This window comes from Nycticebus coucang, chromosome 3 (assembly GCF_027406575.1).
Source record: "Nycticebus coucang isolate mNycCou1 chromosome 3, mNycCou1.pri, whole genome shotgun sequence".
Classification (NCBI taxonomy): Eukaryota; Metazoa; Chordata; class Mammalia; order Primates; family Lorisidae; genus Nycticebus; species Nycticebus coucang.
The window spans coordinates 10,651,429-10,790,687 of NC_069782.1; the positions used below are offsets into that span (position 1 = coordinate 10,651,429).

At 51.6% G+C, this 139,259-nt stretch overlaps 4 protein-coding genes across 12 annotated transcripts in view; all 4 read right to left on the minus strand.

Moving 5' to 3' along the window:
- Positions 1 to 18,003: 18,003 nt before the first annotated feature.
- TRIOBP (TRIO and F-actin binding protein) lies at positions 18,004 to 83,242 on the minus strand. 3 transcript variants are annotated; one of them, XM_053584012.1, is made up of 24 exons: positions 83,206 to 83,242; positions 82,247 to 82,378; positions 80,581 to 80,754; positions 74,679 to 74,818; positions 72,099 to 72,297; positions 69,885 to 70,053; positions 60,399 to 63,882; positions 54,347 to 54,461; positions 52,608 to 53,600; positions 49,358 to 49,435; positions 46,788 to 46,925; positions 36,692 to 36,747; positions 34,236 to 34,344; positions 34,008 to 34,097; positions 33,557 to 33,666; positions 31,217 to 31,742; positions 30,773 to 30,883; positions 24,594 to 24,741; positions 22,811 to 22,913; positions 22,127 to 22,286; positions 21,940 to 22,053; positions 20,621 to 20,707; positions 19,698 to 19,860; positions 18,004 to 18,689 (listed from the first exon to the last, which is right to left on the minus strand). In XM_053584012.1, exons 3-23 carry the CDS (start codon positions 80,692 to 80,694, stop codon positions 19,699 to 19,701), a joined length of 7,206 nt encoding a protein of 2,401 aa, XP_053439987.1. In that variant the 5' UTR covers positions 80,695 to 80,754; positions 82,247 to 82,378; positions 83,206 to 83,242; the 3' UTR covers positions 18,004 to 18,689; position 19,698. The 3 variants fall into 3 exon arrangements, with proteins under 3 accessions (XP_053439987.1, XP_053439985.1, XP_053439986.1); XM_053584010.1 differs by lacking the exons at positions 46,788 to 46,925; positions 49,358 to 49,435; positions 52,608 to 53,600; ... (6 more) ...; positions 82,247 to 82,378; positions 83,206 to 83,242 and adding an exon at positions 42,457 to 42,654 and having other exon boundaries at positions 34,236 to 34,304; positions 36,691 to 36,747; XM_053584011.1 differs by lacking the exons at positions 18,004 to 18,689; positions 19,698 to 19,860; positions 20,621 to 20,707; ... (13 more) ...; positions 82,247 to 82,378; positions 83,206 to 83,242 and adding exons at positions 30,050 to 30,622; positions 42,457 to 42,676 and having other exon boundaries at positions 34,236 to 34,304; positions 36,691 to 36,747.
- A 5,752-nt stretch (positions 83,243 to 88,994) lies between these two features.
- On the minus strand, positions 88,995 to 96,482 carry NOL12 (nucleolar protein 12). Its single transcript, XM_053584025.1, has 6 exons — positions 96,336 to 96,482; positions 94,624 to 94,729; positions 94,282 to 94,330; positions 93,641 to 93,783; positions 92,187 to 92,278; positions 88,995 to 91,824 (listed from the first exon to the last, which is right to left on the minus strand). The coding sequence occupies exons 1-6, from the start codon at positions 96,413 to 96,415 to the stop codon at positions 91,659 to 91,661; spliced, it is 636 nt and encodes a 211-aa protein (XP_053440000.1). The 5' UTR covers positions 96,416 to 96,482; the 3' UTR covers positions 88,995 to 91,658.
- A 6,969-nt stretch (positions 96,483 to 103,451) lies between these two features.
- LGALS1 (galectin 1) lies at positions 103,452 to 107,578 on the minus strand. 2 transcript variants are annotated; one of them, XM_053584031.1, is made up of 4 exons: positions 107,445 to 107,578; positions 106,097 to 106,176; positions 103,883 to 104,054; positions 103,452 to 103,651 (listed from the first exon to the last, which is right to left on the minus strand). In XM_053584031.1, the coding sequence occupies exons 1-4, from the start codon at positions 107,451 to 107,453 to the stop codon at positions 103,505 to 103,507; spliced, it is 408 nt and encodes a 135-aa protein (XP_053440006.1). In that variant the 5' UTR covers positions 107,454 to 107,578; the 3' UTR covers positions 103,452 to 103,504. The 2 variants fall into 2 exon arrangements, with proteins under 2 accessions (XP_053440006.1, XP_053440005.1); XM_053584030.1 differs by having other exon boundaries at positions 107,439 to 107,538.
- Positions 107,579 to 116,139: 8,561 nt separating this feature from the next.
- LOC128581332 (chronophin) overlaps positions 116,140 to 139,259 on the minus strand; it is a 24,482-nt gene continuing 1,362 nt past the window's right edge. Inside the window, exons 2-18 of one of the 6 annotated variants that reach the window (XM_053584009.1) lie at positions 138,856 to 138,898; positions 138,540 to 138,644; positions 137,722 to 137,798; positions 137,364 to 137,475; positions 137,206 to 137,282; positions 136,607 to 136,751; positions 136,037 to 136,105; positions 135,774 to 135,864; positions 135,260 to 135,405; positions 134,379 to 134,490; positions 133,363 to 133,444; positions 133,194 to 133,274; positions 130,916 to 131,032; positions 129,871 to 129,968; positions 129,428 to 129,587; positions 128,342 to 128,436; positions 116,140 to 116,997 (exon numbers count right to left, since the gene is read on the minus strand). In XM_053584009.1, coding sequence (XP_053439984.1) covers positions 116,681 to 116,997; positions 128,342 to 128,436; positions 129,428 to 129,587; positions 129,871 to 129,968; positions 130,916 to 131,032; positions 133,194 to 133,274; positions 133,363 to 133,444; positions 134,379 to 134,490; positions 135,260 to 135,405; positions 135,774 to 135,864; positions 136,037 to 136,105; positions 136,607 to 136,751; positions 137,206 to 137,282; positions 137,364 to 137,475; positions 137,722 to 137,798; positions 138,540 to 138,644; positions 138,856 to 138,898 — 1,927 coding nt within the window. In that variant the 3' untranslated portion in view covers positions 116,140 to 116,680. Of the gene's footprint in view, positions 116,998 to 123,529; positions 124,181 to 126,175; positions 126,963 to 128,333; positions 128,440 to 128,468; positions 129,110 to 129,427; positions 129,588 to 129,870; positions 129,969 to 130,915; positions 131,033 to 133,193; positions 133,275 to 133,362; positions 133,445 to 134,378; positions 134,491 to 135,259; positions 135,406 to 135,773; positions 135,865 to 136,036; positions 136,106 to 136,606; positions 136,752 to 137,205; positions 137,283 to 137,363; positions 137,476 to 137,721; positions 137,799 to 138,539; positions 138,645 to 138,855; positions 138,899 to 139,259 lie in introns of those variants that run through there. The other 5 variants (XM_053584005.1, XM_053584004.1, XM_053584008.1 and 2 more) reach the window with 5 other exon arrangements.

Below are 139,259 nucleotides of genomic sequence, written 5' to 3' on the forward strand. Positions count from 1 at the left end.
GAGGCAAGAGAATCACTTAAGCCCAAGAGTTGGAGGTTGCCGTGAACTGTGACACCACGGCACTCTACCAAGGGTAACATGGTGAGGCTCTGTCTCAACAACAACAACAACAAAAGACCAGTTGGTGGGGACTTGGGTTATTGGTGGTATTTGGGTGGTTAAACCTTGCAAAATGCCTAGCAATTATCCCACGGAATGTGTGCCTTGAAAGCTGATGGAGCACAGCAAAAAATTCTTCAGTCAGCATCATGCCCAGGACCATTCTCATCAGCCTCATGGGCACCAACAGAGGCAAGAGGGTGTGAGCTGTGACACCACAGCACCCTACCAAGGGTGACATAGTGACACTGTCTCAAATAAAAAAAAAGAAAGAAAGAAAAAGAAAAGCTGTGGACTTGCCAATTTTACCAAAAATCAAGGCTATTCCTTAGCTCCATGGCTACTGCAATCTGTGTGTGCCCTGACAAAGGGAGTTTACCCTCATAAATTGGTGTTTTAAATGTCTTAAAAAGAACCTAATTAAAAAAAAAAAAAAGAACCTAATTAAATGGCTGATAGATTTTGCAGTTAGTTTTTGGCCAGGTCTGGGTTTGAACCCGCCACCTCCAGCATATGGGGCCAGCACCCTACTCCTTTGAGCCACAGGCGCCGCCCAGTGGCTGATAGATTTTGAAAAGAAAAAAAAAAAGAGGGCGATGGCTCAGTGCCTGTGGCTCAAGCGGCTAAGTCACCAGCCACATACACCTGAGCTGGCAGGTTCGAATCCAGCCCAGGCTGCCAAATAACAATGACAGCTGCAACCAAAAAATAGCTGGGCGTTGTGGCGGGCGCCTGTAGTCCCAGCTACTTGGGAGGCGGAGGCAGGAGAATCAATTGAGCCCAGGAGTTGAAGGTTGCTGTGAGCTGTGATGTCACAGCACTCTACCCAGAGTGACAGCTTGAGGCTCTGTCTCAAAAAAAAAAAGAGGGAGGGCAGCACCTGTGGCTCAGTGAGTAGGGCGCCGGCCCCATATGCCGAGGGTGGCGGGTTCAAACCCAGCCCCGGCCAAACTGCAACAAAGAAATAGCCGGGCGTTGTGGCGGGCGCCTGTAGTCCCAGCTGCTCGGGAGGCTGAGGCAAGAGAATTGCGTAAGCCCAAGAGTTAGAGGTTGCTGTGAGCCACGTGACGCCATGGCACTTTACCTGAGGGCGGTACAGTGAGATTCTGTCTCTACAAAAAAAAAAAAAAAATTTTGTGACAAATCCTTCAAGGAAAAATGATAGTACCTCAATAAGAGGAAATTTATAAGAAGACCATTTATAGGCCAGTTGTGGTGGCTCACACTTGTAATTCTAGCACTCTGGGAGGCCAAGGCAGGTGAATTGCCTGAGCTCACAGCCTGAGCAAGAGCCAGACCCCAGTCTCTAAAACTAGCCAGGCATTGTGGCAAGCACCTATGGTTCTGGCTACTTGGGAGGCTGAGACAAGAGGATCACTTGAGCCCAAGAGTTTGAGGTTGTTGTGAGCTATGACACCATAGCACTCTACTGGGAGCAAGAAAGTGAGACTCTGTCTCAAAAAAAAGGAAAGAAAAGAAAAAGAAAACAACTGGACAATCCTAAACTTGTGACATTTTGCAAGACAATTGCCTTGGATCCTCCAAAAATGAAAAACTACAAAGGGCAGGGGGATTGATTCCAGATAAGAGACAAAAGAATCCCGCCAACTAAATGCCATGCGGGACTTATGTTTGGATGTTTCATTTTCTTTCTTTCTTTCTTTTTTTTTTTGAGACAAAGTCTCATTCTGTCACTGTGTAAGGTGCTATGGTGTCAGAGCTCACAGCAACCTCAAACTCTTGGGCTTGAGCAATCCTCTTGCCTCAGCCTCCCCAGTAGCTGGGACGATAGGCATGGGCCACCATGCCCAGCTAGTTTTTCTATTTTTTTTTTTTTCAGAGACAGTCTCATTTTGTCACCCTCAGTAGAGTGCAGTGGCATCATGGCTCACAGCAACCTCCAGCTCTTGGACTTAGGCAATTCTCTTGCCTCAGCTTCCCAAGTAGCTGTGACTACAGGAGCCTCCCACAATGCCCGGTTATTTTTTGGTTGCAGCTGTCATTGTTGTTTAGCAGGCCCTGGCCAGGTTTGAACCCACCACCTCCAGTATATGGGGCCAGTGCCCTACTCCTTTGAGCCACAGGCGCTGCCCCCATTGTACTGTTCTTGCACCTCATCTGTAGGTCTGAAAATTTTTAGAGTAAGTTGGAGAAAAGTGTTTAAGGTCAAGTTATTCTAAAGGCAAGGCCCATTCTCAGGTGCACCTGAGCATGAGAGGCCGGACCCGGCTGCCATCTCTGCTCCTGGATGCCGCTCAAACATGCTGCTGTGCTCCCCAGTTCTCAGAGCCCCAATCCTTCAGCACCTGCAGGCTGGGACCCTGTGTAAGGCTGTTTCCTGGGGACTAATGCCACAGGCCACCTGCCCCACCCTCACTCCATTACAGTCTTTTAGCCAGTCCCTTTTGCCCAACCCCTCATCTCACATCAGGCAGGGTGAGACCAAACCCTAACCTGCAAGCCAGAGCCTGGCACTCATACCCAGGTGTGACAGGGAGATGGGGGTCTCAGTCCCATCTCTGTCTGAGATCTTGCCTGGGTCTCCTCACTCTGCTTTGGACCTGTTTCCTCTCTGGGCCTGCCTGTCCATTCTCTTGAACACTTTCCGTTTGTGATTTTCCCACCCATGGGCAAGCATGTGGATGGGCCATCCCTGCCAGGGAGGTCACGGACACCCAGGAAGTGGGACGTCTCCCAGGAGAGCCCCCAGAGTACCCCATCCCTAAACCCGAGGCCCCACTCCTCAGGGGAGGCCCTCCTGTTGAGTGCCCAGGGAAGCCTGGGACACATGGGGGCAGGGGTGGGGGAGGGGGGTTTGTTTTTGTTTTTTCAAAAAGCAGTAACACCCAACATCAGTACTGTTTTCCTGACTTTAGATATGTGCTGTGTTATTGAAGTGGTCAGCTGAGTTTGACCTTGGGGTGGGGCCCCTTATGTGGGCAAGAACCCGCCTGGAGGAAAAGATAAGGAGGGGTCCCTGGTGGGGGTACTGAGGCACGTAAGAACAATGACACAGAGCACAGAACAAAACCAGAAGCTCCAGCGAGGATGGCAAAGTGCACAGGTCATGGCCCCTTCCCTCTGAGTGACATAAGCCAGCTGACCCCAATACTCTGATCTCTGCTAGACAGCCGAGTCCTGGCTTCCCAGGGGAAACAGCTAAGGCTTTCCTGGCCCCCAGCTTTTGGGAGAGAAGGACAAAGACTTTCAGAATCAAAGAATTCAGAATAATAGAATTATAAAAGCTAGAAATCTGTTGTCACTTACGTTAGAATTCTAAAATACAAAGTATTCCAGCCCACAATCTCTTGAAGCTGGAAAGCACCTAGGCAGGTGGGCAGATACTATTTTTCTAGTCCATGAACTACACTCTCAAACAGACTAGCTGGTGCCCTGACCGGCAGCAGGGCCCAGAGGAACCTGGAGTGGAGGCTGGGATGCCCGGCCCCCACATGGGGCCTGACTGCTATCTGACCATGCCCAGCTGGTGCCCAGACGCAGCTGGTCATTCCCTGCAGGTGTTCAAACATGCTCTGATGCTGGCTTGGTGGAGGGCACAGTGCTGCTGCAGGGAAGGAGCAGGATTCTTTGGAAACATTTAGGGCCCCTCCCCCATGGGCATTGACGGTGTTAAACACACTCTAGGTGTTAAACCCACCTAGAGTGGTGGGAGAAGTACCCAAAGCTGCTGTGTGATCTGGGGTAGTTTGGTAACCCTCTCTGGGCATATATATATATATATATATATATTTTCTTTTTTTTTTTTTTTTTTGAGACAGAGTCTCACTATGTTGCCCTCATAGAGTGCAGTGGCATCACAGCTCACAGCAACCTCAAACTCTTGGACTTAAATGATTCTCTTGCCTCAGCCTCCCAAGGACCTGGGACTACAGGTGACTTCACAACGCCTGGCTATTTTTTTGTTGTAGTTGTCATTGTTTAGCAGGCCCTGGTTCAAACCCACCAGCCCTGGTATACGTGGCCAGCACCCTAACAACTGAGCTAGGGGCACCAAGCCTGGGTGTGTGTATTTTCTGCTATAAACTGAGGGTTTGGATGGACCTTATTCACCCCCTAGAAGTCCCCAAAGTCTAGCATAGTGTGAGGCCCAATGACTAGAGGTCCATGTTGTCTGGGGTCAAATCCCAAATACCTGTCAGAGGAATGAGGCTCTTGGCAAGCTGGCCTTCCTGTGCCTCGGTTTCCTCCCCTGGGTATAATAGTAACTGGGGATAATAATGGCACTTGTCTAAAAGAGTTTTCATGAGACTAAATGTATATATATGTGCATAAATAGATGTGTGTAATCCATATGTAATAAATGACATGTATCATTATGTAGCTCACTCAGACAAGTTCATGACACAGAATAAATGCAGTTTCAGTGTTAGCTATTGTCATCATTGCTATTTCAGACATCTGGAGAGAAATAGTGTGTTCACTCACCACAAAGCAACAGAGACTCACGACCATGTTCATGTCTTTACTTCTGGCTGAGATTTATGTGGATTTATTGATGATTTCTTTTTCTTTCAGCTCATCTGCTTTTTCTCATTTTCAATGATTAACATACCTGGCTTATATGATAAACAACCATCTTTTTAAAGCTTAAAAGGGATACAATATAGCAAACAATTGGTTCCTGTTGTACTCAGAGAACTCCGGGTCCCTTCATAGCTGAGCCAAACCCATCCCAAGTCCCTAGAGTTTTGTAGGATTGAGTGGCTGAGTCTCTTCGCTCCTAAAGAGGCAGTTTTCTTAGCTCTAAGCTAAGTGCGTGGAGTTCATGACATCACCGCACCTTCATGACCTTCCTCTAAGGTGGGGATGATTATTCCTATTTTATAGATGAGGAAGCTGAGGCTTAGAGAAGTTAAATTATGTGCCCCAGGTCACACAGGTGAAGGGTGTTGAAGCTGAAATCCAAACATGTTGGATTCTAAAATGCATGGCCTTGCCCATTAGGCAGTACTGCCTCACTCCTCTGAGCTGTGGCTAAAAGAAGTCACCGCCAGCACCTCTCTGGACAGGCCATACTGTGTGGGATATAGCTAGAGTCCGTCTTTTCTCAGGGCAGTATATGTGTCCCCAGCCTGACAAAGAACCCCTGAGACAGTCTCTAAATCTTAGGTAGCTAAATTCAGCATTTATAATGGTGGAGGCAATGTCCATGTACCCCTTGGAGCATGGTGATATGATCTGGAGTTTGTCTTGGACACATGGGCAGCCAAGTGGAAATTGCCTTTCTCAGCCTCTTTTGCAACTAGTAATGGCCACATGACCAAGTTCTGGCCAAAATGTTAGAAATGGAAGTGTTGAACTATAATTTCCTGGAATGGCCCATTTGGCACTTCTTTTTTATTTCACTTCTACTTCCTGCTGTCTGGGATGCAGATGTGATAACTGGAACTAGAGCAGCCATATTGGACCATGAGGTGTATTTGTGAATGGAGACTGTGTGGGATGAAGTTCAGGTCCTAGATCTAAAGATATAAGGAGTTTGGATCCTAGACACTGGCTCAGCCTAGGCTCTTTCCCTTCAGACCTTTCTGGGTAACATAAATAAACATCTTTCTTATTTAAACTACTGTTACTGTCACAGCTAAACAGATCCTAACTAATTTACTCAGTGATGACCACTTTTTGCCAGAACCTGGGCTAGGTACTGGAAACAAAGACAAATCATTAGCTGGGCGTGATGGTGCACACCTGTAGTCCAAGCTACTCATGAGGCTGACACATAAGGATCACTTGGGCTCAGGAGTTCAAGGCTGCAATATAAGCTATGTTTATGCCACTGCAGCCAGCAGGGGCAATGGAGTAAGACAAAATTAAAACAAAATAAGGTAAATCAGGCATGAGACCTATCTTCCGGAAACTTACGGCTCAGAGGGGAGACAAAGATGAAATAGATAATCTCAGGTAAGTCTATTTTTGATCTCATACAAAAGCATCTGTTTGTTCACACAGTCAGTCAACTCTGTATGGGAACTGGGCCTCCTACTGCACAGCAGCTGCTTCACTCACACTCATGATCCTGAAGCCTTCTCTCCATGCAGAGCAGCTGGTTTCTTATTTATTTATTTATTTATTTTTGAGACAGTCTCACTTTGTGGCCCTCTGTAGAGTGCTGAGGCATCATAGCTCACAGCAAGTTCAAACTCTTGGGCTCAAGCAATCCTCCTGCCTCAGCCTCCCAAGTAGCTGGAACTATAGGTAACGACCACAATGCCTATTTTTAGAGATGGGATTTCTCTCACTCTTGCTTAGGCTGGTCTCAAACTCCTGAGCTCAAGCGAGCTCCTGAGCAATATGAGTGATATGATTACCACCAAGTGAGCCACCAGGTTTTTTAAATTTTTCAAAATTATTTATTTATTTTTTTATTACTGATACAGAGAGGAATCATTTTTTGAGACAGACTCTCACTTTGTTGCCCTTGGTAGAGTGCCATGGCGTTATAGCTCACAGCAACCTCAGACTCTTGGCCTCAAGTGATCCTTTTGCCTCAGCCTCCCAAGTAGCTTGGACAAGGGGCACCCACCACAACTGGGCTATTTTTACAGATGGGGTCTCTCTCTCTTGCTCAGGCTGGTCTCAAACTCCTGAGTTTAGGTGATCCACCTGCCTCGGCCTCCCAGAGTGCTAGGATTATAGATGTGAGCCACTGTGCGGCCTTTTTTTTTTTTTTCAAATTTATTTTATTTTTATTTGTTTTATTGTTTCAGGTTAATTTGGGAGTACAAAGAATTAGGTTACAATGTTTGCATTTGTTAGGTAGAGGCTCTCTTATAATTGTGTCCCACACCCAAGACACATACCATGCACCCTCGCATTGTGCCCATTAAGTGGGGCACCCCATTCTCTCCTGTCCCCCCTCTTTCATTCCCCCTCCCTGCACCTTGAATTTATTCGAACTTTTCTCTTATGTGAGTGTGTCTTATTTCACCTACTGGCTTCATATTAGTATCGAGGACATTGGATACTTGCTTTTCCACTCTTGGGATATTTTACTAAGAAGAATGAGTTTCAACTCCATTCAGGTTAATACACAAGATGTAAAGTCTCCATCTTTTTTATGGCACAGCACCCAATTTCGGACCCCGTGGCTCTAGGATGTGGTTCCCAGCCCCTTATCAGTCTGGTTCTGCTCTGGGAGGGCAGCCTGGGTCTTGGGAACTGGCTTAGCTCAGATTAGGGCGACATTTCAGGGGATGTGCTCCACTGCTCTGTGTAAACATTCAGCTTGGGAGGAGAGGCAGAGCACGTGGGCACGCAGACAGAGTGCATGTGTATACGTGTGAGTGTCAGCACATGCACGTGCCCGAGTACACAGAGTGAGTATGCATGTGCCCATACGTGCATTTAGGTGGGCACAGATGTGTGAGTGGGTGCACATAGGCTTTTGTGTACATCTCTGTACACTAAGCCTGCATTTATTTTTTTGCGGTTTTTGGCCGAGGCTGGGTTTGAACCCACCACCTCTGGAATCTGGGGCTGGCGCCCCACCCCTTTGAGCAGGCGCCACCCAAGCCTGCATTTATTAAAACATTCACACAGACTATGAAAAACGAACATAGTGTAATGATATCAGTATTCAGTAAATATATTATTAATACGCATATTAGAAATTAACAGTGAACATTTGAGGAATATTGTCCTCAAGTACTATACAGGTAGTCTCATGTGGTCCTCACCGTGAGTTTGCTGCTGTTATTACCCCCATGTTAGAAGGGAAGGAACTGAGGCCCAGAGAGGTTGAGTGGCTTGCCTGGAGTCACACAGTAGTCAGCAGGCTACTGCCTGTGTGTCCTTGGAGGCATTTGTGGACAAGCTCATAGGCTGAGTAAATGAGCGGAGGGAGTATACTGGACTGGGCAGGTGTGGGCCCAGGTGTTCACGACCGAGAGTATCTACACCTCTGTTTACATGATGTGGATACGGGTGTGTCCAGTGTGAGTTTTTTACATGAGTCTTGGTCCCTCAGCTGGAGCACCCTCCCTCCCCTTGATCTCCTGATTATGCCTGTTCATCTTTGAAGCCTCCGTGCCAGTGTCCCCTCTGCTGTGCAGCCTTCCCTGGTTCCTCTGGTCGGGGCAGTTGCATCTTCAGCTCTCCCTGGTGTTGTCCCTCCCCTTTCCCTGTGGGTGAGGGCAGGGATGGGGCGTGTCCCTTCATGTCCATGTCACCTGCGTGTCTGGAACAGGCCTGTCCAGGCCATTAACAGAGATGACAACGGCTGCTGCTCAGTGGGCATGGCCACGTTCATGACTTCACTCAATCCCACTTCTTAATTTGACTTAGGTGAGGAAGTTAGTTCTCAAGGAGGGGAATTGACTGGAGCAGGTATGTGGCAGAGCCCAACCATGAACCTTGAGCCTGGCTCTAGCCCTGCTGCTCCCGTACCTTGCTCCATTCAGGGCTATTTTATCATTTTTCAAAATTTTGATTTATTTTGGAACAGATACCACACGCACGTGGGAAACAACTCAAAATGTGTGAAAGCATCTAACACTGACGTCCTATCACACCTGTCCCCTGCCTTCCAGCTCTGTCCCCAAGGAGCCAACCACTGTTCCCAGGGTCTTGCATGTGTAGGACCCCTTCACAAGTGGGTTCCCTCACTCTGGAGGTGTGTATGCATGTGTGTGGGTGTGTGCACATGTGTGTATGTGTGCGAATCTTTCCAGGGAAGTTTTAAGGATATATAAATACTTAAAACTAACTTTCTTTCTTTTTTTTTGGCTTTTTTATTTTATTTCATTGCTTATTTTTTATTTCTTTACTTTTTTGTTGTTGTTGTTGTTGAGACAGGATCCCACCCTATGCCCCTAAGCAGAGTGCAGTGGGCGTGGTAGCTCACCACAACCTCAGACTCGGCTGCGGGCACCCCGCTGCCTCAGCCTCCGGAAGCCGCTGGGATTACAGGCACTCGCTGCAGCCCCCGGCTGGGTTTTTCCATTTTTTTCATGAGTCGGGGTCTCACTGTGGCTCAGGCGAGTCACAAACTCCTGAGCTCAAGCGATTCTCCCTCCTCAGCCTCCCACAGTGCTGGGATTACAGGCGTGAGCCACCGCGCCTGGCTTTTCTTTCTCTCTCTCTCTCTCTCTTTCTTTCTTTCTTTCTCTTTCTGAGACAGTCTTACTATGTCACCCTTGGTAGGGTGCCATGGCATCACAGCTCACAGCAACCTCAAACTCTTGGGCTTAAGCGATTCTCTTGCCTCAGCCTCCCATATAGCTGGGACTATAGGCGCCCGCCACAATATCCTACTATTTTTTTGTTGCAGTTGTCATTGTTGTTTTAGCTGGCCCGGGCTGGGTTCGAACCCACCAGCCTTGGTATATGTGGCTGGCACTGTAACCACTGTGCTACGGGTGCTGAGCAGACATATTTTCTTTTTGAGATAGCCTCACTTTGTTGCCCAGGCTAGAGTGCCATGGCCTCAGCCTAGCTCACAGCAACCTCAAACTCCTGGCTTTAAGCGATCCTCCTGCCTTCACCTCCCAAGTAGCTGGGACTACAGGTGTCTGCCATAATACCCGGCTAGTTTTTCTATTTTTAGTAGAGATGGGGTCTTCCTCTTGCTCTGAGTGCAAGTGACCCTCCACTTGGCCTCCCAAATTGCTAGGATTACAGGAGTGAGCCACCTGCCTGGCTGTATGTGGCATATTTTTTCCTCTTTTACACAAGTGTGGCTCACCCACACATCTGCACTTTGCTTTGTTCATTTCAGTGTGTCTCCCTCTGCATCAGCACGTGGAGAGCTTCCCACTCCCTTCTTGACTGCAGTACACAGGGTGATGAACTGTTTTAACCACTCCCTCGTTCTGGTGCTGGAATGAATGTCTTACATAGATACAGACTTTTGGCAAATGAAAGGAAAAGTGAATGAATGCGTGAAGAGGTGAGAGAATACATGAGTTTGGGTCTGGGTTATGAGGTGTATCCTGGGCATGGGGCCAGAAACACCTATAAACCTGTATTTCTAAGGAGATTGTGAGAATCTGCTGAGTCCAGAGGGTCAGAACCCACCAGATCCCATGTAAAGGTCTCCCAGTAGCTCTCCTGTCCCCTCATACATGAAGCAACATCACAATGCTGGTGGGGCAACATGCCGTGACACACTTGGTCAGTGCAGCCAGCTGTCCCGATCCTGAGGGAGGACAAAGCCACGTGGGGGTGGCTGGGATGTGGCTCTGGAGATGCTTAAGTTGAGGTCACAGGGCCAGTGGATGGCCACACCAGGACTCAGCCTAGATGGCTAACTTCTTGATGGAGGGTGGGCCCCCTCCACTGGAAGAAGGTTCAGAGGGGGTCTGACTGGGGTCCAGATGTCCAGAGGAGGGGAGGGGCTAGACGGGAGTCCAGGGAGTGGGGCAGGGCGGCGCCTATGGCTCAAAGGAGTAGGACACCCGCCCCATATGCTGGAGGTGGTGGGTTCAAACCCAGCCCCGGCCAAAAATTGCAAAAACAAAAGCAAAAACAAAAACAAAAACAGGGAGTGGGGCAGGGTTCTAGGCAGGGAGAACAGTGTGAGAGCTCAGCTGTCCTAGGAAAACCATGTGCTTGGCACCCCCCATGACACACATGGGGAGACTGGAGACTTGGGCTGGTGAAGGGGCAAGGGCCAGACAGCAACGCAGGCACCACTGGGGCATCCTCCCGCCATCTCTGGGGGTCTCCAGCCTTTCTGTGCCCTTTTGAAGGAAGATCTTTTCTTTTCTTTTTTTTTTTTTAGGATATAAAAGTGTAAGTTTATTTTATATTACAGAGAGGAAAGAGAGTTGGGAGGGAAGAGATGAGAAAAAGAGAAAGAAGGGAGCAGAGGGCAGGGAGTGAGAGAAGGGAAAGTGGGGGAGTGAGAGAATGGCCTAAGAAGGAAAGGAAGAATGCCAGCCAAGATCTTGCCTTGTTTCACTAGGGAAACTGAGGCAGGAGTGTGGAGGTGACTTATTCACGTCAGCCCCACAGCTGTACACCCAGACCTCCCCCCACTCAGGAGCACTGGGAGTGCCTGGTCCCCATGCAGTCTCCGATGAGAAGACCTTGGTCAGCTCAGGTGACCACATGGGCTGTGAGACCAATAGACCTGGACCCAGCCCTGCAACAGGCGACTCATTGTGCGGCTCTGAGTCCCGGCCCCCTCACCCATAAACTTGGGATAATTGTGTGCCTCCCTCACGGCTGTTCAGGGGTTCAGAGGAGATGGTGAATGTGAAAGGCTCTGGCCCACAACAGGTACTCAGGGAAAGGCTGACACTACTTGTAGGAACATTATTATAATCTGCCTGAGTAGGAGCAGATTTGGGCTGTGGAGTCAGAGCTGCTGAGATGTGAGCCCCTAAATTATTGACCTTGGGTGAGTCACGTGCCCTCTCTTAGTCTCAGTTTCCTCCTCTGCAAATGGGGAGAGCAGTCAGTACTTCAAAGGGTTCTTGTGAGCATGAGAAGGGATGCCATCTGTGAAGATTGCTTTGGCAAACTCCCAGAGCTTCAGAGCCTGCAGAGTCCTCATAAAGCACAGATGGGACGCTGGGATGACAGAAATGACTCAAAAGTTATAGCCTGGCCCTTTTATATACTGGAAGCTACTATTAGCCTCCAGCCCTTCCATGGGTTTATAGGGAGACCCAGCCCCTTGCCATTTGTGGTGGGGCTAAGGCTGTGACTGGGCCCTGCTTTTAGGGTGCCTGGTTCAGTGGTCATTCACTTACAGTTAGTCAATCAATCAATTGAACAACACTCATCCAGCTGAGACTCTGTGTGCTCTGTGCTGGGCACTGGGGACAAAGAAGTGAATCAGAACTGTCCCTGGTCTCAAGGGGCTCACAGTCTTGGGGAGCCAAAGACCATGTCAGGTACCAAGTATTTGGGGAGTAGGCATGTAGCCCATTTGGGGGATCTAGGAGGGCTTCCTGGAGGTGGCAGATGGCAACTGGTCTGACTCCTGAGTCTTAGGGGGCCTACTGGGGGAGGGAGGGCATGGGAAGGGCACTTGGGAAGAGAGCCTTGAGGACAGATGGAGCTGGGTCCCTTTGGGAGATGCAGGTAGATTTGCACAGTGGAAGCCTGGAGCCCAGACACCCTGAAGGAGCAGGGAAAGGAGACTGAGGCAGGTGGAGGGGTTCACATGTCAGGACTTCATCTTGAGGGCAAACGGGGTTCAGCGCAGGCATTCGCTAAGGGCAGCAACATGGCTGGCCCCTGTTTTATAGAGCCCCTGCTGGGCATGTGCTGATTGGATGAGAAAGAAAAACCTGGGAAGGGATTCAAGCAGGTCATGTTCACGGGGACCAGAATAAGCAGCAAGAGCCAAAAGGGGTCACTGGCCACAGCTGGTGGGGTAGGAGGAGATGGGCAGCAACTAGTGGCCAGGTCAGACCCTCTCAGCCTACCAGGTACAGGGTCAAGGTGTTGAGAGCCCTTAATAGAACATTCTGCAAGGGAATTTATTGCGGAACCACTGAAGGGCCTGGCCTTGTGCCTGGCAGCAGTCCTACCCTAAGAAAGGAAGTCCTGAAAAGTGTCTGGGTTCTGAGGCAGGAGAATCGCGAAGCCCAAGAGCTGGAGGTTGCTGTGAGTCCTGTGACGTCATGGCACTCTACCGAGGGCGGTAAAGTGAGACTCTGTCTCTACAAAAAAGAAAAAAAAGGGCGGCACCTGTGGCTCAGCGGGTAGGGCGCCGGTCCCATATGCCGGAGGTTGCGGGTTCAAACCCAGCCCCAGCCAAATTAAAAAAAAAAGAAAAAAGAAAGAAAAAAAAAGTGTCTGGGTTCTCATAAGCCATGAAACTGGGGTGGGGTTTGGATCAAGTTTAACCAGATCTCCTGGAGATGGCAGGGGGCAGAGGCAATGCCTGACTTCTGACTAATAATAAAATAATAGCTCCTATTTATTAAAATACTGTATTCCAGGCCCTGTGCTTTCACATTTACATATGCCATTTCATTTAATCCTCATGACACCCCATGACATTAACACTGTCACAACAATAATAATAGGTAAATTTGTACTGTGCTCAGGTAGGTCCCAGGCACTCTTCTCAGCATTTTACATGCACTAGCTGACTTTTTCTTTTTTTTTTTCAGAGATAGTGTCTATGTTGCCCAGGCTAGCCTCAGACTTCTGGCTTCAAATGATCCTCCTGCCTTGGTTTCCCAAAGTGCTGGGATAACAAGTGTGAGCCACCCTGACTGGCCCATTTCAGAACCTTTGAAGCTTATTTGACTAGTACTCTCCCTACCCACCTGGCCTGGTCAAGTCCAGCCTGCTTTTCCAAGAAGCCTCCCCTGTCCTCCCTCCCAGGCTGGGTTGGCTGCATCCTCCCTGTCAGTTGTGGCTTTTCATAATTAACTGCCTGATTCCAATTTCACCTCCTTCCCAGACTGAGACATTCTGAAGCCAGGATGCTTGGTGGCAGTGGTGTCCCCAAGACCTACTCCAGAGGCTGACTCAAGGGGCCAGCACACACTGAAGAGGAAGGAACAGGTTGGAGGAAAGACAAGGCCTTGATGGTGGCCTTGAGACTGAGGCTATTCAAAACCGGAGTTCCTGAGTAAGGTCTGGGCTGAAGACAGATATGAGTGGTTAGCACAGCTGGTAACAAAAAGCAAGGCCAAGAGATCAAGGTCATCACAAGATAGCACATAGAAGAGAAGCAGAGAGGTCGGGCGGGGTGGTTCATGCCTGTAATCCTAGCACTTTGGGAGGCTGAGGTGGGTGGATTGCTTGAGCTCAGAAGTTCGAGAACAGCCTGAGCAAGAGTGAGACCCCATCTGTACTAAAAATAGAAAAACTGAGGCAAGAGGATCGCTTGAGCCCAAGAGTTGGAGGTTGCTGTGAGCTATGATGACGCCATGGCACTCTACTCAGGGTGACAGCTTGAGACTCCATCTCAAAAAGACTGGAGGGCTGAGGACAGCTCCTGGGAAAGAATAACATTAGTGGCCTGGAAAGAAAGAGAATTGCACAAAGGAGACAGAGGAGGAGCTGGAGAGTAGCTAGAGAAGCAGGAACAGAGAAGAAAGATGGCTTCCAGTGAATGACACCTCTGACGTTCATTCCCAGCTGTTGTCCCCTCCCACAGAATCTGGGCTGGCCCAGTGACTTCTTGTTGACTAATGGGATGCAAGTGATGCTCCAGCACTTCCAAGTCTAATTTGTAAGGAGTTGGAGATTCCACCTGCATCTCTTGAGCCCTCTTTCTAAGGGAAGTCAACCACTGTGGAGGAAGTCAGACTGCAGACTAGCCTGAGGCGGCCATGCTGTGAGGAAGCCCCAGCTAGGTACATGAAGTGCCCACATGGAGAAAGGGAGAGAGATGTCCAGCTGGCCCCAGTGTTGCAGGATCCCATCCGAGGCCCCAGACATGAGTGAAAAAGCCAGCTTGGAAGTCCTGCCTAGGAGAGCCTTCAGATAACCCCCAACCCCAGCTGCCAGTTGACTGAAAAAAAGACATGAAGAGAACTGCCCAATTGAGCCAGATTAACTCATAATACTATGAGTGTCTATAAAATATTGGCATTCTAGGCTGTTACATTTGTGGTAGATAGTTGGTTACACAGCAACAGATAATTAAAACAGTTGGTTATTTACTAATTACACAGCTGGGGTCCAATGACATTATTGTTCCCATTTAACAGATGGGGAAATAAAGCCCAGAAAGAGACATGACTCAGCAGGGATCACACAGCCAGCTGGAGGCAGCAGTATCAGGATTACTGATACTCAGTCTGTGTTCTATTCAGAGCACATGCCTAAGGTGTTTGACCAGATTTTGCAGCCAAATCATGTGGTTTGGGCCAAATTCCCTGTGTTATTGAGGTGATTAGGATATTGCCCAGGTGGTTCATCTGGGCATCTGCTGGAACCCTGGCTTATTCTTTTGTAAAAGTTTTTCTTTTTTTCTATTGAGACATAATTCCCACACAGTAAAATACACGAACTCTAAGTGTACAGCATGGTGAATTTTTACATGTGTACATATCCACATGACCACTAGCCAGATTAAGATATAGAAAATACATTTCTTCACCAAGATGCTATGAGTAGAAAGAAAAAAAAAGGTATATTTCTAGTACCAGAAGGTTCCCTTTTGCCTTCTGCTAGTTTGCTCCTGCCAGCCCAGAGGTACCTACTATTCTCTTTTTTTTTTTTTTTTTGTAGAGACAGAGTCTCACTTTATGGCCCTCGGTAGAGTGCCGTGGCGTCACACAGCTCACAGCAACCTCCAGCTCCTGGGCTTAAGCGATTCTCTTGCCTCAGCCTCCCGAGTAGCTGGGAAGTACCTACTATTCTGATGACTATCACCATAGTGAGTTTCGCCTGCTTTTGAAATTCATATAGATGGAATCACACAGCATGTGTTCTTTTGTCGCTAACTTCTTTTGCTCAATGTTATAAGATCCATCCATATTTTCAAGTGTAGCAGTAATTTTTTAAATTGCTAGAGAGTAATAATGTATGAATATACCATGATTTATTCAGACTGCTGATGGCCAATGGTACTTTGTTTACAGATTTGGGCTTCTATAAATAAGTTGTTATGAATATTATTGTACTAGGCCATGGGGTAGATGTTTAACCTTGTAAGAATCTGCCAATTTCCCAGTGGTTGTGTGAAGTGTGCTCCCTCCAGCAGCACATGACAATTCCCTTTCTCTGTCGGTTCGTTTTTTTTTTTTTTGAGACAGAGCCTCAAGCTGTGGCCCTGGATAGAGTGCTGTGACATCAAAGCTCACAGCAACCTCAAACTCCTGGACTCAAGCGATTCTCCTGCCTCTGCCTCCCAAGTAGCTGGGACTCAGGCACCTGTCACAATGCCTGCCTATTTTTTTGGTTGCAGCTGTCATTGTCATGTCGGGCCCAGGCTGGATTCGAACCTGCCAACTCAGGTGTATGTGGCTGGCGCCTTAGCAGCTTGAGCCACAGGCACGGAGCCTCTCTGTCAGTTCCTTTGAGATACTGCAGTAGTGGGTGCTTCATCATTGACTGGATGGCTCAGGGTCCCAGCCTTTCTCCTTTCTGTTCTGCCAGTCTCAGCATACAGATGAGGCAAGATGGCAGCAAGGCCAGGAGAGGCCTTCCTTCCTGTGCCCCATTGTAAAAGCAAGGAGACCTTGCCCAATGCCCGCCTCCACCCCAGCCAAGACTTCCCCTCCTATCTTACCGGCTGAAATGGATTCCTATGTCCATTCCTGAACCAATCACTGGCAAAGGAATGGATATACTTCCCCATTTTCCCTGAGGTCACTCTCCTGTGGGTCTTTCCCTGAATATGCCAAGGATATTCACAGGACATCTATTCCTGCTATTGCCGCTATTCCGAGTGCCTTTTCTGGTCTTTCCATCTGGAAAAGTCATATTTTAATGCCACTTGCAAAAGCACTCTTTAGCCTGCAGGATCCGTCGAGGTCTCTCAGTTCTCAGCCTACTGGGCCCCTTTGGGATGTGGCCTGTTGGGGCTCAGAAATGGAGCCTCTTCTCAGCCCCATCTGACCCTCCCACTATTAGAATAGCTAAAAATGGAAATGACTGATGGCCTGGCGCAGTGGCTCATGCCTACAATCCAAGCACTTTTGAAGGGCAAGTTGGGAAGATTGCTAGAGGCCAGAGGTTCAAGACCAGCCTGGACAAAATAGCAAGACCCCATCTCTACAATAAATAAAAAAATTAACTGAACATGGTGCTGTGCACCCGTTGTCCTAGCTACTTGGGAGGCTGAGGTAAGAGGATCATTTGAACCCAGGAGTTTGGGGCTGTAGGGAGCTATAATCATACCACTGCACTCCAGCCTGGGGGATAACAGAGATAGACCCTATCTCTAAAAAGAAAACCAAAACCAAAAAGATTAGCACAGCCAATCTGTGCTAATAATGACATGATAATGACTCATGGCCTAGTGGGCCTGGGCCTGGGGTGGACATATCCACTGTCCCCACCCCAGATCTGGGCCTCAATATAGAACTGGAGCTGGAAGAAAAGTATCTATTTGATGCAGAAGCAAACTGAGGCTCAGCAAGGGGACATAACTTGCTCAAGGTCAGTTGGGGCAGCTTTAACTCTAGGCCTTTCTCCAAAGCTGTTTAGACTTGGAGGTTCATGTGAATCACTGGGAACCATGTTAAAAAGCAGACTCTGAGCCAGGCGCATTGGCTCAAGCCTGTAATCCCAGCACTTTGGGAAGCTGAGGTGGGCAGATTGCTTGAGCTCATGAGTTCAAGACCAGCCTGAGCAATAGCGAAACCTCATCTCTAAAAATAGCTGGGCAGGCTCAGCACCCGTAGCACAGTGGTTACAGCACAGCCACATACACCAATGCTGGCAAGTTCAAACCCAGCCCAGGCCAGCTTAACAGCAATGGCAAATACAACAAAAAAATAGTCAGGCATTGTGGCAGGCCTTGTAGTCCCAGCTACTTGGGAGGCTGAGGCAAGAGAATTGCTTAAGCCCAAGAATTAGAGGTTGCTGTGAGCTATGACACCATGGCATTCTACTGAGAGTGACATAGTTAGACTCTGTCTCAAAAAATAATAAAAATAAAAATAGCTGGGCGTTGTGGAGGTACTATAGTCCCAGCTACTCGGTTGCTGTGAGCTGTGATGCTACAGTACTCTACCAAGGGCAACATAGTGAGACTCTGTCTCAAAAATAAAAAGAGACGACTCTGATTCAGCAGGTCAGTGGCTTGGGCTTGATATTTCTCACATGTTACCTGCTGCTGCTGGCCTGCAAGTCACACATGGAACATCAAAGTCCTCGCCTATTGGAGGAACCAGATTCTCACCTCTGCCCTCAGAAGCCCACATGCCACTGCTTCAGGAAGGGCGGGGAGGATGGTGGGGCTGGAAGCCACTTTAAGAAACCCCAATCCCCATTCTCATTCTGGCCAGCCATCCAGGACACCAGAGCTGCTGGAACATTTTATTAAGTTAAGAAGGTTCATAGGACAGGAGAGAAATGCCTTCATGGGTCGCCCCAACAGTTGCATGCCCAGCACCTCTTTCTCAGAAGAGGGGGGGCCTTGGGTATAGCTGCTGGCTCTGTCCAGAGTCCCCGGGTATGAGTCTATTCAGGGCAGGAAGTGTTAGTAGGAGGTAGGGTGGGGAGAGGGTGGCTGGCTCCCTGTCTCTCCCCACCAGAGACAATTCACCCTGGCCGCTGCCTGGGTCTTGGCTAGACCCTTGGGGCCGGGTCAGAGCCCTAAAACCCAAGCACGGAGTGGCTGAAGACAGAGTGGGAGCCAGGGTTGGAGGCATACAGCCACTAGGAATTGTTTTTTTTTTAAAAGTACAAAGTGTTCTTTTGAGGAGGAAGGAAACAATCTATATAAAAATCTCTTCACATATAAAATCCTGAAGAAGGTGCAAGGTAAGACCCAGTGCGAGGGGCACGCTCAGATACGCAGAGTGTGTGTGTGCATATGTACATACGTACGTACGTGTGGGTGTGTGTGTGTAGGGTGCAAGTGAATGTGTGGCCCACAGAGGGTGGGAAGAAAGCTTGGCTTCTGACTTCCCTCCAGCAGGGAAGGAGGGTGGCTGGTCCTCTCAGGCTGCAGGGTATGCAGCTGGGCGGACCACGAAGACCTGGAAGACAAGGAAGGGCAGGGCTGCAGCCAGGCGAGGCTGAGACAGACCTGCTTCTCTGGGCTTCTCCTCCATATGGGGGCCTCTCTCATGTGCCTTAGGAAGTCCACGAGGACTTGTTGGAAAAAGGATCTAGGTGGACATGGCATTAGAAAAGGCATAATAAAAACACTTTAAACTCTGCTTAAGCAAGAACCGCTGTGCAACTCCACTGGATAGAGCAAGCGACCTCAAACTGTGGCCTGCGGGACACATGAAGCGGTGTGAATTGTATTTGTTCCCGTTTTGTTTTTTACTTCAAAATAAGATATGTGCAGTGTGCATAGGAATTTGTTCATAGTTTTTTTGTTTGTTTTTTTTTTGTAGAGACAGAGTCTCACTTTACCGCCCTGGGTAGAGTGCCATGGTGTCACACGGCTCACAGCAACCTCCAGCTCTTGGGCTTACACGATTCTCTTGCCTCAGCCTCCTGAGTAGCTGGGACTACAGGCGCCCGCTACAACGCCCGGCTATTTTTTTGTTGCAGTTTGGCCTGGGCTGGGTTTGAACCCACCACCCTCGGTATACAGGGCCGGCGCCCTACTCACTGAGCTACAGGCGCCGCCCCCATAGTTTTTTTTTTTTTAAACTATAGTCCGGCCCTCCAACGGTCTGAGGGACAGCGAATTGGCCCCCTGTTTAAAAAGTTTGAGGACGCCTGGGATAGAGTCTTGGCATCAAGCAGGGAAGTCTGAGGGGTGATGCTCAGAGGGAGGAAGGCTGTGGGCTCATCCACGTGCCCCTGGATCTGCCTTCAGGGGACATGGACTGTCCAGAGTCAGGCTGGGGCTCCAAGCTACGCTCCTGCCTCTGAAGAAACATGCTCAGGCTGATAAGGCAGCCTCTGCGACAACCCTGTCTTGCTGGTGTTATCGTCCCATTTACAGGAAGGGAAATGGAGGCAGGAGGAGGTGGCCCAGGGTCCTGGGGCCCACCACCCACCCTGGGATCCCAGAGCCCAGCACCCACTCTACTCGGCCAGGCTGTTGCGTATTGACTCCTTCTCCTGCAGGGCGGCCATGGCGAGGCGTAGATGCTCCTTCAGCTGCTCAATCTCCCTCTCTGAGCGAGTCTTGATGTGGTTCAGCTCCACATAGACATCCTGGTACTTTCCCGAGGCAAAGCGCTTGTCCTGGACGGTAGGGAGGGTCTATGAGGGCATGAGGCCGGCCCTTTCCGCCTGCCCCTGGCCGGCCAGCCAGCTGAGCAGCCCCCACATTGCTCTGTCACTTTCATCCCCCTGGAGAGCTGAAAGCAGAGCTTCAGGGAGGTGAAGCTTGTGCACAGGACCACAGGGCTAGGAGGACCAGTCGGCCTTGCTGGGTGCGCAGGCTTCCAGGAGCTCTTGCTGCCTGATCAAGCCCTGTGTGCTCAGTTCCAGCTCAACACAGAGCCACCCCGAACATGCCCATTTCCAGCCCGAAACTGGCAGAGGGTGCCAGTGCAGGAACTCGGTAGCTCAGAGTAGCCTGGGCAGGCTGTGGACTTAGCACCAAGGCCCAATCTGGCCCTTACAACATGTAGTATAGGGGCTTGTTCCTCACTTTGTGCCACACGGGTAGAGATTTTGGTCTATTTTGCTCATAGTCATATTCCCAGCACCTGCACTGTGCCTGGCATATTATAGGTGCTCAGTAATAATAAATTAATTAAATAATGCTGAATAAATAAAAATGACTATGGCTTGGGCAAGTCAGTTCCCTTTTTTAGCCTCAGTTTCCTTGTCGGTGAATAGGGATAGTAGTACCTCTTGGGACAGGCACAGCAGAGACTGAGGAAGTGAAGAGGCAAAGGACGTGCCTGGCACAGAGCAGGCGCTCACAGGATGGGCATCGGGTGGTTACGGAGGACGCCGCCTCACTGACCCCCCTGCCCTGGTAGCCAGGATCTACCTTCTGCATTGTCTGGAGCTCGTCCCGGAGGCACTGGACCTCCTTCTTCAGGTACTGAAGTTCATTCTCCTTCACTCGCAGCAGCACCTGGGGTCAAGGATATCAGGCTGACCCAGGGTCAAAGGCCAGAACTACCCTTGCCCAGCAACTGGTGGCCTGGCTTCTCCCTGCCTTGAACCTCTAGAAAGCAGCCCCCAACTACACCAAGACCCTCTCCATCCTGGAAGCAGGTTCCTCCAGGAAGCCCTTTCTGACCTTCTTGCTTTCCTTCCATCCCTGCCTTACCCCTGTCCAGACCACATCAGTGGGCACCTATGGCAATCTCTGTACAGCCTCCACACTGCACCAGGCCCACGGCTGGGGGAAGGAGGCCGTGTCATGGCCCTGCTTGAACCAAAGCAGGAGGGGCCGCCTAACCCTGAGGGGCAAGCGTTGCTGACTTGATCAAAAAAGAGACAGATTCGGCTGGGACTAGAGAGGCTTAAAAGCTTACACTGCAGCCAGACTACCTGGTTCAAATTCCAGCTCAGCTGGGCGACCTTCAGTAAGGTGCTAGATCACCCTGTGTCTTAGTTTCCTCAGCTATAAAATGGGATGGTGACAGTATCTAACTTATGGGTTGTTAGGAAGATTAGATGAGTTAATCGGCAAAAGGGCACAGTGAAGCCTGATAGAAGTGTGTTTTTTGTTTGTTTGTTTTGAGACAGAGTCTCAAGCTGTTGCCCTGGGTAGAGTGCTGTGGCATCACAGCTCATAGCAACCTCAAACTCTTGGGCTTAAGCGATTCTCTTGCCTTAGCCTCCCAAGTAACTGGGATTACAGGCGCCCGCCACAATGCCCGGCTATTTTTTGGTTATAGTTATCAATGTTGTTTGGCGGGGCTGGGCTGCATTTGAACCCGCCAGCTCCAGTGTATGTGGCTGGTGCCTTAGCCGCTTGAGCTACAGGTGCCGAGGTGATAGAAGTGTTTGTTAAAGAAATAAATGAAAATACTAGGGTGATCTTCAGGTCTCCCCTCACATTTTCTCACTCTATCTTCTCCCAGTAAGGGAGGCGCTAGTGCCATTTTACAGATGAGCTACCAGGGATCAGAGAGGTGGGGTGACATGCCACAGTCACAGAGCAGGTAGGTGACAGGATCCAGATGGGAGGACAGGACTCTGGCTGCTGGGAGCATAGCAGGTGTTGTAGTGTAGGCTGGGTCACCCTGGGAGACTTGGTGCTTCCCACTACAGGTGACACTCAGCCCGTTAAGGGCTCACCCACCACCCCAGGCCCTGAGGACCACTGGGCTGCCTGGCACGAGGGAGGCTGCTTACCTCCAGCTCGCAGGAGCTCCGCTCATTGCTGCGCCCACAGCCATTGCCTGTGCCCTGTGAAGCGATGAAACTGCGTAGCCGGTCGATCTCCTCTGACAGGTGGGAGTGCAGCTCCTGGGAGGGTGAGATGGTCAGGGCAGGATACGGGGACACACCCATGTCCCCCACTACCTGGTGCCAGGCCCACCTGATTGTGGCGCAGCAGCTCCTGGCCCTCCTGCTGGCAACGCCGCAGTGTGTGCTCACGCTCCTCAGCCTGCCGCGTCAGGGCCCCAATCTCCAGGCACTTTTGGGAGTACTGCTCTGATAGCACCTGCAGCTCCCGCTTCAGAGCCTCTACATCTGACCTGTCCCAGGGAAGGAGAAGAGGGCGGCATGGGCTCTCTTGCTCCTGCCAAGCCAAAGTCAGGTCATGGGAGACTCAAGGCAGCTCAGGACTTGGGGTTCCTTCTCTGGTTTGACCTTCAGCCTGCAAACCCGTGACAGTCTCTCTGGGGTATAGGTGTCTCCTCTCCGAAACAGTGGCTTGGAAGAGCCCGTATCTAAAGCACTTGTAGCTCCAACATTCCAGAACTATGATCCATGGCAGAGAGACACCTACTGGTCAAGAATGACACTGCAGCCAAGCTCTAGGGTACACTACAAGGGTGAAGAGCAGAGCAGAGACCAGGACCAGTAGGGACAAGAAGGGACCTGAAAAACTGTCTACAAGGACTGGCAGGGGAGTCTGAACCCTCACTGTTTCTGTTCCTTGTGTCCATGAGACTGGAGGAGGGGTCTCAGCTGAGGACAAAACAATGTGTTCTCTGGCCTCAAGAAAGTTCCCCAACTCATTCGATGAGTAGGCAGTGGGGCTCAGGTGCCATCTTACTGGTGCTGCTTCCGAAGGCCATCAGGGCCCTGCTGGAGACTCCGTGTTTTGTTCAGCTCCCGGGTCAGCTCTTCCTGGTAGGCCTTCTTCATGGCTTCAATGGCTAGAAGCAGAGAGGTAGAGGAGAGACTGAAGAGGGGTCAGCAGCACTCAGCTGCACTTCTCTGAGACTCCACATATACCAGTGGAAATAGAACCAGGGAATGGTGTACAAAAACCCTGGACCAGGCTTGGCGCCTTTAGCTCAGTGGCTAGGATGCTAGCCACATACACTGGGGCTGGTGGGTTCAAAATCATCCTGGCCCTGCTAAACAATAATGACAACTACAACAAAAAAATAGCAGGGCATTGTGGCAGGTGCCAATAGTCCCAGCTACTTTACTTGGGAGGCTGAGGCAAGAGAATTAAAAAAATAGCCGGGCGTTGTGGCGGGCGGCTGTAGTCCCAGCTACTCGGGAGACTGAGGCAAGAGAATCGCTTAAGCCCAGGAGTTGGAGGTTGCTGTGAGCTGTGTGATGCCACGGCACTCTACCGAGGGTGATAAAATGAGACTCTTGTCTCTACAAAAAAAATAGAGCTGAACACTGCAAGTTTCTCATCACTCTTTTGGTGGCAATGCCTGACATGAATAGACAAGAGGCTACTTATAATCTTTATTATTCCAAGTAAACATGACTTTTATCAATTTCACTGCAGAAACCTTAATGCTAGATTACTACAGGGTAAAGCCAGCACATTGCTGAGGGGAAGGGGGTGTCTAATAATGGTGCCTACACTGGGCAGTCTTCCTAAAATCCAAACAGGCTGGCCCCAGGCTCGGCTTGAGTGCATGAACACTTGGCAAAGCACCAGCAGGTTGCAAACTCCAGGTCATGTGACTCCTTCCATAATTCCTATTGTTCTACAAACCCTTTAGTGCTCCCTAGGATGCTCTAGGCATACAGTGCAGTGGACAGAGGGAGGGCAGGGAGTTGTCTGCCATCTCAGGCATTTCCTGTTTCTGGCTTGGGAGAACAGAGGGTGGGGTCTGAGCACAGCTTTGCAGTCAGTCTTCTGGGCTCCAATTCCAGCTCTGCCACCTCCAAGCTGTGCCCTCTGACACAAGTCACTAACCTCTCTGAGCCCAAATTTCCTTATCTGTGAAAAGGGGCCACTCCCTGGGGTACTTAGAGGACTAAGGGTGCTCCCATGGGGAACATGTGCTGGAGTCTGGCACCCAGTGGACTTGAGCAGTGCTCCCATCTTCCTTCTGCTGTCCTGAAAGTCTGACCCATGTGTGCAGGGAGATGGTACTCCTATGAGGGCAGGGTGTGCAGTTGATCAGCATCTCTCCCCCAGCATATGGACAGAGTGTGGCTTGAGGTAGACTCCTGGTGGCTGCAGGCTCCTTAGGGAAAGGAGTTACAACCCATGGGGCAGGGAGTCTTTAATTTGCCTAAGGTTCCCTTTTTTTGAGACAGAGTTTCACTATGTCACCCTCAGTAGAGTGCTGTGGTGTCCCAGCTCACAACAACCTCAAACTTGAGCTTAAGCGATTCTCTCGCCTCAGCCTCCCTTGCAGCTAGGGTTACAGGCACCCACTACAACACCTATTTTTTTTGGTTGCAATTGTCATTGTTGTGTAGCAGGCCTGGGCCAGGCTCGAACCTGCCAGTCTTGGTATATGTGGCTGGCACCCTACTCATTGAACTATGGTGCCGAGCCCCCACACTTTTTTAAAGGCCTCAGTTCCACAAGGAGGCTCATGGCCCCAGCCACTGTACCATCCCCCCAGGGTCCACACCTGAGGCTGTGGCCGCTGTCTCCTCAGCTAGGAGCCACTCCTTTTCCTGCTGTAGCCGCTGCAGCTCCCGCTCATGGTGCCGCTGCAGCTCCTCCATGACCTGCTGGTGTGAGGACTCCATCTCTGCCAGGCTGCGCTCACACGCCTCCTGTGGGCCAGAGACCAGGAGGTCACAAAGCTGCCCCCACTACATGGGACAGCGGCCCTTCCCAGTCTCCAGGTGGGAAGCCTCAGGAGCAGGTGCACCACCTGTCCCTGGACCCCACCACTTCCAGCCCATCCCCACTCCCACCCCCCTACCACTCTCCTCATCTACAAATTTCACTATGACTCCAGCCTCAAGCCCTCCTGGGACTCTCCATCCTGCTGGGTCAAGTTCCTGTTCCCACAGCTGAGCCTGAGACCTCATCCCTGGCCCTTCTCCGCCAAGCAACCTCATGGTTACAAAAAACAATTCACAGCATGTCCACACCTCTGGGCTTCAGCTCATGTTATTCCCACTACCTGGAAAGTTCTTTTGGGAACTCTTACCAGGCAACTCACTTCACCTGCAGCCCAGTTTAAATGCCTCTCCTAGCTCTGTCTGGACAGCCTTTTCCCTGCTTCCAAAGGTTCTGCTTCAGCCAAACCATAATTTTTTTTTAAGATAGGGAATATCTGATCCAGTGAAGTCATCGGGATCCAGGTCAGGGCTGGACATGTGCAAATGCTCAGTAAATGAGCTGAAACTGACTCAATATGAGACGGAGAAGGCAAGATGGACAAGCTTTTTTTTTTTTTGAGACAGAGTCTCACTATGTCACCCTTGGTAGAGTGCCATGGCATCACAGCTCACAGCAACCTCAAACTCTTGGGCTTAAGCAATTCTTTTGCCTCAGCCTCCCAAGTAGCTGGGACTACAGGAGCCCACCTCAACACCTGGCTATTTTTTTTTTTTTGGCCGGGGCTGAGTTTGAACCTGCCACCTCCAGTATATGGGGCTGGCAAACCACTCCTTGAGCCACAGGCGCTGCCCCCCTCCCTGCTATTTTTTTGTTACAGTTGTCATTGTTGTTTAGCGGGCCTGGGCCCGGCTTAAACCCACCAGCCTCGGTGTATGTGGCCAGTGCCCTAACCACTGAACTACAAGCGTTGAGCCAGATGGACAAGTATTTAAAAGACTGATAATACCCACTGCTGGGAGCACCCACTGTAACTTGGTGGGTAGAGGGCCAACAGTTTGGTGGCATCATTGCATTTTTTAAGACAGAGCCTCAAGCTGTCACCCTGGGTAGAGTGCCATGGCATTATAGCTCACAGCAGCCTCCAACTTCTTGGCTTAAGCGATTCTCTTGCCTCAGCCTCCCAAGTAGCTGGGATTTTAGGCACCCACAACACCTGGGTAATTTTTCTATTTTCTTTTTTTTTTTTCTTTTTTTTTTTTTTTTATTTGTAAGATTATTTTATTTTATTTTTTTTTTTTTTCTTTTTTTTTTATTGTTGGGGATTCATTGAGGGTACAATAAGCCAGTTACACTGATTGCAATTGTTAGGTAAAGTCCCTCTTGTAATCATGTCTTGCCCCCATAAAGTGTGACACACACTAAGGCCCCACCCCACTCCCTCCCTCTCTCTAATTTTTCTATTTTCAATAGAGACAGGGTCTCGCTCTTGCTCAGGCCATCTCGAACTCCTGAGCTCAAGCAATCCACCTGCCTTGGCCTCCCAGAGTGCTAGGATTACAGGCATGAGCCACCGTGCCCAGCCATCACTGCATCCCACCCATGTAGAACTTGGCCTAGCAGTTCTATTCCTAGAAAGATCCCACAGAAAGTCATGAATACAAAGGACAAGGGATTCCCTATGGCAAAGTTGGTAACAGATGAAAACTGGAAACAGCCTAAATGCCTACCAGGGGAACCTTTAAATAAATGATGTGATCAGGTGGCGCCTGTGGCTCAGTTGGTAGAGCGCCGGCCCCATATACCAAGGGTGGAACAACAACCAAACTGCAACAACAAAATTGCCGGGCGTTGTGGCGGGCGCCTGTAGTCCCAGCTACTCAGGAGGCTGAGGCAAGAGAATGGCTTAAGCCCAGGAGTTGGAGGTTGCTGTGAGCTCTCTGATGCCGCAGCACTCTACCAAGGGAGATAAAGTGATACTCTGTCTCTATAAAAATAAATAAACAAATAAATGATGTGATCAAGCCTTACAAAGGACTCCAAGCCACTGTTAAAAGTCAGAGCTGCCGGAGGCGCCTGTGGCTCAGTGAGTAGGGCGCCAGCCCCATATACCGAGGGTGGTGGGTTCAAACCCAGCCCCGGCCAAATTGCAACAAAAAAATAGCCGGGCGTTGTGGCGGGCGCCTGTAGTCCCAGCTGCTTGGGAGGCTGAGGCAAGAGAATCGTGTAAGCCCAAGAGTTAGAGGTTGCTGTGAGCTGTGTGACATCATGGCACTCTACCCAGGGCGGTACAGTGAGACTCTGTCTCTACAAAAAAAAAAAAAAAAAAAGATAGAGTTGCCCGTGCGACTGCTGTGGAAAGGCGTCTTGAAACTGGCTTCTGACAGCGCATATGGTATGATCCCACACGTGGGAACGAAACAGTTGTATGTATATGAAAACATGTATGTCCACGCCCTTCTACCCGGGATCTGGGACTATGTCATGACAAGGCAAAGAGGAATTCAGGCTGCAGAGAGAATTAAAGTTTGCAAATCAGCTGACCTTAAAATCAGGAGATTATCCTAGATTAGCCAGTGAGCCCAAAGTAATCACATGGGTCCTTATAAGTGGATGAAGAGGGCAGGAGGGAAGAGCCTGAGGGATGTGTGACCAGGAAGGAATGGTGAGAGAGATGTGAAGGGTAGACTCAACTTCCCCTCTGCAGCCTTTGAAGATGAAGGCAGAGGCCATGAGCCAAGGAACTTGAGCAACCATCAAAAGGCAAGGATGTGGGTCCCACGGAAAACCTATAGAGGACCCAGCCCTGCCGCTGCCTTGGTTTTAGTCTGCAGCGGCCTGCAGCCTGCGTTAGACTTGTAGCCTACAAAACTATAAAGTAATAAATTTTTGTCATTTAAGCAGCTGTGGTAATTTGTTACAGCTGCCACAGGAAACAAATACAGACAGGCAGCTGCGGCCTTCGTCACTGGGGTAACCCCTGGGGTGGGGGCAGGCAGGAGAGGGAGCGGGCATGTGTTCGTTTCCAAACTTTTAATTGGTTTGAATTATTTATGGAAATGTAAACATGTTTTTACATAATTAAGAAACTGTGTAAAGGTCAATAAAAGAGGGAAGGGGGAGAGCCAGGGAACACTGAGGCACAGAGGGCCAGAGGAGGGATTCTGTGTTTCCCTGTGCCTGCAGCAGGCCAGCTTAGGGAGACAGCAAGGGTGTCTGTCCCACCTGCCCTCTGTATATCCTCCCACTTAGAACCAAAAAACATGGCTTTGGAGTCCCACACGCTGGGTCCTTGTCCTCGCTGCACCTTGAAGTGGATTTGAACAAGCCCCTGCCTTTTTTGAGCTCAGTCACAGCATCTGTAAAACAGGCCTCACACAGCAGCCCCCAGGCCCCCTGGGAATGGGCAGTCCCTAAAGTGAGCACCTATGCTGAGCCTGGACAGGGAACACGGATTACTGCTCTTCAAAGGGCCTGAGCAGGCAAGCAGACCCAGCAGCTAACAGAGGTACAGGTGCTGACTTCAGGAGATGGGAACTACCTCATGAATAGAGGCTCCTAGAGGGCCAGGTAGGTGCTGCTCTCTGATCTACCTTCCTGAGTGGCCCAAGGTGTCCTGATAGTGGCTCCATCTCTGACATGAACATCAAAGTAGATAAAGAAATGCCTGTGGCCCCCACTGTAATAGGCTGGGAAGGAGGCATTGAAGTCCATTGGGTGAAGGCCCAGAGCCCCTGACAGCTCTCCTGAAGTGGCAACTGCCCCTCCCCAAAAAGAGGTACCACCCCAGCCTGAGGTACCAGCTGGGCAATCTCTCTCAGCTGTCACCTCTCCAGGTCCTGAGTTTCCAGCAGCCTCTTCCTGTGCCTGAGGGAGACACAGATGACTCAGCTCCTCTTCTCTGATGACCTTTGCATCTGGAGTCACTCCACCCCAGTCTTCTCGCTCTGCTTCCCAATTAAACCCTTCTTACCTCTCACCCCCCTTTCCTCCTGTTTCCCTTGTTGCCCCCACCTGTCCCAAACTAACAGAGAAATGACAGCCTTTGGAGAGCCCCATGGGGCCCCTGGGGACCAGGAAGCCTGGATTCTAGACACCGGCCTGCCTTCAGCTCAATCTCCCCACCTGCAAACTGAGAGTAAAATGGAAAAGGAGGGAGCCACTCAAGGCTCAGGTGGCTGTGAGGGGCCCACCTAGCCTCACCCTTCAGAAAGCAGTCCCGTAACCTGCCCAGAGCCAGCATAGCTACCAGCCCCTGGCTGGGGCCTCTGAGGTCTTCCCCTGCCACAGGCTGTGGTGTTGAGCCCAGCCCCCTCCTCTGCCTCAGGGGAGGCTTTGACAGTACTGCCCTCCTCCGCCTGCTCCCAGCATCAGGCGCTGCCCCCCACACCCCGTCTCCCTCCAGCTTGCTTGCACACACCCTGCTCAGCTCAGTGCCCACCTCTCAGGAAGGAACCCTTCCTGACAGCCCCTCCTGACCTCTCCCCTGGAAGCTTCTAGAAGGCTCCTCTTACCCAGAGCCTAGGTCTCAGCATTATTTTCTCCAACAGTGTGCTGACTACAGATAGCTGATTGTCAAATATTTAGGAATTTTTTGAATCAGTTGTTATTTACAGCTGTTATTACAAATTAAATTTATACACCTTAAATTGATTACATTAAAAATAAGGTATTACACTCTGGTAGGCCGAGGCAGAAAGATTACTTCTGCTCAGGGAAAAAAAAAAAACAAACCCAAGGTAATAGACACTCAAAATTTATCATTTCCTAATTTTTTCACTGCATTTTATTATATGTGTGCTTGAGGTTATTCATGTCTATTGTATCTGTCTGGTGGAAATACTACAGAATGTTGTGACAGCTCTTCCCATTTGTTCAGGGACTTCATGCTGATAGCTCAACATCCACCATAGTAAGAGTTTTACAACAGAGGAATTGGTAAATGTTACAAATCAGGACTTGATTTTTTGTTGTGTTGATTGCCTAGACTTAAGTGATGAAAAATGCTAGTAATGCAGACTAAGCTTAACAGTGTGATATCTATGACCATTATGTTGTAAACAAAAAATTGCAGAAGTATCCTTAATAGAATATTCTCAATAGAAAACTATTGTTTGATCCAACAAAGAAGTTGCTCACAACATTGACCAAGTTCCAACATATGTATATCTTCTCACCTTACTCATTTAGCATAAACAAAAATGTCAACCAGAGTACACGTTAGAGCTATGTCTACTTCTTAATTAGTTGGAGATACAAGAGTATGGAAAAATCACTGAAAGCATTCTGAGAAAGATTCATTTGCTATGTGGAATTCACAATAAAAAGTATTATATTTTTATTTGTAAATTGTATACTAAGCATCCTTTATACCAGTAAAACTTATAATAAATTTATTTAAGTATATGTGTACACACACACACACATTTTTTTTTTCTGGAGAGCTAGTTGCCCCAGTTCTGACAACCAAGTGTTACCAGACATAGTCAAATGTCCCCAAGGGGGTAAAAATCACCCCGTTGAGAACGGCTGTCCTAGGCAGATGGTGCACTCCCTGAGGGCCACTGGAGGCTCCTATGTCCCGCAGACCTCCTTGCTGGGGCCTCAGCCTGGCAGGCATGAGCAGAAATTCCCTGTTTGGGGAGCGACTCCCAGGGCCACCAGCTTCCCATGTTCCCAGGGTGGTGCAGGGGAAAGGGTCCAAGTGCAGAGTGTCACACGGGAACTCACAGGCTCTGCAGTCAGCTGGACCCATGCTCAACTCCCACCTCTGCCACCTGCCGGTGGGGTGACCTCAGGCAAGTCACATAACCTCTCAGAGCCCAGTGGCTTTGTCTGTAAAATGGGCACAGTGACCACGCCCACCAGCTGTGGGGAGATTAAATAAAATGACCCATGTCACATGTCTCACGCAGGTTCCAACACATAGGAAGGGCACCCCAAAAGTTAGCTGTTTCCTGATGACACGGCAATCAGAGACCAGCCCCCATTCCCCACAAAATAGTTCTTCCGCCTTACCTGCGAGATGTAGCCTGGTGGGATATGGCCATCCTCCAGGGTTCTAGGTGAGCTCTGAGGAGCCTCCCCGCGGAGACGCCAGGCCTCCAGCTGGGCCCGAAGAGACTGCACCTAAGGGGGCGGGGGGTCCAGGTCAGTGGGAGCCTGGAAGCAGGGAGGACAAGGCTTGGCATGTCAGAGATGCACAGTAAACGGTCCCTCCCTTCTCTTCCCTTTTGCCCTTCTCTGTGGCTGCTGAGGGCAGAACTAAAAAGAAAAAACCAAAACCAAACACAACACCAAGGTCCAGGGAAAAAGATTCTGACCAAAAGGAGTCTGTGGCCTGGGAGTGAGTACCCCTTCACTGCAGGTGTACAAGACAAATGCCAGGGTATAAGAGTAGGGATCGGAGGGGTGCTGGTGGGCAAGGCAGCACCCAGAGAGGCCAGCTGTGGTGCCACCTACCTCCTTCTCCAGTGCCTCGTGGCTGTCGCTCGAGGGCCCCCGGCGCTCCCCACGGCTTTGGTTGAGCAGGGCAGTGAGTGGCACCCGCTTGTTCTCCCGCAGGGGCAGCTTCTCTAGCTCCTGCCACTTCTTCTCAATCTCCTCGCTGAGCCGGCTCTGCTGGTCCTCGGTGAGAGGGGCGCCCAGGCCTCGGCGTGGCCCCTCACCAGCTGGCACCTCCGGGGCCCGACTGTCTGTGGCCTCAAACCACTTGCGTCGCTCCTCAGAGCGCTGGGCCAGGTCCCGCTCTAGCTCCTCCTGCTTGGCCGGGCGGTCAGGAGCGCGGGCTGGAGTGCGGGCCCGCTGTGGGGAGCTCTGGGTCAGCGGGGAGAGCTCCACGTAGTCCAAGGACTGCCGCTGCCCATCTGCCTTCCGAGGGCCACCCCGGCCAATGACCTCAGAGCACACCCGCTGCTCCCCTGGCTTCAGGGAGCCCTTCTGGGTGCTGTAGCTGTGCAGTGTGTTCTCCTTATTACAGTCCGAGAGCCTAGGGCACCAGCAGAGTTGCATCAGGTGGGACCTGCCTGATCAGCTCCACAATGGGTACTTCTGGAGTACCAGCTGGGTGCCAGGGGCTGGGGACAGACCCCAAGGGAGGAAGCAGCCCAACCTAGAGGTTGAGAACTCAAGCTTCATCGCTAGCAGACCCTGGGAACATCCTGGCTCCACTGAGCGCCAGCAGAGGGACCAGGATATCTGGCTTCCCCTGCCCTCTCTGAGCCTCAGTTATCTCATCTGGAACATGAGGCAACACCTCACAGGAAGGATGTGAGGCGAAGGTGGGTGAACATGGAAAGCAACCAGGAGGCCCTTTCCAAAGGTGATCAATGGATTAAAAATGTAACAGAAGGCTCAGTGCCTATATCTCAGTGGTTAGGGCGCCGGCCACATGCACCAGGGCTGGTGGGTTCAAACCTAGCCCAGGCCTGCTAAACAACAATGACAACAATAGCTGGGCATTGTGGTGGGCACATGTAATCCCAGCTACTTGGGAGGCTGAGGCAAGAGAATCGCTTAAGCCCAGGAGTTGGAGGTTGCACTGAGCTGTGATGCCACAGCACTCTACCGAGGGCAACATAGTGAGACTCTGTCTCAAAATAAATAAACAAACAGAAATGCCAGGGCTTCACAAGGCTCTCGGTAGAATAGAAGAGATGCCCACGGTCACTGTGGATGAGGTGAAGACAGGGACCTCTGGGTGGACAGAACATGTTGCTGAGACGGAACAACTGTGGCAGTTCTCCTCTCCTCCCGCTGCAATTGCTGGGTACATGGTCACCCAGCTGAAAACTATACTTCCCAGCACCCACTGTAGCTATGCGTGGCCATGTGACTGCATTCCAGCCATCGGGCATGACAGGCTGCTCCCCTTACAGGGCTGGGACTTCATGAGAACCTAAACAGTCCCCTCTCGCCATAATGTGAGCTGAGGCCACAGAGCTGCCTGGACTGCACACTTCTGGACTGTTCCAGAGAGACAAATGAGCATCTACCTTGTTTCAGCCAGCTTCTTTGTTAAAGCACCAGAGCTGATATACGAAATAACAGTCCAACCGTGCAGTACTTTGGGATTTACAAAGGGCTCCGGGTATATCCTCACACATGCACAGACATGACACACCAATGTAACAAAGGAGGAACCTGAAACCCAGGCAGGGAAGCCACTGGCCTAAGGCTGAACAGCAGGGTGTGGCCAGGTTGTGGCCTCCTGTTCACTCACTTCAATACCACGCTGTGTTCCTGGTGCCCAGCAGCTGCAAATCCCAGGTCCCCATGGGCAGCTGTTTATACTTACGGAGGTTCTGCAACCAGGTAACTCAGCCCTCCTGCTCCTCTATCCCTGGCAACCTCCAGAGGAAGTGAGCTTCCCATCCTAAGAGGGGTATGCACCGAGCCAGACAACCTAGGCAGCCCTCTTCCTGAACACCGGCTCAGACATGGCAGAGAGACAGATACTACATCTGATCTTAGCCAAAAAGCCAAGAAGCAATATATAGTTCAGAGACAGAACAGCACCTAAGCAGGGGCTTTTGATGCACAGGCATCTTTCCCAAAAAGCCAAAGCCCCTTCCCTCTCTCCCAATATATGGCGGATTAAAGAGATGGCAGATCAAACCTCAAATCCTCATGTATTTCTGCATGAACACCAAAAATGCTCATTGCCCTCTTCCCATTTTGTTGATAGAGAAACTGAGGCCCAAAAGGTACAACCACAGGGACCTCAGGCGAGTGCACAGAATCCCACCCAGGGATGCAAAGGTAACTGTCTCCCCCAAGGCCCTAGTCCAGATCAGCACATACTTGGTGACATCTGGGGCTGAAGCTGGACGCACAGTCTTCCTCAGAGCCTCAATCCAGTTCCGTCGGATGCCTGAGGTCATGGCCGACAAGGTATAGACAGCATCCTTGGTCTGCAAGTCCAGCCCAGAGTAGGTTGCCAAATGGCCAGCCCCATGGCTCCCTCCCCACCATGGACGATGCTTTTCAGGACAGTGTCTAAGGTCCTGAGTCTGGAGTAGGCAGAGAGCACAAAACCTCCCTTCCAGCAGCCTAGGGAAAATCCTGCTGGCTCTAAGATCTCCCCAGATAAGTTAAGTGTTGACACCAGAGCTTCTGACCAGCTCTGGGCTCAGGGCCTCTGATAAATGAGCAACCTCAATGATGAGCCATGTTCAGCACCAAAACCTCCTCTGGGGCCTCCAGATATGCTGACCCCCACCCTCACCCCCCAACCCCCTGCATGCAGCCTCACGTGGATCTGGAAGCCATAGTTGCGCTGCACCGCGTACTCAGTGACGTCTGTGCAGGAACGCAGGTCGATCTCACCATCCAGCTCATCTGCCTGGAGCAGAAGCACCCGCCCTGATCCAGGTGGGCCCTGGGAGACCCACTTTGTTGACCCCAGCCAGGCCATCCCAGCCTCTTCTAGGGTGTATCAGCCCCTGATGGGGAGAGGACGCCCTCCCACTGGTTGTCTCACCTCCTCTGCGGGGGAGTCTCTGTAATACTTGAGGCTTGAATCTGTCAGCACAAACCAATGCTTCTTCCACTGCAAAGCAGAGGTGCTGATGAGTGGGGGGGAGGAGGGTAGGATGAAAGAGCCCACATGTGTGCTTTTTGCAGGTGTCCTGGGTGCTGCCAGACAGCAGGGGTGGGGCAGCAGCTTAGGGTCAGAAACCCAATCTGAGGCCTGGTCCCTCCATTTCCTCTCTGAGCCTCAGGGGCAGCTCTTCCTCCATAACCACACCCCCCTTTCTTTCTTGGAACTCTTTTTTGACTTGTTGATGCTCCCAGACCCCTCCTGAAGATTCCAAGCCTCCTCTTGTACACCATCCCAGTACAGACCAGGGAAGGGTTGTGACCTACGTAAGGTCACTTGGCTAGCAGTCAGGGACTAAGTGAAGCCAGAGCACCGCAAGTCTTTGTCCATATGCCCCCACGCCCACACCCCCCAATTGCCATGGTGGTTGAGGACGAAGGTCTCCCAGAGAGCAGGACTGCATGGTGCCTGTGTACTGGCATGGTCTGTTTCTTGATCTGTGTACTAGTTACCCACATATGCAGCACGTGAGAAACTGCATTAATCTGTACACTTATGATCTGTGGTTTGGGATTGGGATGGCAGGGCATGTAGGAAAGGGGTGGGGTGTCACCAGAAGAACAGCCTGATATCAGCCAAACTCCCACTCCACCTCTGGGATTCTGGTCACCCCATGGGAATGCCTGTTGAGTCTGCCTATTAACTGGGTCAGTGAATGTCACCCAGTCTCCTGCCTTCCTAGGGTTCCCCACATCATCAAGCCCTGTCCATGATGTTTGTTGCTTCAAGTACTTAGTTTTCTTCTCTCAAGAAGATAGTATGATCTCCAAAGTGTGCAGGGATGACACTTTCTACTTCTTTCTACATTCCCTCCCCTGAGAAATAGGGTTTTAGCAGGGACCTGGGTTTCATCTGCTCCCTAGTTACTGTGTGCCTTCAGACAAGTATCTCCACTTCTCTGAGCTTCAGTCTTCTGAACTATAAAACAGGGCTACTAAGAAGTCTCTAAAGCTTCTGCTGAGATTAGAAGTGCCGAATCCTCCCTTGTACTTCTCTCACTCATGGCACTTGGCATAGGGATGGACACCAGGTTTGGGTGTTTGTTCTAGGAGGCTGACCCTCTTAGAACCATTCTGCTCTTAGTGGACGGAATGCTGCCAGGGACCTCACTTGTCTCTCTGTAAAGCAAGGCAGGGGTTCTGTGCCAAGTCATTTCTTTGGCCCTTCCAAACGTGGCCTATGACTATCTAGAATGGGAGATGGATGGAGCTCCAAGTTCTAGGCCTGGGTCTGCCCAAGGTGCTGCTAAGCCTGGAAGAAGTGGACATTCTCATGGGCCAGTCTCCTGTCTTTGCACCCAGGGGTGAGCTGGCTGAACTCCCAAGTCCCTTCCAGCTTGGACATTCCAAAATCCTGTGATAGAGGATGAGTAACAGCCAGTTCTGGGTGGGGCCCATAATCCCTCTGCCCTCTGGGGACCTGGGTGGAGAGGCCAGGAAAGGGTCACTGGCAGGGTTCCAGGCCTTGTGTGAGCCTGGACAGCAGCCACCAGGGGACGGGTGGGCAGCTGGCGGGTACGGAAGGCTGTGAGCTGGAGGGAATAAAACATGTGGGCCGGAAACACAATGAGATTCCCTTTGGCTCTGAGCCCTCTGCAGCATGCGGGCTGCATGCAGACCTGAACCACAGGCACACGTAGGGCTGGGGTGGGGAGACATCCCCTCCCAGACAGGGTGGCAGGGAGCCAGCTCCAGCCTGGCCACAGAAAGGACAGAAACAGCCACTGCCACCACTAGTTCCAAGAGCAGATACATCAAGGGAAGGGAAGGTCAGTAGATGCCAGGGGGTGTGGGACCCTTTCCATGCTTGATCTCTGTGACCTTGCCATCTATTCTGTGAATAATCATTGCTATCTATTATGCCCATGTCATAGACATGGCCACTGAGGCCTAGAAGAGGCTCTGACTCAACCAGTGCCTTTTTGGTGAGCCCCAGCCCTGTGGCCAAGTGCTGGAAATCAATGTGTGACTCAGGCCAGCTGATCCCCGTGATCCCTTCTGCCCAGATCCTCCATTCCCAGCCAGGGTTATCCTGAGGTAAGAGGGCCAAGAGGCCCTTAGTGAGAGCAGGGGGTGGGACACAGGTGTGAGGGGGTAGGTGGCCTCCACTCCTTGCCACTTTCACACACTGCAAACTGCTCCAGGAGGCAGAGAGATGACCAGCAGCCTCTACCCCCAGGGTTCTCACCCCAGTCTCCACCTTAGACCCACCCCCACTGCCAGAGGCTGGGGTCTCTAGAAAGCCGGACGGGCCAAGGACCCCTCAGCCTCCTGGGCTATCCCCAAGGATCCTACAGCAGCATAGTCTCCTCCCCTTTCCACTTCAGCTCTCCTACCTCTCCAGGCTCGTCCAAGATTGACATCCATCCCTTCTTGAAGTTGAGCAGATCAGGCTATGGGGAGATGAGGAGGCAGATGAGTCAAGCCCAGCAGGAAGCCAGCTGGAGCTGGTGACAAAGGCATGCTGTACCTATCCTGACCCCAAGTCCTGCAAGACTGATTTCCTAGGAAGCCAGTCCAGAGGGCCTAAGGACCCAGATGACCCCACTCCCCAAATCCAAGCAGCTTGCCAGCTACTGAGGCAGCCTTGGCCCCTTTCCCCAACACCTGACATTTTCCAGGAGCCACGAGACTGGCGCCAGGTGGCTGGCACTTACAACCACAGATGTCCGAGCTCCCTCTCACCAGCCTACCCCCTTATCCAAGAGTGAGAGAGACAGGGCTAAGAGAACTCTGCCTGTAAAGAGACCCCTAGAAAAGTTCAGAGAACAGCCTGGACCAGCAGGGCTGAGTGACCTATTCAGCTCCTCTCTCTGATGTGGCCTAGGCAGCTATCAGGAATGTGCCTGCCCTAACCTACTGACCCTGTGATCCAACCAGTCCCGCCCTTCTTTTGTCTCCTAGAGACCCCAGAAGGTACAGCCAGTGCCAGGCTGGGGTCAGAAACATTTGCCCACGCCCCCCCTCCCCCACCCCTCCTCCAGCAGATCTCTTTCGGAAGGCCAGGGAGATGGCATCTCAGTCCTGGCAAGCCCTACCTTCCGGGTGCTCCCCAGGGGAACACAGCCCTGGGGCCTGGGATCACCCAGCTGCAGCATGGTCCACAGGAGCCTGTGCCAGGCATCCCCACCCCAGACCTAGATGAAGAACCTATTCATCCTTGCTCTGACCATGCCCATCTGGTGGATGCCAGCTCCTAGACCCTCCCTGCCCACTGAGAAGACCTCTCTCATTTAGATCCTGGTCCCTCTGTGGTATCAGCTCCTGCCCAATGGCAAGGAAGAGAGCAGGGCAGGCCAGGCTGACAGGCAAGGAAGAGGCAGCCACCTGTTGCCATGGCTCTGAGCCCACCTATCAGCTCCTACATCGCAGCCTCACCAGGCCAAGGTGTCTGGTTGCGTGGAGGGAGCCGATGGCATGGCTCAGTGGGGTGGGCAGCGACAGCAGTAGCTGGAAACCAGAGCCACCTGACCTGGCCACCTCTCCTGACCTGCCCTTCTCCTAGAGAGCCCTTTCTCAGGTGGAAGAAGTGAACCAAGAGGGACTTGAGGCTGCTGTGGATCCAGAACCATCCATAGCCATGGTCAGGGAACATCAGCAGGCTGGCAGCCTCTCTCTGCATCCCTAAGGGAGGGGACACAGGCACTGCTCAGAGCTGGGAAATCCTGGGGCTGCATTCAACCTGTCTGCTCTCTCTTCTGCTACTGAAGACAGAAGCCACCCAAAATGGTCCCAAGGTAAAGACTGGTGACCACACCTGGCTCCACATCCCCTCAGGTTGGGACCCGCACGGCTTCCAGACCTGGCACGGGACCTAGCACAGCAGGCCTCAGAGAAAACTTGCTGAATAAATATCTACCCTTTTCTACCTCCCTGATCTAAATTCCTGCATTTTTCAGACAGTCCCTTCACCCCAGCTTCCTGGGCCCATGGAGCTGACATCACTGACCCAAGTCAGAGCTGACCCAAGTGAGAGCCCCTGAAAGGGCTGCTGAGCAGACAATGTCGCCAGTTGGACTGAGTCAGGGCTGGGAGAGCAGCCATGGCTCCAAGTGGCTGGGCGAGGGCTCTCCAACCGGAATGACAGGCTGGGACCCCGGGGACTGCCCGGGAAGCAGAGTCTCGGTGACCTTCCTAAGTCACACACCCCTTTCTGAGCCTTGCTGCCTGGCAGGGCAAATGATGAGGGTGTCCTGCTCTCCCCCAAATGTCCTGAGAGAACTGAATGTGCCTGTACACAGAGAAGCATGGTGACCCTCCAGAGGCCAGTACAGACGTACCACACACCAGAGGTCAGGCACGACATGGCACAGCGACCTCGAGAGAGGAGGCTGCCATTGGAGTTTTAAACCCTTTTGGCAAGGAAACCTGTGCCCAGGGTGGAAAAGTCTGATAACCTAAGTCTCCCCTGGCCGTACCTTCACACAGGGCTCCTCCAGAACCACCTCTCTGCCCACTGCTGGAGGCTCAGTTTGTCCTCCTTCCTTTTAGGACCGCTGACAGGCTCTCACAGCCCACGCCCCGCCTTGGCCAAGGTCAGTCCCACCTCCTGCCTGAGCCACAGTCCCCCCAAGCACAATCTGCCAAGGGGACTCACTTACAAGGCCTAGCATCACATCCTGCCTAAAATCTCCAGGGATGGCTCCAGGTGGCTTCAAAACAAAGTCCAGCTGCCTCAGGATGGCACAAAAGCTTCAATACACCCTTCTACCCTGGCCTCCTCTTTCCGAGGGCCCCCTTTTATACCACCGCAGAGGCCTTGCAGATCCCCAGCACCCCAGGAAGCAGGCCTTTCACACATGCTGTGTCCTCTGTCTGAAACACTGGGCTACCTCCTCCTCCGCTGACCAGGCCAGCCCCTTCTTGAGTCCAGCTCAACTGCCACCTCAGGTCCCTTTTCCAGGGCATGTCACACACTGCACCACAAGCCACTCCTGTGCTGCCCTCCCACAGCCCCTTGGCGAAGCCTCTGCTGTGTTTCTGATTTATCTTGAAGCCATTTACTTATTCCTCCCAGGCTAGACTACAAGCAATGCTAAGTCGAGGACACGCCTGTTCATCCCCTAAGACCCAGCACAGACAGAGGACTCAGGGAGTGTTTTCAGAAAAAAAGAACTTTTTAAAAAGCACCAGGCACCCTTCTAGGCCAGGAAATTGGTTGAAAAGGAGAGCCAAGGCCCCTGCCCTTATGGATCTTAGGAAAGAGACAGACAGTAAACAAGTGAACAGGTATATAATTTGATGCCTGGCAGTGGCTGGCTGGGGAATGAGGCTCCAGGGGTAAAGCTGTACACAGGCTAAGGCAAAGGGGGAGAGAAAATCCTGACCCCAGGCTCCACCGCAGCTTCACCAGCGCCCCGGAGCCTGTAAGCAGTCACCCACTCACACACCTGTGCCACTGCTGTATGTGGGGAAAGGAAAAGGGTGTACGTGGATCATTACAGAAGTTTGGAGATACACAAAAATCAAAAATATAAAAACAAAAACAAATGAAGCCCTCCCAACAACTCTGATAAGCAGAGCAAGTTGCAACTTGCACGGGTGAATAAGAAAGAACACTGTCAACTGAGTTTCTTGGAAGTGAAATAATGGACCATAACAAAGTCTGTCTCAAAACTTTGTAGTGACCTACGTAAAGCTTGGAGCAGGCTCAGCTCTGAATGGCAGCCAGGCTGAACCTGGTGAACACCTTTTTAGGGTTTTTTTGGTTGCTTTGTGGTTTTATTTGAGACAGAGTCTCATTCTGTTAATGGGGTAGAAGGCACTGGTATGATTATAGTTCACTGCAAACTCAAGCTCCTGGGCTCAAGCGATCCTTATACCTCAGCCCCCTGAGCAGCTGGGACTACAGGTAAATGCCACCATGCCCAGCCAATTTTTTTTTTTTTTGGCAGTTTATGGCTGGGGCTGGGTTTGAATCTACCACCTCCGACATATGGGACCAGTGCCCTACTTCTTTGAGTCACAGGCACTGCCCCCCAGCTGATTTTTTTTGTTTTTGAGACAAAGTCTCATTCTGGTGCCCTGAATAGAGTTCTGTGGTGTCATAGCTTACAGCAACCTCAAGCTCTTGGGCTCAAGAGATCCTCTTGCCTCAGTTTTTCTATTTTTAGTAAAGATGGAGGTCTTACTACTGCTTAGGCTGGTCTTGAACTCCTGAGCTCAAGCAATTCACCCACCTCGGAATCCCAGAGTGTTATAGGATTACAGATGTGATTTTTCTGTTTTTGGCAGAGACGGGGTCTTGCACTTGAACTCTTGATCTCAAGTGATTCTCTGACCCCAGACTTCCAAAGTGCTAGGATTAGAGGTGTGAGCCATAGTACTCAGCCCTGGTGCATTGTTAGTGGTGATCATGAGCTTTCTGTGCTCCAAAACCTTTGGTGGCTCCCCTACTGCCCCGACCAAAGCCCAAACTACTTTCCCCAGCTTGAAGGCCCTCCTTCTCAGCCCTTCTCTATGCTCACACTATTTCCCTAACATGACCACCAGCCTGCATCCATACTGCTGCATCCTCCCCAGCAAACCTCGACCTGACACAGTCCTACGTTCACAGGAGGACATCTCCTTTGGGAAGCCCTCCTCCCGCCAGCAGGAACGTGCTGTCCCTCCTCCAAGCACTGGACATACTGCTTCTAGCAGCCTTACCCTTGCTCCACACACAGCAGAGCAACTGTGGACATGTCTTATCTCTCCCGGGAAAGAAAACTAGGGCAGACTTGGATACAAACTCTGGCTCAGTCAGGGACCAACTATGTCACCTCTCCACACCTCAGCTTCCTCATCTCTTTTGATGGGGCTGTTACCTACCACCAACCTTAAAGAATCAAATATGCTAATGTGAAAGCACCCAGTTCAGGGCCTGGCAGGCACCCAGTGGGCAAAGCAAACACCCTCCTCCCAGCCCCAGGACACTGACTCAGCTCCTCCCCCCACATCCCCCTGCTCCTGACAGGGAAGGGGAGGCTGCTGAGGACAGGAAGGGCCAGCAGGGAGGTGGCAGGATGTGCGGAGGCTGAGGAAGTCCAGGCACTGGGACCAGGCCATCACACTCATAGGGCAGGGGCCCTGAGAGCCACGCCCCCCCAGCAGCACAGCCCACTCCTCATCAGAGTCGCCCTCATTTGAAGGAGCACACACCTGAAATATACACCCTGGTCATCTTCCCCTCAGGAGGGCCACCAGGCTGTCAGCCTCCCTAAGGCTCTGGCCAGATATCAAAGGCAGCTCCCTCTCAGAACATCATGGTCAGGAGGCCAGGCTGACCCAAAAGGGGGCTTCTACTTCCCTTTACAGTTGGTGTGACCTCCAGCTACCCATCAATGCCCCTCCCCGGGGGCAGTTTATCCTGTGAAATGGGGAGTACAGTGAACTCAATATGATAATTAAAGCACAGGAATTAATAGAACTTGGGTAAAGCTCAACCCCGTAAGAAAGGCAAACGCGCCTGACCCCTACTTCGCTGGCAGGCTTGCCCCACCCAAGGCCCAGTGCTGCTAAGTGGTAAGCCCGGGTGAACATGCTATCCCGCGCTTAGACGTCCGGGAAGGGGCTCTCAGAACACTGGATGGGACGGTCCAGCCCTTTCTCACACACCCAACCTCGGGCCAGCCCCCACCCAGTCAGCCAGCCTTCCCAGGCACGGATCTCTGCGACCTGAACCAGGCAGGGCCCCTTTCCAGCCCCAGGCGAGACCCCCGTCCCAGGCCAAACCCATCTCTGCTCCTCCCGCGGCGTGGGGCCCTGGGAGCCCCTGGCAGCTTGGGGAATCAGATCTTCAACTAGGGAGCTAGAGGGGAGGTGGAAAACGGTCGCTCCGAATCAACTGGAGAGTGGTGGCCGGAAAGTAGGGAAGGGGATTCCCGGGACGGGCAGTTACCATCTCTTGGAGGCTCCTGGGGGCAAGTCGGAGAGGAAAAGTGAGTAGGAGGCCCCGGGAAAGGTGAGGCAGGTCTGGCCGGCCCGAGCCTCTGAGGTCTCCTGTCTTTCCAGCTGAGACCTCTCCTCGGCTCGGGGAAGTGAGAAGGGGGCTGCCCGGGAAGCGGGAGGCTCGGCCCTGCCTCGGCCTGGGACGCGGAGAGGCTTTCCTGGGGGGCACTCACCGTCATGGCGGCGTCTCTGGGCGGCGGGAGCAGGAGGCAGCACGGCGTTAGGGGCTCTCGGGCCGGGCTCCGCGGCGCGGGCACCCCGCCGCCGCCGCCGCCGCCGCCCCTCTCGGCAGCCCGCCGCCACTCCTCCGGCCCTTCCCTTCCCCAGCCCTGCCCCGGCCCCTTCCATCCGCCCATAAAACTTTTTTTTTTTTTTTCAAACTTCCTGGGAGGACCCGGGCGGGCCAATGGGCGTCGGGGAAGTCGGGACAAACAGCCGCGGGGCGGCGGGCGGGCCAACCCGAGCGCGGGCCGGGGCCTGCCGCGACGGGACTGGCGCGCGAGGCGGGCGGCTGCGGGCGGATGGAGCCGGAGGGAGGGGCTGGGAGTGGAGCCGCGGGCGGCAGCAGCCGGAGGGTGGGCCGGTTCTGCTGTGGACGCGCTGGGAGGAAGGGAGGGCTCGGCGCGCAGGTGGCTGCGTCCTGCGGCGGTGCAGAGGTGGAGGGGGGCGGCCGGGAATGGCTCCTCATCGCCCCGGCAACGCGGCGCGCCCCAACCCGGAGCCGCCCTACCGAGCGGCGGAGCCAGTAGGACTTGACACCTTGGTTTGCTGGGGACGTGGGCAAAGCACCCCCATTCAGCGGGTCTCCCTTACCGAACCCGCTAGTTACCTGTGTAAAATTGACTTTTGTCCTCATCACAGACTTGAGAAGGAAGTTTCCTTGTCCCCATTTTACTGAGAAAAAAATGGACTTTCAGAAAGTTGAGTCTGCTTGTCCAGAGTCACAGAAAGAAGAGAGGAAATTCCCAGGAAGTAAGCTGGGCACAGTGAGGTCTGAATGATAGGGCCCTCCCCAAATGCCCACTCCCCACAAACGTGTCCTTTTTGATAAAAGGACTTTGGGTTTTCAGGTGTGAAGGGCCCCAGACATCCATTGCTCTCGTTCCCAGAATACTTGCTTGAGGATCTTTGCCTGCAGGAGTTCATGAGTCCTGCAGATGAGAAGGATCTTGGTGGAATGTGTTGCAAAATACACTAAAGGAAGCCCTGTGGCATAGTGATTCAATCCATATGTTACCTTAGGCAAGCAAGAAACTTAACTTCTGGGTGACAACCACAATTTCACCCTCTGTAAAATGGAGTTATGCTATTACCTCATGAAGTTGCCTTAAGAATTAAGTGTTAATTCAAATAAAGTACCTACGGCAATCTCTTTATCCTTAGGTAGGGGAGCTGGAATAGTGGCCATTTCTATTACTCTGCCATCTTGATTTGGGATCCAGAAATTATTGCTTTTTTGGAAATTCTTTTTTTTTTTTTTTTTAGACAGAGCTTCAAGCTGTTGCCCTGGGTAGAGTGCTATGGCATCACAGCTCACAGCAACCTCCAATTCCTGGGCTCAAGCGATTCTTCTACAGGCGCCTGCCACAACACCCGGCTATTTTTTGTTTGCAGCCCTTATTGTTGTTTGGTGGGCCTGGGCTGGATTCAAACCCGCCAGCTCAGGATATGTGGCCGGCACCTTAGCCACTTGAGCCACAGGTGCCGAGCCAAGAAATTATTGCTCTTTTAATTACTATCCCCATTTTGCAGAATAAGAAATGAATACCCCAAGGGAGCTGAAATCCTTTCCTAGCATTTCCTTCAGGCAGTCTCTCTCCCTTGAGGAATGAGGCTATGGATAAGAACATATAATTCGGGCAGCGCCTGTGGCTCAAAGGGGTAGGGCGCTGGTCCTATATGCCAGAGGTGGCGGGTTCAAACCCAGCCCCGGCCAAAAACCACCAAAAAAAAAAAGAACATCTAATTTCTAATTCTAGAAACTGGCCTTCTTGGTACCCCTGCACCTCACTCAGGTACTCAGTTCTTGGAAGAATGAGTGAACAAACAGAAGATCTCACCTACCACCAAGGTCCTGGCCCAGTGGCCTGGCACCTAATAGAATCAGCTCCTAGGATTTCCCTTCTAGTACCCTCAACCCAGTGGCCAGTCCACTCCCCTGCTCAAAGTTCTTCCATATGTCACCAGTGCTGATAGAAGAGCTCTACATTCCTATTCTAGGCAGCCAGCATCCATCAAAATTTGTCCCCTGCCTGCCCTCCTCTGTCCTTCCACATGCATGTTTGACATCATAGGGACAAAAACATTAGACTATTGGGAATTACCAGGATGAGCCAGATTCTTTGGACCTGCTGACTGCACATGTTCTCTGTCATGTTTGGAACACTTTCCCTTCCTGTCTTCTGTGCCCCAATACACACATACACTCACATACTCATTCTTTTTCCCTCCCTCCAACCTCCCTCTAAATGTTTGTTTGCCTGGAAAATGTCTCTCTTCAACTCTCAGCCCGAAGGAGTGCGCATCACACTTGGAAGCTCCTTGCCCAGTGCTCCCTGCATCTGTACATTTCCCCCCTAAAGCGATGACCACACTGTGTTACTTGTCAGTGCCCTCACCTGACCGTGCTCTTTGTGGACAGGGCTGGAGTGTTTTTTGTCTGTGTCTTGGCAGCCAGCCCAGGGCCTCGGCCCACAATACATCCTCAGTAAACATGGAGAAATAAATGAATGCACAAATGAAGGAACCATACTTGTGCTGGCAGGATAGAGATGGCACAGCCCCAGGAGTCAGTTGTTAAACTGGCAAGAACATAGTAACAAACTTTGGGGTTATCCAGCCTCCAACTATCCCTCAATAGGCCTAGAGCACACAATGTGTTAGAGGCAGGGACAGAACTCAAGGCCAGGTGTTCTGGCTCTTGGCCACGGGCTCATTTCACTACTTCAGCTCAAGAGATGTTTGCAGCTGCTCCAAGTATCTCTCTGGAAGACCCTGTTGGCAGTTGCATCCCTAACACTTGATTTTTCTCATTCCCAGATGAGAGAATTTCAGTGGAACTCACCAAGCCTCAGTTGCCACATGTGTGTAATGGGAAAGATCTGTGGAGACTCTTAGGGCTGTAGGAGGGCCCAGGGTGATCAGGATGTTGGGGACAGGGAGAATGAAGGGTGTATGTAAATACTTGGCTCTGAGGTCAGCGGAGCAAGGTTTGAATCTCAGCTTTGGTCATTGACCACCATGTGACTTGGAACAAATGTCTTTCCTTCTCTGAGTCTCATTTCCTCATCTGTAAAATGGACAAGATGAAGCTAACCCCACCTAGAAGTGAGGATCAATCGGGCATGCCATACCCTGAGCTCAGAACTGGGCATATAGCAGGTGCATAATAATTGCCGGTAACCATCACTGTTATTATCCCAGAGTGCTTTTCCCCACTTCTCTCACCCTTCTCTTTACCAATAATTTACCTGGCCCCTCCTGGCAGACATGTTCAGTTTTAGTGACCTTTAGTTAGTCTGATAAGGGAATGCCTGTGCATGGCTTGAAGGTACCACCCTACTCAGATAACTATGTTTGCCTGACAGCCCTTGGTGCCTTAACTCCCAAAGAGCAGCAGAAAGGAAGTTACAGAGTGGATAAGAAACTTAGTGTTTAGGCAACCCCCTCCACACACACAACCAACCTCTGTGTATTCAGGTCTCCCTGAGTCCTCCCTGCACCCATGAGAGTCTCTGTAGATTTTTTTCTAATAGACAAATGTGGCAACCGAGGCTCACAATTGAGAGTTTGCTCACAATTGAGTTCAACCCTACTCTTAATGGGGAATGAAGAAAATCAGCTCCTGTACACCTTAGCTGTGCAGCCTCAGGCAAGTCAGCTGACCTCCCTGAGCCTCAGCCCCTTCATCTGGAGAATGGGCATACTGTGCGGTGGCCAGCCTAGCGCTGGACCCAGAGCAATAGAACAAGGAAGAGTCTGCCTGTCACTGAGAGAACAGACCCCAGGAGCCAGCCTATGGCCCTGCAGATGTAAAGCGAGTCACAGTCACCTCCCCTCCCTGCCCTTGAGGAAACCCCAACCAGAGGTCTAAGTGTTTACAGCCCTCTCCGGGGCAGGGGAGGGTTACGTAATGCCAGATGTTTGTGAAACTGGCTCAGGCCCAGATCTGAGACACACTTTGCAATCCCAGAGTCCCTTGAAGGCCTTCTCCCTCTCCCCCCACCTGGCTCCCCTTGGCCCAGGGCTGGCTGGCAGGAAGTTGCTAGTTGGAAGCTTTCAGCTGCATGAATTATTCCATCATCCCTCACCCTGAAAACTAATGTCCCCCCAGCCCCACTCGCAGAAACTGGGGGAGCTTAGGAGCTCCGTGTCTACCTCTCCTTTCATGTGGGGACCCCAAATCCCTCCTTCTCAGCCCCCCACTCTAACATCAGTCTCCTCCCTCCCCTCACCCTCTCTATCCACCCTCACCCGTGCATCACCCCCGCTGTAGCCAGCCTACCCTTCGCCACCTGAGGACCCCCAGAGACAGCAGGAACGGATTGAACAGCGTGGGCCGGTCCCCGGGCATCCGCCATGAGGTCACCAGTCGGCCCTTGAATGGGCTCCCAGCCTTGCCCTCTGCTGGCCTCTTGTCTGCCTGTCAAACAGGGTCCAGTGTTGGCCCCAGGTCCCTTTGGAGGGATGGGGGCATCCCTGGCTACAGACTCCCCTGCCCATTCTGCCATGCCCCTCTGCAAAGACCCAGGGTTCCCATCTTTCTCCCCTCCCAGAGCTGCAGAGAAAAGAACTGGTTTACTCATTCTCATTACATTGTGTTTGGCTGACAAGGCCCCGGGCTCAGCACCCTGTAGATGTGCGCCTCACCACCCTAACTCAGTCAAAGCATGGCTGCACCGTGAGGGGAACGCAGACCACAGATGTGTGCTCTACCCACATGGTGTTTTCAGATTACTTTTCATTGGGTTCCATTGTTAAATAATTAGAAGAGTTGATGTATAAATATATTTCCTGTTCCTCTTAAGATATCTAAAGGTGGCCTGGCGCCTTTAGTTCAAGCAGCTAAGGCACCGGCCACATACACCAGAGCTGGCAGGTTTGAATCCAGCCCAGGCCTGCCAAAACAACAATGAAAACTATAACCAAAATATAGCCGGGTGTTGTGGCGGGTGCCTATAGTCCCAGCTACTTGGGAGGCTGAGGCAAAAGAATCGCTTAAACCCAGGAGTTGGAGGTTGCTGTGAGCTGTGACGTCACAGCACTCGACCCAGGGTGACAGCTTGAGGCTCTGTCTCAAAAAAAAAAGATATCTAAAAGTGTAGAAACTCTGAGCCGATCTTCCCCATGAACAACCATCTGGAGCCAAGGGTCACACACCTCTGACCCTCAGGACATTAGGTTGTGGCTACCACTTAAGTAAAAAGAATGAGTTACAGACTTCCACAGACACCCCAGCACCCCTAAATGCTCCCCATTTTGGAGTTATCTTTGTTGGAGAAACCAAAACCCTAGCACAGCAGTGGGAGGACTTTATGCAAAGTCACCTAGAAATTTACTGGCAGAGGTAGGACAGAGCCCAGGTGTCCCAACTCTGCAGATTCTCTGGAAGCAGACTTGAAGCATCAAAGTGCAGGTCCAGAAGGGCTTTGGGGAAAGGAGTGTCGCCACCCTGCTACCACTCCCCCATCACAGCCCTGACCACACAGTGTGCAACTGTCTCATCAGACTAAGCAACTTGGTAGCACCCTGACTCATTGCACACAGGCACACAGAAGGTGCTCACTAAGTGTACATGAGTGTATGGAGTGAATGAATGAGGTAGTTATCAGTGCTGTCCAGTTGAAGCTGCCTAGAGGAGAGTTGAGAGATTTTCCATGTCACTGAGACAGCCCCATTTCAAAACTGCCTCCAGGAAGTATGAAGAAATAACCCAGGAAGAGGAAGAGCAATGTGTCAGAGGCCACGTGTGGGCTGGGAGCACATTTACTGCTCAGAGTCCCCATCCCCTCCCATGTCACAGAAGGGAAGACTGGTCCCTCTAGCACAGTAGGTCTCAACCTTACTAATGCCACGGCCCTTTAATACAGAGAACTGCGGCTCTAGCAGGTATAGCACTCTGAGTGAGGCCACACAGGAGATCAGGGCAGAGCTGGGCAGCAGCATGGGAGGGTAGGGGTCCCACACCCTGGGTTCTAGTTTGAGTTCAGCCTCTGGCTGCTGTGTGACCTGGAAGAACTCCCTTGCCTCTGTTTCCTTGTCTCCACAGTAAGGGGCTGGACAGAATCCTCCCAGCTCTGATTAGCGGCAGAGCCAGGCCGGGGGACTCCAGGCTGCCAGACAAATGTTCTCTGTTATACCTGGCTTTTCAGGAGGTGGCACAGGGAGCAGCAGGACAGGAAAGTACAGTCCCAAACAGTCTGTCTTCTTGCCCTCGCCTCCCAGGGCCCTCAGCTCTGACCTCAGCTCTCTGGAGGCTGAGGGTGATGAGAACAGTCTGTTTGGCAGGTTGCAGGGAGGGCGGGGCAGAGCTGTGTGGCCAGCTGCAGCCAGGCCTCAGAGCCGTCTCCATGCCTCTGGCCCCCTGCACACATCTGTCCTGCCTCCATGACAAAGAGTCCCTCCAGGCCCAGCTGGCTGAGGCGCTTCCTCAGCTCTCTTCATGCCTTCTCTTGCCTCCAGCTTCTAAAGCCCTACTTTTGCTCTCAGCCTGGGCTGGCCTTCTAGAACTAGAAGGACTTTGTCCTCAGAAACCATCAGAGACAAACCACTGTTTTCCCAGGGAAAGACATAACCTTTTCAGGGCAGTCCAGCAAGTTAGAAGAAGAGCCCTGGGCTTCTGAATCCCAGGGTCCTCCACCTACCCAGGTCCCTAAGTCAGAGGTGACTCATGATTGGCTCTTCCAGAGCCCCTCTTCTCCAGGCCCCCCATGCATACAGATGACCCTGTAGCAGAGCCAGCCTTGGTCTGGATGGCCCAGACCTCTTCCAAGGAACTCAGCCCATGTCTGCTTGGTTTCCCTTCCCTTCCCTTCCCCTCCCCTCCATACATGCCCATGCCCATGACCCAACTACCGAGTCTGCCCGCGTCTGGTCAGTCAGGGAGTCTGGGCCTCTGCTTGGTTCTGACTCCTCAGGCTCCTCTGTTTGGAACTAGAGAAAAGAAAGAACACAGCTTAGCTTGGCTTATCCCCGGGGTCCACCCATCTAGTCACCTTCTCATCTGTCCACTTACCATCCATCCACCCATCCAACATCCATCCAGCATCCAGCAACAGTAGATCCATGTATACATCCAGCCATTCAATGTGCATCTCACGTTGACCACCATCTCATCTGTCCAACATCACTGTCTGCCACCCATTCCCATAGCCCTCCTGTACTGATCCATCATCTATCCACCCACACAACACCCACATATCCATCCGTCATCCATCTAACCATCCTTCCAATAATCACTTACCATCCATCATCTGATATTTATCCATCCATGTAACATCCATCCATCCATATTCCACCCAACTTCCATCTGTCCATTCATCATTATACACCCATGCATCTCCTAAGCAACATCCATCATCAGTCCATCATCCATTCATCACCCAGCTATCCATACATCATTCACCCATATGACATTTCTCCAACACACGTCTATTTATCATTCATTTAACATACTGGTACCTCATCTATCCATCACCCAACCACATAGCCGTCATCTGTCATTCTACCCACTGACCCCTCATCATCTATCTTGTTTGTTGTTGTTGTTGTTTTGTGACAGAGTCTCACTTTGTTGCCCTCAGTAGAGTGCAGTGGTGTCAGAGCTCACAGCAACCTCAAACTCTTGGGTTCAAGTGATTCTCTTGCCTCAGCCTCTCAAGTAGCTGGGATGACGGGCACCCGCCACAACACTTGGCTTTTTTATTTTTATTTTTATTTTTTTTGTAGAGACAGAGTCTTACTTTACCGCCCTTGGTAGAGTGCCATGACGTCACATGGCTCACAGCAACCTACAGCTCTTGGGTTTAGGCGATTCTCTTGCCTCAGCCTCCCAAGTAGCTGGAACTACAGGCGCCCACCACAACGAGGGCTGGTTTGGCTATTTTTTAGGGACGAGGTCTCTCTCTGGCTCAGGCTGGTCTTGAACCAGTGAGCTCAGGCAATCCACCCACCTCAGCCTCCCAAAGTGCTAGGATTACAGGCGTGAGCCACCACGCCCGGCCTTCATCATTCATCTTGTGTGCACGCAAGTATCCATGTATTCACTGATCAACCATCCCCTGCACTGAGCCCCTCCTTTATGTCAGGCCCCGGGCCGGGGGCCAGAGGTGCAGAGATATAGTAGGCCCAGCTCCTGCCCCCATGGAGCTATGTCTCTTATGGGGAAATGACAAACACAGTATGACAAATGGAAAGAAGCAAAACTGCCAAGCCCTGAAGGGGACCATCACCAGGTTGGGACTGGGTCAAGTATTCAGGGAAGGCTTCTCAGGACAGGGCACCTCACCTGAGAATTGAACAGTGAACAAGCATTTGGAGGGTGAGGGGGGAAGGAAAGAGAATCCTAGGCAATGGGAATAGCATGTGCAAAGGTAAGGACATGTGCGAACAGAAATGTCATATGGACAATGTCACAAGGACATGTGCGAACAAGAAATGTCATATGGGTGAATGATGGATGGATAGCTGGGTGATGAATGGATGATGGACTGATGATGGATGTTGCTTAGCACTAGAGGCAGATCTGGGCTGGGAGAAAGGGAAGAAAGCCTTGAATGCCATGCCAAGGATTTTCATAGAGGGAAGCACCTGGTGCTCCTGCCCTCCCCAGTCATCTTCTCCTGGCCTCCCAGGACCTCTGAGCCTCACTGTGGACAAACTAGCTAAATCTTTCTGCCCTCATCTCCTTTTTGACTGGGCCAGCCTGCAGCACCCCAGCATCCACTGGGACACGGCCTCTGTCCTCCCCGAGCTGCCTGTAGTCTACTTGCCTCTCCAACCAGTCTAACGGCAACTCGAGAAAGGACCAAGCTGGCTAATTCTTGCATTTCTGGTGTCTGTGCACTGAATTGATTAGAGGGAAATGCAGGGGCAAGGGAGTCCCCAGTCCTTTTGGGGGCTTCACAATGTGGTGGCTGAAAGCACACTTCGGAGTGGACACTGCTCCTGTATCTCACAACTTATGTACATGGGACTCCTGGCAAATCCCTATAAAAAGTCTAAGCCTCAGTTTCTTCATCTGTAAAATGGAGACAGTGGCTGCTGTCTCATATCTACTTGAGCCACATGTGGCAAGACATATAAAGCACTGTGCTCAGGGCCTGGCACAGAGAACATGGGGAGGACGTAGCATCAGACCATGCACCCAGGAGATGAGGAGGCTTCGGAAGAACAGCAGGAGTCTCCCCACCACCCAGTGCTGCTTGCTAGGGAAGCAGTGGGCCTATTTTCCAGGAGACCGAGGCCAAGAGAAGCTGGTATCCGAAACCACGTGCCGTCCTCATAGGGAGCTGATGCTAGGCTGCGGGGCTCTGGGTTCCAGGACCGTGCCCCCAGACGCTCTCCCATCTTCAGATAAATACTCTGGGATTTGAGGCAGCACCAAAGTACTACTGAGGTGGGGAAGGGTGAGCACCTACTGTGTGTCAGGCATGTGGCTATCTTTGCACATGGCCCTCATCTAAGCAGTCTGTCTCGGCAGCCCACTCAACTCAGCATTTTTGCAGCCTCTTCTCTGTATTTGAGAAGAACTATAGGAGTCACAGAGGGGTCAGCGACACTGCCCTGGAGTCTTGAACTTGGGGTACAGCAGGATGGAGGGGAGAGGACATGACCTCAATGGCTGCAGTCCCAGGCAGGGGCAGACACCCACTGCCGGACACAACATAAGCAAGATGTGGTAGGCCCAGGAGGGGAGCAGGCCCTGGCCAGAGCATCTTGCTTGAGGCCTCCGGGTGGTCTACATCAACCAGACCTGGGTTCCACCTCCCACTAGCTCTGTGATCTTGGACAAGTGGCTTAATTCTTTGCCTCAGTTGCCTTTTCCATAAATAATGTCTTTCTCATCAGGTTGCTGTGGAGACTAAATGGAAAAAGTCCATGTAAAACATTCAGACTTAGGTTCGGCATGTAGTAAATGCTCAAAAATGTGTCGGTCATGACCACTGTTGGGCCAGCTTGGTGGTCAGGGCGGGTCTTGGTAGCAGGGAGGATGAGGTCTGAGCATGCAGGGTTTGCAGGAGCCCAGGCTACTCACAGGGGAGGCCTTTCTAAGTCTAGGATGGGCTGACTTTCTGGCTACCTTTGGGAGGTGGGACTGACGTACCTCTAGCTCTGGCAAGCTGGGGCTTCTGCTCGCTAGCTGGCCCATCTGCTCCAGGCCAGCCATAGTGGAGGTCTCTGGTCCACTTGTCACTTTGGTCTTTGGCCACTGGGTGGAGGTGTGGGCAGGGCTGGGCGGCTCAGCTGGGCTCTGGGGCCACTGCCCAGGGCCGTGTCCATTGACTGGGGTAGCTTCGGCCCAGCCTGAAGGCTGGCTGTGTTGCTTTTGCTCCAGGACTTCCTTTGTGTCTGGGGGACCTGGCTCTGGCCCTGAAGCCTTGGCCAGGTCACCCCAGTGTCCGGCTGGGTCCTTGCGGGGCAGCTGGGCCTGCAGGAGCTCCAGCAGGCCCTGCCAGTCCAGCCTCGGGAGACGGGCCCAGGAGCCTTCCCCAGGTGCCCGGAGAAAGCCCAGTAAGTCAGTCCAGTCAAGCTCGGGGTGCCTCTCAGGGCCAGTGGGTGTCTCAGGCTGCCAGGGGTTTGAGAACTCAGGTGGGCCTGCCCAGGAGCTCTCCGTGGGGCTCATAGGCTGGTGGGGACTCGACAGTTCCTGCAGGCTGCCCCAAACCCTCTGGGCCGGCTTCCTGGGGAGGTCCCCCCAGCCCTCTGACTGTCCCCAGCTCGCCCTGTACTCCCTGGGAGGGCCCTTCCATGCTTCCTCCTGGGCTCTGGCAGCCCCCAGGCTGGGCTCCCCATATCTTTGCCAGCCCCCAGGGTCCGGGCCCTCCTCCTGGCTGCTCCAGCTCCTCTCCTGGGGCCTGTGAGGGCACTGGGACCCTGGTGGTTCCTCCTGACTCTGCCACTCCCCCAGAGGCTGTCTCCGGCCTGCTCGGCCACTCTCTGGAGGTCTCTCTGTCCGCAGCTCCCTCTCAGGGGTCCTAGCTGATGTTCTGGGAGATAGGGAGGACCACTGGAGCTGCCTCTCAGGACTCCTGGAATGAGGGGGCTCCGCTTGGCTCTGCCGGGCTGGTTCTGCCTGTTTGGCAGGGGGCTTGGTCACCTGAGGATGAGGTGAGGGAATGGGTGAGGCTAGGTGGCCTCTGCTTGTCATAGTCAGGCCCTGGGAGAGGCAAGGCTGCCCACACAGCAGCCTGGATCAAACTAGGTCTAAAAGCACATAGGTTCCCTGGGTTCTCTCTCTTAGGGGTCAGCTCTTCCCTCTCACCCACTTTTCACAGTTCCAGAGAGAGAGAGATCTGCAAAGAGCTACTCACTCCTCTGGCTTCCCCCGCCCCCTAAGATACTGATCCAACCTGGGGTATCAGGTGCTGGAGTTTCCACTACTAACACCCCATTCCTCTGCATTGGGCCTTGCCCTCTAAGTTTCTTTTTTTTTTTTTTTTTTTTTTGTGGTTTTTGGCTGGGGCTGGGTTTGAACCCGCCACCTCCAGCATATGGGACTGGCACCTTACTCCTTGAGCCACAAGTTTCTTTAGAGTCCCCCCCAGAGAGCCCTTAGGGCCAGATTGATGCATCTCAGGCTTTCCCCAAAATCTCAAAAGAGCAGGCACCTAATGAAAGAAGCAGATAGTGTGGGGGGCTATCTTCAAAGGGCTAATTTGGGGTCCTTTGTATTTTGCCAAGAGCTACTGGCCCTTGGGAGAGGAGAGAGGAGGAGAGCTGGACGCCCATGACTGGGGCTCTGACATATTCATAGGGTCCCTGCCCAGGACCCTTGCCTGACCCCTAGGGGGAGGGGAGCAGTGGCCACCCCTTGGGGTGTTGGGGCCCTGTGGCACTGCTCACCTGCCTGCTGGGGGCAGGGCTGGACTGTCTTCGGAGAACTTGGCTCTGACCTTGACTGGGCTGCTGCAACCGTCCCTCTTCCCGGGCCTGGAAGGTCCCTGGTGCCTCGGACTTCCTATGAGCAAATGCAGCTTCCCTGAGGGCCTTTGGGATTGTCTCACTCCCAGCACCCCAACATCTCCACTCCCACCACCACCAGGAGATGTAGGAGATCCAGGGACTCACTGCAAGCCCATTGAAGGGCCCTAAGTGAAAGCTGGCCTCAGTTTCCCCTTCCTTTTTTTTTTTTTGGAGACAGAGTCTTATTTCATAACCCTCAGTAGAGTGCATCATAGGTCACAGCAACCTCAAACTCTTGGACTCAAGCGATTCTCTTGCCTCTGCCTCCCAAGTAGCTGGGACTACAGGCGCCTGCCACAACACCTGGATATTTTTTAGAGATGGGGTCTTGCTCAGGCTGGTGTTGAACCTGTGAGCTCAGGCAATCCACCCACCTCAGCCTCCCAGAGTGCTAGGATTATAGGCCTGAGCCACCGTACCCGGTCCAATTTCCCCTTCTGAAAAATGGGGATGTTCTGCCTCCTAAGGCTGTTGTGAAGTTGATATGAGAAAAGTGGTGAGTAAAGGGGTGGGGGGGCCGTGCCTTGGCTGCCATGGCTGCCACCATCTCACTCAGTACTCCCCATCATCACCACCCCAAGTAGCCCATCAGCCACCCCCAGATAAAGGTTAGACTGGTCCTAGTGGGAATTATAATTTATTGAGCGCCTACTGTGTACCAGGCACAGTGTGCACAGAATTATTATGGTAAACATTTATTGAGCACTTCCTATGTTCCAGGCGCCAAGCACTGTACACACGATCTCATCCCATCTCACACAACCCATGTGGTGGGGACGGGAGAGGCAGAATGTTATGTGTTCTTGTAGTCCATTCTTTCTGTCCATATGGTACATTTTGGATTTTTTTGCCTTAGAATAGAATTCCAGCACTTAGGCTTTGAAACTCAAGGCAATCGTAGCTGTTGGCAAAAGACCTCTCAGTGAGACCAGAAGACAGAAACATTCTCTCCTCCCTAACAACTCCACAAAGGCCAATATAAACTGTCCAGGCAAACGTCATTTCTAAGACATCTGGACTACAGGTGTTGCCACATCTGACAAAGAGAATCTCTAACCTGTGTAAAGAGTCTGGTCCTAGGTCATTGCTAACAATTGGGAGCCGCAGTTATTAATATTGAACATGACATCTCCGAAGGTGGGCACATCTCTCCCCTCCCCTATGTAAGGGGATCACAAGAAAAGACTCAACTGCTCCGTGTATATTTATTTCAATGGAGTTTGTGAGTCTGACTTCATCTCAGTTGGTAAATGGAGCCCTTGTCCCTAGTGGCTGAACCAAACCAGGAGGAGAAGCCTGAAAAAGACAACCCTGGATCCCGTGGAGAGCGCAGAGCCGGCAAAAATCAAGGTAGGAGGAAGCTCTGCACAGGCGTCCACAGGTGAGACCTGCTTCCCGCAGTCATCCTGCAGCCAAGGAACTGTGCTGGAACGATGCAGAGGCTTTGGAGAGTATTGAAGTATGGGGTTGGGGTTTGTGTTGTCTTATGGCTTTGCCAATGTCATCAGAATCAGATTCATAAAGTACGGTAATTTGACCCTTTAGCAATCCTTAGCAACTAATTCAGGGAGGAACCAAAGTTCCCTGGAGTTAAGTGTTTCTAAGCTTGAGGGCTCCCTCGGCAGGTTCAATTTTTATTTTAATTTACTTATTCTATTTTTAGTAGAGACAGGGTCTCATTTTTGCTCAGGCTGGTCTTGAACTCCTGACCTCAGGGATCTGCCTGCCTTGGCCTCCCACAGTACTAGGATTACAGGAGTGAGCTACTGCACCCAGCCTCAGGTTCATTTTTTATTTTATTTATTTATTTATTTATTTTGAGACAAAGTCTCACTTTGTCACCCTTGGTAAAGTGCTGTGGCATCACAGCTCACAGCAACCTCAAATTCTTGGGCTTAAGCAATTCTCTTGCCTCAGCCTCCTGAGTGGCTGGGACTACAGGCACCTGCCGCAACATCTGGCTTTTTTTTTTTTTGATAGACAGGGTCTGGCTCTTACTCAGGCTGGTCTTAAACCCATGAGCTCAGGCAATCCACTTGTCTCAGCCTCCCACGTGCTGGGATTACAGGCATGAGCCACCACTCCTGGCAGGTTCAGTTTTTAATCTTAGATGAGTGAGTTTCCTTGCTCTGTGAGAGCTGAGGGCTTAGAATGAGTTTCCTCTAAAACTGGGGTATAGGAGCCTCATGAAGCAGAAGCTGCAGACGTGACTGTGTGGGTTGTTTCTCCCTACTGGGGAAGATGGGAGAAGAATGGTAGATAATACCCAGTGCAGAGAGTCAAGGCACATGGGCGTTTTCCTTCAAATGGATGTATTTTCCATACAAGCTCCAGCTTCCTCGATGAGCATTCCTTCTGAGAATTCTCCTTCCTTTTTTTCCCCCATGCAGAATTGAGAGATAGGAATGAGGGACTCAAGAAAATCTTGAGACCCCAATGGAGACCCCACTTCTCTGATGCCAGAACAACAGAGTCTCCTCGGGCCCAGCTGTTCCTGAGAGTTGGTATGGCTGCATTAAAGATGACAAAGGAAACACATTTCCTTTGGAAGCTTATCTGGGTTCTTCAACCTCCAGAGAGAATTAAAAGACCAAGGCTGTCAAGTCTAGCAAATCCAAAGAAGGTTCTGGTTTGGATTCAAGAGACCACAGAAGGTCTATATGGCTTTAAGATAAGAGATTCCAGGGGGGCGCCTGTGGCTCAGTCGGTAAGGCGCCGGCCCCATATACCGAGGGTGGTGGGTTCAAACCCGGCCAAACTGCAACCAAAAAATAGCCGGGCGTTGTGGTGGGCACCTGTAGTCCCAGCTACTCGGGAGGCTGAGGCAAGAGATTCGCTTAAGCCCAGGAGTTGGAGGTTGCTGTGAGCCGTGTGAGGCCACGGACTCTACCGAGGGCCATAAGGTGAGACTCTGTCTCTACAAAAAGAAAATAAAAAAATAAAAAGAGATTCCAAAGGCATCTAAGGGGAAAAAAAAGTTAAGATATCAAGCTAAAACTCCTAATGCTTTGACACGATAGCCCTTTAAGAAAAATTTTCCGGGGCACCGGCCCCATATACCGGAGGTGGCAGGTTCAAACCCAGCCCCGGCCAAAAACTGCCAAACAAAAAGAAAAATTTTCCGGTTCAGAACAATGCTTGGACAGAGTAGATGCTCAATAAATACATGTCAGATGAATAAATGGGAGAAAAGCCACCCACAATTCCCCAATAAGGACAGTAAATTCCAGTCTGTCCCTAACATAGGTGTTTTCTTTTTTTCTTTTTTGTGGTTTTTGGCCGGGGCTGGGTTTGAACCCGCCACCTCCGGCATATGGGACCGGCATCCTACTCCTTGAGCCACAGGCGCCACCATAGGTGTTTTAATAGTTTTAAAAATTAGGGCGGTGCCTGTGGCTCAGTCGGTAAGGTGCCGGCCCCATATACCGAGGGTGGAGGGTTCAAACCCAGCCTCGGTCAAACTGCAACCAAAAAAAAAAAATAGCCAGGCGTTATGGCAGGCGCTTGTAGTCCCAGCTGCTCGGGAGGCTGAGGCAAGAGAATCGCTTAAGCCCAGGAGTTGGAGGTTGCTGTGAGCTGTGTGAGGCCACGGCACTCTACAGAGGGCCATAAAGTGAGACTCTGTCTCTACAAAAAGAAATAGTTTTAAAAATTAAATTTTTAGAGGACAAATGGTTTTCTACTTGGATACGTGCCATGGAAGAGGAAAAAACTTAATTAGTGGTTATAAAACCTTGATTAAAGAGTAATAATCTACTTCAAAGACAGTAGAACAAAATATACAGATGTAAACAATTAAATTTGGTTAATAAAAGTGTAAATGTATCCCTGATTTCTATTATAAACTTTTTCTCTCTAAAAGTTATTCTGGGGTGGCTCCTGTGGCTCAAAGGAGTAGGGCGCCAACCCCATATGCCGGAGGAGGCAGGTTCAAACTCAGCCCTGGCCAAAAAAAAAAAAATATATATATATATATATATATATATGTATATATATATTCTGGAGGGGAATAAAAAGAAAAAAATTAACTTTGGTTTAAAAACCTTAGTGTCCCTGCGGAGTTATCAGATTAGACAAAGATATGCAAACTGACATCAGGCTGAAAATGGTAACCATAAAAAGGCTGAAGTTACGGAGAACTTAGGCCAGGCAAGCTGGCTCACGCCTGTAATCCTAGCACTCTGAGAGGCTGAGGCAGGTGGATTGCCTGAGCTCACAGGTTCGAGACCAGCCTGAGCAAGTGCACGATGCTTGTCTCTAAAATAATAGCTGGGCTCCTGTAGTCCCAGCTACTCGGGAGGCTGAAACAACAGAATCACTTGAGGCCAAGAGTTTGAGGCTGCCATGAGCTGTGACACCATGGCACTCTACCAAGGGGGACAAAGTGAAACTCTGTCTCAAAAAAAAAGCTATGGAGAACTTTTAGGGCAGTGACACTACTCCATATGATATACAATGGTGGTACTCGTCATCATGCATTTGTTCAAACCCACAGCACATACAATACCAAGAATGAACCCTAATGTCAACTATGGACTTTGGCTTTGGGGTGATTTTGTCAACGTAGGTTCCTGGATTATAACAAATGCACCACTCTTATGTGACGGTGGGAGAAAACAGCTTGGAACTGTTTTCTACTCAACTTTGCTATGAACTTAAAATTGCACTAAAAAAAAAAAAAAAGGCCAAAGAAAGAATTACACTAATGCTGGAACTCCATGATTGTCACCTGGATATTAAATGGATCAAGTGGAAATATTTCCCCTTCCAGTGATATGCATTGCTAAGTAAGGAGACTGACAAGACACCTGGACATTCACACGTCAGGTGTTGTCACTGTGTCCCAGGAAAGTAATGTTTACCCTCTAAAAAACTTGTAGTTCTGTGAGTTCTCTTATTTAAAATATGTGGCTCTAGGCTCGGCACCTGTAGCTCAGTGGCTAGGGCACCAACTACATACACCAGAGCTGGCAAATAGCTGGGCGTTATAGTCCCAGCTACTCAGGAGGCTGAGGCAAGAGGTTTGCTTAAGCCCAAGAATTTGAGGTTGCTGTGAGCTGTGACGCCATGGCACTCTACTGAGGCCGACAGCTTAAGACTGTCTCAAAAAAATTTTTTTAAATGTGGCTCTAGCCATGTATTTTATTTTAATTTTCATTTATTTTTTTATTTTGAGACAGTTTCACTTTGTCGCCCTGGGTACAGTGCCATGGCATTATAGCTCACAGCAACCTCCAACTCCTGGGCTCAAGTGATTCTCTGGCCTCAGCCTCCCGAGTAGCTGGGACTACAGGCATTGGCCACAATGCCAGGGTGTTTTTTAGAAACAGGGTCTCTTGCTCAGGCTGGTTTTGAACTCAAGCAATCCACCTGCCTTAGCCTCACAGAGTGCTAAGATTATAGGTGTGAGCCATCTTGCCCAGCCCTTAGCCATGTGTTTTAAATTGAGTCTCTGTTTCTGAACTACATGGGGACCACATAGTTCTTTGCTAACACAGAAAAGAATTGTGGGCATATTCTTCTCCCTCATGCAAGGAAGAAAGAAAAACAAAATAAACCTATGGGTCTGAAGCAAAGAATTTGAGAGTTTGACCTCATTTAAATAAATGTGCTACAGTTCTCCCCCATTGTATAAATGAGGAAGCTGAGGCTCAAGTACGTTAAATCACTTTGCCAGGTCACACAGGTCGGGAAATAGCTTTTACTTAGGATTTGAATTCTGCCTGCCTGACTCTGGTCTTGGCTCTTATCCACTAAATTATGCATAGAATCGCTTAATCCTCAAAAAAACTCCTAATATGCAAAAGTGTAGTGACTTGCCCAACTTTGCACAGTGGAAGGGCAGGAGGATTTGAACACTTTCTTCTGGCAAGCTAACCCTGGAGCCAAGCCTCCTCCCCAGCCCACCTGGCTAACCCTGCCCTGGGCTCACCTGCGCTCTTGCCCGAAGAGGCGCTCCACCTCTGCGCGGCCAGGGCTGCGGGTGCGGCCTCCATTGCTGCACTGAGCCTGGGGCCCTGGCTCCCTCTGGGCCAGCCTCCTGGGTGGTGGCAGGTCAGCCAGCATGGTGTACTCCTCCCTCTCCAAGTTGTGCCTGGTGTCTCCAGGAGGCGCTGAGCCCCGGGAGCCCCCCAAGCTGCCTGGTGGAGGTGAGGGTGCCAGGAGCCCTAGGTCACTGGGTGGGTGGCGGGGCAGGGAGGAGGCTCGAGGTGCGTCCCGGTGCCCAATGCACACTTGGGGGATCAGCACTGGGGAGCCATGCAGAGAATCCGTGGAGGGGGCCAGGCTCTCCATGCTAGTCCCAGGGGGGTCCTGGAAGAAGAGGGAGGGCTCAGGAGGCTGTCGTGGTGGGGACGAGAAGGAGGGTGCATCCCGGTGTCCAATACACACAGGGGTGGGAATGTGGGGGGGCTCGTGCAGAGAGTCCACGGAAGGGACCAGACTCTCAGTGCTGGCCCTGGGGAGGTCCTGGAACAAGAGAGAGGGCTCTGGGGCCTGGCGCGGTGGTGAGGAGGCCCGAGGTGCATCTCGGTACCCAATGCAAACAGGTGGAGGGAACTGGGGAGGTTCATGCTGGGGGGACTGGTTCTCAGAGGCATCTGATGTGTCTGGAAGAAAGGGGAAAGGGTCAAACTGGGTGTGGCGGGGCGGCGAGGATGCCCTGGGGGCATCTCGGTGCCCAATGCACACAGCAGGTGGTATATAGGGGGGATCGTGGTGGGGCGATTCACTCTCAGGTATATGGGGGTCTGGGAAGAAGGGGAAGGGGTCATGCTGCAAATAACGAGGAGGCGAAGAGGCTCGAGGGGCATCCCGGTGCCCAATGCACACAGCACATGAAAGCTGGGAGGGCTCAGGAGAGGTCTGGGGAGCAGCCCGGGGAGTGGGGTGCAGAGGCAAGGAAGTTGGGGAGACACTCTGCTGGCCTGGATTGTGGGAGGAAAAGGTGGCTGGGGACAGTGAGTTTTGCCGGGTTGGGCCAGAGGACCGGGGTGGGTCATGCAGGGCTGGTCTAGTGGGAGATGAGGTCTGAGACCTGTCACCATGGGTTGGCCGGAGGGCAATGGATGCCCAAGGAACCTCACTTTGCTTAGAGCGAGATGGGGAAGAGATTCGGGTTCCCTCACTCTGAGTTGGCCGGAGGGGAAAGGAGGCCCAGGGGATGTCTTTGTTGGTACGATGCGGAGAGGAATGCCTGGCATTGTTCCGTTGAGCAGAGCGGTGGGGAGATGATGGTCTGGGATTGTCTTTTTGGGTGCAGCATTGAGGGGAGGAGGTTCTAGGGTTGTCCTGTTGAAAGGAAGAGGAATGTGGGTTGTCCCGTTGAGTATAAGCAGTTCTAAGGTTATCCCATTTGGTATAAGAGGGTTTAGGGTTGTCTTGTTGGGTAGAAGAGGATCTGGGGGTGTTCTGTTGGGTACAAGAAGTTCTGGAGTTCTGCCGTTGAGCAGTTCTGCTAAGGGAGGAGGATCTGGGATTGTCCAGTTGGGCATAAGATGTTCTGGGGTTTTCCTGTTGGATGGTTCTGTTGGGAGAAGAGGATCTGGGATTGTCCCGTTGGGCACAAAAAATTCTGGAGTTGTCCTGTTGGGTGGTTCTGTTGGGGGAAGAGGATCTGGGATTGTCCCGTTGGGCACAAGAAGTTCTAGAGTTGTCCCTTTGGGTGGTTCTGTTGGGAGAGGAGACTCTGGGATTGTCCTGTTGGGTACAAGATGTTCTGGAGTTGTGCCTTTGGGTGGTTCTGTTGGGAGAAGAGGATCTAGGATTGTCTCGTTGGGCACAAGAAGTTCTGGAGTTGTCCCTTTGGGTGATTCTGTTGGGAGATGAGGATCTGGACTTGTCCTGTTGGGCACAAGATGTTCTGGAGTTGTCCCTTTGGGTGGTTCTGTTGGGGGAAGAGGATCTAGGATTGTCTCGTTGTGCACAAGTTCTGGAGTTGTCCCTTTGGGTGGTTCTGTTGGGAGATGAGGATCTGGACTTGTCCTGTTGGGCACAAGATGTTCTGGAGTTGTCCCGTTGGGTGGTTCTGTTGGGGGAAGAGGATCTAGGATTGTCTCGTTGGGCACAAGTTCTGGAGTTGTCCCTTTGGGTGATTCTGTTGGGAGATGAGGATCTGGACTTGTCCTGTTGGGCATAAGATGTTCTGGAGTTGTCCTGTTGGGTGGTTCTGTTGGGAGATGAGGATCTGGACTTGTCCTGTTGGGCACAAGATGTTCTGGAGTTGTCCCGTTGTGTGGTTCTGTTGAGAGAAAAGGATCTGGGATTGTCCTGTTGGGCACAAGAAGTTCTGGAGTTGTCCCTTTGGGTGGTTCTATTGGGAGATGAGGATCTGGACTTGTCCTGTTGGGCATAAGATGTTCTGGAGTTGTCCCGTTGGGTGGTTCTGTTGGGAGATGAGGATCTGGACTTGTCCTGTTGGGCACAAGATGTTCTGGAGTTGTCCCGTTGGGTGGTTCTGTTGGGGGAAGAGGATCTGGGATTGTCCCGTTGGGCACAAGAAGTTCTGGAGTTGTCCCTTTGGGTGGTTCTGTTGGGAGAGGAGACTCTGGGATTGTCCTGTTGGGTACAAGACGTTCTGGAGTTGTGCCTTTGGGTGGTTCTGTTGGGAGAAGAGGATCTAGGATTGTCTCGTTGGGCACAAGAAGTTCTGGAGTTGTCCCTTTGGGTGATTCTGTTGGGAGATGAGGATCTGGACTTGTCCTGTTGGGCACAAGATGTTCTGGAGTTGTCCCGTTGGGTGGTTCTGTTGGGGGAAGAGGATCTGGGATTGTCCCATTGGGCACAAGAAGTTCTGGAGTTGTCCCTTTGGGTAGTTCTGTTGGGAGAGGAGACTCTGGGATTGTCCCATTGGACACAAGAAATTCTGGAGTTGTCCCATTCGGTGGTTCTGTTGGGAGAGGAGACTCTAGGATTGTCCCATTGGGCACAGGATGCTCTGGGGTTTTCCCGTTGGGGAATAGAGGTAGAAAAAGTTTGGGGGTTGTCCTGTTGGGTAGAAGAGGTTCTGGGGTTGTCTTGCTGTGTGGTTTTAGAGGGAGAGGAAAGTTGAGGATTTTGTCGGGTGGACAAGGTTTGGGGGTTATCCCATTGGGTGATTCTTGAAGGAGAGGAAGCCCTGTGAACGTATTGAGTAGACCTGGGGGTGTCCTGTTGGGTGGATGATGTCCTGGGGTTGTCCCTCTGGGTAATTCGGGAAGGAGAGGAGGCTTGGGGGGTACTGCGTTGTGCTGAAGTAGGCTGGGCTATGTCCCTCTGGGCAGAGGAAGCCTGGGAGGTGGCATCTCGAGGCCCACTCTGTGGTGCCATGGAGGAAGCCTGTGTCAGTGCTGCCCTCTGCTGCTCCCAAGAGAAGTACCCACTTTCTCCACGGAGCTTTGCCCAGTGCTGTCCTGCACTCCGGCTCCCACTGCCGGTGTCTGGAGAGAGAAGAGGGAGGTCCAAGGTAAAGGGAGAGTCTATGATGCTCTCACACACTACCTTTCTTTGTGCCTAGGTCCAATGATTAGGGCAAACCCCACCCCCTCTTCTTAGAGGTCCCACTATCCATACCAAGTGACTCTACCTCTCTGACTAAGGCTGATTAGTCAAGGGCTTAGATGCCTATCTTGAGCTGAAGTCAGGAATTTTGAAATTGAGACACAGACTGACTCGGTTAGTGGGAAGTGGGTTCCCAAGCTGGAAAACCACACAGTCTGGGGTCCACAGACAAGACAATAGCCCGTGTAACCCCAGAAAGGGAGAGATGGACTGGCAGTGGCTACCTAACAACTTTCCCTTCTCAGTTCCATTTCCTGTGGTCAGATTCTGAGAAATTCCCGAGATTTCTGCTAGTGAGCATTTTTTCACATGTGATAAATCCAGAATGTTCCTGTTCCTTGTACCCAAATGCTTCTGCTACAGAGGCTCCTCCCAGGGCTGCCATGAGGGGGGGATGTGCGAGGGGATGGACAACCTTTCATAAACTGGGAGTGGTGCCTATGGCTCAAAGGTGTAGGGCGCTGCTCCCATATGCCGGAGGTGGTGGGTTCAAACCCAGCCCCGGCCAAAAACTGCAAAAAAAAAACCTTTCATAAACTGGCAGCTGGGAGTTTGGTAGAAATGCAGAATCTTAGGTCCCACCCCAACTCCCTCTGGGTGACTTGTTTGCAGCTTAACAGTTTCAGGAGTGCTGGGCTAGGGGGCAACTGTAACTGTCATGAACAGTGACCCCCTTCACAATTCCTGACCCATAATGGGGTCATTATGACCTCATTGTCACCCTCCATCCCTCTCAATCCCCCTGTATGGAGCAGGTATGGGCTACGAGCTACACACATGTCCCTGGGCTGGTGGTTCAGGAGAGAAGTAAAGGGTACTGAGGCCTCACCTTGAAGGAGCCCTACATGCTCCCGGTCCTCTCTTTTCCCCCTTTTGCAGCCTCTGCCCCCTCTAGCCTCTGAGCTGTTGGCTCTGAAGTCTAAGTCTCCAGCACTGGCACAGATTTGAGCATGTGGCACACTCAGAATTTATGTTGTTGCCACCTGTGGCCATGCTAAAATACAATCTGTATCCTCCTGCCCCTTGTATCTCCATGCCCCTCCCTATTCCAAGCCACCGTCATTTTTCTGCCGGATGGTTGCAGTAGTCGCCCACACGTGTATGCTCTGGCCCAATGTCATCATTCCATCCAGGGAGATCTTTTCCAAAGGCAAATGTGATTACATCACCTTTGTCAGGGGAAGACAAGGAGAGACAGGAAACCTGTCACAGATTGAAGAGCACAGAGGAGACAGGGTGGCTGTATGCAATGTGGGATGCTGGATTGGAAGAGAAAGGGTGTTAGTGGAAACACTGATGAATCCCAGTAAAGTCTGTAGCTTAGTGAGTAGTATTGTACTGATATTAGTGTTTTGTGTTTCATCATCACATTGTGGTTATATATGATGCTAGCATTAGGGGAACCCGAGTGGGGGGGTACAATGGAAACTATATGATCTTTGTAATTCTTCTATAAATCTGAGATTATTTCAAAACAAAAAGCTTTTTAAAAGCCAAAAAAGCTTCATGGGCTCCCAAGTGCACGTGAACTAAACCCAGGATTTCCCAGGGTTGCAAGGCTCTGCCAGGTCTGCTGTGCCCCCACCCTGCCTGGCCTCAGCAGCCCCCATAGCCCCTCCCCCACTCACTCTCCCTCCTTCCAGTTTCTCAGAATCCACAGACACGACCCCTCTCCAGGGCCTGTGCTCCTGCCACTGCCTCTGTCTGACCAGCTCTTCCCTCCTCACTTGGCTGGCTCCTCTTGGCCTTGGGGTCTCTCCTTCACCCCTGTCTATCTAGTTATTTGTTTAACTGCTCTCTCCCCAGCAAGTTCCTTCAGGTGGGGTCCCTGCCTTCTTTTCTATCCCTTCTGTGGGGCATGGACAGTGCCTGGCTGCTGTAGGTGCTTGGTGTACGCTGTGCTGTATCCCCCAGCTCTGTGTCCTGCCTTATCCTGGACCATCCCCGCCTTCTAGGTATGAGTGCTGGCTGAGATGGTGTTTGCCACCACTCCCAGCGACCCCTGACCCCAGAACCGCCTGTTTCCCACTATCTCAAGCCTCCTTTGAACCTGGTCCACCTAGGATCTGACTTCATTCCTGCTGCCCCTTAGTGGGCACACAGCTGGCCCTCTAGATGTCTGTGGGCATTCTATATCCTGTCCCTCAGCCACCCGAGCCCTGCACAGCCTGCCCCATGGACTGTGCTGTGCAAACAGAGAGGTGCCCAGAGAGAGGAGTCAAGGAGTCCCAAGCACCAGAGAGCTGGCTAATTCCTCCTGGGTGGTCTCCTGACTGCAATTCAGAAACCTGCCACCAGGTGGGTCATGGTGACATCCTCTGATCAACTGGGTCACATAGGAGGCTCCTTTACCTGCTGCCCAAGAGCAAGTACAAAATCCCCCTCTTTCAGACCATTTGCACTCCAGGGAGGCATTTGGTTCCCTTGTGTTATTACCTCTTCCCACGACCCTCCTCCCCGGGCCTGACACAGGCAGGAGGTGGGAGCAGGATGACCAGATCTGATTCATGTTTTGAAAAGATAGAGGGAGAAAGGCTTGAAGGGGCCGCATTGGTCTGGCCTGGAGTTGTCTTAGAGATGGCAAGAAAGGGACACATGTGGGGTGTATTCTGGGGAAGTGCTAATGGGAATGCCAATGACTTGGATATAAAGAGTAAAGAAACAGGAACTGGGATAACTTAATATTTGGGGCCTAAGCTTCCAGCCAGCCAGACAGTGACATCGAAACCGGTTTGGTGGAGGATCAAGTTGCTGGTCGCCCCTGCACCAGCCTCCTCTCCACACCTCTCCCATGCTCCACCTGCTTTCAGCCCCCGACCTTCCTTCCACTCCTCAAACCCCCCAGCTCTGTTCACACTTTAACGCCTCTGACCTGCCAACTCCTGCCCATTCACATCTCAACCTCCCCAAAAGGCCCTGCCTGTCTACCCAGTCACTCACTCTCACAGCTCCTCGTTCCAGTTCTCCAAATAGCAGTTACCACGCTCTGATTTTGTTTTTGTTTGTTCTTGAGTCAGTTTCATTATGTCACCCTGACTAGAGCGCCATGGCATCACTGCTCATAGCAGCCTCAAGCTCTTGGGCTCAAGTGATCCTCTTGCCTCAGTGTTTCTATTTTTAGTAGAGACAGGGTCTCACTATGGCTTAGGCTATTCTCTAACACCTGAGCTCAAGTAATCTATCCACCTCTGCCTCCCAGAATGCTGGGATTACAGGAGTGAGCCACCATGCCCTGCCTCTGATCTTTTTCTTCATATGCTTTTGTCCTCCTTTCTGCCACTGGGTTGTCAGCTCCATAGGGTGGGGCCTTGCCTGTGTTGTTCACTGCTGTTTCTTCAGCACTGGACAGAGCCTACTTGATGAGTGACACAGGAGTGCTGTGCTGAGCTGGAGGTGCTGTCATACACTCCATGCAGAGCAGGGCTGTAGAGAGGAACTGGTGTTCAGGAAAGAAATCAAGGCCAGAGGCGGGGACTCAGGAGTACCACGGGCCAAGCAGTCGGGTGTATAGGAAGAGAACACAAGGGGCCCAGGACTGGGCTCTGGGACATCTGATATTTAAAAGTGGGACAGAAGAGGAGGTGTCAGCAAAGATGACCAAGATGGAGTGGCCAGTGAGGAAGAAGAGAGGGGTCAGGGGAGCCCAGAGCGAGCCTGCGCAACACACTTGCTTAGCGCAATGCCCAGAATATCCAGAAAAGTGGGGCATTGCTTTAGATGCTGCTGTCTCACTACTATCTCATCTGTTCAGCCACGATCAACCTGCAGTAAGCTAACCGCAGAGCATCTCTTCCGTGCTGAAGACGCCACATCTCAAAACCCTGCCATCCCCTGCCCTGACCCTTTGCAGAGCATCCACAACCTCAAAACCTCCTCCTCAGGGCACTCAAATCCGCCATGCCCAGAACTGGCACATACCATCCCCAGCCCTCTGCCCTCAGCAAAGGGCACAGCCCTCCATGCAGACACCCAGGCCAGGAGCTGAGACCATGTATCCTCCTGTTTTAGATCCCATGAAGTCCACTTCCTAAATCTCTGTCCTTCTCTGTCCCCTCCTTACACAATGCTGGTGGCCCTAATCCAGGTTTCTTCCTCTCCCACCTGGGTGACTGCAATGGACGAGCGAAGTGTGGCAGGAACAGTATGACCATCACCCACATAGCTCTCTTCCCAGTCACCAGTTGTTAAGTTTGTCTCTTGTCTCATTTGTTCCATCCGTCCATCCATCCATCCATCCATCCTTCACATCTCTCCCCTCCCATCTACTTACCTCTCACTATCTATCTTGTTGACCCATGTGTGAGGCAGTTGAAGCCATCCTAACACTTCCCCCAACCCTTCCATAGGCATCTCCTAAGAACAAAGTCATTCTCCTTCCTAACCACAGTGTCACTGATATGATGCTGTCATCCAACATACAGTCCATACAAATTGCCCCAGTTGTCCCAGTAATGCTGGTCATAGCTCTAGCTTCTGTCTAGGATCCCACTAGGGTGACACACGGCATTCCACTTCCTTGTCTCTGTAGCCACTTTACATCAAGAACAGTCCCCCGGGCGGCGCCTGTGGTTCAGTGAGTAGGGCGCTGGCCCCATATACCAAAGGTGGCGGGTTTGAACCTGGCCCTGGCCAAACTGCAACAATAACAACAACAAAAATAGCTGGGCATTGTGGCAGGCACCTGTAGTCCCAGCTACTCAGGAGGCTGAGGCAAGAGAATCGCCTAAGACCAGGAGTTGGTGGTTGCTGTGGGCTGTGACGCCACAGCATTCTACCGCGGGCAATAAAGTGAGACTCTGTCTCTTTAAAAAAAAAAAAAAAAAAGGCTCAGCACCTCTGGCTCAAGTGGCTAAGGCACCAGCCACTTTGAACCTGCCACTTTGAGCTGGCGAGTTCAAATCCAGCCTGGGCCCACCAAACAACAATGACAAAAATAGCTGGGCATTGTGGCAGGCACCTGTAGTCCCAGCTACTTGGGAGGCGGAGGCAGGAGACTCGCTTGAACCCAGGAGTTGGAAGTTGCTATGAGCTGTGATGGCATGGCACTCTACCCAGGGCAACAGCTTGAGGCTCTGTCTCAAAAAAAAAGAACAATTCCCCAGACCTTTTTGTTTTTCATAAAGCACTCAGTTATTTTGCAGAATGCCTTTCAATTTGGAGTGTCTGGTGTTTTGTTTGGGTTAGGTGCAGGCAGTGCATTTTTAGCAGGATGGTTTGGAAGGGAAGTGATGTAGTGTCCACCTCATGTGACATCGGGGTGTCTGATGCCAGTCTGCCCCACTCTGAGGATGAGACCACTTGGTTATGGGGGTGTGGTGCCTGCCAGATTTCCCATCCTAAGTGTGCCTTTTCCCACTGTATTCAACAGGTAATCTGAAGGGTGATACTTTGAGATCATGAATATCCTGTTCCCCTAAAACCTTTCACCCAGGGATTTAGCTTCAGCCAGTGATTCCTGCCTAAACCAGTCAACACTACAGCCGCTGCAGCAGTCTCTTAACTGGTCTCTCACACTTCAGCCTCAACCTGCTCCAGTTCATTCTTTTCACTTTTGCCCTAGTAAACTTCCTAAGGCACAGGTTTAGTGACATGACTCCACTCCTCAAAAACCTTCGGTGGCCTCCTACTACTTAGAGAAGAAAGTCCAAACTCCTGGGTAGGCTCCTAAGCCCTGGCGCAGTCTGGCTCAACTGTACACCCTGATCTATGCTCCAGGACACTGCTCAGTGACACCTCCAAACCCTTGCCCAGGTTGTTCATACAGCTAGCATGCCACTGTTTCTCCAGACGGCCCTCCTCTGTGAACCAGTGAGACGGCCACCTGGGAGGTCCCAGGGCATCACCACGCCCCAGTCACAGGCACCAACCTGGTGGGACTCACCCTCCTTTCTCTGGCCTGTAGTGTCTCCTCCCACAGGGGACTTGGTGGGGAGAGATGGAGCCCTTTGGGCACTGTCAGATTTGGGCCCCTCCTGGGGCCTTCGTGGGATCATGACGGTGAACTTGTCCCAGCTGGGGGCCTCCTTCTGCCTCTTGACAGTGTCCTGGTCCTGCCAGAGAAAGGGAGGAAATGTGTGTCTGGGGGAGAAGAAATGTTTCAGGAGCTATACCCTAAGCATGAAGGCGGAGAAGGAAAGGAAGGGAACTGGACTTAAAGAGCACTCACTGGACTTAAAGAGCACTCACTGTTGGCTCTGAGCCTGTGGCTCAAGCGGCTAAGGTGCCAGCCACATACACCTGAGCTGGCAGGTTTGAATCCAGCCTGGGCCTGCCAAACAACAATGATGGCTGCAACCAAAAAAAAAAAAAAAAAAATAGCCAGGTGTTGTGGTGGGCACCTGTAGTCCCAGCTACTTGGGAGGTGGAGGCAAGAGAATCGCTTCAGCCCAGGAGTTGGAAGTTGCTGTGAGCTGTGATGCCACAGCATTCTACCTGGGGCGACAGCTTGAGGCTCTGTCTCAAAAAAAAAGAAAGAGCATTCACTGTATGCCAGAGACACCCCCAAGGGCCAGAGAAAAGTGGGTTAAAATCCCAGGTGCAAACCCAAGCACAGTGGCTCATGCCTGTAATCCTAGCACTCTGGGAGGCCTACGTGGATGGATTACTTGAGCTCAAGAGTTCAAGACCAGCCTGAGCAAGAGTGGTCTATTAAAATAGAAAAAAACTAACTAGACATGGTGGCATGTGCCTGTAGTCCCAGCTACTTGGGAGCCTGAGGCAAGAGGATCACTTGAGCCCAAAAGTTTGAAGTTGCTGTAAGCTATGATAACCCCATGGCACTCTACCCAGGGTGACAGAGTGAGACTCTGTTTCAAAAAACAAACAGGGCGGCGCCTGTGGCTCAGTGAGTAGGGCGCCAGCCCCATATACCGAGGGTGGCGGGTTCAAACCCGGCCCTGGCCAAACTGCAACAAAAAAATAGCCGGGCGTTGTGGCGGGCGCCTGTAGTCCCAGCTACTCGGGAGGCTGAGGCAGGAGAATCGCCTAAGCCCAGGAGTTGGAGGTTGCTGTGAGCTGTGTGACGCCACAGCACTCTACCGAGGGTGATAAAGTTAAACTGTCTCTACAAACAAACAAACAAACAACAACAACAAAAACCCAGGCCCAGAGGCTTCCCTTTTCTGTGCCTCAGTCCCACAGGGACTAGGACAGTGTCTCCCAGGGGGTGGTGGTGAGTTCTTTTGAGCCCACACCCACGAAGCCCTCAGCACAGTGCTGGCCACGCGGCATGTGCAAAGGCTAGTGTGTTTGCTTCTGAGTCATATCGCTGCCCTGTCACTTTCCTTAGGAAGGTCTTACAGAACAGACCTGCCTCTTCTGCCCTCCACAATCCTCTCAAGTGGCTCCTGGGTCTTCTCTTTCCCTGGCCAAATGACTCCCAGGCCTTGCCAGATTCCCCTCCCCCAAGCCTGTCCCTTTTTTCTGTCCCTTGGATATCTACACCAGGGCTGCACATGAGGCTCAGTTGTATGTGGCCAGGGCAGGGCCTATGGTCCCCATCCCATCCTTGCTCTGGTCACCACACCCCACATCCCAGGCCTCTGTGACCTGAGGCTTTTGGCAGGTGATTCACTGGAGCTCTCCTTCTTCCATCTTCTTTCTTTCTTTTTTTTTTTTTTTTTGTAGAGACAGAGTCTCACTGTACCGCCCTCGGGTAGAGTGCCGTGGCGTCACACGGCTCACAGCAACCTCTAACTCTTGGCCTTACGCGATTCTCCTGCCTCAGCCTCCCAAGCAGCTGGGACTACAGGCGCCCGCCACAACGCCCGGCTATTTTTTTGTTGCAGTTTGGCCGGGGCTGGGTTTGAACCCGCCACCCTCGGCATATGGGGCCGGCGCCCTACTCACTGAGCCACAGGCGCCGCCCCCATCTTCTTTCTAGCAGACTCCCTGCCTGCCCTAGCCCATGACAATACTTCTGCCCATCTGGGTAGTTGATCAGGGAGGCCTGAGGCACAAAATAGTGGTCCAAAGGACCCCAGCCCAATTTCCTGGTATGAGAGCCTCAGCTCTCGTGTGGAGGTTTCAGTAGACCCCAGGAGCGGAGATGGAGGAGCAATCTGTTCTTGTCCCCCCATCTCCCACCCCAGCTCACCACAGAGGATGAGTCGCTGGTACCATCAGGGGTGTCACAGTCAGGGCTGGAGCTGGTGTCAGAGTTGGGGCCCTCGTTGCAGCTGCCACATGGGGAGGAGTTCAGGCCCTCCAAATAGGGCACTGCCTCGAGCTCCCAGCTCCTCCTGGGGGCCGCTGTGAGGCTGTCTTCAGGGAGCCCTGCTGATGGGGATGGGCCCCTAGGAGAGGAGATAGACCCATGACTTTTTCTCAAAATGCAATGGGGAATTAGAGGGACATCCCTATCCCACTCAAGCATACTCGCTCACTCACACAAGGGGCCTGGAATCCATATGTTAGCATGGCAGAGAGAACCAACACCAAGGCTGTCTGTGTACTATATTGTTATTTATTTATTTTTTTAGAGACACAGTCTCACTCTGTCCCTAGGCTGCAGTGCAGTGGCATAATCAAAGCTCACTGTAGTCTTAAACTCCTGGGCTCAAGCGATCCTCCTGCCTCTTAGCCTCCTAAGTTGCTGGGACTACAGGTAAGTGTCACCATACCTGGCTACATTTTTTTTTTTCTTTTGTAGAAATAGAGTTTCACTATGTCCTGTCCTCAAACTCCTGTCCCCACCTGTCCTCAAACTCCTGGTATCAGGGGATCTTTCCACCCCCTCCTTCCAAAATGCTAGGATTATAAGTATGAGCCACTGCACCTGACCTTGTGCTAGGCTCTTTTATATGGGTTGCTTCATAGAGCTACATCAATCTCCCTTTGAAGTAAGTATAATGATTCCCATTTTATAGAAAAGAAACTGAGACTCAAAGAGGTCAAGAGACCTGCCAAGGACTCTTGGCAAAGATAGCAAAGCTGTGTGTTACAGCTGTGTTGTAAACCAGGACTATTGTCCCAATCCCAACCCTCTGTAAGTGAAGCAGGACTGGGAACCCCAAGCTCTGTAAGACAAAGAAAACACACTCATGCTTGGCTAATGGGGGGTTGTGATAGCCAGCAGGGCTCCAAGAGCAGTGACAGAGGGCGGCACCTGTGGCTCAGTCGGTAAGGTGCCGGCCCCATATACCGAGGGTGGCGGGTTCAAACCCGGCCCCGGCTAAACTGCAAACCAAAAAATAGCTGGGCGTTGTGGCGGGCACCTGTAGTCCCAGCTACTCGGGAGGCTGAGGCAAGAGAATCGCTTAAGCCCAGGAGTTGGAGGTTGCTATGAGCCGTGTGATGCTATGGCACTCTACCGAGGGCGATAAAGTGAGACTCTGTCTCTACAAAAAAAAAAAAAAGAGCAGTGACAGAGTCAACAACCTGGATGCCAAGGGATTGTGCTACAGAGAAAGCCCTGCTTTAGAGAAGCCACAGGCTCAAAGAGGTTTGGAGCTGGTAGTATCCCCAGTGACCCACAGATTGGCCAATAAGATGGTAATGAGTGATGACTCTAAAAGAGTTCTGTAGTCAAAAAGGTTTAGGACATACTACGTATTTCTCTATCTCCCTCACCCAAAAGCTACATGCATGCCTGCAAACTAAGGCTCTGACAAGTCCTGCAGGATAGCTATTCAACTTCACTTATCTAGACTTTCTGAAACATATTTAATAGCAAAGCTGTGTGTTTTTGTTTTTTTTTTTAATAATGCCCAGTCGTGGGCGGTGCCTGTGGCTCAGTCGGTAGGGCGCCGGCCCCATATACCGAGGGTGGCAGGTTCGAACCCAGCCCCGGCCAAACTGCAACAAAAAAATAGCCGGGCGTTGTGGCGGGTGCCTGTAGTCCCAGCTGCTCGGGAGGCTGAGGCAAGAGAATCGCTTAAGCCCTGGAGTTGGAGGTTGCTGTGTGAGGCCACGGCACTCTACAGAGGGCCATAAAGTGAGACTCTGTCTCTCCAAAAAAATAATAAAATAAAAAAAAATAATAATAATGCCCAGTCGTGAGGAACTTATGTTTCTAAAGCCATGCTGATTGATTCAATACTTCTTAGTTTACAAACAGGGAAACCAAGGCATAGAAAGACAGAGTAAGTTGTCCGAGGTCCCACAGCCCATCAGATATGAATCTGAAGGTGAGAATCAGGCTTCTAGACTCTCAGACCAGGGCCTCCCAAGGTACCATGATCAAGGGGAACTTTAGATTAGGGTTGGGGGTTGAAGGAGTCCTAGAGCTTCAAGCAGGGCATACCCAGGTAAGTAAGTGACAGCAGGTGCCCCTGGGTGCAAAGACTATTTAATCTTTTAAAGCTATGCAAAGGGAACCAGGAAATGTGAGCAGGCTGTGGGCCATGCCCACTGCAGGGTAGGTGCACAGCTGCCACACAGCCTTGAGCAAAGCTAAGCTCAGTCTTGGGGAATTACAGAGTGGGCAGGGCCAATGGGAGAGAGAGCCAGGGGCAGGGAGGGCAGGCTTAGCACCCCAGGTACAAGTAGGGCCAGTCTGATCTGAGTTTTCCCTGTGGCCTGAGAAGCATGCCTCCTGTCTGCCCATGCCCAGGTTTTGTGCACTGACCATGTGACCTGTGCCAGCAGCCATGCCATCATAGACAGGAAGGGGTGCATGGGGAGAGTAAGGGTATTCCATCCCAGTGAGCCCTTCCCCAGCCCTTCCTCTACCCACCTCTTGGGTCCTGGTCTGAGGCTTGGGTCTGCCACAGACTGGCAACTGGAGGTTGAGGCACTGAGTAGGTCCTCAGGAGCCGGTGGGCATTGGGGCAGGTCGCAGTAGGGCGCTTCAGCACTGGAAGGGCTCCTGAGCTCCTGGGCCAGAGTTAGAGAGAGGAGGCTGCTCAGCATCCACGTGGGGGCTCCCCTCCCCCTACATAGCCCCTCCCAGCACTAGGAGGTATGGAAGAGTCTCCAGGCATCTCCTCCTGGAATCTCACACTTCTCAAGGAGAGCTGCCCATCAGGCTGCAAGTGCCTCCTGGGATCTAAGCTGGGGGCTGGCAGAGGTACCTGGTGTGTGTGTGTGCATGCACGCATGTGTATGTACACATATGGGCCTCGGTACACAGGTATGTGTATGTACAAAGGCCTATGCTTGGGGTACATGTGTGCACATGGGTATTGAGAACATGTGTGCATGCATGTGTGTGCAGGCCCACTGGGTACACCAATTCATTATATTTGCAAAAATGCACGCAAGTTCTTTGGTGAGTGCCTGTGTGATTTTGTGCTTGTAAATGTGCAGTATTTAGAAAGATGCAAAAGGGTCTTCGTAGCAGAAGAGAGGGGTGAGGAGGGAGAATTAATCTGACCTGGAGAGTAGGAAGAGGTCTGATGGAGGAGGAGATGGGAAAACAAGACCTTGGAGAAAAGAAGAGGTTTGCCCCCCTGTAGGAGAGGCAGGGGCTCCCAGGATGGAGGCTCAGAGCCCTAGGGTGGGGGTGGGTGCCTGAAGCTGGCTGTCCACTCCTCTCTCCCTCCCACCCTCAGCAAGGCCACACCTGTGAAGGCTGGTGCTGGGCTCACCCGGGGGGAACGGCTGCTCACCTCCAGGAAGCCCCCCCCTCAACCCTCCCCACCTCCCGGGAGTGGCAGGGCCCTCCCCTGATGGTGGGAGACGGGAGACAGCGGCCATGGCACCCTGTGCCCCGCCTCTTCTCGGGTTACCTGGGCAGCGGCTCCGGTGATGGTGGTGGTGGCTGTCGGCTGTCAGCACCCTCGTTCCCGGGGGGCTCTGGCTCAGGCCCCCACGCTGCCGGCCTCCGGGGCCCTGACTGGGCCGTGGTGGCGGCGGCAGCAGAGGCAGTGGAAACCTTAGAGGGGCCAGCTTCAGGAGCAGGGGCCCCTCATTACTGTTTCATGAGCTAGGGCCCAGCCAAGAACAATGCAGGACACAAAACCGCAGGAACCTGATCCCAGTGGCTCACCTGAGAGCCCAGGCGGGCGGAAGCCTGGGCATGGGCTCCCTGGGGACCCAGAAGCCCAGAGCCCAGGGCCATGGCCGCAACCTGGTCAGTGCCCCAAGGTGGGCATAGCCCTCCTGGTTCAAATAAGGACACCACTGGGGCTGGGCATTGCCAAGGAGTGGGAACAGGGTGTCTGCTGCAACATCCAGGCCAGAGGAGTCTGTCTGGATTCAGTTTTGCCCCCTGCCCCGCAGCCAGATTCTGATCAGAGCTCAGCAGCAGGAGGTGTCAGATCCATAGCCATGTCTGGCGCCTTGGCCACCCAGGGGACAGCACAGCATAAATGTGGAGGGAGCGGCTTGCCAGGCATCACCAAGGGGTCCCGGCCCAACCAGGCCTGGCAGGCCCCCAGCCTGATGTGGTATCTCATCCCCACCTTCACCCCAGCCTCCATCACCACTTACTGCCACATGCGCAGGCCCAGCTGTCAGTCCCCAGCTCTGATTTCCCAACTGGCAGGTCAGCACAGGCTCCGGCCTTGGACAGACCACGGGCCCCATGCTGGCTCCTCCACTTCCCGAGAGGGACCTCGGCCTAGTGGCTCCTCCTTTCTGAGCCTGGTTTTCTCCTCTCTGAAATGGAGAAGGAAGTGCAACCAAGACCGTGGCCGAGTTAGTTATTCTCTCTGTGCCTCAGTTATCTCATCTACAAAACCCGGATGCTAACCTCCTCGGGGTGCTCCAAGAAGTAAACCAGTTAATATTTCTGTAGAGAGCTTTCAAAGAGTCTGGTCTGTGCATCTTGAATGTAATACATAACTTAATAACATTAAATAGAATTTTGTAGGTGTCAAATTGGCACCATAATATTAAATAGAATTAAGACTATATGGCTTGGCGCCTGTAGCTCAGCGGCTAGGGCACCAGCCACATACACCAGGACTGGCGGGTTCGAACCTGGCCCAGGCCTGCTAAACAACAATGACAACTACAACAAAAAAATAGCCGGGCATTGTGGTAGGCGCCTGTAGTCCCAGCTACTTGGGAGGCTGAGGCAAGAGAATCGCTTAAGCCCAAGAGTTTGAGGTTGCTGTGAGCTGTGACACCATGGCACTCCACCGAGGGTGATACAGTGAGACTCAGTCTCAAAAAGAAGAAAAAAAAGAATATATGCTTGCCAGCCTGAGCAGGAGTCTGGATGCCCATCTCTACTAAAAACAGAAAAATTAGCCAGGTGTTGTGATAGGTGCTTGTAGTCCCAGCTACTTGGTAGGCTGAGGCAAAAGAGGATTGCTTGAACCCAAGACTTTGAGGTTGCTGTGAGCTATGATGTTGCTATGGCACTCTACCCAGGGTGACAAAGCGATACTCTGTCTCAAAATAAAAAAACAAAAAAACAGATGAGTACATGCCTAGCACACTGCAGGACCCTTCCGCTAAGCCCCTACTCCCTCTGGTCCTGGGGCTGACCCCTCCCTCCAAGCTAGCCGTAGACTTGGCCATGACTGAAGCAGGGACCAGCACAGACTGGGGGAAGCTGGAGATGCCTGCATGACCAGGTGATCAAGTGTTGGTTCCTCTTTTTTTTTTTTTTTTTTAATTTGGCCGGGGCTGGGTTTGAACCCGCCACCTCCGGCATATGGGACGGCACCCTACCCGCTGAGCCACAGGCGCTGCCCAAGTGTTGGTTCCTCTTGATGGGCAGGGACACCCTGGGACCCAGGGACATTTCTATACAGTCTAGGATAGCTGAAGATGTCAGAACTGGATCCAACCCTATTTCTTTGCTGAGTTGCAGGAGATAACCTTTCTCAGGCCCACAGAGATGAGTTTGTGCCAGGTGTAGCTAGGGGTCGGCTGGGAACGGCGCTGCTCTATGGAGATTGGGGATGCTGTTCTAACATACAGAATTTTTGATTCCACATGTTTGAAATCTCTTGACTTAAAGCTAGGGGTGAATAAAACCAAAGTTCCAGGATCCCTGGAGGAAAAACTGGCTATAGTTGGTTCCCTGGAGACCTCCTGTGAAAGATGGAGAGAGGGGATGATGCTGACAGAGCAAGGCAGGGGCACTTCCCACCTCAGCAGCAGCATCAGGGTAGCTGGAAGAATCTACCTGTTCCTTCAGTACCCAACTATGCAGCACCATGGAATGGGGTCCAGAGTGGCAGGAGGGCTGGACAGGGAGGTAGATGGAAGGACCACTGAGACAACTGTATCTTCTGGGGCTGAGGGACAGGTGTTTACTATCATATCTGCTACACAAGGACTTATCTCCTGCCTACAGTAGGGTCCCAGGGCCTGGCTCAGAGACATGACAGTCACCCCTCATACATTTGCAGAACCTGGAGGAGTTTCATAACCTCAGGTCATCATCAGGGCAACTGCAAACTCAAGAAAGTAAAGGATTTAACACCATTGTCCCTCTCTGATCCTGAAACTGTTTTTGGCCTTGGCCTCTGAGGAGTGGGGCACACTTGGATTTGCCTCCAACTCTCTAGCTACTCCTTCTCTATGTCCTTGCTGTCTCTTCCTCCTATTTCTGCATTTAAATGCAGGTCCCCAGGCCTCTACCCAGGCCTCTTTTTTTTTTTTTTTGAGAGACAGTCTTAGTTTGTTGCCGTTGGTAGAGTGCCATAGCGTCACAGCTCACGGCAACCTCCAGCTTAGGAGTCAGTCATAGGTTTCTCCCCTCCCACACCTCCAAATCTCATAGATTCTCTGACTCAATTAGTTCTGAAATGTGTCCATTTATCTCCATTTTAAAGTCCTCCTCATCTCTGGCATGAGTGAGACTCACACTTTTTCCTGGTGGATCACTCTGATTCGCTTTCACCCCCCTGCACTCCACTCTCTGCTCAGCAATCAGAGTGACCTTAAAAATGCAAATCAGATCTTCAGAGGCTCCTCAGGACTCTCAGAACAGAACCCAAATCTCAGTATGTCCACAAAGCCATACAAGGCTAAGTAAGATACAGGCCCCAGCCATTCTCCACCCTGTCCTGTAGTTTCTCTGCCCCTATCTCTGCCTGACCTCTCCCCACTCTCCGGTGTGCCTCCTCCTTTCTGCCTCAGGGCCTTTGCACATTCTATTCCCCCCCACCTCCTCTTCACCGACTAATACTAATGCCCACATAGCCTTTACCAAGTAGCCAAAATGTTATTTCCACGGAGACACCTCCCTTGATGTCCTATTATTTATTCTAAAGCTACTTGCTGTTCCTTTATGACATTTATCACAACCATGATTTAATAATCATTTGCGTGATTACTTTCTTACTCTTCATTTCTCTTGCTAGGATGTAAGCCTCATGAAGCCAGAGATGTGCCTTATTTATCTTTATTTCCTCAGCACCTAGCATAATACCTAGCACAGTTTAAACATCTATTTAATAAGTAAGAATACATAAGCTCGGAAATGGTGGGACAACGATTAGAACTCAGACCTATGAGCTTCTGCTACTGTTCCATGCTGTCTTCCCACCTATTGGGAGAAAGTCCTCTGCATGGGAGATGGACTCACAGGACTCTCAGACATCTATTCCCTGAACTTGAGGGTGAACACAGGGAGCTATTATTGGTTGTATTGCCCGGCAAACCTCACCGAGGGGTCCCAGCCCAGCCAAGACTGGTAGGACTCCCAGCCTGACATGGCACCTCATCCCCACCTTCACCCTAGCCCCCATCACCGAGGTTTACTTTTCTGGTCAGGAAGGAGAAGAGAGGAACTAAATTAGCCACATGTGGCTTGGGCTAAGTAGTGCCAGCTGACTTCAGAAGCCTGGTGCCCCCACTTTACCCACAAGGAGAGTGATGCCAGAGAATTTAAAGGATCCAAGGTCATGCAGCAGATAATGGCAAACCTCAGACTGGAATTCTGGCTTCTGGCTTTGAAGCTGAACGGCAGCCCTCTTACAATGGCTACCTCTTGGAACCTAACCCCCTGCACGTAGCTGGCTGCCAGGCTCAAGAGGAGCTTCAGACCCCAATGAGAATAACCTGCCATGGCAGGTCAAGGCTGTAAGGGCCCTCAAAGATTCATGGGCCCCACACCTCTTGTAGCAGGTACATCAGGTGCTCTGCGTCACGTGTTCATGGGCTTAGCGTCAGACCACATCATCACAAAGTAAGAATATGACTCCTCTTTCACTCCAGTAACTTCAACGCAGGTGCTGGCGTATCTTTAATGCCTCTCTAACACTGGCCTATCTCCCTTTTTGTCAAAGAGACAGCAAGACTCGGGCTCAGGACCTCCTGTAGATACTACCCTCGAGTTAGAATTTAATGACATTTCTGTTTTGATTCCTGTTTTGTATTTTCTTCTCTTTTTTTTCTGTTTAACACACTGCTAGTTTTCCATTTGTGTTGGTAATGGAAAGTTTTGTTTCAGTAGAAGGGGAAAAGGATGTAGATTTAAAGAACAATAAAATAAGTCTTAATAGTAGATTAGATGAGGATATAATAAAAATTATAAAGGCAGAAGAAAAGTGACTGAAGATTGGGACTGATTCATGTGGCCCAATCCCTGCATTGTACAGAGAAAACTTGGGCTCTAGTCAGGAGGAAGGCTAGGATCTGGGTTTACCTGCAAGTAAGTGGCCCAGCCAGGTCCAGCCCATCACTCACGCCCCATCCCAAGCCACTCCAACCACCTGGGAGAGCCAGCCCACCTGGTGCCTTGTTCTATGGGCCGCCTCAGGGTGGAAGCAGTTTTGACAGCAGCTCTGGGTAAGCATGTTGGCCTCAAAGTGTTCACATCGGACATTCCCAGCCACTTCCTCCATATTGGGTGGATCAGGCCAGGGCAGCTCCTGCAATCCAAAGGCTGACCCTCTAGGTGGGGCCTGAAAATGGTGTGGAGGAAAGAAAGAATCAGATGACTTACTGGCCACAAACCCAGCCCCCTGCCCCAATTTTGCCAGCCCAGACAAGGATCAAGGAAATTAGGTTTTCCATTCACTCATCCGTTCATTTGCTCACTCAGTGAACCCTCAGTAAACACTTACCAAGCACCCAGATATTCTGCCAAGCATTTAGTGTGTGATTTCTAGTCCTTACTGCATTGTTGCTCAAAGTGTGCTCTAAGGACCCTACCGTTACACCCTCCTGAGCTGCTCATAAAAATGCAGATTCCAGCCAGGCACGGTGTAGTCCCAGCTACTCAGGTAGGCTGAGGCAGGAGGATTGCTTGAGCCCAGGAGTCGGAGGCTATGGTGCTGTATAACCACATCTGTGGATACCCACTGTACTCCAGCCTGGCAGCATAACAACACCTTGTTTCTTTTAAAAAATGTGGATTCCCACTTCCCCCTCCCAGTCCACTAAGTCAGACTGGGGGTGGTGGTGAGGGTCTGGGAGTACGCATTTTAATCTAGTCCCCTAGGTGATTCCAGTGCCTCCCAAAGTTTAAACACCCTTGCCTTACAGCTACTCTGCATTTTAGATCAAATCAATGCCAATTTCCAGTTGGGCAACTAAGTCTCAGAGAGGTTCCCTAACTCACTCAAGGTCGCAATGGCTGAGCTGGATTCAAAGTCAGGTCTATGTGCCTTCCTGCTTTCTTAGAGGTGGAAATAAGGAGCACCAGATCACACTGCCAGTTCACACAGGGAGTGAGGCAAAGGGCTGGCAAGGTACTTTCAGGATTGAAGACAAAGTCTTACACAGAAGTGAATAACCTAAGATCATAGAACAAGTTTGTGGCAGAGCTTAGCTCAAAAGAAACCCTGGTATCGGCTCAGTGTCCGTAGCACAGTGTTATGGCACCAACCACATACACTGTAGCTGGGCCAACCTGGGCCAGCTAAACAACAATGACAACTGCAACAAAACAACAACAAAAATAGCCCGGGCAGCTCAGTAGGGTGCCAGGTTCAAACCTGGCCCGGCCAAAACTGCAAGAAAATAATAGCCAGGGTGCTGTGACAGGCACCTGTAGTCCCAGCTACTTGGGAGGCTGAGGCAAGAGAATCCCCTAAGCCCAGGAGTTGGAAGTTGCTGTGAGCTGTGTGACACCACAGCACTCTACCGAGGGCAATAGCTTGAAAAAAAAAAAAAAAAAAGGAAAGAAAGAAAGAAAGAACGAAAGAAAGAAAGAAAAGAAAAGAAAAAAGAAAAGAAAAGAAACCCTGGTATCTTGACTTGTGCCCAGGGCTCCCCCTTCTAGGTACCCCTGGGCGCTCTAACGTCCATGCTCTGGTAAGCAAATCTAGGTCAGGAGAGTCACTTAAAGATGACTCTCCCCACACAGAGCCCCAGGAGGAGGAAGGGGGGTGGGAGGACTAGAACATTCCAAACACAGGCACTTTGTGGTGCCTCCAGGTCACCAGTCCATACCTTTAATCACCTGGTGTGTTTCCTCCAAAGCATCCCAGGGGATCAGGCCTCAATCTCAGCACAGAGTCGAGGAATTCCATGACCTCCCCTGGGACAGCCAGGGCCAATGCTCCTCCTCCTCCTCCATCAAACCTGGAGTGGGGTAGAACAGGGCACTGCAAGGGATGGTTCACCCACTCCCCCTCACCCCACCCCTGTGGTCTTAAGGTCTCCGATCCTCCCTGAGCAATCACCTCCCCGTCTCTCCCTGCTCTGGGTGGTGGAGGGGAACCTCATAGGACCTGCCCATCTTGGGAGGCTCTTTCCTCATCTGGCCCCATAAAGAAGCATCCCCTTCAACCAGGACGCTGCTTATTTCATGGAGAGAGGGTGGGGGGGGCTCTACTTCAGGGCTCCTGGCTGCTCCCCCACCCCCAACAACTAGCAGAACCTTTCTCCAAAATGCACTTGAGATGGAAATGTAACAATGAAAATCACCCTTGGGCTGGCGCGGTGGCTCATGCTTCTAATCCTCAACACTCTGGGAGCCCGAGGGAGGAGGATACCTTGAGGCCAGGACTTTGAGACCAGCTTTAGCAAGAATGAGACCCCGTCTCTACTAAAAATAGAAAAATTAGCCAGGCATCGTGGCGGGCGTCAGTACTCCAAGCTATTCAGGAGGCTGAGCCAGGGGGATCAAGCTGAGGCTTGAACCCAGGAGTTTGAGGTTTCAGTGAGCTACGATGACGCCAGTGAACTCTAGCTGGGCGACAGACTGAGACTGTCTCAAAAAAGAAAAAAAAGAGGAGAGAGAAAAGAGCAACCTTACACATGATGCCCCGCCCCGAGAATGGACCCCTGGACCTGTCTTTCTGTCTCCAGCCAGCCAGTCAGCCAGTTCCTTCCCGTAACTCTCGAGCCTCTACCCCAGCCTTCAGCCTCCCCTCCCCATTCCCTTTTTTCCGCCGCCCAGTACTAACCTTGGCTCGGGTTTCCACACATCCGGGCTGCCAGGGTGGGAGTGCGAGGGTCACGGCCTCTATTTTAACAATGAATCAGAACGTTGCCTGGGTGGTGGACGGGAGACCACGCCTCTGCCGCTCTCTCATAGGCTCTCTCTAAGTGTTTTATTTACATGAAGAGTGTGGGGTTGGACAATCCGAGCAAAAGGGACGGGACCGAGGCGGGCGGTGCCCAGATGCCTCTGAGCGCGGGACTCGCTGCACGTTTAGCCTGGGCAGTCCGCATCCCAGCAAGGGTTCCCTGGGGAACTCTTTATTTTTTTTTTGACACAGAGACACACTATATCACTCTCGGTAGAGTGCTGTGGCGTTACAGCTCACAGCAACCTCAAACTCTTCAGCTTAAGCACTTCTCTTGCCTCAGCCTCCCAAGTAGCTGGGACTACAGGCGCCCGCCCCAGCCCCACTATTTTTTTGGTTGCAGTTGTCGTTGTTTAGCAGACAAGGGCCGGGCTCGAACCCACCAGCCTCGGCATATGTGGCCGGCGCCCTACTCACTGAGCAAGGGGCGCAGAGCCCCTGGGGACTCTTGACATGGCTGGCATGGGTGGTTCTGACCCCTTCTGATCTCTTTCTCCTTGATTCATTCCGATCACCTTCCTTCCTTCCCTTTCTTTGTCACCCAGGCTGGAGTACAGTGACACAGTCACAATTTATGGCAGCCTCAAACTCCTGGGTTCAAGCGATCCTCCTGCCCGGCCTCCTGTAAAATGGAGACAGTATAATAGTGCCCGTGGGTAGGAAATGAAATTGGGCAGAGTAAAAAGTAAGAAGCCTATTAGAACAGTTCCAGGCACTTAGTAAATGTTGACTGGATGTGCAATACTAAAATTATTGCAGTCAGGGCTCCAGGGACCACAAAACATTCTCTTTTTTTGTACAGAGTCCCACTTTATGGCCCTCGGTAGAGTGCCATGGCCTCACACAGCTCACAGCAACCTCCAACTCCTGGGCTTAAGGGATTCTCTTGCTTCAGCCTCCCGAGTAGCTGGGACTACAGGCGCCCGCCACAACGCCCAGCTATTTTTTGGTTGCAGTTCAGCCAGGGTCGGGTTTGAACCCGCCACCCTCGGTATATGGGGCCGGTGCCTTACCCACTGAGCCACAGGCGCCGCCCCACAAAACATTCTTGTCCAGTGGTTTCCAATTTCCATTTGCACATTTTCACTGACTTGGAGCTCACTCACAAAATGCAGTTTCCCCCTTTTTCAGTTAATCTTTGTCCTGTACTGTCTGTATGCTAGCTTCTATTCCAAAACCTTCACACATCTGAGGACATAGTAACCTGAAGGATAAATCACAAAGATTCCCATTTTACAGCAACTGAAGATCAGAGAAACTAACTAATTTAGGCCAGGAATGATGCCTCATGTCTATAATTCTAGCACTTTGGGAAGCTAAGACAGGAAGAATGCTTGAGGTCAGAAGTTTGAGACATTTGGGCAACACAGCAAGATGCTGTCTCTAAAATTTTTTTTTAAATTAGCTGGGTATGGGGTGGCATGGGTGGCTCAGTGTGTAGGGCAATGGCCCCATATATAGAGGGTGGCAGGTCCAAACCCGGCTCCAGCCAAACTGCAACAAAAAAATAGCCAGGTGTTCTGGTGGGCACCTGTAGTCGCAGCTACTTGGGAGGCTGAGGCAAGAGAATTGCCTAAGCCCAGGAGTTGGAGGTTGCTGTGAGCTGTGATGCTACTGCACTCTACTGAGGGTGATAAAGACTCTGTCTCCAGAAAAAAAAAAAAAAAAAATTTAGCTGGGCATGGTGGTGCATACCTATAGTCCTAGCTACTTGGAGGTTGAGGCTGTGTACTCCACAGGCCATTACAGAGCATCTTCATTTGCTAATTCACTCAGAAATTCATAAGACCTGGTATAGGCCAGGCCAGTGCTGGGCACTAGGGAGATGGTAACATCAATAAAATGTGGCTCCTTCTGAGATGAGGATCTTACTGATTAGAGGGAAAAACAGATCTCTGATTTGTTCATCCTGGCCCAGTATGGAAGTGGCTAAACATAGCTTCTTCTTTTTTTTTTTAGACAGAGTATCAAGCTATCACCCTGGGTGGAGTGCTGTAGAGTCATAGCTCACAGCAACCTCCAACTCTTGGGCTCAAGCGAGCCTCTTGCCTCAGTTTTTCTACTTTTAGTAGAGACTGGGGTCTGGCTTTTGCTCAGGCTGGTCTCAAACTCCTGAGCTCAAGCTATTCACCCATCTCAGCCTCCCAGAGTGCTAGGATTACAGGTGTGAGCCACCGCACCCAGCCTAAACATAGCTTCTTAACAAGGATAATGAGTTTTCTGCTTGGTCCCTCTCATTGTAAATAAAATAGGAGCTAGTGAGACCCATGTTCAATATCTAAATTTGGCATTTCCTGGTTTTGTGATCTTGAGTAAGTTACTTGACCTCTCTGAGCCTAGGGTGGGGTGGGCAAGTGGTTCAAGTTTGAAACACAGGCCCTAGCCCTCTAGTCTCCACCAATCAATAAAAGCTACAGCCAAGGGTGGCGCCTATGGCTCAGTGAGTAGGGCGCCGGCCCCATATACCGAGGGTGGCGGGTTCAAACCCGGCCCCGGCTAAACTGCAACCAAAAAATAGCCGGGCGTTGTGGCAGGCGCCTGTAGTCCCAGCTGCTTGGGAGGCTGAGGCAGGAGAATCGCGGAAGCCCAAGAGCTAGAGGTTGCTGTGAGTAATGTGACATCATGGCACTCTACTGAAGGCGGTAAAGTGAGACTCTGTCTCTACAAAAAAAACCCCAAAAAACCTAGAGCCAATGCAGCACCTGTAGCTCAGGGAGTAGAGTGTTGGCCACATACACCAAGGCTGGCAGGTTCTAACCCAGCCAGGGCCAGATAAAATCAACAATAACTACAACAACAAAAAAAAAGCTGGGCGTTGTGGTGGGCACCTGTAGTCCCAGCTACTTAGGAGGCTGAGGCAAGAGAATCTCTTAAACCCAAGAGTTTGAAGTTGCCGTGGGCTGTGACGCCACGGCACTGTACCGAGGGTGACATAGTAAGACTCTGTCTCAAACGAACAAACAAACAAAAACCTAGAGCCAACTCAAGAGTGGCAATCCTGACAACTGAATTCATAAACTGTTTATGGAGCCAGGCACAGTGGTGGTGGTGCATACCTGTAGTCCCAACTCTACTCAGGGGGCAAAAGCAGGAGTGAAGGCAGGAGGATCATTTGAGCCTGGGAGTTCAAGAGCAGCCTGGGAAACGTAATGAGACCCCCATCTCTAAAAAAAATACTCACACTACACATACACATGTATTTATGAAACCCATCAGTGGACAAAAGACAAAATCACTTGCTTTTGTGGTATTTACATTACAGTATAAAAAAACAGACCACAAACAAGATAATTGAGCAAAACATGGAGTATCTTGGCTGGTGATAGGTGCTAAGAAGAAAAAAGCAAGGAAGGGAATTGAAGTAGCAGGTGTGGAACAGGCATTACATTTAACAAAATTGTCAGGCTCGGTGTCTGTGGCTCAAGTGGCTAAGGCGCCAGCTACATACACCTGAAATGCTGGGTTCAAATCCAGCCCGGGCCTGCCAAAAAACAATGATGGCTGCAACCAAAAAATAGCCAGGCATTGTGGTGGGTGCCTGTAGGCCCAGCTACTTGGGAAGTGGAGGCAGGAGACTCGCTTGAGCCCAGAAGTTGGAGGTTGCTGTTAGCTGTGATGCCACAGCACTCTACCCTGGGTGACAGCTTGAGACTCTGTCTCAAAAAAAAATTGTCAGTAAAGGCTGTCCTGAGATGGCAACATTTGAGAGAATGAGCCTGAAGATCCCTAGGGAAGAGTGTTTCAGGCTGAGGAAACAGAAAGGTAAGGTGACAGAGAGGCTGAAGTGGGGAATAAGGGGTGAGGGAGGAGTCAAGGGGGCCAGGTTCTTCTCAGCACTCTCCCTAGCTTTGTAGCTGCCTGGCTGGGCCCCTTGATGGCGTGGGAGGAAGGTGGGCAGGTGGGCAGTGGCTGGTATCCTGGAAGGAGAGACGGTTGGCAGGAGGCAAGGAGGAGGGAGCTGGGGAGCCAGTGGTGTGGCAGAGAGGAATGAAGGGGACTATGGGAGAGGCAGGGGTGATGACTATGGTTGAGGCCAGGACCCTCAGTAACAATAGCCCCTCCTTTTCTCACAAGGGCAGAGCCACCCTCCTGGCACACAGAATAGCATGTCTACCCCACCTCATCTCTGTGCTATAGGGAAGCACTGCTGCCATTATCTCCATTTTACAGAAAGGAAACTCAAGGCTGAGCAAGCCCAAGGAGATCAAGGTGAAGATCCAGAGTCTTGCCTTCAGGGGGAACCATCCACATGGCACACAAGATAAAAGAAACACCACCAAGAGATACCAGTACTGCACAGCATCCCAGCAGTGAGCCCTTACTTAAAGCTGGGGAAGCCAAAGAGGGCTTCCTGGAGGGGGTGATACTTGAGCCATCACTAAGGGAATAAAAATCTAATTTACTACTTCAGAGACACTCTGCATAGATGAGAAGACTTGAAGAATAATTTGCTTTTGGTTTTATTCATATAGTGTTTAAAAACAATGTGACTTGGCTGGGCATGGTGGCTCATGCCTGTAATCCTGGCATTCTGGGAGGCCGAGGAAGGTAGATTGCCCTAAGGTCACAGGTTTGAGAACAGCCTGAGCAAGAGCGAGACCCTGTCTCTAAAAAGAATAGCTGGGTGTTGTGGCAGACACCTGTAGTCCCAGCTACTAGGGAGGCTGAGGCAAGACTTGAGCCCAAGAGTTTGAGGTTGCTGTGAACTATGACACCACGGAACTCTACCAAGGGTGACAAAGTGAGACTCTGTCTCAAAAAAACAAACAAAAAACAATTTGACTTAATAGCAAGATTTATAATTTTTGTGATTTCATATAAAAGCTAAGATGTCTGGGGTGGTACCTGTGGCTCAAGGAGTAGGGCGCCGGTCCCATATGCCGGAGGTGGCAGGTTCAAACCTAGCCCTGGCCAAAAAAAAAAGCTAAGATGTCTGACTTTTCCAGTGAAAGCAGGCCCAGCTACAGTCATCAGTTCACAGGTGAATCTGGCAAGGCCAGCCCTGATGACCCATTCAGACACTCTTGCCTCTCTGCCCCCACCGGCTGCAGGCCTCTGTCTCCACCTTGCCTGGCCCAAGGCCTTAATTCTCCAACAGGCCTGTGGGCAGAGAGATTGGGATGGCTGCTCCCACTTGACTGGAAAGGAAGAAGTTCAGAAGGGTAGAGTGAACTAGAACTCCCAGTAATTTGTCTACTTCTCTAGCTCTCTGAAGACGGGAGTCCCATCTAAGGAGAACAATGTGAGCAAAGACAAACATGCATGAGCACAAACTCTACAGGGGCAAAAATGGGGGCATGAGGCTGGGACTACATTGTGACAAGTGGTGACTCTGCCCTGGCTACCACCATTTAGCCCTTGGCTCTGAACCATCTAAACTCTGGGAGAGTTGTTTTTTTTTACTTTTTTTTTGTAGAGACAGTCTCACTGTACCGCCCTCGGTAGAGTGCTGTGGCGTCACACGGCTCACAGCAACCTCCAACTCCTGGGCTTAAGCGATTCTCCTGCCTCAGCCTCCCAAGTAGCTGGGACTACAGGCGCCCGCCACAACGCCCGGCTATTTTTTTTTTTGGTTGCAGTTTGGCCGGGGCCGGGTTTGAACCCATCACCCTCGGTATATGGGGCCGGCGCCTTATCGACTGAGCCACAGGCACCGCCCACTGGGAGAGTTTTTTAATACCAGGCTCTTCTGGTGGCTTTGGGCTCACCTGAGGCCCAGTAAGGGACAGTAGCAGGCAGTCAAGGAGTGAGATGGGAAGGGCCCAGAGCAGAATAACTGAGCAGGGACCACATAGCATTTTAATAAGGCCCAGTCAAGGACGGCGCCTGTGGTTCAGTGGGTAGGACCCTCAACCCCATATACCAAGGGTGACGGGTTCGACCCGGCCTGGGCCAGCTAAAACAGCAGTGGCAATTGCAACAAAAATAGCCAGGCATTGTGGCGGGCACCTGTAGTCCCAGGTACTCAGGAGGCTGAGGTAAGAGAATCACCCTAGCCAAAGAGCTAGAGGTTGCTGTGAGCTGTGATGTGGGTGACACAGTGATACTCTGATTCAAAAAAAAAAAAATAAGGCCAAGTCAAGAGGATTAGCACACAGTCATTCAAACGGCCAAGGGGTGGCAAGGAGGTGAGCAGCCATCTTGAACTGTTAGCTAGAAGCCATGCGTGTTCAAAACAAGCCAGGTGTGGTGGTTCACGCCTGTAGTTTAGCAACCCTGAGGCTGATCTAGGAGGAACGTTTGAGGCTAGGCCTTTGAGACTAGTCTGGGCAATATAGCAAGACCCTATGTCAAAAACATTATTTTAAGATTTTAGTAGGAATTTAAAATTTCAGATGAGTATGAGGGTACAATTAGGTTACATTGTTTGCATTTGTTAGGTATTATTCACGTAGTAGTTGTGCCCCTCACCCAGGACGTGTGCCATATACCCTTACTTACATTGTGCCTGTTGGGCGAAAGCACACCAATCCACCTCCACAAAAAAATTTTAGAAATTAGCCATGCAGGATGGTATGTGCCTATAGTCCCAGCTACTCTGAAGGCCAAGATGGGAGGATCACTTGAGCCCAGGAGTTAGAGATGCAGGGAGGTACAATCGTACCGCTGTACTCCAGCCTGGGAAACAGAGTGAACATGTCTCAAAAAAAGAAAGAAAGGAAAAGGAAAACCCAGGTATGGTGGCTCACACCTGTAATCCTAGCACCTGGGAGACTGAGGCAGGTAGACTGCCTGAGCTCAGGAGATTGAGACCAGCCTGAGGAAAAAAGCAAGACCCTGTCTCTACTAAAAATAGAAAAACAAGGGCCAGACAAGGTGGCTCACACCTGTAATCCCAGCATTTTGGGAAGCCAAGGGGGTCGAATCACCTGAGCTCAGGGGTTCAAGACCAGCCTGAGCTAGAGCAGGACTCCATCTCTAAAAATAACTGGGTGTTATGGCAGGCACCTGTAGTCCCAGCTACTAGGGAGTCTGAGGCAAGAGATCACTTGAGCCCAAGAATTTGAGGTTGCTGTGAGCTATGACGCCAGAGCACTCTTCGAGGGCAACTAAGTAAAACTGTCTCAAAAAAAAAAAAAATTAAATAAAAAAATTAAAAATAGAAAAATGTCATTTGGAAGGTTCACAAGTGAAAAAAAAAATGAAAAAAATAAAAATAGAAAACTAGCTGGACCTTATGGTGGGCACCTATGGTCCCAGCTCCTCGGGAGGCTAAGGCAAGAGAATCATTCAAGCCCAGGGGTTTGAGGTTGTCACAAGCTATAATGCCATGGCACTCTACCAAGGGTGACAGAGTGAAACTCTATCTCAAAAAACAAGACAAAAAACCCAAACCAAAAGAGTAACAATTTAAGCCTAAGCAACATGGCAAGATCCTGTCTCTACAAAAAATAGAAAAATTGGGTGGCACCTATGGCTCAAAGGACTAGGGTGCCGGCCCCATGTACCGGAGGTGGTGGGTTCAAACTTGGCCCTGGCCAAAAATTGCAAAAACAAAAAGAAGAAAAATTAGTAGGAGTGGTTGCGGGCACTAGGAGGCTGAAGCAGGATTGCTCCAGCCCAGGAATTGGAAGTTGCAGTGAGCTATGATGATGCTACTGCACTCTAGCCTGGGCTACACAGCGAGACTCTGTCTCGAAAATAAAAAATAAATAATAATTTAGAAAGTAAGAATTGATTAGTCCTTCTTTGTTGGGCTCCACCTGAGAGCTGCTGGAAGGCTGGCAAGTATGGGGGATGGGGAATGCTTCAGGACTCAGCTGCTTCCACCACTTCCATTTCAGCTCAGGAGAATGCCGAGGCCCAGAAGTGAAGCCAAGAGGCTGAACCAGTTAAGGGCAGAGCTGGGCACTGTTCACCCACCTGCCCCATGTCCACTATTCAGAGCAGTAGTGGGCTCTGGATTCTACCAGGCACATTGGCCTCAACCCTGGTTAGAGGTCCCAGATCTAACACAGGGAAAATTGCTGGAAACAAGATGGACTACAAACCCTCAACCATTTCCAGAAGCATGCCTTTGGTGTATGGAGGCAGGGCCAGGGACAAACCACAAATACGCAAATCTGATGAGTTTCATAAATCTGATGAGTACCAGGTGGCATATACATTTCAGAAGACGCCGAACCCAGCCCTGAAGTCTCCTCCTGGGGGGAGGCCAGCTTTCAGCTTGCTGCTCCTTCTGGGGTTCAAACCTCAGGCCACAGAGGTCCTGGCTTCCCAGCCTTGGGCTGTGCAATCCTCACTTCAGGGCAGGCTGATTACAGGGACAGCCAAGCTGAGACAGGGCAAGGCCCCACAACCTAGACTGGGACACCCCTTCATCCTCAGTCTCACTCCCCACTGTGCCGGGCTCTGCCTGTCAATCGGCGGCGCTGGGTTTTGCTGGTCCGAGTGGCACTCGGAGGCTTCTTGGTGGAGTCCTGGGCCCACCGGGGATGCTTCCTCTTGAGCTTCTTGCGGCTGTGTGCGTGCAGTGACGCTGTGAGGGAGGAAATCCTGTGGGGAGAAGGTTTAGTTTACCCTAGAGAATAGGGTGGAAGGATGGGTTGGGGCATAACTGACCATCCAGCTCAGAGGGGAAGTCAGGACAGGCCCCAAATGCTAGGAGCACCAAATGTGTCCCCAAGTTTGCCTGCTCCGCCTCCAAGGCCTGCCAGTAAATAGCTCAGAGGAAGATGCCTAATCCTGGCACTAAGGGCGCCTGGGACTGGGCATTCTTGGGGGTGGGGGACAGGGGCAAAGAGGAGAAGCTAAGGACCACCCAACAAGCAAAGCAGAAGGCTGCTCTGAGCCTCACACCTCTGACGCCACCCCCCCATGAGGAGCAGAACCATAGGAGATGACAGGCCTGGGCTCACCGCTGAGAGAGCAGGGGGTCTCTGGACTTCCTGGGTAAGGCTTTGGTTGGCTTCTCCATGGATGACACTTCGTCTTCTGACCTGTCCTTTTGCTAAAGCAGCAAAGGACAAGGACTGTTACCTGGAGCAGCAGATGAGGAGACCCGGGCCGGGCACCCTGAGCAACCAAGTCACTGTCAACTTGCCATATCAAAGGCCTGAGACAGGGTTCAGAGAAGGCTTTGGTAGAAGACCACCATGTCTACCTTAAGGCAAGGATTACATGGGGAGAGCCATGTTTCAAAACCCTCTCATGGGCTGTGCATGGATGGCTCACACCTGTAATCTCAGCACTTTGGAAAACTGAGGCAAAAGGACTGCTTGAGGCCAGGAGTTTGAGTAACACAGCAAGACCCCCATCTCTACAAAAAAAGTAGCCAGGCAAGGTGACACATACCTGTAGTACAGTAGTCCCAGCTACTCAGGAGTCTAAGGCAAGAGTATTATCACTTGAGCCCAAGAGTTCAAGGCTGCACTAAGCTATGATCTACATTCCAACCTGAGTGACTAAGACTGTATCTCAAAAAACCCTCTTGCATCTTCTACTAGTAGCTTATAGTAGACACTCAAACCTTCATGAAAGAAAGTGACAGCAAGATGGGGACACGACCTGCCTTTGCATCAGACCTCACAGAAGAATGAGCATAAAATGGAAAAAGAGTGTGAGATAAGTAAGGATGTGATAAGGCAGTGGCTTTGGAACTTAGGGACACTGTAAGCCATGAAAGGAAATTTGTTTTACACTACGTACATATACATTCTTCCATAAACTGACAGACACAGCTTTAACCGAAACAGATGTTTCAGGAAATAATACTATGATGATTTTTGATATTTTCAATCACTCTGTTTTTGTTTTTTTGAGACAGGGTCTCTCTCTTTTGCCTAGGATAGACTGCAGAGGTATCATTAGTCATTATAGTTTGTAACCTCAAACTCTTCAGCTCACACGATCCTCCCACCTTGGCCTCCTAACGTGCTAGAATTACAGGCATGAACCACTGTGCCCAGCTTATATTCCTTCTTTTTAATGCTGGTTGCAACCTGCTGATGACTTATTACCCACAGGTTGAAAACTCACTCCTGGTACACACAGACGGGCCATGTTATTGCTGATTATCACACCAGGAGAATGATCATAGTAAACAGGTACCTTTTACTGAGTGCTTACAAAGGGCTGGGCACCATGCCAAGTGACACACATGGATTAACTACTTTTATGCTCACAGCAATCCCCAGTTCACTAATGAAGAAAGGGAAGCAGGCAAGGCAACTGCCCATGCTCCTTCAGCCACTCAGTAGGCCTCTGTAGTCCCCAGGAACCAGGGACTGAAGGGTCCAGAAGGGATCTCATGACATGAGCTGGAACTTAGCAACCCCTGCTTTTCTTCCCCAGGGCTAGGACCAGGACCTACCTCAGGCGGGGGCAGCCCCAGCAGCCGGGCCCCTGAGAGGTCGAGGTCACTGATGGTGGTCACGGTCACTGTGTGGTTGGGGTGGTCATATTGGACCGACTCTGTCTTTGCCGTCACCAGTCGGTCCAGCTCATCTGCCTCCTCTATACAGGTAGACACAGATCAGGCCTCAGCCCCAGGAACAAGCCTGCCCCCAGCCCAGGAGTGCAAGGTGCCCTCGACTCCAAGGGAGAGCACCTTCAGAGCCACTGGCTCCAGGGCTTGGCCTGCAGACAAACATGTGAACGATCCACTCTTCCTCTTGTGCTCCAGGCTGGTTCTCACTTTGGACAAACTCTGAGTGACACCAGGGACAGCTGCTGTCCCTCCCTTCTACCTTCAGTCCCTCCAGCCCTCTGAAACTGGGCTTTCTGCTCAGGCTAGGTTTACGATGAGGTTTGAGTCTCCTTCTCCTGGTCTCCATTCACTTGTACGTAGAAGTGTCTGAGGACTATGCCTGGCCCTAGGTTATCATCAAGACCTCTAGAGCTAAGGAGGTCAGTTTCTGTGCAGCCCTTACATTCCTCCCCTTTCACCTCCCTAGGCATAAACAAACCAAGCCTGTTGCTGGTTCTTCAGGTCAGGCCAAGGATAGAACTTACCCAGCGCCTCTTCTCTCTCTGCCAGCATCTTCAAGTACTCCTGGTGGCGCTGAAACCAAATGGGAAGGAAACATAATTAATATGGCCTCTCAGCCCAACCTCAGGTAGGGGTATTGCTGACCTCTAGGGTGAATGAGACCATAGCTCATGCTGCAAGATAAGGAGGAGACCCCATCCTCCACCTTCCCTTCCTTTACCATTTATACACAAGGTCTCTACCTGTATATAAACTACTCCCCACTCCTGCCCACATCCCATCCCTGCAGTCACTTGTATCAGAGCCATCCAAGGCAGCAAGTCCCCTAGGAGTCAAAACCTCCTTCCTGTCCTTCTCCTCTGTACCTCCTCTCGGAGCTTCTTCTGCTCCTCTTTCAGCCGCTGTTTAATCTCTTCAATGGCTGCCTTCTTCCGCTCCACCTTCCGCTTGTGGAAGCCTGTCAGATATTCCCTACAGGAAGGAAACCGGTAAGAGATAAGAGAGAGTCAAGAGAAGGGCATGTTCTAGAAAGAAAACAGCAGATGTTGGGTGGTGCCTGTGGCTCAGTGAGTAGGGCGCTGGCCCCATATACCGAGGGTGGCAGGTTCAAACCCGGCCCCGGCCAAACTGCAACAAAAAAATAGCTGGGTGTTGTGGCAGGCGCCTGTAGTCCCAGCTACTCGGGAGGCTGAGGGAAGAGAATCACCTAAGCCCAGGAGTTGGAGGTTGCTGTGAGCTCTGTGATGCCACGGCACTCTACCGAGAGCAATAAAGTGAGACTCTGTCTCTACAAAAAAAAAAAGAAAGAAAGAAAAGAAAACAGCAGATGCTATACTATGTGCTGAGCACCATTCCAAAAATTTACACAGAATCGTCATAATTTAAGTTTACATTTAATTCTCACAACAACCTGTGTAGTAAGTATCACTCACCATTTTACAGATGGGAACACTGAGGCATAGAGTCTAGATTAGTGGCCCAAGATCACAGAGAATGTAAGTTTAGAAAAGTAAGAGAGATGCTGCCTCATTACATTCAATACTCTCCAAGGCTCTCAGCCTAAGGTAACAGGGCTGGATGGTGGGGGACATACAATAGGGGAGGATACTTTCCACTCCAGCAGTTTCATTGCTCAGCGAATTAAGCCACTTTATCAGGGCTTTCAAGGGCACCTTCACTCAACCTCCAGAAACCCTCCATTGCACCGACATCAGTCCACAGGGCACCTGCAGGACCTGCTGCTGCACGCTGGGAGTTTCCTGATGATGCCCAGAATTGCCCTCCCTTCCCCTAACTCAGTGGTTCTCAATGCCCCGACCCTTTAATACAGTTCCTCATGTTGTGGTGACCCTCAACCATAAAATCATTTTCTTTTTTTTTGGTTTTTGGCCGGGGCTAGGTTTGGACCCGCCACCTCTGGCATATGGGACCAGCGCCCTACTCCTTGAGCCACAGGAGCCGCCCCATAAAATCATTTTCGTTGCTACTTCCTAACTATAATTTTGCTACTGTTATGAATCGTAATGTAAATATCTGATACGCAAGATGTATTTTCATTGTTACAAAGGGGTCGCGACCCACAGGTTGAGAAATCTCCAGCCCCTTCTCATCTGACTAGTGGCACCTGCTCTGTACCACCCTTGTTCCAGAGTCTAGCACCGTACTATTCGAATCCACTATCATGTGCCATTTATTTGTCCGGCCTGGACCCTGAGGCTCAGCACTGCAAGGAGTCTGGTGAGTGAATGAACTTACGCCACTCTCATTTCATTCGCTCATCATTCATTCAACGAACGACAGCTAAGAGCCTACTGTGTGCCGGACCGACTGACTGGGCTGGCCTAGGATGGTCGGAGGCACTACTTTGTGACCCAACTCCCGAGTCTCTGGCTGCACAGAAGCTGGAAGAGTTGGTGAGGCAGAAGAGCAACCAGGGAGGAGGAGGGACTTGGGGAGTTCTCTACCCACGCCCACGGGCGGGGCCGGAAAGGTCCTCCGCGTGAGAGGGCTCGGCCCCAACCAGGCCTTGCCCTTGCAGAGCAGTTCGAGGGGAATCCGGTTCGGCCTTTCTACTCACCTCCGCTTCTCTTCGTCGAAGCTAAGAACAAGCCGGGGCCGCCGGTCGTCGCCAACTCGCTTCTTCTTGTTGCGGCCCATAGTAGTGAATCCTCTGGCAGCGCGGTTTTCCCCCTCGCTTAAGACACTTCCGGGGGCGGTGTTTTCGTCCTCCCAGACGCGCCTCGCTGCGTCGCACTACACTTCCGCCCTCCAGGTACCGCCTTTTAAAGGAGCCGACGAGCAAGTTTCCTCTGTACCTCCCCGGTGTGTTGATGTCTGCCCTCTAGGCAACTCCCAGCCCCACGCCCTCCCCCGTACTGACTTTGGTGAGAATGAGGTCTCCAGGCACCATTGCCCAGTACTGTACCTGGCAGTGCCTTGAGTTATTGAATGGCCCAAAAATTACTGTATTGACCCTACTTTGGGTTCTGATGTCAACTTGGTGGTGGTCTCCAAGAGAAAGCCAAGTTTCCCACCGCTCTGTAGTCCTAAACCAATTGCCTTGGATGTGCTGCATTTACTCCATTTTTTTTTTCTTTTGAGACACAGTCTCACTATGTTGCCCTTGGTAGAGTGCTGTGGCATCACACTTCACAACAACCTCAAACTCTTGGGCTTAAGCCATTCACTTGCCTCAGCCTCCCGAGTAGCTGGGACTACAGGAGCCTGCCACAACACCCGACTGTTTTTTTTTGGTTGCAGTTGTCCTTGTTGTTTAGCTGGCCCAGGCTGGGTTCGAACCCACCAGCTTCGGTGTATCAGTGTATGTGGCTAGAGCCATAACCACTGTGCTATGGGCACCAAGCCGCATTTACTCTATTTGTAAAATAGTGATAATTTTAGGGACTTTTTAGGGTTATTGTAAGAGAGTGGCTTTTGCACTTTGGTATACACCAGAGCCCCCTGGAGGGCTTACTAAAACCCAGATTGCTGGACCCCATCCTACAGTTTCTAATTCTGTAGACCTGGGGATGGGTCCCAGAATTTCCATTTCTGGCAGGTTCTCACGAAATGCTAATGCTGCTGGTCTGTGGGCCAAACTTTGACAACCATGTTTGGTTCTGATGTCAACTTGGTGGTGGTCTCCAGGAGAGAGATTTATTCATTTATAAATGAATAAAGTGTGTATAACATACACACTTGTGTGTTTGCTACACAAGTAAGTGCCTTAGTTTCCCGGGGTATGGAATGAGAGTGCAATGACACTCCTCTACTTAAAAGAGGACATGCATGTGAAGGCATGCGGCAAAACTACACTTGAAGGGGATTTTTAGCAACTTGGATCATATGCTTGAATGCTCCATTCTCAACCCTGCAGTCATTTTATGCTGTCAGACTTTGTGCTGTGTGCTGCAGACACAGTTGCTAACCTTGATTTTCAGGAATGGCCAATCCAGCCAGGTCAATGATTATTATAGCCCAGGGGATGATGCCTCTGTAGTGAGTTCAGGAGGCTGCAGAACTCGGGTTTGGTTACTCCAGGATAGAGGACTAAGGAGGGCTTCCTAGAGAGGGTGGCCCCAGAACTAGCTATACTAGCTATACCAGAGGAATAACAGGCTTTTAGGATCCAACTGTCTCCTTTAACAATTGAGGAAACTGAAGCCCAGAAAGCAGGTAATTACTCTGTGTGCCAGGCACGCAGAGAAAAGAACTGTTTTTTTTTTGGTTTTTTGGCTGGGGCTGGGTTTGAACCCACCACCTCTGGCATATGGGACCAGCGCCCTACTCCTTGAGCCACAGGCGCTACCTGAGAAAGGAACTGTTATTTCAGTGAGAGGAAGGGGCTGTGGCAAAGCTGGGACTTGAATCTGCATCTCTGGCTTTCCCACCCAGTTCCCCTGGGCTGCTGGCCTGAGAGATCACTCCCCGAGTAGCTAACATGCCCCCTCTGGAAGGCAAGATGCAGACCCTGACCATGAGTTTTGGAAGAAACCAGGCACATAGTAGGTGCAGCACTCTATGGATGCTGAATGCATTCCATGAAGGTCCTCTGCTTGGAGTTTCCGTGTTGGATACTGGGAGGAAACTATGGGCCTTGCCTTTCAGCATCTGTGGTCCGCAGTCTGTCTTAGTGTAGAGCTTCATGGTGCTGGACATCTGTCCCCGTCCAGCCCCTTCTGCCCCCTAGTGGCCATGCCTGATTGACAGCCTTAGCATCTGGATGGAAGCATTGCCCTGGCTGCAGTGATGACGGGCCCCCACCCCCAGCTAGGTTGCCTCCTTCTAGTCCCTGCTGCGGCCTGCTCAGTTTACCAGGGTTCCAGCCCCACCCAGAGAGGCTATAGATCAAAAGTGCAGGCTCTGCCGCCGAATGTGGCCAATCACAAGCTGGCTTCTCTTACCTGGCCCTTCATGGGCCCCTTCCCTCTTCCCAGTCCATTCATTCAGACACCCTCTGTGCTGAGGAATGTTCTCAAAGCCTCATATTGATTATCTCAGTCCTCACAACTCCCGGTGAGGTTGGTTCTGCTTTCATCCCTGTTTTATAGATCAGGAAATGGGGAGTCAGAGAGGAGAATTGATTTAACCAAAGCTACCCAGAGCCACTCCCCTGACAGCTGCCATGTACACAGCATGGTGCCTGAGCTTCCAGTCTGGTACAGAGAAGAAACCAGTAAGGAGGCAGCAGCTTGCACAGGACTGTGTACAGAAAACTGTGAGCTTGGCCCTTTTAGCTCAATCCAACCAGAGCTGGCTGCCCAGTGGCTCAGGGAGGCCACATCTGCCAGTGCTCCCAGTGGCGTCTGCCACCTCAGGCAGCACTATTGCTCCACTTCTTCCTTCCCACAGTCTTGGGTTCCTTTATTCCAGAAAAGAAGACAAAGAAGGCAACCCCACCCAGGGCAGGACATCCCCCAGATTTCAGATGCTCAATACCCCTTTACTTCAGCTCATGGTCAAAAACAGCCATCACGGCTTGTCTGTAATCCTAGCATTTTGGGAAGGCTAAGGTGGGAGGTCAGGAGTTCAAGACCAGCCTGAGCAAGAGTGAGGTCTTGCCTCTACTAAAAATAGAAAGAATTACCCAGAGATTATGACTATAATGCCAGTAGCCCCAGCTATTTGGGAGGCTGAGGTAGGAAGATCCCTTAAACCCAGGAGTTTGAGGTTGCTATGAGCTAGGTTGACACCATGGTACTCTGGGTTTAACAGTGAGACTGTGTCTCAAAAACAAACAAAAAACCCCCAAAATACCCATCACCATTTTGGGCTTGGTTTCTCCTTGAAATTATTTTTACATGCCAAGTATAGCAAGGGATGGCACATTCCTCTGACAGATGTTGAAGATAATGAGCAAAAGTGAGTAACAATAGCAGCTGCCATTGTTTAGCTTTTACATGATTATCTCTTTTCTTTTCTTTCTTTTTTTTTTTTTTTTGAGACAGAGCCTCAAGCTGTCGCCCTGGTTAGAGTGCCATGACATCTCCGCTCACAGCAACCTCCATCCTGGGCTTAAGTGATTCTCTCGCCTCAGCCTCCTAAGTAGCTGGGACCATAGGCGCTCACCACAATGCCCGGCTATTTTTTGGTTGCAGCCGTCATTGTTGTTTAGCGGGCCCGGGCTGTATTTGAACCCGCCAGCTCAGGTGTATGTGGCTGGTGCCTTAGACGCTTGAGCCACAGGCGCTGAGCCAAATAAATTGATTTTTAAAGGAAAGATTTCACTATGTTCCCCAGCCTGGCTTTCTATTCCTGGGCTCAAACGATCCTTCCAACTCAGCCTCCTGAGTAGCTGGGACCACAGGTGTGTACCATCACTGTTGCCTGGTTTATGATTATCTCTTTGAGGTATGATCCCCATCTTCCTAAGGTGGAAATTGAGGTTCAGAGAGGTATAGTCACTTGCCTGAGGTCAAAAAACAGGTGCTGAGGGTGGAGTCCAGGTGTTCTCAGGACAAAACTCTACCTAACTTCTCTGGACTCGGTTTCCTAGGCTCTTGGGACACACCACATCTTAACAGGGTGAAGGAAAGCAGTATTCACAGAGCCCGGACCATGTGCCAGGCACCACGCATTGCTATACAGTACCTCAGCTGGTCCTCACAACCCCGCAGAGTAGATGCTAGTACAGTATTAGCTCAATTTGACAGATCAAGAAACCAATGTTCGGAGAGGTTGAATAACTGGTACAAGGGCTCATGGCGATGCGCAGTTCCCTTCCTCCATGCCCAGTGACCTCTCTTCTTATCTGCTCCAGGGGTTTCCTCTGTCCCTTTTGGTCTTAGTCCCGGAGTATTGTGGAAACTTAGCCAGGGCAGGGAAAGTCAGTATGGGTGAACTGTGGGCACCAGGGAAAGGCAACTAGTGACAATTTCGCTGATGTCCAGCAGGGGGCGGCCTACCCACAGCCAGGCTTCCAAACCTGTATCTCTCTGGGTGGCCGCTTGGGAGTCCCAGGATTGCCAGGAGATTGGGTGTGGCTCACAGGAGTCCCGGGCATATGTGTGTACCATCCTCTTTGGCCTTCTCATTGAGGCGGCTCCCTCAATCCCAGAGAGCACACTGAGATGAAAATCATCCACCCAGAATGGCCCCTATCTCATGGATGAGGTCACTGAGGCTGGAGGGTATACGAGACAGACCTGATAGCTGGTGCCAGCCATCCTAGAGAGGTTTGCCAAACCCTATACTCTCACGCAGTCAGCCTCAGAAGACAGTGCCTGGGGACCCAAACTGTTCTGATTCCAAACCTTCCAGAACTTCAGCTCAGTTCCTGCAGCTGTTTCCCAGGGAGGTAGGGGAAATTGCAGCAGCAAGTGGGAAGAATGTTCAGGGCAGCAGTCATTCTGCCATGGTCGGTCTGCCCAAGCCATTTGCTCATGTCCCTTCACTGGTGATGGGTGGGTTTAATGGGGCTGGGTGAAACTTGTCTCAGGCCAAGTGAGTTGCATTGTGCTTCCAAAAGAAGGAAGAGGCTATGGGCAGTGGGAGGCCATTGCCTAGAGGTAAGTTGGGCCTCTACCTCTTTGTTCTCTACAGGGGCCCACATAGCACCCCAACACCAGCCCCTCCTACCACAGAAACAGGGAGCAGCTGGCTCGGTGCCCATAACTCAGTAGTTAGGGCGCTGGCCACATGCACTGGGACTGCTGGGTTCAAACCTGGCCAGGGTCTGCTAAACAACAAAAAAAGTAGCCTGGCGTTATGGCAGGTGCCCGTAGTCCTAGCTACCAGGGAGGCTGAGGCAAGAGAATTGCTTGAGCCCAAGAATTTGAGGTTGCTCTGAGCTGTGATGCCACAGCACTCTACTGAGGGCAACATAGTAACTGTCACATAGACTCTGTCACAAAAAGGGGGGGGAGCGCAGCAGTGTGGAGAGCCATCACCCGTGTTCTCATTGTTGAGATGGGGGCCTGCCCAGGGCCACAGGGCCAGCGTTTCCAGACTAGTTTTTTTGAGACAGAGCCTTAAGCTGTCGCCCTGGGTAGTGTCATCGCATCAGCTCACAGCAACCTCCAACTCCGGGGCTCAGCGATTCTCCTGTCTCCACCTCCCAAGTAGCTGGGACCTCAGGTGCCCACCACAACGCCCGGCTATTTTTTTGGTTGCAGCTGTCATTGTTGCTTGGCCGGCCCGGGGCTAGATTCGAACCTGCCAGCTCAGGTGTACGTGGCTGGTGCCTTAGCCGCTTGAGCCACAAGCCCCCAGTCCAGACTAGTTCTTATTCTACAGCAAAGATGGTTTATGGCTTGGGAGCCCAACTGGGCTCAGGTGGACCTGGTACAGACCCAGGAGTCATTTCATCACTCAGATACCATTTCCTTCCCTTCAAATTTGAGTAGTAACATCTCAAAAGGTAGTGCAGGGAGCCAGGTGTGGCCGAGTTTCCCTGTAGTCTCAGCTATCCAGGAGGTTGAGGCAAGAGGATCACTTGAACCCTGGAGTGCAAAGCTATACTATGCTATGATTGTGTCTGTGAGTAGTTATTAAATTCCAGCCTGGGCAACATAGTGAGATTTTGTCTCTTAAAAAAAAAAAAAAAAAAAATTGGAGGTCAGGCATGGTGGCTCACTTTAATCCTGGGACTCTGGGAGGCTGAGGTGGGTGGATTGCTTGAGCTCAGTTCAAGACCAGTCTGAGCAAAAGCAAGATACTGACTCTACTAAAAAACAGAAAAACTAGCTGGGGGCTGCGCCTGTGGCTCAAACGGGTAGGGCGTTGGCCCCATATGCCGGAGGTGGTGGGTTCAAACCCAGTCTTGGCCAGAAACTGCAAAAGAAAAGAAAGAAAAACTAGCTGGGCATTGTGGCACATGCCTGTAGTCCCAGCTACTTGGGAGGCTGAGGCAAGAGGATTGCTTGAGCCCAAGAGTTTGTGGTTGCTATGAGGTACAAGCCAGGGCACGGAGTGAGACTTTCTCCCCCCACCCCAAAAAAAAGATACTGCAGGAGGGGACTGTTCTGTCCACTGACTGAGCATTTACTACAGTAAACTTGGTCTCTGGCCAGATAAGGGCTGGCAGCCACTTCTCTAACTCTAAATCCCTTTCTTAGCTCAGGCAGGCAAATGAGAGAGGCCTGGTTATTTTTTGCTCCCCTTCCGTCTCTTCTGCTGTGGTATGAATCCTTGTCTCTTTCCTCATTGGTTTCATTTATGCAACATCATTTGAGCACCTACTATGTGCTGAGGCCCATGGGCTAAGAGCAGTTTTGGGGCAAGGCCTGTTTTTTTTTTATTTTTTTTTTAGAGACAGAGTCTCACTTTATGGTCCTCGGTAGAGTGCCGTGGCATCACACAGCTCACAGCAACCTCCAACTCCTGGGCTTAAGCGATTCTCTTGCCTCAGCCTCCCGAGTAGCTGGGACTACAGGCGCCCGCCACAACGCCCGGCTATTTTTTGGTTGCAGTTCAGCCAGGGCCGGGTTTGAACCCGCCACCCTTGGTATATGGGGCCAGCGCCTTACCAACTGAGCCACAGGCGCCGCCCCAAGGCCTGTTTTTTTTAATTCAGTGCTCACTGAGCCCCCTACTGGGTGCTAAGCTCACTGCTTGGCCTGGGGGACTCAGGGGAAGAAGACATCATCGGAACTTAGAAGATACACATGGAGGATGCAATTGGAAGTAAAGGAACGGGCTGGGCTGGGCCTGGGGACCCCTCTTAGACACATACATGCACGATTCTGGAGGCTGATTCAGGAAGAGCAGAGGCAGCTGCCTTTATTGGGGGTCACAGGCCAGCTGACTTCAATCAAAGGCCACACACTTGATCTTGAAGTCACCATCAGCTGCCATGTAGTTGATGGCCTCCAGGTTGAGGCGGTTAGGGAACTTGAATGTGTAACCATCTGGCAGCTTGACGGTCAGGTCTGCCTGGTCAAAGCTGATGCACACCTGGGAGTGGAGAAAGGCAGTGAGCTGAGACCACAGGCCCTCCCAAAAGCCTTTTCTCATGTGCCCTGACATAGTGCCAGCTCCTGGATGGCTTGGAAAGGGGATGACACTTACAGGCTATCACATAGCCACAGAGGGTAGGGCAGATGGGGCCTAGGTCTCTAGCCGTTAAACACAACCTAGCACCAGCCCACTCAGGGCCCTACCCCTGGCTCCCAGACCCTCACCCACCTCTGCGACACTTCCAGGCTGGAAGGGAAAGGCAGCCTCCCGCTGCTCAGCTCCCCAGGCCCCGCCGTCCTTGCTGTTGCACACGATAGTATTGGCATCCCCGTGGGCATCAAAGCGGGGGTTGAAATGCAGGCACAGGTTGTTGCTGTCTTTGCCCAGGTTCAGCACAAAGCTGGGGGACAACAGAGGGCTTGAAGTCACCCTGGCCAGTGCCAGCCCCCTTGGACTGGCAAGTCCACCACTGAGTACCCTATGAATGCACCCAGCTGAGAGAACTCATTGAACAGGGAGATGAGAAATCTGGAGTCGGGTGGCGCCTGTGGCTCAAGGAGTAGGGCGCCGGTCCCATATGCCGGAGGTGGCGGGTTCAAACCTAGCCCCGGCCAAAAAAAAAAAAAAAAAAAAAAAAAAAGAAAAGAGAAATCTGGAGTCTAGTTCTGGCCCTGCCACCTACTTGCTGTGTGACCTTGAACCAGTCCCTGCCCCTTACTTCCCGTCAGTTTCCTTGTTTGTGCCACAGGGGCTGCACAGGAAGGCTCTCTAAGGGTCTTGCTGTGCTGATGGCCCCAAACTCTTGAAGACATTAGTGTCCTAGTCCTTTGGGTCAAGTTTAGAGACTCCTTCTGAGGAGAGTCTGGAAGAGCAAATGTCCTGTCTTGTACATCCCTGTGTCCCTGGTGCCTAGTACAGAGTGGGGCACACAGTAGATGCTCAATAACTGTGGGGTGAGGGCAGGTGCAGTGGCTCATGCCTGTAATCCCAGCACTCTGGGAGGCCTAGTTGGGCGGATTGCTTGAGCTCAGGAGTTCGAGACCAGCCTGAGCAAGAGCGAGATCCTGTCTCTAAAAATACCCTGGTGTTGTGGCGGGCGCCTGTAGTCCCAGCTACTTGGGAGGTTGAGGCAAGAGAATCACTCAGAGCCCAAGAATTTGAGGTTGCTGTGAACTATGACACCACGACACACTACCGAGGGTGACAATTGAGACTCTGTCTCAAAAAAATAAACAAGGGTGGCGCCTGTGGCTCAAGGAGTAGGGCATCAGCCCCATATACTGGAGGTGGTGGGTTCAAACACAGCCCTGGCAAAAAACTGAAAAACAAAAAACAAAAAACCAAATTAAAATAAAAAACTGTGAGGCAAATGAAGAAATAATAATAATACATTTGTTGCCCAGAGATAATAGCAATAATGGACAGTGCCTGTGGCTCAGTGAGTAGGGCGCCAGCCCCATATACCAAGGGTGGCAGGTTTGAACCTGGCCCCAGCCAAACTGCAACAAAATAGCCTGGTGTTGTGGCAGGCGCCTGTAGTCCCAGCTACTCAGGAGGCTGAGACAAGAGAATCGCCTAAGCTCAAGAGCTGGAGGTCACGGTACTCTACCCAGGGTGACAGCTTGAGGCTCTGTCTCAAAACATTAAAACAAAACAAACAAAAACAAACAAACTAAGGCCTGGTAAGGTTGGTTGACTAGGGCGGCGCCTGTGGATCAGTCGGTAAGGGGCCGGCCCCATATACCGAGGGTGGCGGGTTCAAACCCGGCCCCGGCCAAACTGCAACAAAAAAATAGCCGGGCGTTGTGGCGGGCGCCTGTAGTCCCAGCTACTCAGGAGGCTGAGGCAAGAGAATCGCTTAAGCCCAGGAGTTGGAGGTTGCTGTGAGCTGTGTGAGGCCACGGCACTCTACCGAGGGCCAAAAAGTGAGACTCTGTCTCTACAAAAAAAAAAAAAAAAAGGTTGGTTGACTAGCCCAAGGTGACACAGCCGCTGAGAAAATAAACCATCTGGCTGAATAGATGATGACTGAAGGACTGAAGGCCTGAATGAATGACCTGATGCAGGAAGGAGGGACTCGCAGGGGAGGCAGCGGTGGCACCCCTCTCGTTCCCTCCCCGCCCTCCCCAGCCTCAGGTCCGGCCCAGGGCCGGAAGGAGCTGGGTAAGGTAGATGACGAGGCGACAGCTGGTTTAGTTTAAGAGGCTCCAGCTGGGAGGAAGGGGGGCGACTGTGGTAGGGGCGCCCAGACCTCGCGGGGAAGTGACTCACCCTGAAAACGCAGCAACGGGAGCTGGCCATTAACCCCCTGCCCGCCGGGGAGGAAAAGCGGGCTTCACGAGCCACACCCGTCCCAGACGCGTGGCTGGACCTTCCGGCTCTGAGCCATCCCTCTACCCTAGCCGTTCACCTCCCGGTTTCCGTCCGGTTTCCGTCCCTCACCTCTTGGCGTCGGGGGCCACCTCGCCCCGTACTCTGAGGCACTCCCCAGGTTTGAGATTCAGGTTGCTGGCGACCAGACCCTGCGCAGACAAGACCCCGCCCAGCCGGGTTAGAGGACAAGGGCTCCGCTACTGCTGCCTGCAGTGTCCTGGAGTGGTTGCTGGTGGGAGTGGGGTTGTTCCCACCCTGATCTCGCCAGGCCAACGGGAAGCCTGGGGGACAGGACTGAGCTGCAAGCTCTAGCCTCTGATTATATGGGTGGTCCTGGGAAAGTCCCTATTCTCATCAGGGTCTGTTTCAGTCTATAACAGGGGACTCTGGTTCTAGAAGACAGACTCTAGGAGATTTTGCAGATCAGCTTGGGGATTTGGGATTCAGAGTGACCTGGAAGGTGGGATGCAGTGCCCCATCACTTCCCTTAGCAGACAGAATCAGGCTTGGAGTGGGGCAGCAAAGTCACACTGAATAGAGGGATTTGCTCTTGTGCTCCGGAGTAGAGGCCTGGTGAGAGGCCCAGGGGCTAAAGAGGACAGACACCCTGAAAACCAAACCCCTCTGCAGAAGTGAGTGACCAAGCGTCGGAGCTGCAGCCAGCTTGGCTCAGAGTTAAGACTGAGCAGACTGCAGGGCACTGCTACCCACTGGCGCCTGGGGAGAGTGGGCAGGAGTTAACTGGTATTAGTGGTTCCTTCTGCCAGAAACTTGAACCCTTCCCCTGGGGGGCTGGGGAAGCTTCTTAACTCCTTCTCCCTCCCTTACCACCCACTTCCCAGCTTGCCAGTGATGGGGGGTGGGGAGGTTCTCCCTAGCCCCTACCTACCTGACTAACCTGGACATAAATTCCCTTCACCCCTACCCCAGGAAGGCCCATCCTGGGCAGCCTGCCTCAGGTCCTGGCAACTTTTCAGAGCTCTCTGGAGCAGAGGGGGATGACTCTGCCCGGGCCTGGTGACTGGGGACAGCTGCTGGGGGGAGGGGAAGGAAGGTTCTTTGGGGTGAAGTAGGGGAGGGGACAGTGGTCTGAGTGCCACCAAAGTCCCCCCGCCCCGTTGGCCACACCCTTCCCACTCCCACTTCTCAGAGCTGCAGAATGTCAGCTCTTGGTACAAATAACTGTGCTGCCTGACCCCGGAGGAATCCAGAAGGTTCTTAAGTCAGAGAAGGCCTTGGGGGACCATGGCACCCCCCTCCCATTTTACAGATGTGGCCACTGAGGTCCACAAAAGAGGAGGCACTTGTTCAAGGATTCACAGCTGGGACTCGAATGTGGCTCCTGATCTCCCCAATCTCCTCTAGCAGTCTGTCCCACCCTATCCCCTGGAGCTTGGGGTGGGGTCCCTACACTCACACAAGCCATGATTGAAGCAGGAGGATGTTCGAGGACGGGTGCACCAGCCGTCTGAAGATCTGAAGACTCCACCCGAGAGACAGTCCAGCCTCTCCCACCTTTTTAACAAGACCGGACCCTGTGAGTCCCGCCCCCTGGAAGCTCAGCCAATTGCAAGTCAGGACAGTGATGGGGGCCACGGGAGGCGTAATCAATGGAATTTTGAAGCCCGTTCTGGAGCAGAGGTGACCAATCAGAGCGGCTACTCGCCCCTGCCGCCCCGCCTTCATCTTAGCCACGCCCATATGGTTCAAGCTCCTCCTATTCGGCTCCCCCATCCTTCCCCACCCCCCATCCCAAAATTGTGCTGCAGCAGAGATTGGGGGAAGCCAGTGGAAAATAGTTTCAGGATGAGCTAGGCCTTAGAGTTGGCGGGAAGGGGCCCAGGTCCAGGAGGCTGAGCTCAGGGGTGCCCAGGGAAGATGGCTGAGGGGGTGCAGGGTCTTATAGGGAATTAGATGAAGCCAGAGGAGGCCGGTCAGGGCCAGGGCGTGGCTCCCGCTGTGTGCCTTTGTCCAGGCAGAGGACCTTTTTACCACACGGCCCCAGCCCCACCCGGACCTCCCCCGGAAGCGGGGACTGTGGCTGCAGCGCGTGCTCCTCAGCAAAGCTAATGAAAGCCGGGCAGGGCGCCAGGCCTGAGGCTGCAGGCTTGCTTCTAGCCCCAGGCTTTGGCCACGCTGAGGGGCCTGCAGGTGATTTCAAGGAGCCCAGGCCTGACAGCTTCTGTCTGTCTGTTAGTATGGGGTCTGGGAGGTGCTTAGGATAGGCTAGGCCATAAAGGGTGGGGAACTGGCTCAGTGCGCCCCATCCACTCTTTACATCCCCCTTTGAGATGGGATGCCTTTTTGCATCCATTTGGCAGGTATTTTACTGAGCACCTACTATGTGCCTGGCCCTGGGCTGGCATCAGAGGATTCAAAGATGACCCCTCCTGGAGCCTGCTATCAAGGAGCCCATAGTTGGGGTGGAATCTGACTCCACTGTTATAACTAGAAGTAGCATGATGATGGCTCTAAGTCAAGTCATGAGCAAACATCACAGTGAGATGGAGACTCAGAACATGCATAAGGTGTGTGAAGTATCCAGGGCATCCAGCATGGGCACAAGCTCAGGAATGAGAAAGTACAGGTCTGGGGAATGGTAAGCCCTGGGCATGGAGAGAAAGGGGGGGGTGAGGCTGGAAAGCCAGCAATGCCTGGATCATGAAGGGCATCATGGGCCAGGCAAAGGGCTTGGATATTGTTTTACCCCAGGGTGCTGGGGAGCCACAGAAGGTTATAAGGAGTGTGAACTAAAATAAAATCTTAAGCCCCCTCCTCCCCAGTGACTGATTGACTGGATCCCCTCTTGGCCAAGAGGTTCCCAGACTGAGTTGTAAGCCAAGAGAAAGGAGATCAGATGTCTCATCATGCCCCCCATTCTTAGAGATGTCCTCTGTGACTCATTAACAGGACTAAGGCTACCCAAGAGGTACCTGCAGGTCCTCAATATACATAACAAACTGCCGAGTCAGTCTGATACTTTCTCTCCAATTAACAGAACCTTCATCTTGAGCATTCCTTTTCACTGACTCCTAGTCTTTTTTTTTTTTTTTTTGAGACAGAGCCTCAAGCTATCTCCCTGGGTAGAGTTCTGTAGCCTCACAGCTCACAGCAACCTCCAACTCCTTGGCTTAAGCAATTCTCTTGCCTTGCTGAGACTACAGGTGCCTGCCACAACATCCGGCCATATTTTGTTGCAGTTGCCATTGTTTAGCTGGCCCAGGGTGGGTTCGAACCTGCCAACTTCAATGTATGTGGCTGGCACCGAAACAACTGTGCTATGGGCGCCAAGCAGACTCCTAGTCCTCTTTTTTTTTTTTTCCTGACTCCTACTCTTTTTTTTTTTTTTTGTAGAGACAGAGTTTCACTTTATTGCCCTCGGTAGAGTGCAGTGGCGTCACACAGCTCACAGCAACCTTCCAACTCCTGGGCTTAGGCGATTCTCCTGCCTCAGCCTCCCGAGTAGCTGGGACTACAGGCGCCCACCACAACGCCCGGCTATTTTTTTGTTGCAGTTTGGCAGGGGCTGGGTTGAACCCGCCACCCTCGGTATATGGAGCCGGCGCCCTGCTCACTGAGCCACAGGCACCGCCCGACTCCTACTCTTTTAAACAGAGTCTAACTCTTTTCAGCAAACTGTCTAAAGAACTTTAGACCCACCCATAATCTCTGAGCCCACACTACCAGATGTCCCACCTTTTTGAGCCAAACCAATGTATGTTTTCAACATAGTGGTTTATTACCTCACCTATAATCCCTGTCTCCCTAAAATAGATAAAACCAAACTGTAACCCCACCACCTCCAGTCCACTTGCTCAAGGCTTCTTGGGCATGTCTCCAGGTCATGGCTCAGAATAAACCTCCTTAAATTATTTTCCAGAGTATGGCCTTCCCATCGACAGGAGAGTGAGTACTGAGACCAGATTTAGGCTGTAGGGAAGATCACTGTAGCACTGCAGTTGAGGATGGATATGAGGGGTGGTCATCTCACACTCAGGACCCTGGTAGAAGGGGCAGGGGAGCACGCCAAGGGGAGGGGCTTGCTAGGGGAGCTGTCAGGGAGGCAGTCTTCTCCACACAGCCATCCCCTTCAGAAACTGCCAGCAGTAAAGAGGGAGGAAGATGTGGTCTAAGAGTGACTCACATCTGGAGGCCATACCAGAACTCCCACCCTGCCCTACCCTACCTCCATAGCCCCCTCCAACACCTGCCTCCCAGGCTTTCTCCAAGATGACTAAAGCCCATCGTGGTAAAGAACGAGAGGGGAGCGTGCAAGGCTGCAGGCAGACCCAGAGAGGGGGCTGTAAGCTCCTTACCCCTCCTACCAGACCAAGCAGCTACCTAGGAAACCAACCACAGCAGTTTCATTTTTTCCTCCAGGGCCACCCCAAAACCTCAATCATAGGAAGGGGTGGGTGGGGCCCAGTGTGGCCCAGCCCAGTTCCATGGCCTTTCCCCTGAGCTTTCCTTCTCTGCCAGACCAAGTTGGGGACTGCAGGTGCAGTCCTCCACTGAGGACCAGAGGTGATTCAGGAGTGGTCCCTGCAGGACTGCCATCAGGCAGGTAGCACTGGCTGTCCCAGCCCAGCAGTTGGACTTGCAGGGCCTCAGGAGCTGCTCGTACATCCTTCCCCCAACCTGGAAATGGGCCTGGCACAGGGAGTGTTTGCCATTGGATGGAGGGACTACTTACTTCCTCTCCAGGGTCTGGCCTGCCTAGGTATGGCAGAATGGCTTGGTGACAGGTCCCCAGAAAGGCTATGCTCGGCTCGGTGCCCATAGCACGTAGTTATGGTGCCAGTCATATACACCAAAGCTGGCAGGTTCGAACCTGGCTTGGGCCAGCTAAACAACAATGACAGCTACAACAAAAAAAAATAGCCAGGCGTAGTGGTAGGTGCCTGTAGTCCTAGCTGTTTGGGAGGCTGAGGCAAGAGAATTGCTTAAGCCCAAGAGTTGGAGATTGCTGTGAGCTGTGATGCTACAGTACTCTACAGAGGGTGACATAGTGAGACTTTGTCTCAAAAAAAAAAAAAGAAAAAGAAAGGCTATGTTCTCCTACAGTATCCTACCAACTCACTTCTCCCTGTCTGCCTCAGTCTCCCCATCTGTAATTTGGAGAGACCTCCTGCTCTCTCTTGCTCTACACAAGGCTGATACAGGGTGTAACTCAGATCTCCTGTACTAAATAGATGATTTTTTTTTTTTTTTTGAGACAGAGTCTCACTCTGTTGCTCAGACTAGAGTGCAGTGGCATCACAGCTCACAGCAACCTCAAACTCCTGGGCTCAAGCCATCTTCTTGCCTCAGCCTCCTAAGTAACTGGGACTACAGGCACCCACAAAGTCTGGGTAGTTTTTCTATTTTTAGAAAATAAAAATATTTTTTGCCTGCTCAGGCTGGTCTCCAACTCCTGAGCTCAAGGAATCCTCCCACCTCGGCCTCCAAGAATGCTAGGATTACAGGAATGAGCCACGACACCTGGCCAGATGATTATTTTTTTTCACGGAGGCTCCCTCGTCTCTTCCCAGGCCAAGTTACCTTTCTGGGGTCCTGGCAGTACCTCTGGGAGGCAGCTGTCTCACCTTCCACTGGCTGCCAACTTGCCTTGGCTGGGAAAGGGAGTCTCTCCAGATTCTAGTAATAGGAACTTTGATTGGGGGTGGCGGGCAAGGAGAAGGTGCATCACGCTTCCCCTCCGTGTCCTCAGGGCCTCCTAGTGGTGGCACCCACTTATCTGCCTGGCCTGGTGCCTGGCGCCTTGCTTTCATACATTATCTTATTTCATCTTCACTTACCCCTACTTTGTGTCTGCCAACTGGGTTGAACTGCACAGAGAAATGTAGCTGCAGTTAGAATCAGGGGAAGAGATGCAAGTTCTGACTTTGGGGGTGGTTGGTGCTGAGGGTCCTTGGCTTCTCTCAACCTGTTTCAGGCGCGGAAGGCGGAAATGATGTTACCCACTCAAGTGGCTGCTTGACAGATTACAAGAGGTATAAGGAGAGGCTAGATGTTAGTGTTCCCTTTGCAACCCCCAAAGCCAAGGCCCTCCATCCTGGGGATTCTCTTGTCCACTCACTGTCCTGCAGTACAGGCAGTGAGCTCTCTGGAATTCCTCTGTCCTTAGGCTGAACCTTGGCTGCTGCCATGAGTAATGAGCTGAGCTCATCCAGACAGGATCCAGCCAGTTTTGCTCTTCCTGGCCTGTGGACTCCCACCGTGCCTGGATGGAGCTGTGCCTCCTTCAGCTGTTGGTGGTGGAAGGGCTGCTGGGCTCACCAACGTGGGGATGGTCAGAGCCAGCTCCACGGTCCTAAATGTCAAAGCAGAGAACCCCAAATACTGTATCTGACTTGATCCCCCATTTAATGATGCAATTTAATGACACAGAAACCAGAGAAAGTGGCTACTTGACCAAGGTCACCCAGGGTGCTAGGGCTGGAAGCCCTTTCATCTGCTGCATCAAAGATACCTGAGCTTGGAAAGCTACCTTTTCCCGCCTGCTCATGAAGGGGAGGAAGGAGTGGTAGAGGTAGAGACATCTGCCCCTGGCAACTCCAGGCCCTGGTCCAGCCCCACTGTGCCCCAGCCTGCTTGCTCTTACTTCGTTTGTTCTCCCCTTTCAGCCTTTTTCCTCCTATCCAAGCAGCTCCCTCACCACACACCTGTTACCTTCCCACCTGGTGTCCACGCCTTCTGACTATAGGCTCCAACCCTCCTCTGGGACAGTGTCATCATCTCAAGTAAGGTCTGGGTGGGACCTAGACTCTTTTATGTACTAGCCCTCCAGGCCTCAGGCCTGAGCCTTTAAAATGCTTTTAGTATTCTGTTTGAAAATAATTAGACTCACAGGAAGCCCAGGGCTTTTTAAGAGCTTAGGAAATATTTGAGACCTGAAGGGAAAAATGTATTGGCTCCAAAATATTAAAACTGCAAAGCTAAAATTAATAAATGTTTACTGTACTTACACTTCATGAAAGATTTACTTTAGTCATAAAATGTCATTACATTTGAAAACAACTTTGTAAGTTCATTTTTTGTACTATAAAAGTGTTTCCGGGTGGTGCCTGTGGCTCAAGGAGTAGGGCGCCGGTCCCATATGCTGGAGGTGGCGGGTTCAAACCCAGCCCCGGCCAAAAGAAAAAAAAAAAAGTGTTTCCAAGTATTCCTAGAGGTCAGTCAGTCCTGATTAGGTCCCAGTAGCCAAAGAATGCCCAATAGTATTAAAATAATTTGAGGGCGGTGCCTGTGGCTCAGTGAGTAGGGCGCTGCCCCATATACTGAGGGTGGCGGGTTTAAACCTGGCCTTGGACAAACTGCAACAACAAAAAAATTAAATAAAAAGATCAGAGTTTAAAAAAAAATGAAATAAAAGAATTTGAAAAGTAAATACATATTTAATGTAGAATGTGGAGGCCAGGCGCAGTGGCTCTCACTGTAATCCTAGCACTCTGGGAGGCTGAGGCGGGTGGATTGTTTGAGCTTATGAGTTCCAGACCAGCCCGAGCAAGAGCGAGACCCCTGTCTCTACTAAATATAGTAAAAAACCAAAAAACCAACAAACAGTAACAACAAAAAACCTAGCCAGGTGTTGTGGTGGGTGCCTATAGTCCCAGCTACTTGGGAGACTGAGGCAAGAGGATCACTTGAACCCAAGAGTTTGAGGTTGCTGTGAACGATGATAACGCTGTAACATTTTACCAGGGTGACAGAGTAGACTTCGTCTCAAAATAATAATAATAAAATATGATGTGGGTAGACTTTATTGTTTTCTATGATATGCCTAAGGCCTGTGTATCAGCAGGGTTTGTGACTATCAAGTAACAGAAAACTCAAAGAAAACTGCTTTAAAATTAAGGAAAACTCAATTTTTTTTTTTTTTTTACTGTAATGAGAAGTCTGGAGCCAGGTGGTTTCCATGGCAGGTTAATACAGTGGCTCCGGGAAATAATCAAATATCTAGGTTCTCGTGTAATCCTGGATTGTGGCCATCCTTGCTGTTAGGTGATGCAAACTGAAGAATTTGGGGCAAACTGCGTTAACATTTGTAACATACTCTCAAATGGTTCAGTTAAAAAATATAGACTACAGCCAGGAGAGGTGGCTCAGACTTGTAATCCTAGCATTCTAGGAGGCTGAGGTGGAGGATGGAGATCGATTAGGGTCAGCAGTTTGAGACCAGCCTGAGCAATAGCCGGGCGTTGTGGCGGGCACCTGTGGTCCCAGCTACATGGGAGGCGGAGGCAGGAGGATCGCTTAAGCCCAGGAGTTGGAGGTTGCTGTGAGCTGTGATGCCACAGCACTCTACCCAGGGCGACAGCTTAAGGCTCTGTCTCCCCCCCACCCCGAACCAAAAAGGTCACATGACTCAAGGTGGCCAATAGCTGTGTCCCATTCCCATGGGTACAGGTTTCCAGATGAACATGTGACCCAAACCAGGCCAATGAGAATCTTCCCTGGGATGTTGGTTGGGTGAGAGGTAGGTACTCATTGTTTGGGAGGCAGCAGAACTGAGAGGGAAGCACCTGGAAGGTGCTGAACCACCTCATAGGGCAGCCAATAAACCCCCTTATGCCTGAGTCAGGGTAAGCTAAGTGTCTGTCACAACCACATCTCCACGAATGCACTACATTTGTTCCTACTCCACAATGCAGCCAGGCTCTGTAAAGCACTCCCTCTTTCCAAGAAGACTCACACTGGAGAGGAATTCCCAGGCCTTGAAGCCCCACTCTTCACTTTACAAATGAGGAAACTGGAGCTGAGCAGGAAGGAGCATGTGCAAGCTCAAGTGATAAGTACATCACTGACAGGCTTAGAGCATTCACTACATCTCCTCACTTAGCTTCTCTAGGCTCTTCTGGGCTGCCCCTGTGCCAGCCCAGAACTTACTGGGCTGAGTGCTTACTGTGCATTAGGCACTGGGGCTCCAGCAAGACAGACCTTCACTAGCAGCATCCTGGTTGTAACAGATGCCTTAAAACACCGTCTCACTGGAGCTCCCTGAGAGCAGAGGGTGGGCGGACCTCATCCTCCACTTTCCTGTCTCCATCTTGGTGTCTCAAGAGAAGAGGCTATAGCCTCCTGGAATTAGCCAATACAAGTTCAAATCCTGCATAGGGTGACCACATCTTCCAGCTGTGTGCTTTTCAATAAGTTAACATTTTTTTTCTTTTTTGAGACAGAGTCTCACTTTGTTACCCTGGGTAGAGTGCTGTGGCATCCTCACAGCTCACAGTAACCTGAAACTCTTGGACTCAAGCAATCCTATTGCCTTGATTTTTCTATTTTTAGCAGAGACAGGGTCTCACTCTTGTTCAGGCTGGTTTAGAACTCATGAGCTCAAGCAATCCACTGTCCTTGGCCTCCCAGAGTGCTAGGATTACAGGTGTGAGCCACTGCGCCTGGTTTCTCAAGTTGTAAAATAAAATAAGTAATACAAACTTGCTGGGCTTTCCAAGAGATGGAAACAAATCAGTGTATAAAGTGTTTCTGAGACAAAGTATTACTGTACACGAACACTCTGGAACTGGGATGGGTCATTTCATGTAAGGAAGAGTATGGTAGGCCAGTTCTAGGGAGAGCAGGCTCAGGCAGGGGTTCTTATCCCTCCCTAGCCACAGACTAGAACACAAATAAACATTCCCACTCGCACTTTATTAAGTACGGAAGGACTGGTTACAATACGGGTGGAGGTGGTGGGGAAGGCCCATCCCCTACCTCCACCATCACTGGCACACAATAAATAAATAAATAGCTGGGAGTGGGTGTGGGAGAGAGGTGGCACAGCAAACACTGACCACATGAAGGGACCCAAAAGCCCACCTTCCAAGCTGTGGCCACCATCAACACTGGACGAATACCATGACCAGGAAAGGGTGGGGAAGTGGGCTACAGAAGTCCCAGAGCCACTGAGTAGGCCATTGGATCACAATCCTTATGGAGGCAAGGTTTCTTCAGAACTTGGACCCTTATTTAATAACTAAAATCTGATTGATTCAGTGGGACCCATATTATCAAGAGTTCACTGTTATCGTGGATTTCTGGATTATCCTATTCAGCATCTGAGAGACCAATGGGTCATTATAACTTGGTGTCCTGATGGGTCCCAAGACCTAGGACATGTAATGGTCAATGTCACTTAGCCTGGTGACTGGTCCCCTTAGAATCCAGCATGGATGAATCACTATCATTTAGCCTTCAGACTGGTCTACTTAGAACAATAATGAACTGCAGTTACCTAGACCCACTAATTGGTCAACTGGAACCCAAGGGCCAGGACATAAGGGACAGGTAGAGCTCTAGAAGCCCCACAGAGAGGGGAGAGGATTAATTGCTCAGGGTTGGGGTAAATCTTCAAGTTGGCATTAGGGCCCAGGTTTCAAGGAGCGGAGGTAACAGGATATAAAGCCACCTGGCTGGGTTAGGCCAAGATGAACCCATGGGGGACCAGCTCCTGGGATAGCAAAGAATGCCCAGCCACTGCTAGCAGGGGGTACAAGAACCCACAAACCTTCCCTGGGTCCTAGCCCCACCAGGGTGCAGAAAGTGAGGCCAGGGAGTTGGTGGCACTTAATGCGACTCATGACCATTGCCTCCATGTACAGGTTCAGGGAATGGGGACAGAGTGGGCCTGCAGCAGCAGGTCAAATGGGCTCAGTCCTCCAACCCCTCCATCAAGTCCGCAATGCTCTCCACATAGTAATGGGGCACGAGGTCGTGTTGACCAGCTGCCAGGTAGGCCTGGGCCTCTTCCAGGCTGGAGACACCCGTGAGTGTGAGCACAGTGGTCATGCCGCAGCGGTGGCCAAAGAGGATGTCGGTCTCCAAGCGGTCACCCACCATGAGCATGCGGGCAGGGTCTACGCTGAAGTGCTCTGTGATGCACTCGAACATATAGGGGCTGGGCTTGCCCACCACCAGGGCCTGACGTCCCGAGGCTGTCTCCACCGCAGCGGCCAGGCTCCCAGCGCCTGTAGGGAAAGGGGAGACTCTGTCAGAAGGAGGACAGTAGGGTCAACAGAAGGCATGAAACTGGGATTCCAGCGAGCCTGGCACAGGGTGGAATGGGTCAGAAAGCCTCCTATCCAGGCTTAGTGTAGTGGTTAAGAGCACAGGCTGTAACCAGACGCCTGCTTCCAGACTCCATCTCCAGTATTCTTGGGCAGGCCAGTTAACATCTCTGTGCCTCCATTTTTCCACCCCTAATAAGTGCTATCAATGGACTCATCTCATGTAGGTACAGTAAGACTTGATGAGCTACTCCTTGTAAACAGGGCCTGGCTCAGTCAGTCCTGCCGGAGGGTCAATATTTTACCCTGCCAACTGTCTGCCTCTCAGCCTCAACCATTCAACCTCTCTGAGTTTCCCTGGATTTGCTATAAAAGAGGGACCCAAGTAACACCTGCTTCCAAAGGGGTGCTGTAAGCACCACAGGGGCGAGCGCTTTGCAAATGGAAAAGTGATTGTGGTCATTGCTACAAGAACCCGTGTACGTGGCAGCAGAAACTGGTGGGGCCTTTTTGGAACATAGAGCACAGAAATGTTTGTACCTTTGACCCAGGCAGCCTCCCCCACGGGAGTGATAGCAAGAAGAGAATTCCAACTGGAGACAAACAGCTACACGCTGGAAGATGTCTGTGGGTACAGTAACTAGAAGCCAGAAGCTGGAACTCACCCAAGGAGCCCTTACAATAGGAGGGCTGTTTAGAAAAGGACAACCCTGTCTCCTAGTCCAGTACCATCCTGCCCCACACAGTGAGTCCACTGTGTTCGTCTCACAGGCATGTCTTTGTGCCAGAACATTCTGCCGTCACACTAATGTGCCTGAACAAAAGATGATGATGATAATCCCCATTTACTAAGCACATTCTAAACTGCCAAGGCCATGCTGGGTGCTCATGGAAGACCACTGTACAGATGAGAAAGACGAGGCTCAGAGACAATGAGTCACTTGCCCAGGGTCACACAGCTTCACCAGTGGCAGCAAAACATCTGCATTCAGGTTAAGTCTGACCCAGTTGTGTGCTGGGCTGGCTTGTACTGATTTGGGGATGCAGACTGTTTCTTTTTCAGGAATTTTGTGGGCTAGTTGTTAAAGGAAGCTACTATTAAGGGACAACTTATAAACTCTCAACTAAATCCATTATGTTTTAAAACATAAGTTCTCGGGCGGCGCCTGTGGCTCAAGGGGTAGGGCGCCGGTCCCATATGCCGGAGGTGGCGGGTTCAAACCCAGCCCCGGCCAAAAAAAAAAAAAACATAAGTTCTCAGAGCTTCCTAATGATTTGACCACATTTTACTGTTACCTATGCTCTGGAGCAGGGGTTCTCAAACTGCGGCCCGCGAGCCACATGCAGCAGTGTGATTGTATTTGTTTCCATTTTGTTTTTTTACTTCAAAATAAGATATGTGCAGTGTGCATAGGAATTTGTTCATAGTTTTTTTTTAAACTATAGGCCGGCCCTCCAACAGTCTGAGGGACAGTGAATTGGTCCCGTTTAAAAAGTTTGAGGACCTCTGCTCTGGAGGCAAATTCTCTTGGTCCGGGTGGGAATGCTATATAATGGTGTGGCACTGTGGCTCTTCTCAACCCCACATGCAGGGACTTCACACTGACAGCTCGAAATCAGCCACAGTGGGAGTATTTGCACCACAGAAGTCAGCAAATGGCAAAAACCAAGGCTCCTTTGACTGTTACACATTTATCAGTGTTCCATTGGTCTGAGCTCAAACACTCCAGGCCTCCTGTCTCCCTTCTCACACCTGACAACAGTCACTTGGTTAAGCCAAAGACACAAAAAGAAAAATGGATGGGGACAGCAAGAATCCTTAGCCCCTCAGCCTCCAGATAAGGAGAAGGAATGCCTGCAGTGTCACGGGGTCGGGGTTCACTGGGAGGTTCTCCCTGACACTGACATCTGACCTAGGCCTTGCCTGCTTGTTTTCTCAAGAACTCAGCAGGAGAAAAAAGCCATTTGCTCCTTTAGTTGGCAATTCCTTCCAAGATGGAACTGAGTCACCCCAAAGTGTTTTTCTCAGCTCAAGAATGGCCTCAGATCTGTCAGCTTCATCCTTTACCACCAGGATGACGGAGCTGGTCATCTTTGGACCCCTATGTCCCACTTCAATCATTCAGCTAATATTTACTGAGGCCCAGTAAATGCAACGCAATAAAGAACCCTATTGGAGGAGCAAGCATCCTGGTGGTGGTAGTGGTGGGTCTATGAATATAACTGTCCCTCAGACCACCATCCTTCCACCTAACTTGACGACTAAGGCTGCTGCATGTTATGCTGATGATGCATTCCTCTAACTGGGCATTTTTAGATGCTGACTCAAGTGGCAACAATGTAAATGTACGCTCTAGGAGGCCCATGGGGCAGGGGAGAAGGAACTGGGGGTGGAAGAGTTGTATTATTTCAGGTTTCTTTCTTCCTTTCTTTCTTTTTTTTTTGAGACAGAGCCTCAAGCTGTGGCCCTAGCTAGAGTGCTGTGTCATCATAGCTCACAGCAACCTCCAACTCCTGGGCTTAAGCGATTCTCTTGCCTCAGCCTCCCGAGCAGCTGGGACCACAGGCACCCGCCACAATGCCCGGCTAGGGCCCAAGTGATTCTTTTCCCTCAGCCTCCCAAGTAGCTGGGACCCAGGCGCCTGCCACAATGCCTGGCTATTTTTTTTTTTTTTTAATTTTAATTTTATTTTTTTTGTAGAGACAGAGTCTCACTTTATTGCCCTTGATAAGGTACTGTGCCATCACAGCTCACAGCAACCTCCAGCTCCTGGGCTTCAGCGATTCTCCTGCCTCAGCCTCCCGAGTAGCTGGGACCACAGGCGCCCACCACAACGCCTGGCTATTTTTTGTTGCAGTTTGGCCAGGGCCGGGTTTGAGCCCACCACCCTCAGTATATGGGGTCGGCGCCCTACTCACTGAGCCACAGGTGCCGCCCCTATTTTTTTTTTTGTAGAGACAGAGTCTCACTTTATCGCCCTGGGTATAGTGCCATGGAGTCACACTGCTCACAGCAACCTCCAACCACTGGGCTCAGGGGATTCTCTTGCCTCAGCCTCCTGAGCAGCTGGGGCTACAGGCACCCACCACAACACCCGGCTATTTTTTTTATTGCAGTTGTCATTGTTGCTTAGCTGGCCTGGGCTAGGTTTGAACCTGCCACCCTTGGTGTATGTGACTGACTGGCACTGTAACCACATGGCACTATGGGAGCTGAGCCATAAAGGCCTTTATTAATATACATTTTTTTTTGAGACAGAGTCTCAAGCTGTTGCCCTGGGTACAGTGCCGTGGCGTCACAGCTCTCAGCAACCTCAAACTCTTGGGCTTAAGCTATTCATTTGCCTCAGACTCCCCAGGTACCTAGGACTACAGGCGCCTGCCACAATGCCTGGCTATTTTTAAGTTGTAGCTGTCATTGTTGTTTGGCAGGCTGGGGTGGATTCAAACCCACCAGCTCTGATGTATGTGGCTGGCTCCCTAGCCGCTTGAGCTACAGGCGCAGAGCCAATATACATATTTCTATACACTATTTCAAAGCTGCAGCATTCTGATATGCACTGTATCTATTAAGGCTCTGCCTCTCCCCCTTTAGGCTGTGGGAGTGACCACCAGGGTGGGTGGGCACAGCCTGGTGGGCGGTGAGACCACAGAGGTGATAGTTCATGCATAGGCCAGTGAGGCATGCATGGGCAAGGTCTGGTCTCTTCTCAGCTTCTTAAGAGCAGCCTTCCTGGGCCCCAGGGAACCTTTCAACCCACAGCCTTAGCTTTAAGACCCCCAGGGAAAATTCATTTTTCATAGTCTGGCTTAGGGCAGGCAGGCAGGAGCCGCTATAGCTGAGAGCCCTGACCAAAGCTCTCACATCAGATTATGGGGAAACTGAGGCTGAGGTGGTCATGCAGCAAGTAAGTCTGGAGCAGAGCCATGAAAGGGGGTCCTCAAACTTTTTAAACAGGGCCAGTTCACTGTCCCTCAGACCGTTGGAGCTGAGGACTATAGTTAAAATAAAAAACTATGAACAAATTCCTATGCACACTGCACATATCTTATTTTGAAGTAAAAAAACAAAATGGGAACAAATACAATCACACCGCCTCATGTGGCCTGCAGGCCGTAGTCTGAGGACCTCTGAGTCCTAGAACTATAGATTCCTTCCCTGCTGCCCCATCATAACACTGTGTCTATGTCTTCTGGCACATTATCACCCTGCACCGCAACATGCCTCCTCCAGAAAGCTTTCCCAGATCCCATTGGCACTAGGCTGTGCTTCCCACCTGTAATCCCAGCACTTCTGAGGCCAAGGCAGGTGGATTGCCTGAGCTCACAGCTTGAGCCAGAGTGAGACTCTGTTTCTAAAAATAATGGGGGGAAAGGGAGGGGAGGGAGGATAATTGGTGGGACCACACGTAGGGTGCATCTTACAAGGGTACATGTGAAACTTACTAAATGTAGAATATAAATGTCTTTTTTTTTTTTTTGCAGTTTTTGGCCAGGGCTGGGTTTGAACCTGCCACCTCAGCATATGGGGCCGGCGCCCTACCCCTTTGAGCCACAGGCACTGCCCCCTAGAATATAAATGTCTTAACACAATAACTAAGAAAATGCCAGGAAGGCTATGTTAACCAGTGTGATGAAAATATTTCAAATTGTATATAAAACCAGCGCATGGTACCCCATGATTGCATTAATATACACAGCTATGATTTAATAAAAAAATTAAAATTAAAAAAAAAAAGAACATGAAAACAAACCCAAAAAAGTCCAAAAGAATGGAAAGCAGGATCTCAGAAAGGTACTTCGATGCCCAGATTCATTTCAGCATTATTCACAATAGCCAGGAGGTAGAGGCAACTTCAGTATTCATTGACGGATGAACAAAATGTGGTCTATACATAAAATGGAATATTAAAAGCTTTCAAAAGCAAGAAAATTCTGATACATTACAGCATGGATGAACCTCAAGAACATTGTGCTAAGTGAAATAAACCAGACCTAAAAAGACAAAAAAATAAAAATAAAAGGGCACCTGTAGTCCCAGCTACTTGGGAGGCTGAGGCAAGAGAATCGCTTGAGCTCAGGAGTCTGAGGTTACTGTGAGCTATGATGCTACAGCACTCCACAGAAGGAAAAAGAAAAAAAAAAAAATCTTATGTCTGCTTCACCTTGTTCAGTACCACCCTGACTTCCAGGGTTTTGGTATAAATGACTGGGTCAGTAGCCAACAGAGAGGGAGTGACAGATTTGTCCAGGCCCCCAGCCTGACTGGGGTATTGACCTAACCACACACACTCATCACAATGCCAGTTCACCTCTGCTGCCACCTGCTCTAGTCTAGCTCTGGCCTCCCACCAAATAGTGGCTCTGTCTGCTCCTGCCTCCTCCGCAGAGCTGAATACACAAGACAGGAGTGAAGAGTGCCTTGCATCAAGGATCGGTGTCACAGGAGCAAAGTTCAGATACCATACCCTGTCACTAACTCACTGTACACTCTTAGGAAGCTCACTTCCTCTCTCTTAGCCTCAGTTTCTTCTTTTAAAGTCTTACTGTGTTACCCAGGCTGGAGTTCAGTGGCTATTCACAGGTGCCATTATCTAGCACAATACAGCTTCAAACTCCTGGCCTCAAGCAATCCTCCTCTACAGGCACTGAAGTAGCTAGGACTGTAGATGCCCCAGTTTCTTTAACTGAAAAAATGAGACAATACCCAGCTACTCAGGAGGCTGAGGCAAGAGAATCGCCTAAGCCCAGGGGTTGGAGGCTGCTGTGAGCTGTGACGCCACAATACTCTACCTAGGGCGATAAAGTGAGACACTGTCTCTGAAAAAAAAAAAAGACAATAACTCTCATCTCTGGAGTAATTTGCAAATAAATAAGAACAGACTAATGAGGTGCTTCCTAAAGCTCTCTGTAACAACATGGGGGTACTCTGGCTACAACTCATCTGAGCACCTACTATGTGCCAGGCACTCACCCTAATCATGGTTCCCTTGGATGAAACTGGCATGATGAGTATTCCTATTTCACACCCAGGCAGAGAAGCCTGGAGGTTACGTAACTGCGTGGAGCTAGAGCTGAAACTGAAACTCAGGTCATAGCTCACTTCCTGTGCTCCTCACACACCTGAATGCATCCTGCCTCTGCGAATGGTGTTCCAACCCTTCCATAGGGGTACAAATCTTCCAGGCTTCCTCTCCAACCCTCCAATCCCACTCTGATGGTGGGTGGGGCAAAATTCTGCCAGCAACTCCCTGAGCCACAAAGGGCCTCACTTTCCTCAACTGCCAAACGGGGACCCAACTGCTCCCCTTACAGGGTAGTGGCTACAGGAATTACCAGACGTACACACGAAAGCACCCTGGGCCTTCCTCGCATCTCTCAGGTTCCCCACCTGCCATCCGGAGACGCCCCTTCCCCGCCCCTCACCCCTAGGCGTGGAGGCGAACGCACAGGACGTCCCCTATGTCGGTTTCCCCTCCAGCCCCGCGCTCACCTGGGGTCCGGCTGCCGTCGCTGAGCGGGTGCCATGGGTCTCTGTCGGTGGCCACAAGCAGGCAATCGGGGTCGCGCAGGTGCGCGCACGCCTCGCTCAGCTTGGCAAAGGAGAAGTGTTCGTCGTAGCCGACGAGCACAGCGCGCACGCGCGAGGCCGCGGTGTTCTCCGCGCCCAAGTCGCAGCTGGGGTCCCCAGCCAGGCGCAGCCCCGCGGCGCGCAGCTCAGCACGCAGCCCCTCGCCGCCCAGCACGAACACAGTGCCCGGCGCGTCCGGCGGCCCGGGCAGGCGCTGGCGAAGCAAGCGTGCGGCGCACAGCGCCGAGCTGAAGAGCTGCTCGGCGCGCAGCCCCCGGAAACCGAGGCGCGCGAAGCGGAGGGCCAGCTCGGGCCGCGCGCGCCGGCTGTTGTTGCTCACGAACAGCGCCGGCTTGCCGGCCCGCGCCAGCCGCTCCAACAGCTCCGGAGCGCCCGGCACTGCGCGCTCGCCGTTCCACAGCACCCCGTCGCAGTCGAACAGGACCCCCTGCGCTCGGCCCAGTACGTCGCGCAGGGCCGCGCCGCGAAGCCGCTCGCAGCGCGCCATGCAGGCGGCCAGCCTCCCGCCCTCCGCGGCCAGCGCTGCGCTCATTCCGCGGGCACGGCGCGCTCGTCTGGGCCGGGCCCGCAGCCGCCAATCGGCGCGCCGAGAGGGTTAGGGGGCGGGGTGACGGCCTGGTCTGCGGCCAATGGCGGCGAGAGTTGGGAGAGGAGCGAGGCCGCGCTCGTAAGGAACTTGGGGAAAGGGGCGGAATCTCGGAGGAGAAACGACCAATGGAGAACTAGTATAATCCTTCGCCCCGCCTCTATCTCTGCTGGACTAATCGTTGCCGAGTTTCAATGTCGACTAACCTTTCACAGGGGTGGAAGCCTTAGAGACTGACCGTCTTCTTAACCAATAAGGAGCTAGAACTAAAAAACGCGACGCGAATAACCCCTTAGTTCAGCCATTCATAAGCTTAGAAGAGCTGGTTACTAGGAGGAAAACAAATGCTCAATAAGGTGTAGTCTTGTTGCCCTTTGCACTGTGGGCCACCCCAGCTCTGAGGGAAGTCCTGAGAGGGGCAGAAAGCGCCTGGTGTTTTCCTGGGTGTCGGGGCCCTTCATCTAGTGTAGTGGCTCTCCGCAGTGAGCTATGTCATTTACATACAGTAAGAAACGTAGATCTTAAATGCACATACAGCTCGTCTTTTGACAAATACTTTCTAAAAATACCAATGAGTAGTAGCAGCACAGAAGTTCTGATTTAATTGTTTTGGGTGGGGCCTGGGCATTTTTTGGTTGGTTGGTGTTTTTATTTTTTTGTTTTTATTTTTAAGAGACAAGGTCTTGTTCTGTGGCCCAAGCTGGAGTGCTGTGGCAGGATCCTAGCTCGCTGCAGGCCCAAAGTCTTGGGCTCAATAGATCCTTCCGCCTCATCGTCTCAGGAGCTGAGACAACAGGTGCATATCACCATACTCAACTAATTTTTCTATTTTTTAAAGAGATGGAGTCTCACTATGTTGCCCAAGCTGGTCTGGAATTCCTGGCCAGAAGCTATCCTTTTGCCTTGGCCTCTCAAGGTGCTGGGATTACAGGTGTGAGCCACGGTGCCTGGCAAGGTTTTGATTACAGGGATTCTATTGTGAGGACTTGGTGGAGAAGCACTGGGGTACAGGCAGCCTGTCATTGGAACACCCCAGAGAAGGAAGGAGCCAGAGCAGCAGTGGCTAATTACACAGGGCAGTGACTAGGCGACTGCAGGCTTTTGATCTGAAGGAACCGCTGGTCTTGGGATCTTTGAGGAGCCAGTGGTTTAAAGCCTGGGAATGAAGGATTCTTTTAAATTTTTCACATGGCCAGCTCCTTAAAAATAAACCTCTTAGATGTCACCTCCTCCAGGTGACTACTGACTACTCCTTGACTACTCCTACCCCCAATACTTTACACGCCAATCTGGGTTAATGACCCAGTCCTAACTGGGCTAGTATAGGTTTCTGGTGCCGTGCACTTGATTCTAATTGTCACGTCTCTTGCCTGTTTCCAGGAATTCCTTAGGTGTAAGGGCTGAGGCGGGGAGCTAATTCCCGGGTCTGGCAGACAGCAACCTTAGAGAAAGTTTGAGGGCAGATCCATTCCTACTCCTGGGGAGCCTTCACTGCCTTCTCCCAGTGATGGTTGGAGGAAACAGCAGTAGCAGCAGCCAGCGCTTATCGGTCACATCTGTGTACCAAGGGTGGTGCTTTGTGTTTTATCAGTGTCTCATTTGGTCCTGAGAACACTTTCATGGTGGGAATTGTTATACTGTTTCACAAATGAGAAAACTGGAATACTAAGAAGTTGAGAAATTGCCCAGAATGTGAGGAACAAGTCAGGCTTTGGAATCAGTCAGACCAGGTCCTAGTCCTAGGTCCCCGTTTTACTTGCCCTGTGACCTTGGCAGGCCACTTCTGAGCCTCAGTCTCCTCATCTGTCAGAGGCAATGGGATTTAACTTCACTGAAAGATGAAATGGAAATCATGCACAGAAAAGCACAGTGTGTAGCACAGTGAAAGCTCTAAAAATGTCAGCAGTTATCATTTCAGACAGGAAAAAAGGAGGCAAAGAATATGTAATTTGTTCCCCTTTATGAAAGTGCCTTCTTTATTTCAAGGACAGAAAAGAAAACTATCATTCAGGCAGCTGCCCCAGTTTTGTCCAAAATAATTTATTTACCAGACTTATAAAAAATACGTTGGCAAGAGAAAAATAAGTCTTGTAGGAGCAGGCAAGCCTCTCCTTCCTTCCGGTGGCTCCTCTGGGACCCTGCCAGAGAGTGGGGAGTGTGATGGGGGGACCTCAAACCCAGGGTGGAAGAGGAAAAGGTCTGGAAGTGGAGGATTATCCTGAGCCCTCCTGGCCATTGGCCAACCCAGCAGGCACTGAGACACTTGTGAGCAAGGGCTGGAGGCCCCTAACCCTTGGGAGGGCTAAGGGCTGTCCTAGGGAGATAAGATGGGAGGGAAGGGACATTGAGAGCTGGCCCCTCAGTCGGTCTCTGAGGCGAGACTCCGGTGCCGGGGCTGAGGGGTAATAGCTGGGGAAGTGGGGCGCTCCACTGCAGTGTCAGCGGCCCCTCCCTCCTCTGTGGGCACCGCCAGGTCCACCTGCACAGATGTGCCCGAAGAGACTGGGCTGGGGGATGCTGGTGAACGCCGGCTCTGGCGCTGGGCAGGCTGGGGGGCCATAGGAGGCAGTGGGGGTGGCACTGTGGGGGCCCGGAGGTTGCTGCCAACCAAACGGCGGGGCAGAGCTCGGGGCATCACAGGGCTGCCAGAGCCAGGGGGTGGGGGCGGGGCTGGGGCTGGGGGGGAAGTACGGGGGCTGGAGAGCTGAGGGGGCGGCATGGTGGGCCGGGCTGGTGCTGGGCGCTTGGCTGTGGAAGAAGGAAAGGAGGGGAAGTTAAACATCCAAGTGGCTTGTGGCCTGTGATAAACCCTCGGAGTGTGACCACACCTCAGGACCTTTGCAGCTGCCATTCTTCCTGCTGGGAACAGGTTTGCATGGCTGGGCCCCCGTCACTCAGGTCACTCCTGCCCTTCTCCCCTCAAAGGCCTTCCCTGACCACCCCACCCCCTACCCCAGTCACTCTGGCCCGTTTTCCAGTTTTGCTTTCCTTGTAGGGCTTTTTGTCTTCTGAAATGATCTTGTCTGTTTCTGTTTTACTCAGTCACTGCTTGTCTCCCTCCCCAGGACATAAACCCAGTGAGGCCCTCTTATGGGTGCCAGGTAGGGGTTTCTAGCTATTGAATCAATGATGCTATCTGTCCCTGCTGACACTTGTGGCTTGCTCACCTCCTCTCAGAAGCCCTCCTGAATGGCCCACCCCCAGCTCTCTAGAATCCACTGAGCAGTTCCAACCTCATGAGACAGCCAAGGGGCTGAGACTCTGGCTCTAGCTCCACCTGCGGGGGGATCTGGGGTGGTTCGCTTGCTGCCTAGGGCCTCACTTTCCTCATTGATAACACAGGGTGACAGCCTCAACCTCCCAGGGCCGATGTGAGGACCAGCTTGAGTGATGCTGTGATAGCCCTTCGAGTAGTTAAGGCTCTGTGCTCAGGTGAGCCAACAACCCCACTCACCCCCTCCTCCAGGCAGGCGCCTGAACCACCTGCCAGCTCCTGGTCCAGAGCTTCCCGCAGCTACTCCACCGACTCCCGCTCTATGCTTGTACACCCAGGTGGAAAAGGCCATTGCCTCTGGGGCTGAGCAGGGCCTCCAAGTGTGCCAGTCACCCTCCTTACCTGTCCCCACCAAGTGGACAGGCAAGTGCTCCAGAGGGGCTCAGAAGGAGGACCCCCAGCTTCTTCCCACTTCTACCATCTTCCTTCATTGCCCTCCCCCTTGAAGATTCCCTCCCTACTATGCACTCTTGATCTCTGGGCTTCTTCAGGGACAGGCCTTCAGTGCTCCAGTGCTCCTGTGGCTAATCTTTAATGGGCATTTGCTATGTGCTAGGGCCAGATGCTCTCCCCACAACACCACTGACTGCTCCCCACAGCCCTACAAGGTAAGGGCGATTACTGTTTCATTACACAGAAGAGGAAGCTGAGGGTCAGACAGGTGACTATACCTGCCCAGGGTCACAAAGCTGGAATCTAGACCCAGGATACCAGGTGGCAAAACTGGGCTTTTCGACACCTCAATTCTTGGTCTGCCCAGCTGTCTAAAAAGATGGGAGGACTTAGATTGCCCATCCCCCCTCCCTGCCCACCCTCCTGTCCCCTTCTCCTCTACTGTAGCCAACTAACTCACTCTTTCGAGCTGCATCCTCTGATGGGGCAGCTGCCTCCAGGGGGCTCCTGTTGACTCTGGGGGAGGCTGGTCTGGGGGGTGCCTCAGCCTCTGACCTGCTGAGAGAAGGAGAGGGTCAGGGTTGGGCTTAGCGTCTCCCAGAAGTCTCCTGGAATTTTGTCAGGCAGAGTTTGGGTCCTTTGAGCACTTGCTCCCTGCCACCTTGCAGCTGTGCTAGGGATCTGCGTCCCCCCCTCATCCCCCCCAACAAAGATGCTTCTGGCATTGGCCAGAGTTTGTGTCCACTGAGCTCTGGCTATGTGACCCTGTGACAAGGTCAGGAGGGCATCCCACCTGCCTGGTAGGTAGGCTAGGATGGGAGCTGAGATGCAGGGCCTGCCCTCTGCCTCAGTGCTCAGCATCTGTGGGATCTTTCTGAAATACTCTGATCATCGGAGGACCTACGCTCACCCTTGGCTGCCTTTGGGTCTCTGCTTGGGTGTCTCAGCCTTAGGGAGGCCTTTCCTGATCCAGCACTAAAGCAGGGCCCCACGTGACTGTCTCCTGCTTTAACTTGCTTTTCAGCACCATCCCTGCCACACATCCATGTCTGTGGATATATGTGTTGATTCTCTCTTCTCTCCCCACCAGCCCTGAATTTGAGCTCTAAGGGCAGCATTTGTTTGTCTTGGTCTGCTGAGGAAAGTCACCGTCTGTGCCATGGCAGTCTGTGGTATAGTGAATTAATACCTACTTGGTATGGAAGCAACATGGAACCATGAAGCCTTTCTAGATTTGAAAGATGGAAGAGAAAATGGGAAAGTATTTATAGATTCTGCAATGATCATCTCCCCAGTTCCCTAAATCCCCAGGGTTGGAAATAGTGCCTGGCACACAGTAGGCCCTCAGCAAACTGCCATGCAGTGAACAAGGGAATTCATCAGAGGCTGAGACCCTACCCTCTCCAGACTGGGAGAGCTAGTCTTTGGGAGGAAAATACCAATAATCACATTTGCTAAAATGCTGCTTGAAATCCTAAGAGATGGTATCTCAGGCTGGGAGTCTGTGAGGCCAGGACAGGGGCCATTTGCACTCCTCAGTCCTCACCTTTCCTTGGTAGCCAATGAGGCTAGGGCTGGAACTGGAGCCAGGGTGGTGGCTGGGCTGGGCATGGCAATGGATGGAAGCTCATCAGAGGCCAGCCTGTCACCAACTGTGTCCTGGGGGGCAAGGGCTGAGAAGAGGCCTGACACGTTGAAGTTGATGTCTAGAGAGAGAAGGAGCAGGCGTTGACTCTTGGACCACTTAGGCCATGTTTGGCCGCTCCCCCTCTTCCCTGAAATGGTCTGGGCCATGTTTTGGCTTCCCACTCCCACATGAGCCTCATGAAAGCAGGCAGGATTGTTGCCATGCTTAGGGATGAGAAACTGAGGCTCAGTGTGGAGAAGCAATTTCCTCCAGGCCTCATGGTGAATCGATAGGACTGCCAGAGACAGTGCCAGGCAGAGGGAAGGCACAGAGGGGAGCCTTCGTGCAAGCAGGAACTTCACCTCCGGGGAAGAGGGTGTCTGCATTCTGTATTAGTGCCTCGATCACGCCCACCACCTGGATGGAGGACACCGAGGCTGCATCCAGCTGGGCTTGGTCCCTGGGACATAAAGGGAGACAAAGTGACTCCTCCACTCAGCAAAATTTTTATGACCCCAACTCTCAGTATGGCCTTGTGCTGTGCCCTTGAGGACCAATAGGATCCCTGTTGGCAGGGATCAACAATATCAAGGACATTTTCCCTCGCAGTCTTTTTTTTTTTTTTTTTTTGAGACAGAGTCTCAAGCTGTTGCCTTGGTAGAGTGCTGTGGTGTCACAGCTCACAGCAACCTCAAACTCTTGGGCTTAAGCGATTCTTTTGCCTCAGCCTCCCAAGTAGCTGGGACTACAGGCACCCCCCACAACACCTGGCTATTTTTTTTCCTTGCAGTTGTCATTGTTTTTAGCTGGCCTGGGCCAGGTTGGAACCTGTCAGCCTCGGTGTATGTGGCCGGCACCCTACCCACTGAGCTGTGGGTGCTGCTGTCCTTCAGTCTTGTCTAGACATCCTCTACCAAGGAACTGCACTCAGCACACAAGATGAAATCTTTTTGCTATCTGTGGCCAGGTAAATAACGACCTGTCACATATGACTTTACAGTTTATATAACATTTCTCCATTCATCATCTCATCTAATTCACAAAGCACAAACTCTCAAAGTTTATATAACTTCTTTGAAATTTACAGATGAGGAAATGGATGGAGGGCATGAGGATGAGCTAAGGCCCATTCCTGAAAGGTAAAAAGACAGAGCCAGACCTCTGGGCCCCCATCCCCCACACTAGGCCACCAGGTACTCCATCACTGCCGTTACCCAGAAGGCCTATCTCCAAACCCCTGTGGGGTCCATGGTACCATCAACTTGTTCCTTGTGGTAGCCTTGAGAAGAGAAGTCACTTGACCCCTCCATGAATGGGAAAACTGAGGCCCAGAGGAACAACAAGCAGCAGATGGTTGGGGTGGGAACTGTCTCCCTCCTACCCCCTTCCTGACCCATGGCCTCTCACCCTTCCTTCTCAGGTGGCCACAGCAGGTTGGGCCCTAGGACGATGGCAATGTTGCTGGGTGTCATCTTGTTCACCTCCTGTTCCTCAGCCAGCCGTGCCAGGAATTTCATCAGGTACCTGGGGGTGGGGAGGAGGTAGGCTTCGGCAGGGGCAAGGTATGTGGGGTCATGAACACCCACCAATGCATCTGTGCCCTGAGAACTCCACAGCTTAGGGTTTCCAAAGAGCAGGAAAGACGCTGTACGAGATGATGGTTATTTTATATATATATATATATATATATATATATATATATATACACACACACACATATATATATTTTGAGACAGTCTCACTTTGTCACCCTGGGTAGAGTGCGGTGGTGTCACAGCTCATAGCAACCTCCAGCTCTTGGGCTTGAGCAATTCTCTTGCCTCAGCCACTCAAGTAGCTGGGACTACAGGCACCTGCCACAATACCCAGCTGTTTTTGTTTTTTTTTTAAGAGATGAGATCCTGCTCTGGCTCAGGCTGGTCTTGAACTCCTGAGCTCATGTGGAGAGCAGGCTGTGATATGGCAGGGCCCCCACAGCCTGGGGAACATTCAGGGAATGAACCCCCAACTGCTTTTCCTTTGTTCTCAAAATAGCCATATTCCTTTCTGCATGCTCCCTCTGCCAAAAGTCACCTAGCTCTTTGTCTAGTTAACTATGCAGAGATCCTTGTGATCTTTGCCTTCTTAGTTCTTGTCATATGTTAATGAAATTGAGTAGAAACCATTAACAAGATGATTTGTTTTTATTAAAGTCATTTACTACTGTAAGACCACAATTATGTCTTTTCTTTATGCTATTTCCCCATATGGTCTATGCTACTCCCCCCTGGACAACCCTGTACCGATACTATAAAATAAAGCATGCTTTGGTGCTGGCTGAAGCCATTAGCTCAGTCAGACCTCCTGATCCCATCTTTCGTTTCTGTGTCTTCTCTTACGCTGTATTTTCCTCATTCCCCACCCATTCCACTCTGGCTCACTCCCCTTTGTCACGCTGGTTCGCCACAAGCTCAGGCAATCCACTGCCTTGGCTCCCAGAGTGTTAAGATTACAGGCATGAACCACCATTCCCAGCCATTTTTTTTTTTCTTTTGAGGCAAGGTCAAGCTTGTTCTATCACCTGGGCTAGAGAGCTGTGGCATCATCATAGCTCACAGCAACCTCCAATTCCTGGGCTCAAACCATCCTCTGTCTCAACCTCCCAAGTAGCTGGGACTACAGGCATGTGTCGCCACATCCCACTAAAATTTATCTGTTTTTTTTTTTTTTTTTTTTTGGCCGGGGCTGGGTTTGAACCCACCACCTCCAGCATATGGGACCAGTGCCCTACTCCTTGAGCCACAGGCGCCACCCTATCTGTTTTTTTTTAAAGAGATGGGATCTCAGTCTTGCTTAGGTTGTTCTCAAACTCCTGGCCTCAAGCAATCCTCCTGCCTGAGCCTCCCAGAGTGCTAGGATTACAGGTGTGAACCATGGTTTAAAATTTTTTGTGTGTGTATTTAACCAGACTCAATGCAGAATAGTTTTAAATTTTTGATAGTTAAATCAGCTGATTTGCTGAGTGTTAACTAAGTGTTGGGCACAGAGCTAAGCTGAGAGTCCCCAGCCTCCCTACAAGGTAGGAACTGTTAAGATCTACATTTTCTTTTTTTTTGTAGAGACAGAGTCTCACTGTACCGCCCTCGGGTAGAGTGCCGTGGCATCACACGGCTCACAGCAACCTCCAACTCCTGGGCTTAAGCGATTCTCTTGCCTCAGCCTCCGGAGTAGCTGGGACTACAGGCGCCTGCCACAACGCCCGGCTATTTTTTGGTTGCAGTTTGGCCGGGGCTGGGTTTGAACCCACCACCCTCGGCATATGGGGCCGGCGCCCTACTCACTGAGCCACAGGCGCCACCCAAGATCTACATTTTCTAGATGACACTACCCAGGCCCACACAGGGGCAGAGGGGCTTCAAAGCTTAGAGGTATTGTATATTTCAACATCTAGTATTTTTAAAAAATATGACTAGTACATCAAAGGTGTGTTATCAGAAATATTGTTTAGGACACAGTAACAGAGCTGGACTCAAACATAGGGCCCCTGAGTCCCAGCTGGGTTCTGGCTTTTGTGGGTTTTTTTTTTTTTTGGCCAGGGCTAGGGTATGAACCTGCCACCTCTGGCATATGGGACCAGCGCCCTACTCCTTGAGCCACAGGCGCCACCCTGGGCTCTGACTTTTGGGGGAGGTAGGCTTAGGCTCACCTGAGGTTGCTGAAGTTCTCCCGGGGCAGGCGGCTACACACCTCTTGGAGGGCCTGTAACCGGGCTCCCGGCTCTTTCAGGCTGAAGAGAGAGGGACATCTGGTCAGGAGTCAGGGGCCACACCTTTGCAGCCTCTTCCTCCCCATTTTCCTCTCCCTTGATTCCTCACCTGGCTGCTTTCATCCAGTCATCATACAGGTCAAAGGTCATCAGGGGCTCCGGCAGCTCCCGCAGATAGGACTTGAGGGCACCTGAGGTGGAGATGGGGGAGAGGTCAGAGGTAGAGGGGCAGCCCCCCAACGTGTTTTCCCTCTCTCCAGGCACAAGGAGCCTCCAGCCTGTGTTCACATTAATGTGTCTAAGTCTGATAGTTTCTTGGGGCCACAAGCCCCTTTGAGAAAAGGAAGGCTAGTGATCTTGTCACCAGAAAAATGTGTGTATATTTCAGGGGTTTATCGTGAACCCTGTGTGTTAAAAACCCCTATGTGGGGCGGCGCCTGTGGCTCAGTCAGTAAGGCGCCGGCCCCATATACCGAGGGTGGCAGGTTCAAACCCGGCCCCGGCCAAACTGCAACCAAAAAATAGCCAGGCATTGTGGCGGGCGCCTGTAGTCCCAGCTACTTGGGAGGCTGAGGCAAGAGAATTGCTTAAGCCCAGGCATTGGAGGTTGCTGTGAGCTGTGTGAGGCCACGGCACTCTACCGAGGGCCATAAAGTGAGACTCTGTCTCTACAAAAAAAAAAAAAAAAAAAAACAAAACCCTATGTGGCCAGGCATGGTGGCTCACGATTGTAATCCTAGCACTCTAGGAGGCTGAGGCAGGTGAATTGCTTTAACTCAGGAGTTTGAGACCAGCCTGAGCAAGAGTGGGAACCCATCTCTAGCAAAAATAGAAAAATTAGCTGGGAGTGGTGACACATGCCTGGAGTCCCGGCCACTTGGAAGGCTGAGGCAAGAGGATCTCTTGAGCCCAGACATTTGAGGTTGCTGTGAGCTATGATGTCACAGCACTCTAGCCTGGGGCAACAGAGTAAGATGCTGTCTAAAAAAAAAAAAACAAAGAATCCCTATGTATCCATGTATCCTCAGCAGAATATTATGCCTTAAAGCCAAACCATGTTGGGATCATTTTAGGCAGCTGCATCCCTTCCCCCAACCTCCTGCCCAGGGCTATCTGGACCAGCACCTGCCACAGCATGGGGGTCAGAGCAGAACTCCTCTAGGCTGCGGGGGTTCGAGGCCATCATCTGCTTGAGGCGCTTCAGCACTGAGGCCCCAGCAGCCAGACGGAAGAGGCCCTGAGGTGGGAGAGAGAGCAGGAGGGGGTGATAGAAGGTGGGCAGGGCAGGATACCTGGGCTGGGAGGCGCTGACTCACTCATAGCCTGGGGTAGGCTGCTGGTCCTTACGGAGCCTCTGTCCTCACTGGTCTGGTGGGCAGAGTGGACACTACACTGTCTGTGGCCCCTCTTGACTCTCAAAGTCTAGAATTCTGAGCAAAGGGCAGGGCCGGGAAGTCTGGAAGGAGCTAAGGAAAGTTGGGAGAGAGGAGTTTGTGTAGAAGTGTAAGGGAAGAAGGAGACCCCAGCAGGACTGTTGAGAAGCCCAAGTCTATCTTTGGGTATTTGCCACATCCAAAGGGTCTCTCTTCAGGAAAGGAGGCAATGTACTAACAACACTAAGGTACAAAGGACAGGTATAGCCAGCATGTGACAGTGACTGCACTATGGAGCCCCTGGTTTCAGTGCCACCTTCTCATGTGATTCTGGGCACACGTAACCTCTGCCTCTGTCTCCCCCTGGTACAAAGCGGTCAATAAGGGGCCCCTCTCGGGACTACTGTGATCATCAAATGGAGCAAGGACTACAGAGGCTCATAGTCCTGTGCCTGCTCATTTGACAGTCACTGAGCGGAGGTAGTGTCAGTTCAGCACCAGGAGGCCCCACCTTCTCCCAGGGACTTGTGCTGTAGTGAAGGAATTACAGGCAGCAGGACAGGGCAGCATATGGGGTTTGGGACAGAATGAGGGGCCCCATGCTTCTTCCCTGGCTGCCCCAGTGGGTCGCACCTCTTCCTTCATGCCCTCAGAAAGCAGCATCATGACACAGGCCTCAATGGGCAGGGCGATGTCCCGGCCCAGGTCTTGTAGGTGAGTCCCTAGTGATACCCCATACACCCTGGAGGAGGGGGCTGCTGTCATCAAGGGGGAGATATCTGCAGAGATGAGACAAGTCAGTAGCCCAGAGTCTTCCCACCCCTGGGAAGTCAGGCAGGCGTGGCTCAGATGTCCTTAGGATAGTACCACCTTCCACCCAACTGTCCATACACACATGTGAAAATAACTATCATATTTCTTGAACCTGCCCACCTCCACTGCCTCTACCCTTGCCCAGGCCACCATCACCTCCCTGCTGTCTCCTAATAGGTCTCCTGCCTCTAGTCCTGTCCCTTCATTACACTGTCCATATGGCAGCCAGAGCAATCTCTGCATCACAGATCTAATCCAGCCCTTAGAACTCATCCATAGCTCCCTGTTGCCTTGCAAAGTGGGGCCAGGAGTATGAGGTTGCCTTTGTCCCCACCTGCTTGACTGTGGTTCTCCCTCAGCTCAGCCAGGGCTGTGTCCAGTGAACTTAGTGACCTGCGATGGTAATCGGCCTGAATCTCCAGGAGCTGTGGGAAGAAAAGACACACCCTCAGGGGAAGTGATGAAGCTACTCCTTCCCCAGGGTCTATAAAAGCAGACCCTCCTCCAAGCTCCTACCATCTCACAGGGTCTCAGTGGCCCCTGGCTCTGGCATCCAGCCCCCAAGCTCTAGATGGCTGGAGCCTAGTCTTGACTCACATGAATGAAGTAGTTGGCATATGAGTCCTCCTTGGTGGCAAAGTGGTACAGGTCAGCCAAGTACTCGTCCTTGGAGACAGAAAGGGGAGAGCTTACCCCAGGTGACAATAAAGCTGAGACTTGGAGGGTTCTTTGTTACCTTCCTAAGGCCACACAACTGTACATTGGAAGGTCCTAGCCAGTCTCCTCTCTCTGCCAATGTTTGAACATGGGACCAGCCCATCAGAACCTCTTGAACTCTGGAGGAGCTTTTACAGCTGCTAGTCTTCCTCCCATATCCTCAGCACAGTGCCTGTTATTCACTACTCAACCATTGTTTCACTTACCTTTCATTCATTCACTCACTTGCTCAGCAAACACTGAGACTCCAGGGAACAGACCAGGTCTCTGCCTCCCAGGTGGGATGTGTGTGGTGTAGACAGCACACAGACACAAACCCCAGGTCTCCTGCTTCCTAGCTCTGTGGCCCTGGGCAAGTCACGTCACCTCTCTGACCTTCAGCTTCCTTGTCTGTGCAATGGGGACAGGACCCACGCCCACACATCCAGGGAACTCCAAGTGCCCCCTCACCTTGCACTGCTCCACCCTCTTCTTTAGCTCCTCCTCCTCCTCCTTCAGCGTCTCCACCTTGTTGGCCGTGGTGGTGTGGCTGTAACTGCTGGGGCCTCCTCCCAGGCCTTGACTGCTGCCTGAGTTCTTGGCTGCCTGAGCAAGCCTAGGGATGACCCCAAGGTGGGCTGGTTACCAGCCTGGTTGCATGCGCAGAGCCAAGTGTCCCTCCATACATAGGATTTTAGGATTTATGGATATAAACGCAGAGCACCACTGGCCCTTGGCCTCTGCCCAGCCTAGGCAATGAGTGCACTGAGCTGCCCCCTGGTGGTAGGTTTAGTGATCTGCATGGAGGGCGGGGCAACTCAAGGGATCTCCGAGGATTAGGCTTTCCTAGACTTCCGATTCACCCTCAGCACCAGCTGTGACAAGCATGTACACACCCTTGAAGTATCCTCATATGTGTTCCTGTGGACCACATGTGTGTACAAGTACATACACCATACCCAGTAGGACCCTGTGGTGTCCTCCTCGTGTTGCTAGGGCCCAAAAGCTTTATGATCATCTCCGTGAGTTGAACCAGGTAGGGTCCCCCCACCAACAGCTGTGGCTCCCACCTGCTCTTGAGGGTGTTCCAGTCAGATACAAGCTTCTGTAGGCTTTTCTTGTGCTTGAGGATGGCTGGCAGTTCCTCCTGAGGGCAGGCATGAGGGTGGGAGTCAGTGGGCTGGGGGAGGAGGGAGCTAGAAGGCTAGGGAATCTGGGGATATGTCACCTCACTCAGCCTGCTGAGTGGCTGCAGGACATCCCTCTCCAGAGTCATCTCAAACTCAGCCAGGATGCGGGCCAGCTGGTTCTGGAGGGCACAGCTCATCTCCAAGGCCTTCCTGCAGACACAGTAACCAGTGGGTCCAGGCTCTGAAATCCCCTTGCCTTCCTTGGAAGCACTGGGGGGCCTCTCCTCCCCATTGTTTCCTGCCCGTCCCATCTCTTCTCTATCTGTGGCCAGCCCAGTACCCTCCTAGGCCTCACTGAACTGGACACGGCCTGACCATTTCTCTAATGTTGGCCCCATGCAGCCCAGATAGCTTCTTGGCCTTCCCAGGTGAGGGCTGGATCCTGTCTGTGCTCACCCCATGCTGGAATCAGGGTCCAGCTCCTTGAAGCTCTCGGCCATCGTGGTGGACAGAGCCATGAGGGGAAGCTTTTTCTGCAGGGAGGATGGGGAGAGATGAGTGCAAGTGCCCGAGCATCAGGCAGGGCCCTTGGGGCAGGGAGGAGGGAACCCAGGAGGGAAACAGGATGACAGGCATGGGATAAGTGATATTTCCGCTGTGACCATGTACAGTGCCCCCATCCACCTGGCATCCTCTCTCCCCCATTCCTTCCGCCTTCCAGAAGCCACTTGATTGGGCAGGAAGGGATGACCAAGTCCCATCGCAGAGTGGGGAACTGAGACACAGAGAAGGCAGGGAGTTTGCCCGAGGTCACACAGTTGGAGGAAGAATGGAAGGAGGTGGCCTTGGAGTGGGGACTCTTTCCCCTGCCCCAGGGCTTATGTGGTTAATCTAGCCACTTCTGAGCTCTCCCTTCCTTGATGCCCTGATCCCCAACTCCCTACTCCTACCACATTTAATTGTTTTGGCCACACTGAATTGTTGACTGATTCCAAAACATGCCCCCCACACTCCCACTGGAGTCATAGGGACTACTAGCTTTGAGATCAGAGAGACCAGGGATTGGTGTAGAGGGAGGCAGCGTCCAGATGGGTTGGGGAAGACATAATGTCTCTTGACCATAGTGCCAGTTTGGCCATAGGACAGGGCAGTCTCCATTCTGGCCTTTGGTGCCAGAGGCTCAGACTGGCAGAGAGGACCCAGTCCCAACCACATTCCCCCAATTGGACTGAGGCCTCCTGCTCAGGGCTCTCTTTCCTGGGACCCCTGCTCACCACCCGCTTGTCCATGTCCGCCCCACTCTGGCCCTGCAGACAGGCCTGCAGCCGTTTGTGGACATTGTGGGCTGCTCGCTTGGCTGGCTCCAGCCGCTGCTCCACCTGGGAGAAAGGTGTGGTAGGGAGTGGGTGGGGTTAGGATCAAGGAAAGTTGTGTCCCCAAAGCAGGAACCTGTTTCCTCCCTGCAAGGACCCCATGACCATCATCTTGGGAAATGACAACCCAGGCCTCTACCTGGTACTCCCTCCCCACAGCCCTCTCTCTGACAGCCTGCAAGAGCCTGCCCGCCCACCTGCCGGCCCAGGCATGTACCTGCAGCAGGTCCTCACCCAGGAACTCTGCGGTCTCAGGGGTGCTGCAGGGGGAGAGAGCTGCTGCTGAGCCGGCTTGGATTAGGAAGGCCCCGGCCTCCCCTGCCCCCAAGCAGGGCACCAGTAGCTTCCAGTGCCCCTCCCAGGTGGGACCCGCCCTGGGTGGCCAGTGTGCCTCATCCCAGTCAGAGCACATTCCATGGGGGCGGGAATAGGATACAAGACTTTTTCCTTCTCCACCCAGGGCTGTGTCCTGAGAGAGAGAGAGCAGATGGGCGAAACTAAAGGGGGTGCTGGGAGACCTGCACAGGCCCAGCTTCGGGACACAGGGTCAAAGCTTCTCTTTTGCCCACCCCAGGAAAAGGAGGCCCAGGCTGGCCCCAAGAACGGGAAGTGAGGGAGCTC

Excerpts from the sequence above, each read along its gene's own strand:
- TRIOBP (XM_053584012.1), bottom strand. The coding sequence starts at position 80,694 with ATGGAGGAAGTGGCTGGGAATGTCCGATGTGAACACTTTGAGGCCAAC. Across the intron at positions 36,748-46,787 it reads GGGTCCTCAGGTGGCGAAGG|CCTGATCTGCTCAACTTCAA; the intron begins GTAGGCTGGCTA and ends ATCTCCCCATAG. Across the intron at positions 22,287-22,810 it reads GGCCTTCGGAAGCAGCACCA|GTCAGATGTAGAGGCTCTGA; the intron begins GTAAGATGGCAC and ends TCCCTGGGACAG.
- NOL12 (XM_053584025.1), bottom strand. The coding sequence starts at position 96,415 with ATGGGCCGCAACAAGAAGAAGCGAGTTGGCGACGACCGGCGGCCCCGG. Across the intron at positions 94,730-96,335 it reads TTCGACGAAGAGAAGCGGAG|GGAATATCTGACAGGCTTCC; the intron begins GTGAGTAGAAAG and ends TCCTTCCTGTAG. Across the intron at positions 94,331-94,623 it reads AGAAGAAGCTCCGAGAGGAG|CGCCACCAGGAGTACTTGAA; the intron begins GTACAGAGGAGA and ends ATTTGGTTTCAG.
- LGALS1 (XM_053584030.1), bottom strand. Across the intron at positions 104,055-106,096 it reads GTGGCCCCCGACGCCAAGAG|CTTTGTGCTGAACCTGGGCA; the intron begins GTGAGGGACGGA and ends GTTGTCCCCCAG. Across the intron at positions 103,652-103,882 it reads AGCCTGGAAGTGTCGCAGAG|GTGTGCATCAGCTTTGACCA; the intron begins GTGGGTGAGGGT and ends CTCCACTCCCAG.